This window comes from Neovison vison, chromosome 9, assembly GCF_020171115.1.
Source record: "Neovison vison isolate M4711 chromosome 9, ASM_NN_V1, whole genome shotgun sequence".
Taxonomy (NCBI): Eukaryota; Metazoa; Chordata; class Mammalia; order Carnivora; family Mustelidae; genus Neogale; species Neogale vison.
Genome location: NC_058099.1, coordinates 20,429,332 through 20,572,417, shown reverse-complemented (window position 1 = coordinate 20,572,417; position 143,086 = coordinate 20,429,332). Strand labels below are relative to the sequence as shown.

Below are 143,086 nucleotides of genomic sequence, written 5' to 3'. Positions count from 1 at the left end.
GTTTATTAAAGCAAGAGTATGCTCTTAAATAAATAAATCTTTAGAAAAAAGGGGGGGGAGGGGAACACCTGGGTGGCTCAGTCAGTAGCTGACTCTTGATTTCAGCTCAGTTCATGATCTCAGGGTCCTGGGATCGAGCCCAAAGTCAGGCTCTTCACTTAGTGGGAAGTCTGCTTGTCTCCCTCTCCATCTGTTTCTCCCCCTGCTCACTCTCTCTCTTTCTCAGATAAATAAATACATCTTTTTAAAAAGGGGGGGGGGCAAGAGTACACTCTCAAAATGTGAGAGCCAGAGAGCTTAAGAGAGAGCTGCGCCAGGGGTTTGGGTCTCTTACAGACAGTTGTTAACTAGGAGGGTGGAGTATTTATTACTTGGGGAAGGAATTTCCCAGGGTTTTGTGCCTTTACTTGGTCAGGGTCTCTGGCCTCCTTTATTTTGGGCTTGTCTGGTTTAATCCAGCTTCCCGTGGCTTTGTTTTTGGAATGCTGCCAAGACAGGTCTCTGGCTTTCCTGATAATGGGCTGTGACTCCCTCTTTGCTGTCCTCCAGGCATCCTGTCAAAGCCTAAGTAACCGCCTGCTCTAACAGTAGGAGTAAAGGCGCTCTGTGAGGTCTCTTTTATAGGGACACTAATCCCCTTTATGAGGGCTTTGCCCTTATGACCTACTCGCCTCCACAAAGCCCCACCTCCAAGTACCCGCATGCTGGCGACAAGGATTTCAACAGATGGATTTTGGGCTCTAGGGACACAAACATTCAGTCCAAAGCAGGGACCATCCTAGAAGCTGGCTACTAAAACTATATGCTTTTAAAAAATATTCTTATTTCAGATCCTTTAACATAAAATGGGGTAAAGTTATTTCAGGAGATTCTAAGCTACAAAAAAAGGGGTAGAATTGCCCACTCATTGAGAGAGCGACCTCTAGAACCAGACTCTGGATTAAGATCCTGGCTCTGCCACTTACTGAGTTAACACTCTTCAATTACTTTTCAATTGTTCAATTTCCTCATCTGTGGAAAGGAGTAATAATAGCACTCTCTACCATGATCTGTATGGTTGGACTCGAGCATTTTCCACCTTTTAGGAATCTCGGAGAAGACACCCTTGAAGGCGAGTGGGTTTCAGTTAAAAAGTCAGACAGATAGTCTGATGATTTAAGGGGAATTTACATACCATGAAATGAAACCTCTAGAAACTTTAGAAGTAATTGGTATCCTTTATGGGATCTTTACTATAACACGAACATTCTACTTCTGTTGTCTTTTTTTTTTTTAAAAGATTTTATTTGTTTATTTGACAGAGAGAGATCACAAGTAGGCAGAGAGGCAGGCAGAGAGGAGGAGGCAGGCTCCCTGCTGAGCAGAGAGCCCGATGCGGGACTCGATCCCAGGACCCCGGGATCATGACCTGAGCCGAAGGCAGCGGCTTAACCCACTGAGCCACCCAGGCACTCTACTTCTGTTGTCTTAAGACTAAACTCTAAGAAGGGTACAATGATCATCTTTCAGCTTTAAAGATGTAGAGATACGGGGCGCCTGGGTGATTCAGTCGATTAAGTGTCAAACTCTTGATCATAATCTCTGGGCGGGGGATGGAGTCCTGGGTGGGCTCCGCACTCAGCAGGGAGTCTGCTTGATTCTCTCTCTGCCCCTCCTCCCCTCTTGCTTTCTCTCTCTCAAAGAAGTAAATTTAAAAAATAAATAAATAAAGATGTGGAGACATTGAGGCTTTGAGAAATGAAATAATCCAAGATGCCACCACTTTCTGTTTAAAAATGAGCTGGTAAAGGACAAACACTCTACCCTGTCATTGGCTGATGAATAGAAGGCTGCTTTAGGACCTGCCCAAAGTGGGAGGCTGGTATGGGCAGAAACAGGTCAGCACAGGGAAGCCATCAGCAAAAGAAAAGAAAGGATTGTTTCAGGCAAGGTCACCTTCCCTTAGAGGGAAAGGGCGTGGGGGCCTTACCCTGCGGGTCTCCTCCCCAGTGCCGATCAGGAAAATTCCGGACAGATTGGTCTAAAATTTCACCCGTGGGAGAAGCTGGCACTGCAGTTAGTGTAGGTATTAAGTCTCAGTGAGACTTAACATAAGTGAATCTATTTTTTTTAAGGATTATTTATTTATTTATTTGTCAGAGCTAGAGGGAGAGAGAGCGAGTGAGCACAGGCAGACAGAGGCAGAAGCAGGCTCCCTGCTGAGCAAGGAGCCCGATAGGGGTCTCGGGATCATGACCTGAGCCGAAGGCGGCTGCTCAACCAACTGAGCCACCCAGGCGTCCCGAATCTATTTTTTTTTTTTTTAAGATTTTTATTTATTTGTTTGACAGACAGAGATCACAAGTAGGCAGAGAGGCAGACAGAGAGAGAGAGAGGAGGAAGAAGGCTCCCCGCTGAGCAGAGAGCCCGATGTGGGGGGGGCTCTATCCCAGGACCCTGAGACCATGACCTGAGCTGAAGACAGAGGCTTAACCCCCTGAGCCACCCAGGCACCCAAGTGAATCCATTTTGAGTCTGTTTCTTTTTAACAAAGTCAACGAGTAGGTGAGGCCACCCCTTGCATTTATACCCACGGCCAAGGATAATCGTGTGTGGTGCGGTCACAGCCACCAGCTGGTGCAGATTGTAGCCCCACGTGCAGTCAGGTCCAGTCCACAGTTTTCGGGCAGACACCAAGGGGTTAGGTCTTTCTGCCGCCTTCTGCATGGAGGGAGGTCAAGGGGTACCTCCTCAGGTGGGGCAAGGAGAAGAGGACCACGAGAGGGGGCACAATTAGTTTGGGAATGTTTTAACAGATTTGTTGACTTTAAAAAGTAAGAGTTTTATTTTATCACTGCTTTGTCCCTTTATTTTATTTTTTTAAAAAAGATTTTATTTGCCTGAGAGAAAGGGAGAGAGAGAGAGAGAACACAAGCAGGGGGAGCTTGTAGACTCCCCATTTAGCAAAGAGCCCAATGTGGGACTCGATCCCAGAATCCTGGGATCATGACTGGAGCTAAAGGCAGACGCTTAACTGACTGAACCATCCAGGCACCCCTGGTCTGTCCCTTTACTTAAGTTGAACCCTGTTGTTTTCAGTGGGTAACTTGCAAAATTGCATTGGCTCCTCATGGAGCATGGCAGCGTGAGCAGAATAAGGCTTTGTGTCATCTACTTCTAACCTGGTCACCTCTAAGGGCCCAGGTTTCCAGTACCTTTTGGTATCTTCCAGGTTTCTACCAGTGTGCTAGGCAGACACACCCAGCAGTTGACCTATAGAAGCCAAGATGTGCACTTTGGTTCATTTATTCAACAAACATTTAATGAAGATACAAACGGAATGATCTCTCCTTTTCTCTAACATGAGAATGCAGGCCAGAACCCCATTTTTGTTTTTCACTTTTTTGAAAGTTCCTAAAGGATGCTTTGTGGGCTCTTACTGAATGTACCTAATATGAGAATTAGTGACCTTCAGCTTTACTCTTCCATCAAAGTTCAAGGTGTGTGCTTGTCTTAAACTATTACAGTAGCATTATTTTTTTTAAAGATTTTTATTTATTTATTTGACAGACAGAGATAACAAGTAGGCAGAGACACAGGCAGAGAGGAGGCAGAGAGGAGGAAGCAGGCCCCCTGCCAAGCAGAGAGCCCGATGCGGGGCTCGATCCCAGGACCCCGAGACCATGACCTGAGCCGAAGGCAGAGGATTAACCCACTGAGCCACTCAGGCACCCCTACAGTAGCATTATTAACAGCTCCTCTAGGCTTGGTGCCCTTTGAAAATTTAATGAATTGCCTGAAGAGCTCTGATTGGAGATCATTAATGAAAAAATACCAGCCCTGTGCTATATGTTCCAAATCCCCTAGCGTTCTTAAAATTCCTTTTTAATTAATTAGTACCTTCAATTTACTATTCTTGGGCCAATTTTATTCAACCCCAACCTTAGGAATGAACTGCATTCCTACTGTGACTAAAGGTAAAGTTATTTGCAGTCAGGTCCTACTCCCTGGAACCTGTCAGTATTACCTTACATGGAAAAAAGGGGACTTTACAGGTGAGATTAAGAATTTTGAGATGGGGACATTGGGGAGGGTATGTGCTTTTGGGTAAATTGGAAGGGGAGGTGAACCATGAGAGACTATGGACTCTGAAAAACAATCTGAGGGGTTTGAAGTGGCGGGGGGGTGGGAGGTTGGGGTACCAGGTGGTGGGTATTATAGAGGGCACAGCTTGCATGGAGCACTGGGTGTGGTGAAAAAATAATGAATACTGTTTTTCTGAAAATAAATAAATGGGAAAAAATTGATATAAAAAAAAAAAGAATTTTGAGATGGGGAGGTTTTCCGGGATTGTCCTGGTGACCCCTAAGTGCAATCACAAGTGTCCTTATAAGAGAGGCAGGGAGGGGTGTGTGGCTGGCTCAGTTGGTAAAGCATGGGACTCTTGATCTCAGGGTCATGGTTCAAGCCCCATGTTGGACATGGAGTCCACGAGACAGAGAGAGAGCACGCGTGCTTTGACATAAGCAGAAGAGAAGACTGTCCTAGAAGAAGTATAACCCAACCAAACAAGAGGTCATCTGCCTCTTCTATGGCAAGCCAGTGAAAAATCTGACCCCGAGCCCTTGCAGCGATGCAAGCAGGGCTGTGTGCTGGTGTGGCACCGCCCAGAAGGGGGAACTGCAGCTCAGAGTCCTGAATTCCCAGATGGCTTATGAGCAATGGTTTTCAAAGGGTGGAACTTCAGATTTAGGGAATCAGGTCGTGGATCATGCTGATTAATTAGGAAATTGACCGGCTGTAATAATTCCTTTCTTGATCTTCTGGTCCCCTCTGCTGACTCCCTGTCTGGTTTCAGTGTGACTGCAGCAAGGCGGTCGTCCCGCATCAGGGGCCTGACTCTGCCAGACATTTGCCGCAGACTGTGTGCCGTGTCCGCTGCAGACCACGAAGGTGAAGGTTCTACGTCCTGTGACTGTTATTGAACTGCAAGCTGTTATTTTTTTCTTGTAAGCACAGCACATTATGTCTGTTATCTTGGGCAGATCAGCAGCCCACAGGCTTTTCGGGAGGCAACTCTATGTTATTTCTTGAGGCTGTACAGGTTCCTTTCTCAATAACTTAGGGCTCTGTGACTCTGGTCAGAGGCAGCCCAGAGCCGTATGTCCTCATGGCGGTGTCTGCGGGGGGTGGCATCTCCAGTTTCAGAAGCAAGGGACCTTCTCCCCTCCTGCGGGTGGAGCGTGGCCTTGATATCAACACAAACTGATTTTGAATTTTGGCCTCCAAAACTGTGAGAGGATCAATTTCATTTTTTTTAAAAGATTTTATTTGTTTATTTGATAGAAAGAGAGAGGGAGAGAGAGATTAAGGGAGAGAACAAGCATGGCAAGCAGCAGAGGGAGAGGGAGAAGTAGGCTCCCTGCTGACCAAGGAGCTTGATGTAGGGCTCAGTCCCAGGACACTGGGGTCATATCCTGAGCCAAAGGCAGATGCTTAACTGACTCAGCCACCCAGACATCCCTAATTTTCTGTTGTTTTTTTTTTAAGGCACCATGTTTGTGGTCACTTGTTACAGCCCCCACAGGAAGATAATACAGTGTTATTCCTGGACCCTTGAGGCATATGCGAGAATCCCTGAGAACAAATACCGGAGAGCCTTTTTTGTCTAGGTTGCATTTTATTTATTTAATTATTTATTACTATTATTATTTTAGTGTGTATCTGAATAAGACGAGAATCTTCACATGCTTTGTTAGGAAAATATCACCTTCACTTTATAAAAACTTTATAAAAGGAAAAAGATATCTCAGCTTAAGTTTCTTTCTTTCTTTCATTTTTTTTTTCTTTTGGTTTCAGGAGTAGAATTCAGCGATTCATCACTTACACTTACAACACTCAGGGCTCCTCGTAACAAGGGCCCTCCTTGATCCCCATCACCCATGGAGCCCATCCCTACCCACCTCCCTCCATCAACCCTGTTTGTTCTCATTAAGAGTCTCTTATGGTTTGCCTCCTCCTTTCTCCTTTTTTCCCCTTCCCACATGTTCATGTATTTTGTTTCCTAAATTCCACATATGAGTGAGATCATATGGTATTTGTCTTTCTCTGACTGACTTATTTCGCTTAGCATAATACACCCTAGCTCCATCCATGTAATTGCAAATGGTAAGATTTCATATATTTTTTTTTGATGACTGAGTAACATGCCAGTGTGTGTGGCATATATATATATATATATATATATATATATATATACCAGCCCTGTGCTATATGCTGGTATATATATATATATATAGTTAGTTAGTTACTATAAATGCACCACATCTTCTTTATCTATTCATCAGTTGATGGACACTTGGGCTCTTTCCATAGTTTGGCTATTGCTGATAATATCTGGGTAACATATTAATTACCTATGTTCAGGCTTCTAAAAATATGTAGCTCATAATATAATAGACACCCTGGAACATACCACTTAGCCTAAAAAATGAAATGCTTCAAATACATTTCAGTCATCCCAGACACCCTTCCCATCCTGTTTTCCTCTCTCTACCTCTGAGGTAAGCTACCTCTGAGGTAAGCCTTCCTTCATTTTTTCTTTTTTAAAAGATTTAATTCATTTATTAAATAGAGAGAGAGCACAAGCAGAGGTAAGGGCAGAGGGAGAAGGAGACTCCTTGCCAAGCAGGGAGCCTGATATGGGGCTTGATCCCAGGACGCTGGGATCATGACCTGAGCTGAATGCAGATACATCCAGGCACCTTCTGAATGTAGTTTTCATTGCTCCAATACAGACCTTTAAGTTTCTACTACATAGTATCCCTAAGACATATCTTATCTACTACATTGTATCTCTAAGACATTATTTTACAACTTGGTAAAAGTGCATATGACCTTTTGCAGTTTGCTTTTTTTCCATAAGTATCTGAACGTTTCACTGAGTGCTTTCTACATGCAAATCACCGTGCTGGGCAGTGTGGATGATACAAGACCAATTAGACAGGACAATGTTGCACTGACACGAGCCTGTTAGAAGAGTTACAAGTGTCATCCCTTACGTGTATTTTCCCATTGTTTGAAAGGAAGCTTCCTGTTCAGTATCAACCATCAAATACCTAATCGGCAACAGGAATGATGATTTTTTAGTAATCTCTCAATATCCATAAAGTGGTCAGAGTCCTGTGCCTTTGCAAGACTTTCAAAGTAAATATGGTATTTCTCAAAATTAAGAATTATTGGGGAACCTGGGTGACCCAGTGTGTTAAGGCCTCTGCCTTTGGCTCAGGTCATGATCTCAGGGTCCTGGGATCGAGCCCCACATCGGGCTCTCAGCTCAGCAGGGAGCCTGCTTCCTCCTCTCTCTCTGCCTGCCTCTCTGCCTACTTGTGATCTGTCTGTCAAATAAATAAATAAAATCTTTAAAAAAATAAAAAATAAAAATTAAGAATCATTTAGAAATCAGGTTTATGACTTCAACACAAACAAAACTACAAAACCAATACACTTCAATCAATCCATTACCTTTTATGTGACAGTGGATGTTTTGGCAGACTCAAATCTCTGCTGACAGCGTGAAGATGATGCTCTTAACAACAGCGTGCATTTCTTTGGGCTCGCTTGCCTCTCCCATCAGTTTTCTTCATTCAAAACGGAGCTGTGTTCCAAGCAGCTGAAAGACTCCATATGTCTAACTCATTAACCAGTGCCTTCTAGCTTATAGCTCAACTAATGATAGCTTCTTTGAGACCTCAACAGAGCCCTGACCCTGGGGAAACAGGGAACAAGGTGGTCCCAGAAGATCAGGCTTGACCACACTAGGGAATGGCCTTCCTCGATGCCAGCAAATCTGCAAGAGATCATGTTGAGAATGCTTCCCCTGCATGTCGACCCTACCCACTTCCTCCTGCCTCCCCCTTAAAAAACGCTTGCTTGGTCTGAGACTTTGGGAAAGGGTCTTTGGCCATTAGTCCACCATCTTCTTAGGTTGCTTGCTTCCTGAATAAAGAAAACTTTCCTTTCCAACAAGCACTTGTTTCTTGAGTACTGGCTTTCAAGCTGTGAGCAGCCAAACGTGGGTTTTGGTAACAAAAGGACATGAACACTTCCCCTCTGTAGCGTGATGTAAGGTCATTTGGCTTTCATTGAGTCCAGGCCTACCTTCAGACCCAGGCTGGAGGGGCTTCTGCCCCCACGTCTTAGAGGATTCTGTGTAACACACACGTGTACACACAACATGCACACATCTATTCAAGAGCAGATGGAAACCTCTGTGTCTTGAGATCTGGCGGTCAGCAGCTGGCTGGTCACAGCCTAGAACTTCGGACATCTGCTGCTATGGCTAACACTATTCAGGCCCCATGGAAACACTTTGTATCTCTTGCCCTATTTTTTTTTAAATGAAGTTTTAAAAATTTATTTAAGGAATCTCTACACCCAATGTGGGGCTCAAACTCACCGCCCCGTGATCAAGAGCCACACGCTTCTCCAACTGCACCAGCTGGGTGCCCCCTGCCTGATGCTCTTGAATCAAAAGGTGGCCGAGGCAGAAAGTTGTGAAGAGTTATGGGTTATGCCCTTTCAGGTCTGAGTTGGGACAAACCCAGTCTTCTTGTGTGGGTCCTGTGCTCTCCCACGGCCCCCACTGTCACAGCACTTCCGACACCCAGTGGGAGCGTGTGTGTCTCCCACACCACGCAGCTCTCACACCAGCGGGGTGTCCGCAGTGTAACCCATTCTGATACCGTCTTCTTGGAGATAATACAGATCCCACAGGTTAAGGGCTCCGTCCCACGGGACTGCTCTCCCTCCCCTCTGCTTCAGAGGCCGTCGCAAGGAGAAGGTCCTCAGCTTACCCACAACTTCTGTCCAGCTTGCCTACAAATTGGAGACTCCTCCCCCTTGGGTTTGATTATTCGGTAGTACAGCTCACAGAGGTCAGGGAAACCCTTACTTTCGCTTACTGGTTTATTGAAGGATAGGATAAAGGATACAGGTGAACAACTAGATGAGGAGATACATACCGTGAACTCCGGGGAGGGTCCCAAGCTCAGGAGCTTCTTTCCCATGGAGCAGGGTTGGGTCACCCTCCTACTATGTAGATGTGTTCACCAACCTGGAAGTTTTCCAAACCCTGTACAATTGGCAAATTTTATGGAGGCTTCCTCACTGAAGCACGATCGATCATTAACTCCATTTCCAGGCCCTCTCCTTTCTCGGGAGAAAATTCCAAGCTCCCTGCCCCCTTTCCTAGAGCCATCGGAGTCCACCCAGTCATCTCATTAGAACAAAAGACACTCCTGGCACCTAGGAAATTCCAAGGGGGTTTGGAGCCTTGTATTGGGAGCCAGGGTCAAAGACCACATTTTAGAACAAAGTTGCTCTTGTGTGCTTATCATGTAGGAATTTACAAGGGTTTCAGGAGCTCTGTGCCAAGAATGAGGTGGAAGAGGGGGCCGAGACCAACGTATATTTTTTTGTGTTATCTCTCAAGGCCGGAAATGCAGGGACTTGAGAGATAAAATGCAGCATTTTAGTGCAGGGACTAAAATGATCAGCAGAAATACTTAGATAAGACAAACACCAAACTCCAAAAACTGTGTCTCAGATCAGATGTGAATTCTATAAATTCTTGCATAACCAACACTGATTTGTCTTTGGAGCTGAATTTTGCATTTTCTTGCTTTTCTTTTGGCTCTTATTTGTGATTCTGGAGTTGCTCATGAATTAACTGTAGTGTTCACAACTGCGATACTGGTGGCTGAAGAACATTTACACAATATTAAACAATTGCTATTTGTTTTATGTTTGTGTATATGTCAGTTTACATATGTTGAGTGAAGCATAATACTCATTTACTGTATGACTCTAGGGATTGCTTTAAGAGACGGCAAACATGGGGTGCCTGGGTGGCTCAGTGGTTTAAGCCTCTGCCTTCAGCTCAGGTCATGATCTCAGGGTCCTGGGATCGAGCCCCGCATGGGGCTCTCTGCTCGGCGGGGAGCCTGCTTCCTCCCTCTCTCTCTGCCTGCCTCTCTGCCTACTTGTGATCTCTCTCTATCAAATAAATAAATAAAAATCTAAAAAAAAAAAAAAAAGAAAAGAGACGGCAAACATTTCAATATGAGTGATAATTGTGACAAGATTAAAATTATTCTAATATTCTGTGATAATTTATCATGCACCCCCATTTCAATGTTTTAATGATATGTAAAAGTTGTGATTCATTTCTGTATCTAAATATTTTAAGAATTTAGGGGCGCCTGGGTGGTCAGTGGGTTGAGCCTCTGCCTTCGGCTCAGGTCATGATCCCAGTGTTCTGGGATCGAGCCTCAACATCGGGCTCTCTGGTCAGCGGAGAGCCTGCTTCCCCCTCTCTCTCTGCCTGCCTCTCTGCCTACTTGTGATCTCCATCAGATAAATAAATAAAATCTTAAAAAAAAAAAAAAGAATTGGCAATTTCAGTTGTCTCCTTGCCAGAGAGTATATTTCCTCCACACTGAAATTAAGAAAAAAAACAACAACTAAGAACTACAATCACTAGAGAAAATTTAGTTTGTCTAATTCGACATCAACTGTTGTTAAATTAATTAAACAAGAAGGCCATTAGACTGGGGTAGCTCTAATGTGATTTAAGCCTGTGCATGCTTCAGGGTAATGAAATTGAAACCTCAGGACAACCAATCACAAAGAACCATCTAAACTTTAAACTATAGCCAGTCAATAATTTCCCTGCTTGGCTTCTGTCTTTCCTTTATAAAAGTTTCTCCTCAGCTCCTGTTGGTGGAGTCACAGTTTGGCTCTGTTCCCAATTTGAATTTTTTGCTCAAACTCTTCAATTTTTAAGCATGTCTGGGTTTATCTATTAACCCTGTCGATGGTACACAATTCATGTAAAAAATCTTATTGATCTCGGGGCGCCTGGGTGGCTCAGTGGGTTAAAGCCTCTGCCTTCGGCTTAGGTCATGATCCCAGGGTCCTGGGATTGAGCCCCTCATCGGACTCTCTGCTCAGCAGGAAGTCTGCTTCCTCCTCTCTCTCTGCCTGCCTCTCTGCCTACTTGTGATCTCTCTCTGTGAAATAAATAAATAAAATCTTTTAAAAAATCTTATTTATCTCATAATGTAAATAATTATTTTGCTGCTATGAAGGCAAGGATAAGTTTATGAGCTATGTGTGTGTATCTATTTTATTGCTCATATCAAATATTCACAGACTACCCAGATGTGAAAATTACTAAAGTTAGTTTTCTTTGATATTTAGCCAACTTCAGTCATTTCAAAGCCATAGATTTATACGCATTTATTAGCTTGGTTTATAACTTATAAATATTTAGACACATGGGGCCTGCATCTGTGCCATGGCCCTGGGCCTCCCAAATGCTCAGATGTGCCTGACCAGGCACAAATTTGCATGTGTTATATTTGTCACTGACATAAGGAAATTAAAGTTGAAATATCTGGTAGTTTCTCAATCTTGAGTATCAATGTGGGAACTGATATCTATTTCATTACTCAGCTAAACAATGGTCACCCAGACAATTCAGAATACGCTCTTATATTTTATACATATATAGTATTCAGGATATTAAAAAGAAAACTTTTAAGATCATCAAAATGAGATGCTGAGAACATACCAGTTCCGGTTAAATTTGACATTATATATACAATTAGTAGCAAAGAGATACATACATCTGAAGTGTTAAAAGAAATTCTAGGGGTGCCTGGGTTACTCAGTCGGTTGAGCATCTGCCTTTAGGTCAGGTCATGATCCTGGGGTCCTGGGATCGAGTCCTGCATTGGGCTCCCTGCTCAGCAGGAAGCCTGCTTCTCTCTCTCCCACTCCCCCTGCTTGTGTTTTCGTGGTCTCTCTTTCTCTGTCAAATAAATAATCTTTTAAAAAATTCTAATAAGTAAAATCAAAATTTTCTCTAAAATTGGAAATGCCTCTGTAGAGTACATCAGATTATATGATATGGATTCAGTCTTGCTGGTTAACACATGTCCCAAGATGCATCTGGTAAAAGTGAGATAGGATAGAACAGAGTACGTCATGAAGTGGAGGAGAGGGGTGGGGCATAGCTACAAGGTGGATGTCTGGGGCTGTGCCTGAATTCATCTTTGTTGCTGCTGTGTAGCATAAAAATATAATCTGAAATAGAAAGTGATACCAGGTTGGGGGTGCCTGGGTGGCTCAGTCAGTTAAGCATCCGACTCTTGATCTCTGCTCAGGTCTTGATCTAAGGGTCGTGAGTTCAAGCTCCACATTGGGCTTCATGCTGGGCATGCAGCTTACTTAAAAAAAAAAAAAAGTGATACCTGCAGCACCTGGTGGGCTGAGTCGGTAGAGCATGTGACTCTTGATCTTGGGGTTGTAAGTTTGAGCCCCATGGTGGGTGTGAAGATTACTTAAAATTTTAAAAAAAAAAGTGATACCTGTCATAAGAGATTTTTTTTAAGTGCTGTTAATTGGGATATAATGGAGATATCTTTTTTTAAAAAGATTTTATTTATTTATTTGACAGAGAGAGATCACAAGTAGACGGAGAGGCAGGCAGAGAGAGAGAGAGGGAAGCAGGCTCCCCGCTGAGCAGAGAGCCTGATGCGGGGCTCGATCCCAGGACCCTGAGATCATGACCTGAGCCGAAGGCAGCGGCTTAACCCACTGAGCCACCCAGGCGCCCGATATAATGGAGATATCTTAAAATTCTTGTAGTTATATAACTTTAGGAGTAGAAAAAGGTTAAGTAAAAGGTTGACTTATACAGAGAATATTGCTTAGCCTTGGAAAAGAAGTAGAAAATATTGTAAATATGTTTAACTCAGGTATTTCATGCCTTGATTTAAAAATTGCTCCTTATTAGAATTTTTAAATTGCAAAGGAAATAAATGCTTTTTGTAATTTGTAAAGGGAAACAATATGAAGTTCTAGAAAGAAAATGTGAATCTGGTCTACTCTTGCCCTGCTGCACCGCGAGATAAAAACCTTAACCGTCTGGTGCATATCCTCTCATATTTTTTTGTTATTCTCATATAAACCTATACACACATACATTCATATATGTATATATACATAACATTCATATACAGTGATCCCACTATCCATGTTATTTTACCACTTACTTTTTAAAATTTAATGTATCATAGACCTTTTTTATTTTTATTTATTTTTTAAAAGATTTTATTTATTTATTTGACAGAGAGAGATCACAAGTAGGCAGAGAAGCAGGCAGAGAGAGAGAGAGGAAGCAGGCTCCCTGCTGAGCAGAGAGCCCGATGTGGGACTCCATCCCAGGATCCTGAGATCATGACCTGAGCCGAAGGCAGAGGCTTTAACCCACTGAGCCACCCAGGCGCCCCTCATAGACCTTTTTTTAAAGATTTTATTTGAGAGAGGAAGCATGAGAGCTTCTGGAGAGGGGGAGGAGTAGAGGGAGAAGCAGACTGCCCACCTAGCAGGGATCCCACTGCGGGACTCAATCCAGGACCCTGGGATTGTGACCTGAGTCAAAGGCAGATGCTTACTCACTGAGCGACCCAGGAGCCCCTATCATAGACTTTCTGATACATAAAACTTTAATTTTTTATTACTGCATAATATAGTGTGATTGTACTGTAATTTGTTCAACCTTTCCCCTACTGATGTATATGTAGGTTGCTTCCACTCTCTTTGTCTCAGCAAACAGTGCTGCAGTAAACATCTTTGCACATAATATCCTTAGGACTAGTGCTTTTATTTTGGTAGCGAAACTGGTTGTGCTGACACTGAGGGCACCTGGTTGGCTCCCTGTACCCTTACTAGCAGTGGACACGAGGCACATTTCACACGGAGCTTGTTTCAGGGCTCTCTGCTTCAACAGGTGCCCCTACACTGCTACACCCCCCCCACCCCAGGCCTTGAGAGAAGCTTAGCAATGTGCCTACAGGGGTCTGCATTTTTGTGATACTTGAAAAAGTAGGTTCCTTTATCCACAACCATTTAAGACAACTGTGCCTTTTCCCTCCAAGTTTCTCTCCCTTCACACTTTCCCTTTGGGTTGTATGGCCTTGGAGTGGCTTGTAGAAAATTCTTCTCCTCATCCAAGTTATAGAATTCTAAGCAAGTGTTTCTCATCCACCAGGAATACCCTCAGTAAAGTGGAATGTACAATTATAAACTCACCTGGGACTCACCTGAAACACAGTAATTCCTGTCTGTAGGTTAAAACTCTGTAACAGCACTACAAACAGCAGGTGTGTTTGGTGGTAAGCCATGTATTTTACACCTGTCAGTGTATCAGGTTGGATCTTAGCACATTATCAATAATGAATTTGGGGTTGAAGAAACTTTTCTAAATTATCAGTAATAAAAATGCAAATTTCAAACAGCCCTGCTAGAGGAAAGGCTTCAATATCTTTCTGTTCTTTCTGTAGAAAACAGTGCTATAAAATAGTTGTCTTACAAAAAACTGCTTAAGAATTATGCATCCAAAGACTATGAAAAATAGTATTGTAGGGGTGCCTGGATGGCTTAGCCAGTTAGCTTCCATTCTTGACTTTGGCTCAGGTCATGACCTCAGGATCATGACCCGAGCCAAAGGCAGTTGTCCAACCAACTGAGCCATCCAGGCATCCCTAACTATCTACATTCTTTTGTCCATTAAAAAAAAAAATTTTTTTTAAGTACTCCAGGGGCACCTGGGTGGCTCACTCAGTCAGTTGAGCATCTGACTCTTGATTTCAGCTCAGGTCATGATCTCAGAGTCCTGAGAGTGAGCCCCACCTCCACCTTCAGCTCTGTGCTGATCATGGAGCCTGTTTAAGATTATCAATCCCTGTGTCCCTCTACCTTTCCCATCCCCTACTCTATCCCCCCAAAAAGTAAGCTCTATGTCCAATGTAAGGCTTGAACTCATGACCCCCAATATTAAGAGTCACACACATCTCAGACTGAGCCAGCTAGGCACCCCTCTTTTGTCCATTTTTTTATTGTTTCTTATTAATTTCTAGGGGCTGTGTTCAAGGACATTTGTTACAGATCATTTTCTCTAGATTATCCTTTGTCTTTTTTTGGTAACAGCTTTAGAGAAATCTAATTCATATACTATACAACTCACCCATTGATTGATTAATATCTCTTTTTTCAGCTTTAGTGAGGTATAAGTGACAAAAATTGTGTATATTTAAGGGGTGCCTGGGTGGCTCAGTCAGTTGAGTGCCTGACTCTTGGTTTGGGCTTGGATCATGGTCGATTGCACTGGGCTCTGCACACAGCAGGGTGTCTGCTCAGGGTTCTCTCCCTCTGCCCCTCCCCTGACTCTCATGTGTGTGTGCTCTCTAAAATAAGTAAATAAATCTGAAAAAATTTGCATATACTTAAGGTGTACAATGTGATATTTTGATATCTGCATACATTGTGATTATCACCGTCAAGCTAATTAACATATCAATGACTTCACCGATTTGAAGTATACAATTCAGTGGTTCTTCCCATGTCCACAGGGGTGTGCAACCAGCTCCAAAATCAATCTTAAAACATTTAACCACCCCCAAAAGAAATCCTGTATTCTTTACCAACCGCTCTCCATCACAATTTATCTTTTGACATACAGTATTTTTAGTATCAAATTTTCTTAATTTTCTTATAGTCAAATATGCACAAGTTTCCAGTTTCCTGTGTGGCTTAAGGTCTCCACTCTCTCTAAGGTTCTTAAACAATCTGCTATTTTATTTTATTTTTTACTATTTTATTTTTACATTTATGTCTTTACTTCATCTGGAATGTATTCTCAGTCTTTTCCTTGTCTTGTTGACTAGATTTTTGGGAAGGGATTAGTGTATCTAATGGGAGAGAAGTTTCTCTTTCAACAGGCTTGGAGGGAAGATAAACCTTTGAGGGCCAGGAACAAAGGGCAAGAGCACGGACAAAGAACATTCCCAAGAGGCGAAGTCTTGATCATTCCATGTGTGGTTGCTTAGGGGAGAGCATGGCGCTCGTGTGATGGACCACATAAATTTCTCTTTCAAATAAAGAGTTGAAAATGGGGTCCTAACCACAAAGGTCAGAAAGGAGCCCAAATGCACTTAGCAGTGTGTTTCCAGAGAGTACGGGATTGGGTGGCAGGGGGTGGTGGAGGGGGGGGTGGGTAAGAAGGAGTAACCTGGGTGAAGAAACCTGACAAACACTACTTGGGCCAGGTCATCAAGGTTAACATCATGGTGACAAATCATGTTGATAGTGTGTACCTTTGGTATGTTATGATGAGATCAGGACTTTACTTTTGTGGTCTTCCTCCCCAAAACCAATCATCCCAGTCTAACCACGAGAAAAACAACAGACAAACCCAAATTGAGGAGCATTCTATAAAATGCCTGGTTGATATTTTTCAAAACCTGCAAGGGCATCATAAATAAGGAAAGTCTGAGAAACTTCCACAAACCAGAAGAGGCTAAGAGACATGACTACAAAATGTAATGAGGTATCCTGGTTAAGATTCTGTAACAGAAAAAGAACACTAAGGAAAGAACTAACACAATCCAATAACATATACCATTTACTTAGTTAATAGCAATATGCCAAGGTTTCCTTCCGACAAATGTATCGTAATGATATAAAGTGTTAACAATAGAAGACGCTGGGTGAGGAATATGTGAAAATTCTCCTACTGTCTTTGCAACTGTTCTGTAAATCTAAGAGTATTCTAATTTTTTAAAAATTAAAATGGACGGGGAACTATTTTTGCTAGCCACATCCTTCCTGAAGGAGTATATCTAGGCCAAGAAAGCATCCTGCTTTCCCAAAGAGTTGGTGCCTCTAGAAGCTAGTGCTTAATTTGAACAAATTTTGTGGGTGGGTCAGAAACGAATTTTGAAAAGTCATTTCTTTTGTTCAAATTCTCCACCCAGCTCAGAGAAGCCTCCCAGGACAGCTGATTCTGGTTGGTCTGGCCACTCCAGGCTTCCCATCCCAGCAAGTTCAATGGGTTACAATAATATCCCTTATCCCCTCCTGCCCCAAGATGCTGCTCAAGACCTCCAGGAGGGTTATTGTTCTTGGTTCTTGAACCCTGGTTCTCTTCTTCACCATTGACAATTGCTTTTACCACCCCCCCCTTGCTTTAGTGACCAATTCAGACCCCTTACCCTGGTTTTTCTATCTTGGCTTCTCATTTTACTCAGCTCAGCACAGTTTCAGGACTTCTGTCTGAAGTTGTGGGTTAGAGATAGTCCTTTTATCACCTTTCCCAGCCCAACTAGCTTAAGGCCCCCTGGGTGTCAGCCAGAAGAGTGGACACTGTAGTCTCTCTTGCCCATATGATAGAAAACCACCAGCAGCAATTTTATCAAATATGAAAGTCATCCTCTCTACTCCAGGAAAATTATAGGAGCTGTCCAGATAAGAGTAGCTTAAAAAATACTATTCTATTAGTAATTATGTTAATATATCAAATTATGATTGTGTGGATTTTTTTTTTTTTTAATGAAGAGAGCAGAGGCGTGATTTAGTTTCTGGTATTGCCTTAAAGTTTCCTGATCCCCAGACAGCACTGGCCACGTACCCCTATATTAACTTTCTAGGGCATTCTGGGTAGTGCTGGTGCTGATGGGAGACTGAAATCCAGAGCAGACCTGTACCCTCAGACTGTATAGAAATCTCGTGTTCAAAGTGAAGCTACAGCTCTGCTCTCATTTCACTGTTAAATTACTTTACCTGTAGCATCGATAACCTAAGAGGCAACTCTGAGCGACTGGATGTGTGGCTTTTCCTGGGAAGAACTTGGGTTGGCTTTGACTTGCTGACGAGACGCAAATGAATGAGTGGATTGGGAAGACTGATGACCTCATAGGGATACTGACTTAGAGGAGACAAGATACAACACACGCACTGGAAATTGGAAGTTGAATGAACCTTCATCCTAGGGTAGGGCAGTGTGGTTTAAGAAATCGTTCAAGGGTCTGGGTTTGATTTTGGAAAAAGTGAGCACGTCAACAAGATAAAACTTCTAGACGCTTCCATGTATTGCCCTCAACTCAAAGGGTACTGTCCCAGTAAACAGAGAGAACCAGACTAATGGTTGTGTGGTGAGCACGGCTTCCTGAATCTGCTGTTCTCTTCATGAGTCGGTGGTGACGGGGGGTTGCCTGCCACATCACAAGAGGCTCCAAATGGGAAGAACACACCTCCTGCTCTGCCGGTCAGAGAATCTGCCATATCTACATGATCATTACCTTATCTCGATGGCCATGCGGGGGAAGCCCTGCCTTTAGCAAATCACCTCACCTGGGCCAACCGTGTAGGTGCTGAGTGTAATTTCTTGGCTGTGCCCCCCGCACCACCTTGCTAGGCTGCCCAAAGGTCCTGCAGAAAGATGAGGCCTCCTGTCTGCAGACTCCTTCCTCTGTGTAACGAGGACAAGACTGCGGGCCTGCATGTGCCTTTATCACCTGGGTTACAAAGCACAGGAGGGTCTGGGAGGAGCAGGCCTGGCTAGACTTATCACAGTGGCAAGCCTGGGCCAAGGGTCTGGAAAGAGCTGGTGGAATTCTGAGGCTTTGGGAAAGCCCAGGACCTCTGCCTTTGGAAGCCAGAAACTCTCTATTCCTCTTCTGTTTTACAGTGTTTTCTGCTTGAGAGAGCAGTGTTTCTCAACCTTTTTTCCTCATCACTGCCCTTAAGGGGGAAAAATGAAATCAGTTTCCATTTGCCTAAACACAAAAAATTATATATTAAGGAATAAAATGTTGCTGGGTTCACTTTGGAGATAAATCCATAAACCACTGTAATCTCTAAGACTTGTTTCCCCTACTGTGACCCCAAGAACTAGTTTTTACCCCTTTTGGGGACAGTATTGCCCCCTTTGAGAATGCATGCCATGGAGGGACGTTGCTGCCCACAGGAGGGGCCTCTCTTCTGAGACCCTCTCCTGCCTGCTTGATTGCCTCTTCTCCTGAATCCCTCTGGATGAGTTCAGCTGCATGTCCCAGGGATCCCAGTTCAACTGTTTGCGACCCGAGGGAGGTTGACTTTTTACTGAAGAAGTCTGGCTCCAGGCGCCACGGCTCAGCGATGCCCGAGTAGTGGGGATGTCTTTGCTCACGGCCACAAGATGGCTGTAGCAGCTCTGGGCATGCCACCCTCACAAGCCTGCGTGCGGAGGGAGGAAGGGAAACAGGGCAACCAGCAGGCAACTGGTAGGTAAATAGCAGCTGCTGACTCCACTCTTTTTTCTTCCCTTGGTCCTCGTTCCTTTACCTTTTACTTAAACCAGCATTGCCCAAGCCCACATGTGAAGCACTGGGCGTCCAAATGGACGGAAGCACTTAACAGTAGGACAGGCTGATTGCCCTTGAACAGGTTACTTAATATCTCTGGGCCTCAACTTCCTCATTTATGAAGTGAGGGGCATAGACTCATTGCCTTTTTTAATACATTATTTGGACTGAATAGTACATACTTGGACTGAAGCCTAACATAAAGGCTTACAAATCCTGAATGCATTGTGTGAACCAGCTCCCAGGTCAAGAAACAACATTATCAGTCCTCCAGAAACCCCCGTGAAGGTCGCACTATTCTGACTTCTACCACTGCACTTCAGTTGTGCCTGGTTTTGAACTTCAGACAACTGGCAGTCATAAAGTCGATGCTCTTTCTTTTTTTTAAGTAGGCTCCATGCCCAGCGTGGAACCCAACACAGGGCTTGAACTCATGAGCCTGAGATCAAGACCTGAGCTGAGATCAAGAGTGGGACGCTGGACTGACTGAGCCACCCAGGCACCCCGAGTAGATACTCTTTTGTATCTGTTTTTTTTTTTTAAAGATTGTATTTATTTATTTGATAGATAGGCTTCTTTCATTCAGCATTGTGTATGTGAGGGGCACCTGGATGGCTCCGTCAGTAAAACATTAGCTCTGGATCTCGGGGTCATGAGTTTAGTGCCTCCCCAAACTCTTCCCCGCCGCCCCCCTTCCCCACCTTAGGCATAGGGATATATATTTTTTAAATTTCTTTCTAGCATAACAGAATTCATTGTTTTTGCATCCAGTGCCCTCCTTAATACCCTCCACCTGGCTTCCCCAACCTCCCACCCCCCGCCCCTTCAAAACCCTCAGATTGTTTTTCAGAGTCCATAGTCTCTCATGGTTCACCTCCCTTTCCAATTTCCCTCAACTCCCATCTCCTCTCCATCTCCCTAAGGCATGGGGATTTTTAAAAAATATATTTTATTTGACAGAGAGCTAGAGAGCACAAGTAAGTAGAGCGGCAGGCAGAGGAAGAGAGAGAAGCAGGCTCTCCGCTGAGCAGGGACCCTGATGCGGGGCTCGATCCCAGGACCCTGGAATCATGACCCGAGCCAAAGGCAGCCGCTTAACCAATTGAGCCACCCAAGCACCTTGTCATAGGGATTTTTTAAAAACCTGTGTTCGTGAGATTCACTCACCATTCTATTCCTCCGCTGTCCTTGCCCTCTAACATTCCCTTGAGTGACTATACCACTGTTGACAAATTGTTTTTAGTGTTGGCTCTTCCAAAGAGCGCCGCTGTGGAAAGTCTCAAATCCATCTTTTGATGAATACACACACGCATTTCTGTTGTGTTCTGGGAGTGGAACTCCTGGGTCATAGGATGTCTGGGTGTTTACCTTCTAGATGGCCTTTTAAGGGGCATGCCCGGTGATGAAACCAAAAACTATCCTGGAGTACACAGTCAGAAAATAGGTTTTCCTTCCTTCAAAGCTAATGAGACTCAATGTCAGGACTGGTCAGTTCGGTTTCTTCTCCAGCTCACACTGTCTACCAGTAGCCTCCACAGCAGCTTATGCAACCCCTGCCCCCCAGAGCTTGCTTGTGAAGAAGGCCGGGTAGCAGGTACTGCTTGTGAAGGTGGTGGATGACATTGCTAGGGTCGGATGAAGTCCAGTTCCTCGGAGTTTGCAGGCCCATTCAGAGAACTTTGCGGGGGGCGGGGGGGGGCTCTGAAAAATACCCACTCCATGGGGAGGCATGTCACAGAGATATGAAATCAATCTGTCAACAGATGGTTTTGTTCATCTATGCTCTTCTCCCCAGTTTTAAGTGCCTGGTAGATGCTCCAGAAAAGGAACCATAGACGGTTAGGGCAGAAGGTCCCTGTGATAGAATTTTGTAAGAGAAATTTGTCTTTTAAACTTTTCAGCAAACAGGAAATTTCTCCAAAGCAAGCATTTTAAGAATGCTGTTTGCCAAAGGTGGTTTGGAATGTCATCTGACTGTTTAGAGCGAGGGGTGGAGCTCAGAGAGTGTCTCTGGGAGTACAGCGTATAGACCAGTATAGACCAGTATCCGCGTCACCCCGGGGTTTGTGGGAAAATGTCGATTCCAGGCTGGGCCTGGAATCTCTTGGGTGGGGTCCAAAAATTTGCCTTTTGACAAATTCACAGGTGGATCTGAGGCACCGATTCCACAATCTATGTCGCATTATCCACTGCCAGAGGGTCTATATGCTTTTGAGGCCAGGAGTTTTGATATGGAAGTATAAAGTGATCCTATCACTACCCACAAGCCTCTCTCCTATTCTGGGGCAAGGTCCAATTTCTTGTTTGCAAAACTCTTCAGATCCTGGCCTCAAGTGGACCTGCTGGCCCTCGCTTTTTCCTGGGACATCACTGGCTGAATTAAACTGTCCACACAATTTTGCCTGTGTTGGCGATGGTGTCTTCTCAGTGGCCCCTCTTGTTTGAGACAGCCTTCTGTGGCTTTCTACATGTCACTCTGAAAGCTCTTTGAAAACCTCCTTTGTCCTCCTCAGCCGTCCACTTCAGAAGTGGTGGTGTTATTCTGAGGCAGGCTTTGGGATGCCATATAAAATAAAGCTATGATTGTATTAAAAAACCAGGAGAGGATAAGCAGCTAACACAAACATGAATAAGGCCTAAGCACATGCTGTACCAGGGGAGAGAAAGAGGGAACGCTTTGTTGGGACTCTGCTTTGTTTCTGAGGTCCGCAGTCTGGGTGCTCATGGAAAGCCCTGACAGACTTGCTAGTGAGGTTTACAGGATTCCAGCTTGGCAAACTTACCGAATTCTGGGGTCCGAGGCCCTGTTTCCTGAAATGTGCAGGCCTAAGCGCCTAAGAGTCCCTGCGGGTGGTGGAAGGCCCACCCTATCCTGTGTTCTTAGGTCCTGGTGGCATCTCCCCGGTATTCTCAGGCACATCTCATCCAGTTCATTCTTCCTCACAGCTCAGCCCTAGAGATCCAAGCTTCCCTCCAGAAATTCCGACAAACACTACAACCTTTTTGTCAGATATACAAACTTCACGTTTCTTCCTTCCTACCATGTTGCTCTGAAAACTTTCAGTGGAGCCATAGTTACATACTCTAGGACACTTAATGTTATTTCAGGGCCAATTTCCCACCACAAGGAACACTGAAATACAACAGGAAGTGGTGAGTATGAGTAGGCAGTCCTGGGCTAAATTTGAATGGTGGAAACTTCATACCAAAATGTTTTCCATAGAAGTTCACTTTCTTTAGTTTTGATGACTACCCACTGGATCGTTGTGGCCAGATGCCACTGACCAACCAGGAAACGGGAAAAATAAATGAATAAACTCTTTCATATGGCCTTTTAGGAACTCTGGTTTTCTGGGGGCTGTTTGTTTTTGGTAGGAGCATAGAAAAATGGCCCAAGTCTGACCCAAACAAATAGAGGAGTTTGGAGTATAGTACATTCAGTTATGAACACTCTAGGATTATCATTTTATAACAGCAGAGAAAACCTGATGGAGAGGAAGGGAATGAACATTTAGGGAATATCTCTTCTACACGAGCATTTTGCTCCTTAATTACTGAAAATGCTGTTCCACAACCACCACCAATGCAGCTGTTATTACCTGTTCCCTCCTCCTTTCTAGGTTAGGAAATGGGTTCGTGAAGGTTAGGTAACTTGCTCATGGTCACACACTTTAGTGACTAGCAGGAGTCCAAATGTGGCTCTCTTTTCACTCTTCCCTGGTGACCTGAGGAGAAAGCTGAGTGGAGTCTTCATAAAGTAAGCTGTTAGGTTAAAGTGGCCAGCTTGTTAAAATAAATAGCACTATCCAGTAAGAGACACCTGTGTTATCCATCTATAGAACACTGATTCTCCTTATAGCCATGCTATTTATTTTGATGCTAATTAGAATAGTTCATAGGATCCGTAGTAGTCTTAAGCAACCCTTGAATATAAAAGTATTAATTTTACCCACCTCTAGGAGGACCAGACTTTGACATTCTTGTGAGGTAGACAGAGGCAGCATTTAAAATAGTTGCCAGTGCCCTCTGAATCCTGTTTTCCCCTACCAAGGCAGACCCACGTGAGGGACAGAGAAGATGATCACTTGAGGACTAAGGCCCAGAGAATTACACCAGGGGAAATAAGGTAAGGTCTTTGAAGCTCAGTGGGTCTCTGAGCAATATTTTGGATCAGGTTCAACTCTCTGCATTCTCCTCCTGCTGAAGTATAACTTGTTTTGGCCATAAAGGTGTGGCGGAGAACACGGTGAATTCCAACTTCAAAATCTGTCAGGTGTAACTGGACAGACCTAAAGAGGTTGGAAATCAACAGGAAAATTACACCCTCACAGTGAGCCACCCTGCCCTTTATTTTGCTAGAAGCCATTCTTTCTTGAGCGGACCTGGTCCTAAGAAAAAAAGCTGGAGAACCAGGTAAGGTGGGAAAAGGAGGTGAATTGCTACCCCCAAGAGGTCACGTAACGCCTTGACTATCTCCACTCTAAAAAATAAATAAGAGAATTCAGCTCAGCCAAAGGCCTGGAAAGGAAGCACAGACGCAGGAAGAATACAGTTTTCCCAAAGGGCAGCAGGGTGAAGGTGTGAGTTTGAATCATACATCATGTGTAGCGCTCCCTGTCTTTTCTGAGGCTCATTGAGGTTAGCCTTACGCACAGCGGGCTCCACTGCAGAAGCAAGATGGCCTGGGAATCTCGGCGCGCCTGGGAAGAAACCTCTCCCTGCCTCCTTGAATTCCGTTCTAGGTTCCCCACCCCATGTCCTCCAGCTCCTCTGCGTCTCAGAGGGTTTTATGCCATTCTTATAATACGCGGCGTAATTCCTTCCATTCTGGGTTATCTTCGAGGCCAGAAGATCCCGACTCACGTGCGGGCCCCACAGCCCCCAGGCCCGCGCGTGGCGGCCGCGGACGCCTCGGTAAACGCAGGTGGAAAGGAACAGTATGCTCCAACGTATTTTTCCACCACTGATTTCCGTTAAACATTTGTCTGGGGACGACGCGCGGCGCCCCCCAGGGCGGCCTCTCGCAGGCAAGGCCGGCCACGCGGAGGACAGCGGCCGAGGGCTCCGCGCGCACTTCCTGCGGGGCGGCGGGCGGGGGCGGGGCTTCGGGCGCGCCTCCCCGGCCCCCTCCCCTCCCGCCTCCTCCCCCCTCGGGGGCCGGCCGAGGCGCCGCGGGGGCGGGGCCGCCAGCGGGCTGGGCGGCGTGGCGGAGCTGGCTGGGCGCCCCCGGCCGAGGTGCGAGCGGACCGCGGCGGGCTCGGGCGCGGAGAGGGGGTACGCGGTGAGGAGCAGCCCAGCCCCGCACAGCCCGGCGCAGCCCAGCGCAGCCCAGCGCAGCCCGGCCCGGCCCGGCCCCGTGCGGCCAGAGACAGGCCAGCGGGTGGCCGCGGCGGTTCCCCGCCCGGCTGGTGCAGGGCCTCCGACCGACCGCGGCCGAGCGGGGCCTGGGCGCGGGCGCTGGGGGAGCCCGCCGCGGCGGGCACAGGAGGAAGCGGCGGCGGCGCGTCCCGAGCCGTGCGCGCCATGTCGGGCGGGCCCCCCAAGGGCCTGCCGTCCACCGGCCCCCACTCCCTGCTCGACATGCCGCACCCGCTGGCCGGCTCCAGCAGCGAGGAGGCCGTGGGCGGCGACAGCACGCCCAGCCCGGACCTGCTGATGGCCCGCAGCTTCGGCGACAAGGTGGGGCGCACGGGGCTGGGGACCGGGAGGCGCATTTCGCTCTCGCGGGGGATGGTGGACCCTCAGCTCCCTCCGGGCGCTGGGCCGCGCCCACCCTGGCGCCCCTGCCGGGGGGCGGGCGTGCCCTGGGCTCCAGAGCCTTTGGAAAAAGCGTCCCTCCCTGCCGCCCCCGCGGGGTCGTAGCGGCGCGGAGAGCTGCCGGAGGGGGCGGGCATGCCCGGCTGTGACGGGGCGCGGGCGCCAGTGACAGCTGGTGGGGAGGGGTCCTGCCCGCGTGTTGGGGCCGCTGGCGGGTGTGCGGTGCCCGGCGCCTGTGTCCTGGGATGAGGGGGTCCCAGGTTCCTCCAGGAGCATCCCCGAAGGCTGAGCTGCTGGGTAACTTGTAGCTCCCCGCTTTCCTGGGACTGCAAAGGAGCAAGAGTTAATGGTTTTCCGTGGCAGGACTGGCAGCCTTGGTGTTACTGCCAGAGTCATTTAACCCACGCTCTGTCATGTGGGGAGTGATCTTTGTTTAGGTTTGCTGTGTGCCCTGTGGAGTCACCTGACTCAGACCCCAGCCGGCGAGGGGAGAGTCTCGCTGTGGTTTTCCGTCTGGGGCTCGGTTCACCTCTGACGGCCCTCCACACTGGTTAGCTTTGGCAGAGGCCCGTTTTGTGGTTGATGGGAAGAAAGCTCGCCCTTTGACCTTCTTTGTGCCGGAGGAGGCTCCTGATTTTCTTAGAGCAGCATAATTCTGGTGATGCTTTGAGAGACCGCAGAGTCCCGCGAAGGGTTAAGGGGCGGCATTCTCCCCTCCCCCCATTTCAGCTGTGACCAGAGCTTGAGCTGTGATTCTGTCAGCCCTGCTGTGGCCACCTACTCACTAATTGCAGAAATTAGAATTGGTCTTAACACTTGTGATCAGGATTCCCTCTTCCTGGTAGAATACTAAACGAATTTCTCCTAATCCCAGTGTTAAATGGCATCAGACGACCTAATTATTTACCCCATAGATTGGAGGGCATGTGGTACAGTAAAAATGAGTGTATTAGTGCACGGAGGACTCAAGATAGATATGGAGGGGAACTTGGTGTACCTTAAAGAGTTTATGAAAGCCAGGAGTGAAGAGTAGAGCAAAAGGACTTAAAAAGCGAATGAAACCAATGGATTGAGCAGTTTGAGGTCGGTGTGTTGGCGTTTGTGATTATTTCTCTTTATTTTATAGATGATACACTATATGAAGGGTTGTGTTGCTTGGAAATACCTTGTACATATTTGGCATTCAATAAGCAATTGTTGAGTGACTGGATAAGTAATTTTTTGCTTTCTTCTAGACTGAGAAATTGTTCCTGCAGGCATGTAGGACAGGGACCGAAGTTGAACCTTCTGATTTCCTTCTCAGGATAGTGAATTTATTATCTAGGGCTGTGTAACAAATTGCTCCAAAATTTAGTACTGAAAATAGTGTGTGTGGGTCAGTAGTGTCACCTAGGAGCCGCTGGGCTGGGTGGTTCTGTCCTCAGGTCTCTACTGAGGTGGCAGTCAAGGTGTTAACCAGAGCTTGGGTCATCTGAAGGCTGGGTTTGGGGAGGATTTGCTTCCAAGCTCGCTCACTCGGCTGTTGGCAGACTTGAGCTCCTCTTTATTGGGCTGCTTGACATGGCAGCTAGCTTTCTCCCAGAACAAGTGGTCCAAGAGAGCAAGAGATCCCAGGAACTCAAGCTATACTCTTGTATAAGCTAATTTTGGAAGTGACATAATTCCGCCATATTCTGTTTGTCACACAGACCAATGCTAGTACAAAGTGGGAAGAGGGTATGAATACCAGGTGGTATAAATATGGGAGCCATCTTGAATGCTGGTTGCCGCCGATGGCTATTTTATTTATTTATTTATTAAAAAGATTTTATTTATTTATTTGACAGAGAGAGAGCTCACAAGTAGGCTGAGAGGCAGGCAGAGAGAGAGAGGGAAGATGGCTCCCCGCTGAGCAGAGAGCCCGATGCGGGGCTCGATCCTAGGACCCTGAGATCATGACCTGAGCCGAAGGCAGTGGCTTAATCCACTGAGCCACCCAGGTGCCCCTATTTTATTTATTTTTTAAAAAATTTGTATTTTTTATTAATATTATTATTGCTACTGTTACCCTTATTTTTAGTAATTGCTACATCCAGTGTGGGGCTCAAGTCATGATGCTGAGATCAGGAGTCATATGCTCTTCTGACTGAGCCAGCCAGGTGTCCCCAATGATTTACACATTGGCTTAATGATCCATTCTTGACAGATACCTGTCTCAGAAATATGGGCATTTTCCTAATAAATACTGGCAGGACAAATGCATTGTACCACTAAGAGCTTGTTGGTGGGTGGGAAGTCAGGCCCAGGTCTAATTACTGCTGGCTTTCTTTACAGGGACAGTCATGTGAGAAAGACCCATCTTGAAGCTGTTATTATTAATTATTGAATATTTAATAAGTCTCCTTGCAGCTGTAAGAAGCATCAAAATGACATCACTCCCAAGGGCCTGATTTATAGTAAGCCACTTTTCCTTAGAGGTTAAATAATGTAATTTCTTTCCCTGACTGGAAGTAACATTTTCCTTGAATCTTGGCATGCACGTGTGTTCTAGTGACTGTGGGGAAATTTCTGTAGAGAGAAGCTAGCATTCAACTGAGGTGAGTCAGGACCAGTAGAAGGAAGCCTTCACTTTGGCCTCTTTCTCTTGCCCCGGCAGCATGGGGGTCATTGGAGGACAGGTAGGAAAGCTGAGTGCTGTGATCTGTCTTTGAAAAGAAACCTGTTTTCTCGTCTTTTTGGACAATGGAGTTGTGACCCTGGATGCCTGGTTCAGAGTCTGTTCTGGGCTTGGAGAATGAGGGTTTGACAGGCTGCTCATGGCACAGGGTTGTTGTATTATACGGAGGGGAATTGCTTTCTGTGGACCCAAGATGTTGCCAAGAATGGGGAAGCCTCATGGTTTTGTCCGGCAGACACTTCTGGGAGGTGTCTGTGATGCTTGTGGGAGATGGAAACAACAACCAAATATGATGGCTTTTCATCCACTAACTTCTAAAATCATTCAAACCTTGGAGTCATGGGAGAATCCTTCCGATCTTCCAAGGGTTGCTAGGACTAATTCTTTCCATGCCTCGCCAGGCCCTCTATCACTACATCCTTCATCTCACCTAAAATGTAAATAAACCACTTGGCCTGACTCTTGTCTCCTTTTCATCTGCAAACCACTTTGGGCTACTTCTCCCCTGGCTCAGCCTCCAAGCTTCTGTGTCCCTCCCAACACTTACACACTGAGCCCACTCTAGGCCCAGCTGTGGTTAACACCCCTTCCCACATCCTCAACCTCTCCACTCAACTCTTCCACCTACTTTCTTTGTCCTTTTCAGTAATGGCTCCTCCCAAAGTCTTCGGAGTGGAGGTGTCTTTCCGTCCCCTACTCCACTTATATCAGGATCAGGAGATGGGGGTTGGTGTCCCCTTCTCCCCACTGCCCTTTACAAACCAAGCTCTTCTCCCTGGAGGCCCATGTCATTTTATTGGTCAGTCACTTATTTGAGGGCCTACCAGGAGACAGGCACTGTTCCAGGAACTTGAGCGGAGTCAGCCAGTTGAAGACCCCTGCCCTCACTGGGTACTTCTCAGTGGGTATGTCCTATGTTATGCAATATATGCTGTGGGAGGGAGAAGAAGTAGGTTGGGGAGGGGGTTCACGATCACTGGCTGTGGGAGGAAGATTTGGATAGGCCTTCCTGAGAACTGGAGATTTTAGAGACGTGGAGGAGGTGAGGGAGGGAGTTAGCAAGTGGATATCTGGAGGAGTGTCCAGCTGGAGGCTCACAGGCATCTGCCTGGTGTGTTGTGGAAGAGCCCAGAGGCCACTGTGGCTGGGGCAGAGTGGACAATGGAGAGTTATTGACGTACAACAGAGAGGGGAGGGTCAGACCATGGAGGGTCACATAGGGCACCCTGAGAATGTTGGCCTTTGCTTTTAGGCCACATTCAGGGTCTTGAGTGGAAGGAGGACTTGATCTGACTTACATCTTGAAAAAGGTCATGCAGGCTGTTGAATTGAGAGCCCTTTATTTGGCTATTGCACTGAAATTCATTTCCTTTTAGTTAAAAGGCCATAAACCAAATGCAGACTGGCAAAAGAAAAAAAAATCTTTGAAAAGCCCCAGATAGTTTGGCTTCAGGAGTGGCTGGAGCTAGGTATTCAAATGATATCGGAAATCTGTCACTCTCCGTCTCTTGGCTCTGCTTTCTTCTGTGTTAGTTTTATTCTCAGGCTAGCAAAGGGATATGTTCTACAAATAAACCTCACAATTTCAGCAGAAAGAGAGTACCTCTTTCCTGATAGCCCCAGCCAAAGCCCTGGGCTGGTGTCTCGGGAGCCTCAATTGGGTCAGGCACTGGAACCAAGCTTTGTTAACTGATTGTCCAGACCTGACGCAGATCTTTATCTTTAGAGCATGGAGAAAGGAAGTGTTTTGTGGGTCTGTGCATTTGAATGGTGAAATGTACATATAAAGTACATAAAATGTTTAAAGGATAAAATGTATCTTTACAGTTTAAAGAACAAAAAATACTCCTGTTCCTCCTATCCCCCAGCTTGAGAGAATATTGTTAGTATCTTAGGAGCCCTGTGTGAGCTGAGGGAGGATGGAGGTGGTTTCCAAAGCAGAATCAGGACGCTGCTCATAGAAGGAAGAATGAACGAAAGGGGGACAAGCAGAAACAAATGTCCATTTTACAGGACTTCCATGACTTTTTCATTCCCTGTTGTTTCTAACTCATTAAAATCTCTAGACCTTGGGGAGCCTGAGTGGCTCAGATGGTTAAGCCTCTGCCTTTGGCTCAGGTCCTGAGCCCAGGGTTCTGGGATTGAACCCCGCGTCAGGCTCCCTGCTCCATGGGGAAGCTGCTTCTCCTCCGCCTCTCTTTCAAATAAATAAATAAAAATTAAAAAAAAAAAAATCCCTAGCCCTCAACTCACTGTCTTCTCAAATAATACCCTCCCCTCAAGAGACCCTGTTCAGGGAGCCTGCTTCCCCTCCTCTCTCTCTACCTGCCTCTCTGCCTGCTTGTGATCTCTGCCTGTCAATTAAATAAATAAAATATTTTAAAAAAAGACCCTGTTCAAACCTTCAAAACTATTGGTTCCTTGACTTTATTTCCCCACACCTTGACCTCTTTTTCAGTTCAGCTGCCCTCTGCCGGCCACACCCTTGCGTTCGAATACCCGGAATGGTTTGGGCTTTGAGTCAGTGCCATGAGATACCATCTTCTCTTGCCTTCCCCGCTCCCAGTCAGCAAGGACCGACTGCACCTGTTCGCTGACTGCTTCCGCTCGCCTCGCTCCTTCACCGGGCACGGCTCCTCCCGCCTCCTGCCAGGTCCCGGCCTCCATTCCCTTGCTCCCCTTCCTTTACACCCAGCCTGGATCATTCCTCGGATTCAGGTCTTTTGCCTACCCCTGGGGTGCGAACACAGCCTGCGAACCGCTGCCGGGGTCAGTTCATGGGAACCAACCCCAGCTGGGGCCCCAGCGGTGCCGGGCACTCCGTCCCTTCCACAGAGGCCCCCGCGGCCGACCCGAAGCTTCTCTGTCGCTCACACCTTCCGTCCTTCTCCTCCGCCCTCCTGTTCTGCTGCTGAGAAGACGGACGGGATTCTAGGCCTCTCTGCGACCGCGTGGCCCGCCCTGTCTGGCCTCTCAGAGACCTTTGCTCTGTTCGTCGCCCTCATTCGTTGTGTCCTCACGCTCCCTCTCCCCTGGCTCATTCCATCAGTACGTAAACACCCGCAGGTCACTTCTCACTTGTAAAACAAACGAGGAGTGAAGAAAACTCTGCGGTGAGGCTTTCTTCTTCCCGGTCTCAGGATCTCTTTTGCGACTCCTCCCAGTGTATAGCTTGAAGGCACGGTGGGCCCGTCTGGTCTTCCTCGCTCAGGCCTCAGCCCACAACTGTCTGGTTTCTGACTTGACTCATGACTTCCTTCTTGCAAAATCCAGTAGCCGCTTCACCGTCCTGGGCTAGCCTGACCACCTCTTCCTCCAGCCCTTGATGCTGTCCAGCACCCTCCTTCTGGAAGCACTTTCTGCTTCCAGGCACACAGGAGCCTGGCTGGCAGTGTTTGAATCCCAGCGCAGCCTACCTACAGGCTTTGCGACAGCAAATTATTTAACCTCTCTGAGCCTCAGTTTCCTCATCTGTAAAGAGGGGACAACAGAAGCAGCTCTGGCACGGGGTCAACGTGAGGCTGTGGGGAGTCTGCACTTAGTGTCGTGCCTCATACGTGGGGAGCCTTAAATAAATGGGAGGTGGTGAGGGTGGTGACTCCCGGGGGCTGTACTCTTCGTATCTCCTTTGGCATTTCTGCCTGTTCTTTGTCTGCGTCTGTATCAGTTGTGGGCCCGTCAGGGTGAAAAACCTCTGTAGGTATCTCAAACCGAAAGGCTGTAATACAGGGAGTTAGTTCCACAGGCAGTGGAAGGCACGAGAAGTCAAGCAGAAGATGGTGAGATTAACAGAGCAGCAAGAGCAGGAAACTGCTGTCACCCTTAGGGCCGGAGGGTCAGCGAGATGAGGTGATGTTACAACCCTTCTGAGCTTCCGTGGGAACTAGAAGCATGGCAGGGCGGCTCCACAAGGGTGGGTCCCCTGAGGAGGGGCGGCCAGGAGAGGAAGCAGCTGCTGCCGGGGATGCTCTTTGAACCAGAGCAGAAGACTCCGGGCAGAGACAGAAGCTCCCCGGCTCCTCTGCTCCTCCTGTCTTCTGGTCTTTCATCAGCATCTTCCGTTGGCCGAAACAGCTTCCTTGGAGGACGTGGGACTCTAGGAGAGCCCAACAGTCTTCGTTAGATTTGCTCGGATGGCCGCTGGGGGAAGGGTGTCTCTTCCTGTAAGATTGTGCACCTGTGTTGGCTGCGATGTGGAGAGGGGCTCACGGAGAGGCCAGAGAGGAGAGGAGAGCTGGGAGAGAAAGGCGGGGGGCAGGCCCCGTGGCTCCCTCGAATCCTGGACCCACCCACCTGTGCCGGTGATGTCCGAAGCCAGCGCTGCTGCTTAGTTACAGGAGGTTGTGAATTCCCTTTTACTGACATTCTTTTCAGTCGGGTTTTGTCACTTGACACTTAAAAAAATATATATTGACTGAGAGATACGTTGACCTTAAAAGGTGAAGTGAGAGTTGAGTTTTACTTTGGGACTGTTGAAGGGGGGGGGGGCTTCGTTCCTGTCGGTCAGCGCCACTGTCGGGGCGCACGTTTGCAGCCAGCTGAGGCGGCGGAGCGGGTGTTTTCACCAGTCCTGGAAGTCTGAGGGGCCTTTCAGGTGCGAGGCGGGGAAAGCACCATGGGCTGAGCACAGCTCCCGAGATGGGCAAGGCCTGTGCCCGCTGGAATGGGATCGAGTGGAGTCGTGTGTTGGGGTGGGTTTTGAGGGCCTGGGGGTGGGGATTAGTGAGGAGCGGGCAGCCCCCGGACAGCTTTGAGCGCGCTGACGTGGAGGTCAGCTCTTGTTCTTCAGGCAGGAGTAGGCCCTCGAGGGGTTTGGAGTGGCGGATGGCACGGTCTGCGCTGGGGACATTGGAGGCTGGCAGTGACAAGCCCCTAGGCAGGTGTTGGCCTGGCTTCGGCCGGAGCGGTGGCCCGCAGGACGGAAGATGAGAAAATGTCAAGATGCCTCGTTTTGGTAGAGCGGGGACACCTGGCCGCCCTCACGGAGCGCGCGCGAGCACGAAGACCATCAGGGTGCGGTTTGAGGACAGGAGTCAGGACGGAGGGGTCTGAGCCCCACCTTCGGAAGCCTCCTCAGAGTTCAAGGCTTAGCCCAGAAGCCGCTCCCAGGAAGCTCTTCCTCAGCATACGGTCGCCTGGCCCCGGGAGCTGCAGCCCGAGGGGGCGGCCGAAGTGGTGGTCGCTGAGGTGTGGTCCCTGAGGTGCGAGCTGACAAGCGTGTGGGAAGCAGGGGTGTGGCACTGGTCACGGGAAGGGTGGCGGCCGGAGGGAAGAACAGGGTTGAGGGAAGACGTTTAGCATCGGGGAGACTTGAGTTTTAGTGGAGGCTACAGGGAAGCGGACAGATGTTTTGTGTGAAAACGCAGGACAGCGCGGCAGAGGCGCACCGGCTGGTGTGTGAGGGACTCGGGTTGTTTATGAGGCATGAGGGGTTTCATGTGGTCTCGCGTTGCTCATCCCACAGAATTCCTCTCTTTGGCCGCCGCAGCAGCAGTCGGGCGGCTGTCCTGTGTGTGTGTGGCTGGCAGGAGGGTGTGCGGACTGGGGCCGGAGGGCTGTGAGGAGGGGCGGCGTCTCAGGACTCCTGCTGGAGAGAAGGCCCCAAGGCGAGGAAAACACACCTTGTGCCCGGGGAGCAGAGAGCAGGCGCCTTGAAAACCTTTCTGTCCCGAGCAAGCCCTCGTAGGCCTGGCTCTGCTGGATGCTGAGGGCACTGAGGAAGATTAAAATAAAAAGGAACCCCCCCCCCTCAGGAGGTCTTTGGTCTCGTGGAGACATGGCAAAAAGATGGTTCCAGTAGAATGTGAAAAATGTGAACCGGATCTACTAGCTCTGGGGCCTCGGGCAGGTTTCCTAACCTCAGTGTTCCCACACCTAAATGCTGGGTTACCTTACGGGCCCTTCCGAAGATGGGATGCAGTAACGGTGTCGGGCAGACGGTCAGTGCTGTGCAAATGCGGGTGTTTGTACGGCCTGGGAAGCCGACCCTGAGAGAGAGTTTAACCGCTAGGAGTTTGCTGGAGGGATGAAGGGAAGTGAGGCAGGCAAGGGAAGGCACCAGAAAAAGATAAGTCACCGAACCAGTTTCCTCCCCTCGGAGCCTGTGCAGAACACCCGCCTGGGTTGTCCACGCCTGGGGTGAGGCGGGGGTCTTGGAATGGCAGCCTTTATCGGCCACTGGTTGCGCACTCCGTGGATTCCGTGTTAGGCATTGAACCCGCAAGCATTTTCCGGTCTGCCCGTGGGTGGGCAACGCGGGGGAAGCAGTGAGGCCAGGAAGTGCTGGCGCTGGCAGCTGGAAGTCAGGCCCGTGGGCCCTGAGGTGGTGGTCAGGGCGAGGGGACACGGGCGGGCGCCGGCTGTCTCCGCCACAGTTATGAGAGTGAGGTACCGGGATAGAAGTAGGGAGTGACCCTACTTAGGAGAAGGGTGGCTTTTCCCAAGGAAATGATGTTTGAGGTGGAGAATGGAGAAGCAGACGTTTTACAAATGGACAGAGCGAAGAAAAGTAACGGGAGCAGAAAAACCAGCACGTGCCGAAGCTGGGCGGTATCTGGTCGCAGGAATGGCCCAGGGAGGGCGGCTGAGTCGTGCAGCTGGAGAGGGAGGTAGTGGGCAGGTGGAGGTCTGGATTGGCAGACGGCGAGGGCTCTGTCCCACACGACTGGGAGGCCAGTTGGATTTTAAGCAGGGAAGGTGCAGGGCCGTACTTGTTAGGTCACCATGACTGAGCCCCTAGCTGGGACAGGGTGGGTGGAATCAAGAGGCCAGGAGTCCAGGGAAAAGACTGTTGGAGCAGAAGGTTGCAGTTTTAGTGGAGTTTTGACTCCCTCACTTCAGGGAGTGTAATGCTCTGGAGTTTTGTTGGCAAATGATAGATCAGGCTCTCACTAACTTAAGCAAAAAAGGGTGAACCCTTGATTGAGCTGGAAGCAGGGGTCTGAATGTTCCTGCAGGTCAGTTTCATGCTCCAGAGCAGTTTTATCAGTGAGGGAGCGGGTGGGCAGCTGGCAGGTCCCAGCCCTCCCATTTTACAGCCGTACCTCCGGAGAGGGAGTAAATCTCTTACGCAGGGAGGAATCTCGGGGAGCCGGGGCTTGGGTCGTGTACCCCGCCTGAGACCAGTCAGCTGGGCCCAGAGGTTCAACCACTCACGGCTTGGGGGTGGCTGGGGAGGGAGTCTGAAAGAGTAGGTCAGCCTTCTTTCCAGCTTCAGGGTTCTGGAGCAGCTCTGAGCTGTGTGTGTTAGGCAAACAGTAAGAGATTACTTGCAAGGGAGACTCTTGAGTCACAGGTTTTAGTGACTGGCTGAATCATCATGGCAAGAATAAAACAAATTTTGGGAGAAACAGGTCAAAAATTAAACTATAGATTTTTTAAGACTTTTAATTTTTTATTTTATTTTTGTTTTTAAATTGTTTATTTATTTTAGAAAGAGAACATGCAGGCGGAGGGAGGGGCAGAAGGAGAGAGAGAATGTCAAACAGACTCCCTCCCCACTGGAGCACGGAGCTGACTTGGGGCTTGATCTTACAACCCTGAGGTCACAACCTGGGCCAAAACCAGGAGTCCAGTGCTTAGCCTACTGTGCCACCCAGGTGCCTCAGGCGTAGTTGCCTTTTAAAAGAAAAATTGAGATATAAATCACATACCATCAAATCTACTTTTTTTAAATTTTAAAGATTTTATTTATTTATTTACACAGAGAGAGAGAGATCACAAGTAGGCAGAACAGCAGGCAAAGAGAGAGAGAGGGAGAAGCAGGCTCCCTTCCGTGCAGAGAGCCCAACGTGGGGCTCGATCCCAGGACCCTGAGATCATGACCTGAGCCAAAGGCAGAGGCCTAACCCACTGAACCACCCAGGTGCCCCTCAGATCCACTTTTTAAAAGCATATAGTGTGTGTGGTTTTAATTTATTCACAAGGTTGTGCAACTGTCACCAGTTTCCAGGTCTAGAATGTTCATCACCCTAAAGATAACTCATCCTACCCATTAGCAGACACTCCCTTCCCCCCAAACATCTGGTAACCACCATTCTATTTTCTGTCTTTATAAATATGATACCTCTCCTTTAGATACCTTATATAAATAGAATTGTATAGTATTTGTCTCCTTAACTGTCTTCTTTTCTTAGAATAATGACCTCAGGGCTCATCCATGTTGTAGCATGTGAGAGGATTTTCTTCTTTTTAAAGACCGAATAATATTCCATTGTATGGATAGATCATATTTTCTTTATCCATTCATCTTCTGGTGGACATTTAGTTTGCTTCTACCTTTTAGTTATTGTATATAATGCTTCATGGATGTACAGATACGTCTTTTGTGATCCTGTTTAAATTTTTTTTGTTTGTTTGTTTTGAAGTATAAACCGAGAAGTGGGATTGCTGGATCATATGGTAATTCTGTTTTTAATTTTTAAGGCACTTTCATCCTGTTTTCTGTAGTGGGTGTACCATTTTATAATCCCACCAAAAGTACACAAGGGTTCTAATTTCTCCACATTTTCACTAATACTTGAAATTTTCTGTTCTTTTTTTGAAAGCTTTTATTTTTTATTTTTAAATTTATTTTAATTTAGCCTTTTTTAGAGAGGTAGAGTGAGGGGGGTGGGAGGCAGAGGGAGAGAGAGAATCTTAATGCCCAGCATGGAACCCAAGATGGGGCTCAATCTCACAACCCTGAGATCATGACCAGAGCTGAAATCAAGAGTCAGACACTTAACCAACTGGGCCACCCAGGTGCCAGCTATTTTCTATTCTTTTGACAAAAGTGGCCATCCTAATGGATACAACATTTGATTTATATTGTATCCATTTTTCCTGCACTTTCTGGCCATTTGAATATCTTTTTTTGAGAGACGTCTGTTTAAATCCTTTGCTAATTTTTTATCAGATTATTTGATTTTTTTGTTGCTCAGTTGTAGGAGTTAATTTTTATATTCTGGATATTAACCCTGATCAGATACACAATTTGTAGGTATTGTCTCCCATTCCATAGGTTGCCTTTGTGTCTTTTGCACAATTTTTTAAAGTTTGCCGTAGTCTCATTTATCTATTTTTGCTTTTGTTGCCAGGGTTTTTAGTGTTTTATCCGAGAAGTCATTGCTAAGTCAATGGCATGAAAACTTTCTCGTATGTTTCTTCTAGGAGTTTTATAGTTTGGGGTCTTAGGTTTGGGTCTTTTTTTTTTTTTTAAGATTTTATTTATTTATTTGACAGAGAGAGATTACAAGTAGGCAGAGAGGCAGGCAGAGAGAGAGAGGAGGAAGCAGGCTCCCTGGCAGGGAGCCTGATATGGGACTCGATCCCAGGACCCTGAGATCATGACCTGAGCCGAAGGCAGTGGCTTAACCCACTGAGCCACCCAGGCGCCCCTAGGTTTGGGTCTTTAATCCACTTTGAGTTAATTTAAAAAAAAAAGATTTTATTTATTTGTGAGGGGGGGGAAGGGGGAGGGTGAGCACCAGCAGGCAGTATGCAGGCAGAGGGAGAATTCGGAACTCAGTCCCAGGATCCTGGGATCATGACCTGAGCTGAAGGCAGACACTTAACCAACTGAGCCACTCAGGTGTCCTGTGACTTAACTTTTGTATATGGTGTAAGACAAGGCTTCCACTTCATTCTTTTTCATGTGGATTTCTAGTTTTCCCAGCACACCATTTGTTGAAAAGACTGGCCTTTCCCTGTTGAGGATGTATATACTTTTAAAGCTAATTTCTTACTAAAATCAATAAATCATATTAATAGTTGAAGTGCTATAGATGAATTTATCCTGCAAATGTTTGAGTGACTTATCTGTTCTATGTGCTGCGTAAGGCCTGTTCCTTGGGAATCAAGATATCTAAATTCTGGAAATGACATTAGCCTGGGACGGGTCCGTAATTAGAATAGACATGCTTGTAGAATAGCTGTTTTACTGCAAAAACGGAAGACAGACTTTCTTCGGGACTATTTAGTGAGGGCAGAGATGTGTTCTAAGGAACTGAGGTTGTTGTCATCCTGCTGGCATCAGCATTTATGCTGCAAAAAATGCAATATAGCAGCCTTTCTCTGTGCTGTCCAGTCAAGCAAATCTTGTTTATTTCATGACTTGCATCAGCAGTTTGAAGGCACATGGACTTTTTGTTCATTTTTCTTAAAGATTTATACGGGCCTATTGTGTGCCTTACCTTGAGGATACATAGATGGACATGATGACCTTACCTTTAGGCGGTCAAGGCCCAGGAGAGGAGACAGAGGAGGTGCAGTGAAGGATTGCGGTAGGGGTTGCACAGAATGCCGTGAGGGTAGTTAGAGTGATTTCTTTTGAGTTAAAGAAATTCTAGAGTAAAGCATATTTCAAGGAGGCATTGAGTTACCTGTTACAGGTTTTGTCCTTGATATTAATGGTCAACATTGGGATTTCAGTGAGAATTTGAGTAATTGTTTTCTGGTCTGATTATAATAGGGAACTCTTTTTACTGTCTTTCAGCCCGTAGATTTTACTTTATTTATTTATTTTTTAAAAAGATTTTATTTATTTATTTGACAGACAGAGATCACAAGTAGGCAGAGAGGCAGGCAGAGAGAGAGAGAGAGGAGGAAGCAGGCTCTCCGCGGAGCAGACAGCCTGATGCGGGGCTCGATCCCAGGACCCTGGGATCATGACCTGAGCCCAAGGCAGAGGCTTTAACCCACTGAGCCACCCAGGCGCCCCCAGCCTGTAGATTTTATTATGCCCTTGTTAATCCAATGAATGTTCTTTAGCAGTGTATCCAAGATTGACTATGTAATTTGTGGGACCCAGTGCAAAATTGAAATCCTTGTCCCCTTGTTAAGATTTTATTAAGAATTCCAAGATGGTGACAGCAGAGCATTCAGCCCAGTGTGGAAACCTTCTGAGCACAGGATCCTGTGTGAGCACAGATCACAGACCCACGGAGCTGGCCCCGAGTATACCCTTTATACCCTTTAACAGGTCCTGTTAAAATCACCTCTTGTCCTTCTTGGTGTTCTGGGTGAGGACTCTTGGATCCTTGGGTATGCTTGTGATGAGTCTGGCTTCCTGGGACTGGCTTCTCCGGTCTGGGTTGATCATGGTCCTTGCGACTTCATCGCCTGTCAACATTCTAACATTTCCTATTTCTAGAACTTAATGTAAACTCCCCTCCTGCCCAGCTTTTCATCTTTAATGTGTGCTTTGGACTGCTTTTCATTTCCCCAACCGTTGCTTCTACTTTCTTTCCCCTTTTGTTCGGGTCTCTCCCCCGCAGCGGGTGCCCAGCCTCTGTGCTCCCCCAGTTATCCTTGCCTTCGCCCAGAGATAAAGGTGGGGGTGGGCACAATCGCTGCTGACATCTGCAGAGCGCCAGCTATTGAGGATCCTTGCTGGATCTTCCCCGCTCGCTCCCCTATGGTGTAGTTCCTGTCTTGTTCCCCTTTGACAGCTGGGGAAACGTAGGCTCTGGGAGTAGTAACTTGGTTCGAGATGCTGAGCTAGAGGAGAGTGGGGCAGGTATTTGAACTTGGGTCTGTCTGACTTGAGAGCCTGCTCTTCCTCGCCACCACCACTGCTCGAGACCTGGCTTTCTTCCCCAAGCCTTTCTGATCTCTGAGCACTTGCGCACCTTAGTCACTGAACCGTGGGTTTCCACTACAAGGTGTGTCTGCGTGCCGAGGGGGAATGAAGTCTCTCCTGTGTCTTAGCTCAGGTCTCTTTTCTCCGTCCACTTTCTCGATTTTTGCAGCCTTTGTCCTCACCACACCAGTCTCCCTTGTCAGGAAGTTTCCCAAGGCTTGCTGGCTCCTGCCTGCTCACTCTCCCCAGCCCCGCCAGGCTCCTCCGAGGAGCAGTCTTTGTGCGAGGCCTCCATCTGCCTCGCCATCTGCCTGCTCTCGCCTGGGCATCGGGGTCCACGGTCCAGCTCTGCCCTTACCCCGCACCACCGCAGAGACCTACAACGGCTCTTTTCGCACTGTGGAGCTCAGGCCTTTAGAGCTGCAGAGACCTGGGAGGGCATCCACCCTAAGACCCTCTTGTTTTCACTTGCATCTGGGGCCCTGTGAGAGAAGCCATTTGTCAGACCCAGGTCACCCAGCTAGCTCCTGGTGGAGCTGAGCCTAGGACCCAAGTTTCCAGACTGCTTGGTCTGGTGCTCATTTTCTGTGACTTGTGACACTAACCAGCCTCCCCTGATTTTCTTTACTCTCTTTTCTTTTTAGTCTCAGGGTCTCCTACCGTTCATTGCTGTATTTCCCTAGCCCAGTGCCTGGCATGAAGCAGAGGCTTAATCAATACCTACAGAATGAATGGATTCTGTGCTCTCTGCATCCTCCCCTGGTCTCTGCACCCTGTCTCTCTGGACCTGCCTCTTTTCCCTTCCAGCTCTCACTGTGGACCCACCAGCCAGGGTCCTCACCCTTCGCTAGTTCCTTACACACCATCCCCAGATGGACTCACACCTGCCCCAAGGCGTAGGATTCCCATACCTTCAGGGTCTGGCTTCAAATGTACCTTCCCAAGTGTTTCTCTGATACTTGATTTTAGCACCCTTAAGATCACTCTATGGGGAGAGTATTTAAAATCATAGCTTTCTTGGCTTCTCCTCCTCCTATCTCATTCCTGCAGGCAACATCACTGTTTCCCCTCTTTCCATTTCCATTGTCCATGTCCTCGTCCTAATGAAGGTGTCTGATGATCTGTCTTGTTTCCTAGCTTTTACTCAGTCTGCTCTTTTCTGACCATCGTAGCCAGAGTTTCCCTTCCTGAAAACACCCCCCTGTATGTATCTGTGTGTCATTCCCATCTCCAGAGGCCTGCAGCGACCTCCCAGTGCTTATGCAGTGATGGTGCAGGCCCATGCCTTCTGTATTCATCTACATATTTGCCTCTCTGGCCCTCTTCTAGGGAGTTAGTTCTACCCTGCCCAAATGAATTTACCCACAAGGTACCTGGCAGGTTGTGTGAGTTTTTGCTTGCCCACCTTTTATGTGTTTGTGTTACTGTAGTGTCTCCTACTATGGCTGTGGAACCTTGTTGCTCAGAGTGTGTTCTGTGGACCAGTGGCATTGACATTGCCTGGGAGCTCTTTGGGAAGGTGGAGTCTCGGGCTGAATTCCAGACCTACTGACTCAGAATCTGCATTTTGACATTATCCCTAACTCATTTGTGTGCACATTAAAAATTGAGAAGCACTGTCTTCAAACAAGATTATCAGGCTTGACTAAGCGTTCACATCATTGGAGGACTTCCTAGATGTTACGGATGCTGGAGCCCCACCTCAAGAAGGTTTTTTTTTTTTTTTTTTTAAAGATTTTATTTATTTATTTGACAGAGAGAAATCACAAGTAGGCAGAGAGGCAGGCAGAGAGAGAGAGAGGGGGAAGCAGGCTCCCTGCTGAGCAGAGAGCCCGATGCGGGACTCGATCCCAGGACCCTGAGATCATGACCTGAGCCGAAGGCAGCGGCTTAACCCACTGAGCCACCCAGGAGAAGGTTTTTAAAGAAGATTTTTGTAGATAGTTCTGATGTGCCGCCAAGGTTGAGATAATTGCCTTCGAAGAATTCTCGGATTCACCTGGTGGGAGTTTGCCTTCACACACATATGTCTCTTACACTGCGCCATAGTGTAGCGCAGGGACTCAGTCTGCTTTGCTTATTGCTGTAATTTCAGGCATGAACAAAGTCTTGGATGGGTTAGGTACTCAGATATTTGTTGACTCAATAAATGGACATGGGCTAAATGATGTATATATAAGAATATTTGTTGCGATATTATTTCTAATAGCAATAGATAAGAAAGAGTCCAAATATTCATCAGTAGGGAGCTCGTTGTAAACTGTGGTCATTTACAAAATGCAGTGTTAAAGGGAATAGGCAGCCTTATACACAGTGATATGCAACAATGGCTGGATATTTTAGGTAAAAAGAAAAAAGGTACATACAAACTGTGTGTGGTCTATCATTTTTGTGTTTTCAAGAGCGTAGGTGGAAATGTGTACACTAGCATTGGAAGGATCCAATTTCCCTCTTCGAAGGGTCATTTCCTGACCCTTTGAGAGTATAGTCTTCTGCCCCTGGAGGTTATTTGACCAAATGCGAAAGCACCCTCCTACTCTCTTCCCAATTTGGTTAATAATAGTTGATACTGATTAAAAAGGAAAAATCTGACTAACCAGCCCCTTACTGACCCTGATCGGATTTCAAACAAACAAAAAAAGAGGCTCTCCCTCAGTTCTGTTGAGTAGAAGTGTATGTTGTCCCTGCTTGAAAACTGAATCATAACTGCTCAAAACCTGAAAGGGAGAAGGCTAAGCTGTTAACTGAGGGGATAAAAGAGATAATGCTCTTCTGGTAGTTTTTAATCTGTTCTGATAAAATATAGGTGAATATTGGCTCAGAGTGGTCTTTACCCATTTTTCCACCAGTTTTTTGAACTATCTTTCCCCCCTCTCCCCCCGGGTTCATAAGCAAGTCTTTTCTCTCCTGGTCCAAGTCAACCATTGTTTGGTTGTCCAGACTTCCAGGACTCCCATTTCATGCTCCTGCCTCTATCTTCCTTGGCAAATGGGCTGCCCTGGACATTGCCTGTGTTGGTGAAAGAGGAGGGGGTGTTTTCAGTCTAGTGACGTTAGCTCTTTTCCTTCCCCGTTCGCCTGATCGCAGTCTGTATCCTGGTGCATGGTTACCTGGGCTTCATTGCAGCTTCTTAGAGAGAGGGGTGGCCAACTTCCTAACAATTGCAAATGGAAAAAATTGGACCGGGAGGTGGTTACGGTAGTGATGAGACTGACACCTCTTGGTAAGTTGATGCAACTGAGTTGACTTGATTTTCCTGGTGTAACAGCTTCTCTTGCGGAGGCTTGACACATTGCTATAGCTCTCTGTGAAACTTTCTGAGCAACCTGGAAAGTATCTTACAGAGTATGATAGACTAGACTGTGTAGACTTTTCAACAGAATGAGAGCCAAATTTGGGGCTAACATGAATATCTGCGATTTCTAAGCATGTCTCAAGTGCCATGGTTTGAGCAAAATGATCACATCTCTACTTTCAGGGGCTTCTGAAGAACAGGGTAGCCACTGTTTTTTGTTGTTACTATTGTTTATTTTGTTTTTCTTAAATCATTCTTATTCTCTTGGACTTTGCTGTGTCCATTGCTGAGTGTAAATGGAAAGGGCCACATTTACTGAAGACGTATTGGGGTGTTCCACGATTATAAATTGTAGAAGCAATGTTTACATTTACATTTTACAGACATCATGTATGTGAATATGTTTTCAAGTTTTGACCTTGGTGTGTCCATTACCTAATTTAAAACAAAAACACAGTACTATCCATTTTAAGCTTTCTTTGTGGTTAAATTATGATGAGGCTGATAGAAAAGTCTTGCTGTTGATTTATACATGAATCAAGGAAACATCTGTCTTACATGCTTATGAGTTTGCAGTAAATGGGTAAAGAGGATCTGTTAATCCTGAGAAATAGTGTTATTGGCAGCTAAGTGAATAAAGTTTATGTGCTACCTCTGCTTCCAAACCAAGGAGGTACACCATGTAAAGACATTTAGAATTTTCATTGAAGAGATTAGAGTAACGTTGGTTCATAGCAGGTGCAGCCGAGTAGAAAAGAATGGAGCCTTTGGAGTCTGTCAAGGGAGTCCTGGTAGTTACTCATTGCTGGCAAGTCACTTGCCTGCCCTGAACCTCTGTTACCCTATCAATAAATGGGAATAACAGTGGTACCAACCTCATAATGTTCTGATAACTTAATGAGATTATGCATAGTAGGCCTCAAAAGCTATTCTCAGAGCTAATTTTTATAACTGAGATGGGCAACGTGTTTTAGATACTACAAAGAATATTCTTTGCCTGTTTTTGATAGATACTGACAGTAAGGATAGGTGCACCTTGGGGTATAAATACCCAGAAAATAGAAGATGACAGAGAGGAAAAATGCTAGTTTCTAGAACAGCAAGGCTGTATGGTAAAGGATTTTTATAAAACAACAGAAAAAAGGAAGAGAAAGTTGACCTAATTCTTCAGAATTAGGTAAATTGCGGTAAAGAAAATCTTGAGTCCTCTCTAGGATTATTTTCTATAAGTATGAGTTCAAGGCCAAACTGTAGAAACCTTTAACAAATAAATAACCCACAATACATATTCCCAACGTTACATTTACATTACCGTTGATCCGATTATTACCATGAACTGATTATGGAAGGCATTTTCATTTCATCTTTTTATTTGATTTTCATTTTGTTTGGCCTAAGTGAATTACTCTTGGCTCATTCAACATGAAGCAGAAGAGGAATCTTTTTGGTACGTGAGCTATATACCTTGAGAAGAAAGGTTTATTTTAGCTGGTAAGAAAACAGAATTCCCTCCCAGAGGAAATAGATGAGAAGAACCAGACTTAATCAGGAAGTTCATATTCCATTCACTTATTCATCAAATATTTATCTAGTGCCTGGCACCGTTCTAGGTGCTTGTAGCCAAATCCTCTTTGGACAGGCTAATGGGCTTCAGGGCTTTCCAGGTTCCTGTTTCTCTTCCCTTATCCCAGGCTTAAAAGATAAAGGTCTAAAATCAAAATTATTGCAGATATTTTATAGCTTATTGCCAGTATGTAGGAAAGCTATTGATTTTTGTAATTTTATCTTGCATCTAACCACCTTACTGAATTCCTAACACATTTCTTTTTCTTTTTCTTTTTTTTTAAAGATTTTATTTACTTATTTGACAGAGAGAAATCACAAGAAGACGGAGAGGCAGGCAGAGAGAGAGAGAGAGAAGCAGGCTCCCCGCCGAGCAGAGAGCTCGATGCGGGACTCGATCCCAGGACCCTGAGATCATGACTTGAGCTGAAGGCAGCGGCTTAACCCACTGAGCCACCCGGGTGCCCCTAACACATTTCAAATTATGTTTCACTTCATTGTCTACTTAGGAAAAAAGGGATTAATATATTTAGCAATTCATTGTTCCCTTTCAAAAAAAAATTTTTTTTCATTTTATTGCATTGGACCAGGACCAATGGATATTCTTAAATAGTGGGGGCATGCCTATGTTGTTACTTGTTGGAGGAATGTATTGAGTATTTTCTCACTAGATACTATTTTTTTTTCACTAGATGTAATGTTTGCTCTTGGCTTCTTATCAAGAAAACTTTTAAATTCATAGCTTACTATTTAAAAAAAATCAGGAATGGAATTCGGATTTAATAAAATGCCTTCTTAGCATTTATAGAAATGATTATTTGATTTTTCTGCATTAATTAATACAATTAGTTGATTCTTAATACTGAACCGTATTGACATTTATACTTAGGGTAAATTCTACTTGATTCGGGATTTAGTTTGCTAATTTTTTTTTTAAGATTTTATTTATTTATTTGTCAGAGAGAGACTCAGCAAGAGAAGGGAACACAAACAAGGATGCCTGGGTGGCTCAGTCATTAGGCATCTGCCTTCAGCTCAGGTCACGATCCCAGGGTCCTGGGATCGAGCCCCATTTCATGTTGGGGCTCCCTACTCAGCGGGAAGGCTGCTTCTCTCTGCTTGTGTTCCCTTTCTCACTGTGTCTCTCTCTGTCAAATAAATAAATAAAATCTTAAAAAAAAAAAAAAGAAGAAGAAGAAGAAAAAGAAGGGAACACAGGCAAGGGGAGTGGGAGAGGGAGAAGCAGGCTTCCTGATGAGCAGGGAACCTGAGCTGAGCAGGGAGCCCGACACGGTATGGGGCTCGATCCCGGGTCCCTGGGATCATGACCTGAGCCAAAGGCAGATGCTTAACTGACTGAGCCACCCAGGCACCCCTAGTTTGCTAATATTTTATATCGAATTTTAGGTTTACTATTTTCTGTTAACTCTACCCTTTTTTTTCTCCCTTTTCTCCATTTCCTGAATTTCATTGGATCGATGAAGTTTGCTTTGTTCAATTTTATTTTCTTCCCAAGTTCTATTTTCTGTTTCTATTTGACTAATGTTTACAATTGTTTTTTTCTACTCTAGGCACAATTTAATTAGTAACTTTGATTTTCTCCAGAACAAGGAAAGACTTTGGACTTGCTTTTACTTCCCTTTCTAGGTTTGGTTGAAATTATCTTGAATTTGAGTTCTTGATTGTGATCAATCCTTTTCTAAAATTAATGCCTCTTCTATTTTATTAACTCTTTTCTTAATTGCATTGAACCTCGCAGTGACATCAGCTTCCCATTAAATGAGTGTCTTCTTTCTTGAACAAAGCTTTATTCTGATTTATTTTTCAGGTTGCTGCTTTATGTCTATGAGTGACTTAAGTTGAAAAACCCTGGATGGCGTGAATTATATACCATCCCCTAAGTGGTATACATTATTCTTTTCTGATTGGTAATTTGGCATTTTTCCCCTTAAGACATTTATAGAAGTTGCTCCACTGTCTTCTTTTTAAACTTTAAAAACATTTAAGAAGATTAAGGCATGTTTAGGGGTGCCTGGGTGGCTCAGTTAAACCTTTGGCTCAGGTCATGATCCCTGCCAGGGTCCTGGAACTAAACCCAGCCTTGGGTTCCCCACTCTGCAGGGAGCCTGCTTTTCCCTCTAACTCTGTCCCCTGCCCTGAGTTGTGTTTTCTCTTTCTCTCTCTCTCAAATAAGTTAGTAAAATCTTTAAAAAAAAAATAAGGTTAAGTTGAAAATCAACTTCCAGGGTGTAATTTATATAAAATAATTGTCATTTAAGTGTGTGATTCATTAGATTTGACAGTTATATGTACCTGTGAAGCCACTGTCACTATCAAGATATAGAACGTTACCTCCACAGGTTTTCCTGTGCCCATTTATACTTCATCCCTTCCTCCACTCTTGGCCCTAGGTGACTACTGATATGCTTTCTGTCACTATGTTAGTTTGCATTGTCTAGAATTCTGTATAATTGGAAGCATAAAATATATACTCTTTTTTTTTTTTAAGATTTTATTTATTTGACAGAGAGAGAGAGAGATCACAAGTAGGCAGGCAGAGAGGGGGAAGCCAGCTCCCTCTGAGTAGAGAGCCTGATGCAGGTCTGGGATTATGACCTGAGCAGAAGGCAGAGGCTCAACTCACTGAGCCACCCAGGTGCCCCGTAAAATATATACTCTTTTGTGTCCGCCTTCTTTCACTCAATGATCTTCATGACATTGTTCTATCTGTAGCTTGTTCTTTTTTATTACTGGTTAGTATGCCATTGAGTGAGTATACCACAATTTATTTATTCATTGATCAGTGGACATGTAGGTTGTTTCTAGTTTGGGGCTTCTTCTTTTTTTTTTTTTTAGTTTGGGGCTCTTAAAAATTAAGCTGCTACACTGGAAAAAGAAGAGCAAAATAAACCTGAAGTAAGCAGAGGAAGGAAATAACAAAGATTAGGGGGGAAATCCATGGAATGACTAGAGGATAGAGAAACAGTAAAGAAAACTAATGGAACTGAAGTGTTGGTTCTTCGAGAAAAAAATCGACAAAACTGACAGACCTTTAGCTGAACTGATCAAGGGAAAGAGACGATTCAAATCATTAAAATCAGAAATGGAAGAGTTGATATTCCTGCTGAACTAACAGAAATAACAAAGGATCATAAAGGAATACTGTGAATAATTCTGTGCCGGTATCCTCTATAGCTTAGATGGAGTGGACACAAGACACAAGCAAAACTGCTGTGAACACTCATGTCTTTGGTTGGCGTGTTTTCGTTTCTGTTTGGTTGATACCTGATAGCCGAGTTCCATAACTCCCCATCTCTCCCCAGAGTTGGTCTTGTCAGCCTTTTCCTCACATCAATTCTAGTGAACGTGTAGGGTGTCTCACTGTGGCCCTAATTTGTTTTTACCTGATTAACAATAACATTGAGCCTCTTTTCACATGCTTATTGGCCATGTATGGGTCTTTTGTGAGGTATCTTCAAAGCTTGTGCCTATTTGTACTGGGCTGTTTTCCTTATTATTGCGATTACACACACACACACACACACACACACACACACACACGGAGAATTATTTACATACTCTTTTAAAAAATCACTTTATAGAGGCATGATTGGCCTAGAAAAACCAGGCATACTAAATGTATACAACTTAGTGAGTTTGGAGTTAAACATAACCTATGAAACCATCACCAGAATCTGTGCCCATAATTATCCATCACCTCCAAGTTTCTTCCCACCGCTTTGTATTATTATTACTAATACTATTATTATTCATGGTTAAGAACATTTAACATAAGATCTACCCTCTTAGCAGATTTTTTAAAAAAGATTTTATTTATTTATTTGGCAGACAGAGATCACAAGTAGGCAGAGAGAGAGGGGGAAACAGGCTCCCTGCTGAGCAGAGAGCCCGATGTGGGTCTTGATCCCAGGACCCTGGGATCATGACCTGCGCTGAAGGCAGAGGCTTTAACCCACTGAGCCACCCAGGAGCCCCTCTTAGCAGATTTTTAAGTATATTATACAGTATTGTTCACTGTAGGCAACGATACTGTACTTTATTCTTTTTTTAAAAGATTTTATTTATTTGTGAGAGAGAGAGAGAGCGCACATGTGGGCAGGTTGGGGTGGGAGAGGAGCAGAGGGAGAAGGACAAGCAGACCGTGCTAGCAGGGAGTCCCTCACGGCACTTGATCTCAGGATCCTGAGATCATGACCTGCACCAAGATCAAGAGTTGAATGCTTAACCAGCTGAGCCACCCAGATACCCCTAGTTCTCTAGAATTTATTCATGTTGCATAATTGTAGCTTTGTACCCTTTGTACCTAATGCCTCCCTCTTTCCCCCTCCCCCATCCCCTGGCAATCACCATTTCACTCTTTGCTTCTATGAGATGAACTATTTTGGATTTCTCATGTAAGTGGGATCATGTAGTATTTGTTCTTCTGCGTCAGGCTTAATTCACTTAGCATAATGTCCTTCCGGCTTACTCATGTTGTTGCACATGGCAGGATTTCCATTTTTAAGGCTAATATTCCTCTGTGTATGTGTACACCTACACACACACACACACACACACACATACACACACCATATATATTCTTACTGAGCTCTTTATATATATCTGGATTCAGGTCCTTGTCAGATAGATGTATTGCATTTTCTTCCATCCTGTGGTTTGTCTTTTTACTTTAAATTTATGTGTGTGTGTGAGAGAGAGAGCGAAGAGAGAGAGACTGAACTTGAGATTTTTCTCTTTGTGTAGGCAGTACATTCAAATGGCAGAAAATTCAGAAGACACAAAATTTTATCTGGTGATAGAGTCTTCCTTTTGCTCATCACCTCCCTTACTCTGTCAGCAGGTTTCCCTTCCCAGAGGGAAGTTCCTTTCCCAACTAATGTTACCAATTTCTGGAGAAACTTTCTAGAGGTCTATGTTACGCATAAATACGAAAATGCATACATCTCATCTTTTTCAAAAACTCAGACGGTAGTGTTCCTTACCAATGTCTTGTACCTTGATTTACCCTTAGCCATAGATCTTGGAGGTTTTTCCATATTGGGGCAGAAAGTTCTTTCTTTCTTTCCTTGCTCCTCTTTTAATGATTGTATAGAGTTCTGGTTCAGTGAGTTTAGCACTTAGACTCCCAAATAAGTCAGTGCTGGTGATTCTTTTTTTTTTTTTCTTTACCTAATCTTCCACATGTTTCTAGATTTTTCTTCTTAAATTTAGAAATTTCACTAGCCTGCTAGAGGTTTATTTTTCTTAGGTATTTCCCCTTGAAGCCCTTGCAATTTTACTGCTTTGTCCATATCCTTTTCGTTCTTCATTCCCCTTTTTAGGTGGAAAGAACTATACGGATTTTAGACTATCCTTTTTCGGACTTCACTTTTCCTTGGCTCATTCTGTCCCACTATATTTTCACTCTAATGGGAGACTTCTTTGATTGAATCTTCTGAATGATGGCTTTATTTTTTTTCTTTCATTCCATTCCCATATTTCTACTTTTCTGTTTAATTTAAAATTAATCTCACTTCTCTTTGTGTTAGCCCTCGTGTCTGGACCCGCCCTCCGAATGTGATGTCCATTCGACTTAGGGCAGGAACTGGCCTCTGGCGGTCGAGAGCATGCTGCGTTCCTAGTCTGCTCACGTGGGGCCCTGTGGCTCCTACCTTCTGGGAGAGGCACACGCGGTGGCCTCAGGCAAGGAGACCAGTTCTTGTGCCACTGCCGACGTGCGTACGTGTGTCGTCATATATGCATGTCTGTATAAACACACACATATGCAGGCGCAAGCCGTGTTTGGAGACTGTGTTCTTCGTCCTGACTGCAGCGATGGGGCTAGCGATGGAAGGAGGTCAGGAGAGAATGGAGAAGAGATACTTGGAATTACTTTGGGTGGGCTTCCTGTCGGGGCGTGTGGCTGAGAAAGGACAGCAGGCTGGATGGACTGTTCTTAATTGAGGAAGTAGGAACAGAGTTGCCGTACAGATGGAGGATTTCACAGTTGATCCTGAAATATGCTTCCTCTTTGCTTTATTCAAGTCGCACTTCATCACCCAGTAACCGTCTCAGGGCTTGCTTCTGCTCTCCGTGGCTGTCCTTTCTGATTTGGGTTTTCTTCCCCAGGGCCTATGCGGCTAATCCCATCTCTCATCACATCCACCATGTCCCCCGGGGGCCTATTTCGATTTTGATTTTTCAACTCTGGCTAAATTTGACTTTTTTTTCTGTCGGTTTGATTCTGTCTGCTGTACCTTTTCCAGAAATTCCTCAACATTTTTTTGACTGGTGGCCTCTGTCCCTCTTTGGTGCCTTTTCAAATGGGCTTACTCTGATTTTATGTTTCTTTTGTCATTTCCTTGGGATTTGAGTGAGCCCGGCATCAGGTACAGGGCTCAGCTCACCCCTGTCGTGGACTTAGTGTTCCTCGTGCCGTTTCCCTGGCAGGGATGCAACAGCCTCTTTGACGAGTTTCCCTCCTTGTGTGTTTTCTATCCACATTTTAATAATAGTAGCAGCTACTAAATTGTTTGCTGTGTGTCATGCATCATGTCAGCGCTGACTGAGTCTGTTTTTCCATTTTTGTACCTTCTGTGTTCCGGGCAGATAGCGTTCTGGTTATGCACTGCTGCTTAGAAAACCACCCCAGGGGCACCTGGGTGGCTCAGTGGGTTAAGCCTCTGCCTTTGGCTCAGGCCATGATCTCGATCCTGGGATCGAGCCCCACATCGGGCTCTCTGCTCAGCAGGGAGACTGCTTCCCCCTTACTCTCTGCTTGTCTCTCTGCCTACTTGTGATCTCTCTATCTCTCTCTCTGTCAAATAAATAAATAAAAAATAAATCTTAAAAAAAAAAAAAAACCAAAAACCCACCCCCAAACAAAGTAGGTTCAAACACACATTTGTTCTTACCTCTTGCTGTCCTGTGACTTGCCTGTTCTCAGCTGCGTGGTTCTCGCTTGAGGTCTCTCCTGTGGTCATCCGAGGGCTCAGGCAGGCTGGAGGCCGAAGAGACCACGCTGGTGGCTGGCAGTTGTCTAGAGCCACCTCTGTGTGGCTTGGGCCGCTCAAAGCATGGCAGGTGGGTTGCTGGTAGACGCGTCCCAAGAGTGAGTGTTCCAGGAGACCGGAAATGTGGCATCACTTCTGCCCTGTTCTTTTGGTTAGAGAACCACCTTGATTCAGCAGGGTGGCTTGATAGACTCCAGCCCTTGATGGGGAAGTAGCCAGGTAACATTGCTGATAAGCATGTGGGACATGAATTGCCACAGGCACGATGCCGAGGTACAAAGACAGCCAATACCGGGTCCTTAGCTGATACCGGATCCATAGCTCCTTGCCCCTTAGGGTTCAGTGGCAGAAGCAGCTAGGTAAGTAGGCAGTGGTGGTACACATGCTAAGTGTCATGAAAGGCTAGGCACCGGGGCCCGATGGCGGCTGGTGGGGGATATCTACCCCCCTACTGGGCAAGTGCTGGCGGGCTGGAGTTGGAGAGGTCAGTTGAGAAGGAAGACATCTTACCAGGGATATTTTTGTATCTGAGTCTTGAAGCCCAAATGGGCATTGGCTGGATGAACAAAAAGGAAGAAGGCATCCCAGGGCATATCTGCACCATGTCTCCATCTGAGATGTGCAGAGAATTAAGTGTTTCTTAACGCTTTTCAGCACAGCATTTGGCTGACTGCCGTTAGTGTCCTTTGCTTCCATGGGTGATTTTAAGGACTGTCTGCTTTCCTGGGGCTTGAATCTCATAGTGAGATAAAATTCACTGATCTAAAGATTACCATCTGCCCATAGTCACAACGGACAGAGGAGAGGTGTTTGGGTCATTGAAAACGAATGGACATGGGTGGTCTCCTGCATTTTTGCCCTTGGTGTGGGCATCAGTGACACGCATGGCTAAAGATGAAAGAGGGGGACATTAGTTCTGTTGTCACTATTTTCTCTTCAGCTAAGGTAGTTCAACCCATCACGGAATCCCCTAAACAGGGTTTACTGTCATCCAACCCATATTCTCGCTTCTTAAAACTCCTTCCTTATTCTTTTGACTCTGAACTTTGCAAAGACCTTTTATTTTGTAGTTGTCCTGAGTAATTTTTAGTATGGTAGAGGAGAAACTTGGGCTTTTTAAAAGATTTTTTTTAGATTTTCTTTTTTGCTGTTATACACACACACACACACACACACACACACACACCTGTTTTATTGAAGTATGGTTGATACACAATGTTACATCAGTTTCAGGTGTACAACGTAGTGATTGGACATCTCTTTACCTTATGCTGAGCTCACCACAAGTGTAGCTACCGTGTGTCACCACACAACACCATTACCATACCACTGACTATTTTTCCCATGCTGTACCTTGCATCCAGTGATTTACTCATCCCTTAACTGGAAGCCTACCCCTTGCAATCCCCTTCACTCATTTTGCCTGCCTCGACCCTTCCCCTCTGGTAACCATCAGTTTGTTCTCTGTATTTATGGATCTGTTTCTGCTTTTTGTTTGTTCATTTATTTGTTTGTTTAGATTCCATATAAAAGTGAAATCATATGGTATTGTCTTTGACTTGTTTCACTTAGCATAATACTCTCTTTAGGTCCATCCATGTTGTCACAAACAGCAAGATCTCATCCTTTTTTATGGCTAATATTCCTGTTCATGCGCACATGTGTGTGTGTGTCTGTAAACCACATCTTCTTTATCCATTCATCTATGGGTGGATATTTGGGTGGCTTCTATATTTCAGCTATTGTAAATGATGTTGCAGCAAACATAGGAGTACATGCATCTTTTTGAATTAGTGTTTTTGTATTCTTTGGGTAAATATCCAGTAGTGGAATTACTGGGTCATATGGTATTTCTATTTTCAATTTTTTGAGGAACCTTCACAGTGTTTTTCACAGTGGCGGCGCCAGTTTACATTCCCACCAACAGTGCATAAGGGTTCCTTTTTCGCTACGCCCCTGCCGGCACTTGTTAGTGTCTTTTTGATTCTAGCCACCGTGACAGGTGTGAGATGCTATTTCATTGTGGTTTTGATTTGCATTTTCCTGATGATGAGTGATGTTGGCCATCTTTTCATGTGTCTGTTGGCCATCTGTATGTCTTTTTTGGGAAAATATCTATTTAAGTCCTCTACCCATTTTTTAATTGGATTACTTGTTTTTTTTTTCCAGAGGTAGAAAAATTTTAATCTTTGCCAATTTGATGGGAAAAGCACCTTGTTTTCATTTTCATTTTGTTTGTTGATATGGAACTATTATTGTTATTGGGTGTATTTACATCATTTGTCCATATTTGTGTCAGGCTCTTAAATAGATTCTCAAAACCTTAATATATTAAAGCGAACAACTTATGGTCATATATGTTCAAATTATTTCCCCAGTTTGCTATTATCTTTTCATTTTTACTAATTGTGTGTTTTTGGCCTAGAGGAAAAAAAAGTTCAATCTTTTAGTCTTTTCTTTTATGGATTCTGCTTTTGGTTTTGGGTTTAGAAAGCTTTTCCCAAGCATGGATTATATGTACTCTTCATGTAAATCAGGAATCATCAGACTAAGGCCAAGAGGTAAAATCTGGCCAGCCACCTGTTTTTGTACAGCTCACGAATTAAGAATTTTTTTTTTGCATTTTATTTTGAAATAACTATAGACTCATGCCAAGTTACCAAAAATGTATAAGGAGGTCCCAGGTGCCCTTTACCCAGTTTCCTTCAATGGTAATATCTTAATATTACCAGGAAATCAACATTGGTGTAATCCACAGAACTCGTTTAGATTTCACCACTGTTATGTGCACTCGTGTGTGTGGGTGCCCGTGTGCATTCAATTCTGGGCACTTCTGTCACATGTGTAGATATTTGTAACCAGTGCCACCACAATCAAGACAGGCTGTTTCATCACTAGGAGGCTCCCTTCTGCTGTCCTTTTATACCACACCCACCCCAAACGCCATCCCTCACCCGGACACCAGCAGTTTTTTTTCTTTTTTTTAAGATTTTATATATTCATTTGACAGAAAGAGAGAGCAAGAGAACACAAGCAGAGGGAGCTGCACAGGGAGAGGGAGAAGCAGACTCCTCACTGAGCAGGAAGCCCGATGTGGGGCTCCATCCCAGGACCCTGGGATCACAACCTGAGCTGAAGACAGAAGGCTTTAACCCACTGAGCCACCCAGGCACCTCTCTTTTCACATTAAAAAAAAAATTATTTATTTATTTGACACAGAGAGAGACACAGAGCGAGAAAGGGAACACAAGCAGGGGGAGTGGGAGAGGGAGAAGCAGGCTTCCTGCTGAGCAGGGAGCCTGCTGCAGGGTTCTATCCCAGGACTCTGGGATCTTGACCTGAGCCAAAGGCAGATGCTTAATGACTGAGCCACCCAGGTGCCCCTGTTTTTACATTTTTAAGTGCTGGGGGAAAGAGAAGATTTATATATTTCTTGATACCTCAAAATTCATGACATTCAAATTTCCACATCCAAATAAAATTTTCCTGGAATGAAGCTGCATTCATTTATTTATCTCCTGCCCATGGCTGCTTTTTGCCTACAACAGCCGACTTAAGAGACTGCAGCAGAGACAATGGCCTGCAGAGCTGGAAATGTTTACTCTCTGGTTCTTTACAAAAAACGGTTGCTAGACCTGATATCAATTGTCCTATATTATTACCTTTTTTGGATATTTATTCTTGATATTTATTTTTGGACGTGATGGTAGAGAAGCCTATAACTTAATTATTTTCTAGATGGTTAAGCAAATTCTCCACCAGCCCTAATTGGACAGTCTCTTCTTTCTTCATTATTTGAAGATCCATAGTTACCGTGTATTAATTCAGATCTATTCTGTCAATTTCAGAAAAGACAGGGTGAATCACTAACCTATTTGGGCAGGATCTATGTTATCCAGGAGTTCTCTGGGGATGAGAAGCCCCTATTCCCTGCAGTTAGCCCTCAGAGTTCAAGCCAGGTGTGTCCATGCACAATGGTATCTAATCACTCAGGTCTAGTTCTAAGTGCAGACAATATGGTGGGGTCTTGCTTTATTTTTCTAGTGTCCATGGAGAATTGATGACAGCCAAATGGAGCTGTTTTGGTCCTTTATGGGTTTTGGTCCTTTATGTTGGGTCTCTCCTTTGAGAGAAGTGGCTTGATTTATTTCTCTGACACTGGTGGATCAGGAAGGATTGCTTACCCCCAGATGCTGGTGCGGATGCAGACATGTGTGGGGTCGTGGGGGTCCCTTGTCCAGGAGGTGCCTATTGAGTGAATTCTGTGGCAAGGGGACAGGTAGTGGAGGGCTCTTAGCCTCTGCTCTGGATTCCTGGGGCTGTGCCTCTGCTTGTTCCTGGCTGAGAGACCTTGGGCCCATCCTCTAACCTCCCTGGGCTTGTTCTCTTAGTAGGAAAACAGGGGTAGTAAAGCTCACCTCTTCTCCTCCGCCCCCACCCCTGAGTTATTTTAAGGGTTAAATGAGACATAGGCTTGCATAATGCCTGGCAGAGAGTATGAGCTTCAGACGTTCCATTTGTCTACCTTCCCTCCCGTTGACTTACAGACACACGTGCAGATGGCTGTGCGCAGCATGGCTCTTGTCCCTGAGTCCTGTAATCTTTCTCTGTCCTAAGAGTTTGCTTTCTGTTAGGGGGTTGTGTTGTGTTTCCGAGTCACCTCCCAGCCCAGGCCTGCAGGGTGATCAGCTGGCCATCTTTTGCTCTCTGCCTGGAGTGACTTCGGGTGACCCGAGAAGCGCCCTCTGGCTAGGCGTCGGAGCCAGGCTGTGCTGACAGCTGGGCGCTGTTGGTCCACTGGGCCTCCTTAAATGGATGCTGGTGTAATGTTCCCAGGGGAGTCCCCACAGTAAGGGGTGCTGGCTTGGGATGGTGGAAAACTGACTTGGGTTAGGTATCATTAAAGCAGGTGACTGAAGGTGAGTGGGAGGAATCCCCCCAGGGAAGCAGCTCCCACGGGGGTGAGAATGTCAGGGACCTGGTGACCTTGGTCTGAATCTTGGCTGAACACAGTCATTTTGATGGGACCTGCCCTCTCGTCCTAAGGATGGGCTCCGTGGATTTAAAGACAGCACATAGGGCTGTTGAACTTGGGTTTACTTGATTTTGCTGGAACTGCAGCAATTTCTAATACCCTGTAATTTGCCTGTGTTTGAAACATGACCCGGTATGGCCACACTGTTATTTTCTGCCTAGGAAGCATTCCTCAGAATGTCTCTGACCTTAGTGTTGGTGACACTTGTCATCTGTGCTTCCTTTTCCTTTCCCAGGCATCTACCACCTGGTTCAGGTCCCATTCGGAAGGAAGAGTGTGTCTGGACAATTACAGTAGCCTCCGAACTGATTCCCCCCTGTTTGTTATTTCTTGCCCTCCTTATTTATTCCATGTGCTTCTTCTGAGGTCGTTTTTTGGTGAAACTTAACATTTGATTGCCACTTTCCTGCTTAAAAGCTTAGGCACGGCCCACGGGGTTCCCCTCAGATTCTTAAGCGTGTGATTCAAGATCCTGCAGAGTCTGGGGCCAGTCTGCCCTCCAGGCCCTGGTTCCTGCCTACGGCTCCCCCGGACGGCTCACGTCCACGTCCTGCCCACGAGGATGGTCTGCAGCTGTGTCTGTGCACCTCAGCCCGGGGCAGGGTTGCTGACGCAGCGTTCCACGCCAGAAGGTGTTTCTCTTCTGCTAAGTGGCTCTTCCCCACTGTTTATACAGCCATGCCCAGTACTCTCCGTACAGCCTGGACCACACCTGGACGGGCGGTCCTTGGTTTTCCAGTGCATGCCGGGGGTAAATTTAACCGGTTTCCTTGCAACCATATAGCTATGAGGAGAACTGGAGTTTCAAGCCAGGCGCTCTGCCGTCTACAAAGCCCGTCTGACCGTCCTCTCTGGAGCCTTCCTCAGCGGGCAGTTACTCTCGCTTTCCCTGGGACTCAGGCACTGCAGGTTTCTGCTCTGTCATGTGTTTCGCACATTATATCATGTTACTGTTTGTCCTGGGTCTGTGCCACACCCCATACTCCACCCTAACACTCGATCCCTCAAGTCGGCTCTTGCCGGCTCGCTTTCCCCCCATCTGGGATCGTACCTGGCACTCAGCAGGAGCTCCGTGTTTGTTGGGACAGATACATGAATGAGTGGATTTTTCTTTCTACATCCTCTAATTCATGGTTTGGAGGAGGATAGTACCCTGGTAATTAGGCTACTTAACTCTCCTCTGTGTTGGAAAACATCTCTCTTTTGGTCTATAGAAAAAATAGAAAGTGATAATTATTTAGTCCCATTCCTCCTGCCTTCTCATAGAGACAAGCACGTGTTTTTTACTACTTGAAGAAAGCCGCTTAAAACATTTAATTATGGAGGTGCCTGGGTGGCTCAGTGGGTTAAAGCCTCTGCCTTCGGCTCAGGTCATGATCCCAGGGTTCTGGGATCGAGCCCCACATTGGGCTCTCTGCTCAGCAGGGAGCCTGCTTCCTCCTCTCTCTCTGCCTGCTTCTCTGCCTACTTGTGATCTCTGTCTGTCAAATAAATAAAATCTTTAAAAAAATTTTTAATTATGTATGTAAGAGGAATATAATCTTTAGCTAAGTTTTGTCAAACAGCAGCTATTCCTAGGAGTGGCTTTGAAGATACGGGAGCCCTCCCTTGGTCTGTGAGCATCCCCTGGCAACCTTAACAACGACAACAACGTAATGATCTTCACTTTGGACAGTGGGTGTTCTTCTCTAGCATATGTGAAACGTAAATTTCACATAAAAAAGATTTATCGATCTCTTGTATGTGGGCTGCCTCAAGACAAGCCTCCGTGTGTCCCCATGCAGGCCCATATCCCATAGCCGCTGCGGCGCCTGCCGTGGGGATGCCTCCTCCTTGTTGACAGATGGGTAAAGTTGTAAGATTTTCCCTCACTCATTCCTTGACTTTTTCCCTTCCTCTGTCTCTGTCCCTCCGCTGCCTGAACCTGGTCTGAAATCCCTCCACTTGGCTTTATCCACAGGGCTCATGTCTGCCTCTGAGCTCAGAATGTCTGGAGGGCCAGACTGACCGGTGTCAGAACTCTTTTCTCATGTGTGCCTCCTTGCTATCTTTTTTTCCTACTTTCCTCGCCTGGTTACTTAGTTGCAAAACTCTTTTGACCTGCTTTGGATTAGGAGGTCCTATTCCTGCTTTTTCTTTTACTGTTGAGACTATGGTCAGAATCTCGGTTGTCTAGTGCCTTTTTCTTTGCCAGTGAGTCCATTAACCTTGGGAATAAAATCCCCCATATCCAGTCTGAGTTACGTCAGTGGAAATGTGGGAATCAGCTCTGGAGCAACCCAGTAGCCAGGTGGCCCTCAAGCCTGGAAATGCATCTGCACTGTGGGGTGAGAGCTGGGTACACTGCGGCCTTCTCAAAACGATGCTGAGGGGGAAGCCTCATCTCAGGTTTTGGAGAGTTCTACAGAAAAAAATTTGTTGTGGGGGATGGGAGGAAAAACATTTTTAGCTCCTTTGTGATAAGGTACGGATTCCTGAACCAAGAGTGTAGTATTGACAGAATACTGTCAATGCATCCCTTACAAGGAGAAACTCTTATTTATTTGACACGGACAGAGAGAGACAGCGAGAGAGGAAGAAGCAGGCTTCCCGCTGAGCAAGGGGCCGGATATGGGGCTTGGTCCCCGGACCCTGGGAACATGACCTGAGCCGAAGGGAGACGCCTAAGGACTGAGCCACCCAGGCTCCCCCAAGGAGAAAGTTTTTTTGAGCAAGTGTGACCTCTTTGAATATGGTCACATTTTTCTTCCTAATTTAACGAATTTCCTCATCTTGGGTTTGTTTTAGGTTTGGGTTGAAGGTTTAAGGACATCTCAGCCCTCAAACAGAGGGTATATGTGTCACACATCATGGCCTGTGGGGGTGCTCTGTAAGAGGATCGTTTGAACTTGGGGAGCTCATGGAAGTTGAAATGTACTTCTGTTTCCTCTTTCTAATTTGGCAAGTTTAGAATCTGTAGTGCTTAACTTATTTCCCCTTGGGTATTTTGGGGACTCTAAAAATGGTAGGTTCTCTCTGAAGGAAGATTCAAATTCCTATGTGCACACACAAAATTTGCACATGATTTTTGGCACGTGGGTCTCGTGGTTTCCTGAGAAAGAGTCCCTGTTACAGAGGAATGGCAAACTCTAATTTTAGAAGCAAGGACACCTTTAGTCTTATTAAATGTGCAAGTTTTTTTTTTTTAAGTAGATTTTATTTATTTATTTATTTATTTATTTATTGGTGTTGGGGGAGAGAACGGGGGTAGAGAGGGGCTGAGAGAGGGGAAGAGAGAATCTCAGACAGGCTCTGTGCTTAGTGCGGAGCCCAATATGGGGCTTGATCTCATGATCCTGAGAGCATGACCTGAGCCAAAATCAAGAGTTGGATGCTTAACTGACTGTGTTACTGAGGTGCCCCTAAAGACTTTTTAAAAAAAAAAAAAATTTATCATTTTTTTTTTTGGCAGGCAGCTAAACAAAGTTGATTGTGCGATAGTGTAAAGCTCCCAAAGATGGAGGGGACCCGAGAAGGTTGCCCACATTTTTATTATTTAAGTAATCTCCATACCCACTCTACAACCCAAAGATCAAGACTTGCATGCTCCACCGACTGAGCCAGCCAGATGCCTCAAGGTACAAGGCTTCTTAAGCACAGCGAATGCTGTGGGCTGCTGGCGTGGACCCCACATAGCCTCTTGGCACTTGCCTTTGGTGGTTGAGTCCTGCTTTGTTCTTTCCTCATTTAAAGGTTGTTGCCCTTGAAAATCTTTGCACGGGGATGGTGTTTCATCAACATGTATTTGGTCCCCTAGCAAATATTCAGCTTTGTATAGTATACTGTTTCCTCCAGGTCCTTGTTCTGGAAACCAGAAATGCCCCTTCTTTAAAATTTAACTTGTTTTATTGAATATGGAGTACATTCCATATACACAGTATTGTGTCAGATGGTGCACAAGACCATGGAGATTAGAACCAGGTTTTTCTTTTTTTAAGATTTTATTTGATTTAATTAATTAATTAAAATTAACATATATTATTTGCCCCAGGGGGACAGGTCTGTGAACCATCAGTCTTACATAATTCACAGCACTCACTATAGCATATACCCTCCCCAATGTCCATCACCTAGCCACCCTATCCCTCCCCCATGACCCCCCAGTAACCATAAGTTTGTTTCCAGAGATTGAGTCTCTTAATATTGTTTCCTTTTTTGCCTACTTACCCCCATCCCCCCTCAAATTCCTCATATCAGAGAGATCGTATGATAATTGTCTTTCTCTGATTGACTTATTTTGCTTAGCAAAATACTCTCTAGTTCCATCCACATCATTGCAAATGGCAAGATTTTGTTTTTTGATGGCAGCATAGTATTCCATTGTTTATATATACCACATCTTCTTTATCCATCCATCTGTTGATGGACATCTAGGTTTTTCCATAGTTTGGCTCTTGTGGACATTGCTGCTATAAACATTCGGGTGCACATGCCCCTTTGGATTACTACATTTGTATCTTGAGGGTAAATACCCAGTAGTGTGATTGCTAGTTCATAGGTAGTTCTATTTTCAACTTTTTGAGGAACCTCCATGCTGTTTTCCAGAGTGACTGCACCAGCTTGCATTCCCACCAACAGTGTAGGAGGGTTCCCCTTTCTCTGCATCCTCGCCAACATCTGTTATTTCCTGACTTATTTATTTTAGCCATTTTTACTAGTGTGACAAGGTATCTCATTGTGGTTTTGATTTGTATTTCCCTGATGCTGTATGATATTGAGCACTTTTTCATGTGTCTATTGGCTGTCTGGATGTCTTCTTTGCAGAAATGTCTGTTTATGTCCTCTGCCCATTTCTTGAATGGATTATTTGTTCTTTGGGTGTTGAGTTTGATAAGTTCTTTATAGATTTTGGATACTAGCCCTTTATCTGATATGTCGTTTGCAAATATCTTCTCCCATTCTGTCAGTTGTCCTTTGGTTTTGCTGACTGTTTCATTTGCTGTACAAAAGCTTCTTATTTTGATAAAGTCCCAATAGTTCATTTTTGCCCTTGCTTCCCTTGCCTTTGGCAATGTTTCTAGGAAGAAGTTGCTGAGGTTGAGGTTGAAGAGGTTGCTCCTGTGTTCTCCTCAAGGATTTTGGTGGATTCCTGCCTCACATTGAGGTCTTTCATTCATTTTGAGTCTATTTTTGTGAGTGGTATAAGGAAATGGTCTAGTTTCGTTCTTCTGCATGTGGCTTTCCAGTTTTCCCAACACCATTCGTTGAATAGACTGTCTTTTTTTTCCATTGGACATTCTTTCCTACTTTGTAGAAGATTAGTTGACCATAGAGTTGAGGGTCTATTTCTGGGCTCTCTATTCTGTTCCATTGATCTCTGTGTCTGTTTTTGTGCCAGTACCATACTGCCTTAATGAATATAGCTTTCTAATAGAGTTTGAAGTCTGAAATTATGATGCCACCAGCTTTGGTTTTCTTTTTCAACATTCCTCTGACTATTTGGGGTCTTTTCTGGTTCCATATAAATTTTAGGATTATTTGTTCATTTTTTTGAAAAACACTGATGGTATTTTGATAGGGATTGCATTAGATGTGTAGATTGCTTTAAGTAGCATAGACACTTTCACAACAGTTCTTCTTCCAACCCATGGGCATGGAATATTTTTCCATTTCTTTGTGTCTTCCTCAATTTCTTTCATGAGTACTTTATAGTTTTCTGGAGTACAGATTCTTTGGTTAGGTTTATTCCTTGGTATCTTATGGGTTTGGGTGCAGTTATAAATGGGATCGACTCCTTAATTTCTCTTTCTTCTCTCTTGCTGTTGGTGTATAGAAATGCAAATGATTTTTGTGCATTGATTTTAATATTTTATTTTTAAGTAATCTCTACATCAAATGTGGGATTCCATCCCAGAACCTTCAGATGGAGAGTTGCAATGCTCTATCGACTGAGCCAGCCAGGTGCCCTTAGGACCAGGTTTTAAAATGAATGAATGGTACAGTTAGGAGGTGTTGGGTGAAGGATGGGAAAGAACTAACATTTATTAAGGGATTGTACTAGGCACATTATGTGCTTTCTTTAAACTATATGCCCTCTGTGTCCTAGATGGGAAAATGGGGGCTCAGAGACATTGGGTACCGCCTGGAGAAGAGCAAAGGCAGAATTCAAGCGAGTCATTTGGACTCTAGGCCTACATCTCCCTTCTTTGTCTCTTCTGTTACAGATCAGAGTGGGTGGAGTGGGTTAGGGTAGGAAGAGCATAGAGAGGAGGACCTGCGGTAGAGGGTCCTCAGGTTAACTTCATGATCTTTATGAAACTTCACTTACCCTCTGTTGATTACCAATCATGATATAAGCTTTCTCTCAACTGGTCTATTTTTCTGCTTGTCTTCTCCATCACTTACCTTCTTATGGGATGCACAAGGAGGAGCACTGAGGTTATGTAACACGGCTTTAGAATGGAAACCAAAGACCTGAATTCTGCACATTTCCACTTGAGTGACCATGCATGCCACTTCTAAGCCTTCTTTCTGACACAGACAACTTGGGTGGTCTCAGAGGCTTTATGCCCCAGACCCTCGTGTGATTTTGGTGCAGAAATATCAGTGGAGGAATGCCTTTATTTAGTTTTCAATCGACACAGTGGGTCGGGGGTGGGAGGCAAAAAAAGAGTAAGTTTTTAGGTAGGGTCACATTTTCTTTGAATATGTGCTTTTTGGGTAGGTTTAATCTGTGTTTTAGATAGCTGTCTCCCTGAGCTTTTGAATCCTCCAGATGGCCTGCACAGACCTGAGTAGCCATAGAGGCAGAACCTTTGTGTTGTCTTAGGAATCATTCAGTTAGGGACAAGTTTTTGAAAATACCTCTCCTCCTTTACGTGCCAGGCTCTCTCACAGCCTTGTTTCTCCTGTTGGCAAATTGAGTCATTCTTCTCAAGTTGTCCCAGCATCCTTTGCTCCCCTCCTTCATTCTGCATGGAATTCTGTTACAACTCATATTGCCTTGCCCTGTAGAGGTTTTCGTGCCCATATGCCCAGCTAGACGGAGTCTCTTAAACACGATATTCAAGTGTTTGGTAGCACTTTGTTTGGTAGCTCTGTTCTGTTCAGTAGCTCCACATTAGCACGTGGGGCTAATGTGTATTAGGGGCTCAGTATGTGGTTCAAACAGAGTATCATCCTGAGAACAGGATCCTGTTTAAATTCATTTGAGAATGGGAGAAAAATCTTTGCTCCCAAGAATCACAAGAATGTCTGGTGAGGTGATTGCTAGTCTGGAGAGTCTTAGAAAAAGCCAGTAACAGACATTGGGATCTTAGCCAAAGAATGTGAACTTGGGCTCCTTCATTTTGACTTTATTTGTGCTCTGATGAGGTCTTCTTTTGCATCAAGTCCGTAGGGGGATATTACTTGAAGGACAGGTTTTCCAATAGAAAATCTAGGGAAATATTTTCAGTTTCTAAACAACTTTGTTAGTCTACAAATAAAGCTTTGAAACAGATGGTTTCTTTACCTCATAAGAAATGGTCTAGAATCCAGTGTAGGAAAAGGTAAGAAGTTCAGAGAAGATGTTAACCTAGAAACCATGGGCTAGTGGGCCTTGGGAGCTTGGAGATACTTGTGCAGGCAACCTTGGAGCCTTGGGACAATATTTGTGATAGGGATCCCAGGGCCAAGATAGGAGGGAAGGAGGATTGAGCCTTCCTGCTAATAAGCAAATAGGGTCCTGGGACTCAGGAAATAGAGTTAAGATGTGTTTGAATAACTCTATAGGGGGAAAAAAATCAATTTCTGTGGCTTAAAGTTTTCTATTGTTGATATCACTGTTTCCTATCTAGATGTAAAAAATTATGTAGACATTTTTATAATTACATGTTTTAGTCAGCCTTTGTGTGGTAATAGCTCTGAAAATTCAAAGGTTTGCAACGGAATTAATTTCTAGGTCACGGTATGTGCCAGTTGCTGTGAGTCAGTTGCTACAGCTCTTGTCCACCAGGATTCCATTCTGAAGGCGCAGCCCCCCTTGGGACAGCCCCCGTTGGAACAGGAGAGCTGGTGACAAGGTTGCAGTGTCTGCTCCCATCTGGTGTGTGTGTCATATTCACTCGCATGCCATTGGGCGGAGCAAGTCACATTGCCCAGTCAAAAGGCGGAGGGGTGGGGGGTGTGCCCCCCTGTGCATGGTCACTTGGCAATAGTAAGAATGTATAATCCCCTTAAAGGAAGGAAGTTAACAACTGCAAATGATAATGCCATCCCCCATATAGTTTGTGTCCTTTCCTTGGTCACTGAATATTATTTAGTTGCATCGATACAGACCGATCATTTTCAAATGTTCTAAGTACATTTTCTCCCTATTATGTGTATTTCAATTTTAGATAACTTGGAGGGATAATTAGGGAAACTGACCTCTCTCCAGGGAGTGATGTGGTGCATCACTGTGTGTTTTCAAGTGTTCTTGAGTATGTCAGTGCTGGGCGCGCTGCTGTCTATGTGTCTTTGCATTAGCTGGAGTCGTCCGCAGTCTGAGCGATGGGGTGGTATTAGGTATCAGGATCTTGTTTCTGAACTTACTGTGTCACATTGTTTGCTGCTTTTCAAAAAAAAAAAAAAAAACTATTGAGATCTAATTCACCTATCCTAAAAATCACCATTTTATAGAAAACTTTAAGCCACAGAAACTGATCTTCTTTTCCCCCCTGTAGAGTTATTCAAAAACATCTTAACTATACAGTTGAGTGGTTTTAGTATATTCACATAACCGTGCACACATCATTATTGTCTCATTCCAGAATATTTTTGTCACCCCAAAAAAAAGCCCCATACCCCTTGAGCAGCCACTCCCTGTTCTCCCTTCCCTCAAGTCCCTGGCAACCAAAAATCTCTTTTGTGTCTCTGGATTTGCCTCTTCTAGACATTTCCTATCAATGGAATGATACATGTGGTCTGTGCTGCCTGACTTCTTTCACATAATGTTTTCAAGGTTCACTGTTGATGTTTTCTGATGTAAACCCTTTAAAATATTTAGGAACTTTACTTGTGTGTTGTGTGCCTCTCCCCCCCCCCACATCCTCTTCAGAAGTCTCGTCATATCTAGCCTGGTTCCTGGAAAAGTCTGCCATGGGAGTCGTATTGGTTTTATTAAAATTTAAAAAATTCCAGTGAAGTTAGCATACAATGTTCTGTTAGTTTCAGGTGTACACTACAGTGATTACTTGGTGCTCATCACATTTAGTGCACTCTTGATCCCCTTCATCTGTATCACCCACCCACCCACCTTTCCCTCTGGTAACCATCAGTTTGTTCTTTGTAATTAAGAGTTTGGTTTTGGGGGTGCCTGGGTGGCTCAGTGGGTTAAGCCTCTGCCTTCGGCTCAGGTCATGATCTCAGGGTCCTGGCATCGAGCCCCACATCAGGCTCTCTCTGCTCAGCAGGGAGCCTGCTTCCCACCTCTCTCTCTCTCTGCCTGCTGCTCTGCCTACTTTGTGATCTCTCCCTCTGTCAAAAAAAAAAAAAAAAAAGAGTCTGGTTTTTGTGTGTCTCTCCTCTTATTTGCTCATTTGTTTTGTTTCTTAAATTCCACATAGGAGTGCAACCATATGGTAGCTGTCTTTTTCTGACCGACTTATTTCATTCAGCATTATACCTTCCGAATCCATCCATGTTGTTGCAGATGGCAAGATCTCATTCTTTCTCATGGCTGAGTAGTATTTCCATTGTATATGTCTACCACATCTTCTGTATCCATTCATCTATAGGTGGACCCTGGGGTTGCTTCCGTATCTGGGCTATTATAGATAATGCTGCTATAAACATTGGGGTGCACATAACTTTGTGAATTAGTGTTTTCATACTCTCTGGGTAAATATTCAGTAGTGGAATTACTGGGTCATATGGTGATTCTGTTTTTAATTTTTGGGGACCCTCCGTACTACTTTGCATGGTGGCTGTGCCAATTTGCATTCCCATCAACAGTGCACAGGGTTCCTTTCTCCACATCCTTGCCAACACTTGTCGGTTCTTCCGTTTTTTTAGTTTAGCCACTCTTTTTTTTTTTTTTTAAGATTTTATTGATCTGCTTGACAGAGAGCACAAGCAGGGAGAGCAGCAGGTAGAGGTGGAGGGAGAAGCAGGCTCCCAGCTGAGCAAGGAGCCCTGAGATTGTGACCTAAGCCAAGGGCAGATGCCCAACCGACTGAGCCACCCAGGCACCCCAAGTTTAACCATTCTGACAGGTATGAAGTGATTATTTCATTATGGTTTTGAATTGCATTTCCCTGATGATTAATGATGGTAAATTATCTTTTCACACATCTGTCGACCATGTGTATGTCTTCTGACCATGTGTATGTCTTCCGTCTGTTCATGTCTTCTGCCCATTTTTATTTTGGATTATTATTATTATTATTATTATATTTGGTGTTGACTTGTATAAGTTCCTTGTATATTTTGGATATTAACCCCTTATCAGATATATCATTTCCAACTATCTTCTCCCATTTGGTGGGTTATCTTTTTGTTTTGTTGATGTTTTCTTTTGCTGTGCAAAGTGTTTTTATTTTGGTGTAGTCCCAGTAGTTTAGTTTTGCTTTTGTTTCCCTTGCCAAAGGAGACCTTTCTATAAATTGTTTCTATGACTGATGTTAAAGAGATTACTGCCTATGTTTTCTTCTAGGAAATTCATGGTTTTGGAAATTCTTCTAGGAAATTCATCTTGAGTTTATTTTTGTGTATTATATAAGAAATTGGTCCGGTTTTGTTCTTTTGCATGTAGCTCTCCAGTTCTTCCAAACCATTTGTTGAAGAGACTGTCTATTTCCTGTTGCATATTCTTGCCTCCCTGGTCATAGATTAATTGACCATATAATCATGGGTTTATTTCTGGGCTCTCTATTCTGATCCACCGATGTGATCTGTTTTTGTGCCAGTAACATACTGTTTTGATAACTATGGCTTTGTCATACATCTTGAAATCTGGGATCGTGATGCCTCCAGCTTTGTTCTTCAAGATAGATTTGGCTGTTTGGGGTCTTTGTGGTTCCATGCAAATTTTAGGATTATTTGTTCTAGTTCTCTGAAAAATACTGTTGGTATTTTCCTAGGAATTTCATTAAATCTATAGATTGCTTTGGGTCGTATGGGCATTTTAACAGTATTTGTTCTTCCAGTTCATGAGCATGGAATATTTTTCCATCTGTGTCCATCTTCAGTTTCTTTCATCAGTGTTTTCTAGTTTTCAGAGTACAGATCTTTTACCCCCTTGGTTAAGTTTATCCCTAGGTATTTCATTATTTTTGGTATAATTGTAAATGAGATTGTTTCCTTAATTTTTCTTTCTGAAACTTCATTATTAGTGTGTAGAAATGCAACTACAAAAAAGTTTCATTTCTTAGGAACTTTATACTTTTTTTAAAGGTTTTTTTTTTAAGATTTTATTTATTTATTTGACAGAGAAAGAGAAATCACAAGTAGGCAGAGAGGCAGGGAGAGAGGGGAGGGAAGCAGGCTCCCTGCTGAGCAGAGTGCCTGATGCGGGGCTCGATCCCGGGACGCTGAGATCATGACCTGAGCCAAAGGCAGAGTCTTAATCCACTGAGTCACCCAGGTGCACCTTTTTAAAGGTTTTTTAAAGATAATTTATTTGAGAGAGAGAGAGAGGGAGAAAGGGGGGGGGTGGGTCCCCCACAGACCCTATGCTGGGAGCCAAGCCAGGCTCTGGGAGCCAAGCCCAGTGCAGGGCTCAATCTCATAACCCTGAGATCATGACCTGAGCCAAAACCAATAGTCAGATGCTCATCCAACTGAGCACCCCCATCCCCTTAGGAGCTTTACTTTTATTTCTTAATTTTACTTAGAGATTTTTTTTTAAGATTTTATTTATTTATTTGACAGAGAGAGACTGCGAGAGAGAGGGAACACAAGCAGGGGGAGTAGGAAAGGAAGAAGCAGGCTTCCTGCTGAGCAGGGAGCCTGATGCAGGGCTTTATCCTAGGACCCTGGGATTATGACCTGAGCCAAAGGCAGACACTTAACGACTGAGCCACCCACGTGCCACTTACTTAGGGATTTTGATGGAACAGCTGATACCAATTCATTACCAACGAATGATACCAATAAGCCTTTTGGTAGTTGTACAAGGACATGATTATATCCAACAATGATTATATAATCATTTAATATGATAAGTTGCATTAATACATTTCCTAATGTTAAATTATTCTTGATTTCCTTGAACATATTTGACTTGATCCTGGTGTATTCTTTTAAAAAATTCTTTTAATATACCAATTGCTGTTATTTTTTGATAATGTTTACACTTATATCTAATTTCCTTTTCTGTCCTAATATTTGGATATCAGATATAGTTCATTCTCATAAAATGATTTAAAAGGTTTCTCTATTTTTTGTGTGTCTTTTATGTGTCTTAGAGGACGCACTTACTCCTTGGTGTTCACTGGAGCTCAGCTGTACCCACCATGGGGCTTTGCTTACTTTTCGCTAAAAGTTCTCTGACAACAGTTCTGTGGTTATTCATTTAGATTTTCTACCTTAACTAAATTTCGTTTTGGCCATGTATTTTCCTAGAAAGGCTTCTATCTCATATAGACGTCCAAGTTATTGGCATAGTTATTCTTGGCATGTCCATATAGTTTATAACCATACAAAGAAGTAAAATTTAAATATTGTTTACTCCCTCTCCCCCCACTGTCCCTTCTCTATTGACCAGCTTTCCTAAGTTACTTTATCTAACTCGTCTTTTAGGAAGCTTGTACTTTTTATTCTTTTCCATTTCCAATTTGTACTTTTAACTTTTTTATTCCCTATTCTAGTCTTGACTTTTTTTTTTTTTAAATGGGAACACAAAGTAGATGTGGCCCAAAGGGCTCTATTTCGTGGGATAAATCTTTTTCAAGTACATATATTTATCTGCTCCTGACGACTGTGCTACTTTCTTCGTGTTTGGGTCTTCTTGGGTCTGAATGGTGAGTTAACACAGGCTGGGTGTGTTTTTAGTTTTTTTTGTGTCTAATGAGGTAATGAAGGCCTACCATTTGCCTCCTATCAGAACAAGTGAACCGTTGGATCCCCTCTCTTCTCCATCATGTTAGAATTATCTTCTTAGATCTGAGGTTGAGTCAAGTGATCAGCTGACAGGTAAACTGAGTGATCTGTCAGTGGGGAAAAGAGAAGGAAAAAAGCCGGGATCCTGGTTAGTTGCTCTGGACTCTTGGCTTCACCTCTCTGGGTCTGGATGGAGTGTAGCGTGGCTTCCTCCTTGTTTCCGGTGTTCTCCCCATCTCAGGAGAGCCCGTCTCCTTCAGTTCGTAGTCTTGCCTGCCCTGTGCTTGGTGGACCCTCCCAGGGCAGCTCTCCAGCTGCCTTCACGTTCCTCTGACCTTTGACTTGCATTTGCGTCTCTCCCCTTCATGGAAAGAGGAAGCCGTGAAGGTAGGCCTCGCTCTACTAGTGGTCCTCATGTGAACTCTCTGCCTGTGCAGGGCTTCTCCTTGCCCGCAGCAGCCAGCCACACTGGTGGTCCTTCTCTGCCCCACTGCTGACCCTTCACTTACCCATCCCCCCAGAAGAAGCACTTTCAAGTTAGAGTATAGGCGAGGGCTTCAGGGCGCTTTCTGCTTCTTCGGTAACCTTGATAACCTTAAGTGACTTCAGGGACATGGGTTAAAAGATACCTCCTAGTTCTTTCCTCACTTGTGTCCCAATTAGATCCAGTAGAAAACCTTTGGAAGTTTTGATATTTGGATGGCATTCTTGCCTGGTTTCCAGTCTCGTCCGATTTCAGACATTGCTTTGCTTTTTCTCCACCGCCCCCCCCCCCCCCACTGCTCTCTCTTTTTCATTCTTTGGGTTGTTAAGTTAGTATCTGGAGAATGGAAAGAGGGAGGAAGCAAAAGTGCATGTGGCCAGCTCATGGAGTTTATCTAGGAGTCTAGATTTGTAATGTTTAAATGAGCATGTAACATTCCTATGAATGTAAACACGATCATTTCCTGGTTATTGAGCCCTTGGGATTTTTCCAGGGTTTACTCTGCATTCTTTGCTCTGTTATGAGCATCTTTGAACGGAACACTTCAGGATTTTCCCTTTGACTGTATTCTCTAAAGTGGGCTTAAGTTCAGCTTGACAGCAAAGTCAATAGTCAAGAGTGTTCTGTTCAGTTTGTATAGGACGTATTCTTCTTCAAGCATCTCCTGTGTGCTTGGCGGGGTGGTGGGGTGGGGGACAGGAAATGGAGACAAGTCAGGTACCATACGCGCTTTCTTCCCTTCAGTTTAAGGACGTCTTTTATGTCAAGCTCTTGTGAAACTAGATCATCATGTTGCCCACATTCCTCTAATATTATCAAAAAGAGAAGTTAGAGTACTTAAGCATGAATTTTTTTTTTAAAGTTTTTATTTTAGTCACCCTGTGCTCATCACAAGTGCCCTCCTTAATCCCCATCACCTGTTTTGCCCATCCCCCACCCACCTCCACTCGGGTGACCATCAGTTTGTTCTCTGTAGAGTTAAGAGTAGGTTTCTTGACCATACTGGCTCCTAATGTATACCACTTTCTTTCCATAAACCATATGTTTAATGTAATATACTTTTGCCATTGACTTACGTTAATTTAATAATCTATCTCATGACTGGCTGACTACAATGGTAGATCTTATAACTGACATTCTTTGAACCAGTGGGGGTTCTGAAGCACCTTATGTATGTGTTTCCCTTCCTAAGTAGAAAGGGGTGGGGGGGGAAGAAATTCACTTATAACTGAAACCCGCATAAGTGAGAATTGATATTTTGGAGCAATGAGGACTTTTCATTTATTTGTCAACTATGTAGTTGTAATTTCCTCAAGGGGTACTGTAGCTACTGTGAAGTCATTAAGGAAAGTGTATGTGAGGGGCGCCTGGGTGGCTCAGTGGATTAAGCCGCTGCCTTCAGCTGGGGTCATGATCTCAGTGTCCTGGGATCGAGCCCCGCATCGGGCTCTTTGCTTGGCGGGAGCCTGCTTCTCTCTCTCTCTCTCTGCCTGACTCTCCGCCTGCTTGTGATCTCTCTCTCTGTCAAATAAATAAATAAAATCTTAAAAAAAAAAAAAAGTGTATGTGAGGCACCAACTATGACTTTTTTTTTTAAAGATTTTATTTATTTATTTATTTGACAGAGATCACAAGTAGGTAGAGAGGCAGGCAGAGACAGAGGAGGAAGCAGGTTCCCTGCTGAGCAGAGAGCCTGATGTGGTACTTGATCCCAGGACCCTGAGATCATGACCTGAGCCGAAGGCAGAGGCTTAACTCACTGAGCCATCCAGGTGCCTCACCAACTATGACTCTTGATACAATTTTTTTTTTTCAGCAGCATTTATTAAGTGTCTACTCTGAACCAGCTGCATGGAGTCTAGGGGGATGCATACTTGAAGACAGGTTGATCTCCCTTTTTTTTTTTTTAAGTATGTTGGTAGTGGTATAGCACACACTCTGTTCCAGGCACTGTTCCAACTGCTTCCATACCCTAACTAACTCAATCCCATTATATCCATTTTGTAAATGAGGAAACTAGGGCATGGAGAGATTAAGAAGCTTGCAGAAGTCACACTGCTTGTAAATAGTGGAACTGGGCTTCAGAACTGCCTAGTCGTTGCTAGGCTCAGTTTCCTTGTCCTTCAGCAGACAGTTACTGGGTCCCTTCTATTGGCAAGGGGTTGAGCTGGATCATTTCTAAGACTCGGTAATTCATCAGGTACTTCCCGAGTACCTACGATGGGCCAGTGGATAGAGGAGCGAATTAGATGAAAGTCTCTGCTCTTGTCCGACCGTCAGTCAACACACATAATAAGTTTTTAGATAATGATAGTCTGTGACTAACATAAAGTCAGGGAAAGGACTGGAAAGTGATAGAGGGGTGCAGACATAGTTTTCGATTTTGTGGGCTGAGAAGGCCTCCCTGAGTCCGTGTCATTTGAACAGAAACCTGTTTGAAAAGAGAAGCTAACCACAGGGGAATGTGTGTGTGTGTGGGGGGGTGATCCAGGTAAAGTGGCAGCAAACAAGGGAGCCCTGAGGTCTAAAAGGGCCAAGCCCTGTATCCGGAGCAGGATGAGCTAGGGGAGAATGGCAGTGATGAGGTCAGGGAGAATATGAGGCCCCGTTGGCCCTCACGGGTTATGGGAGGGAGTTTGGGTTTCATTCTGAACGTGATTGGATGTCTTTGAGAGTTTTGAGCAGGGGAGTGGCATGCTTTGATTTTTCAAAGAGCTGTCTGGCTGCAGGGTGGAAGTCTGACTGTAGGGCAGCGAAAATGAAGCAGGAGGCTTTTGTGTTGCGCCAAGGATACTCGGTTCTTACATCCTGTGATTCGTGCTGGTCAGAAAGGTGCTGCCTTTCCACAGTCCCTGCTCAAGAACTTAGGTCTCTTCGTTTAGCACACCTGCTACTAGAGGACTCAGACCCCTCTCCTTTTCCTCCTATGATTCTCCTATTTTCCCTCCATGTTTACTTCTCATGGGGTCTGTATCTTGAGGGGGGGAGTCAACCTGGGGGCATAACTTGTATTAAGATCCTCAGGAAAATGTTAGCTTTCCCTGATTGGCTTTAAAATCAGAAGCTTCATATTTACCAAGAAGGATTTATGGCCAGATATTGGAGATATGGGGCGCTGTTGGGTTGGAAAAGCCACACTGAAGGCATTCAGCTTGCTGAGAACCTGAACCCGGCGCTAGAAACCTGGGTTCAGTTCTTAGCATAATGATGCCAAGCTTCACTGGGACGCGATACCTGACCTTCTGGTCTGCCTCCTTCTCCATAGAGACGTTACAGGTCTTGCTAACATCACGAGCTGCATGAGCTGTGAAGAAATGAGAACGTGGAAGCATTGTGTACACTTGTGCCATGGAAAGCCCTGCTGGCAGGGTCCAGTTTTAGGAAATTGTAGACATTTGTAGGTCATTGGCTATTTGTACATGCTTATATGTTGGCCCATGAAACACCCAATAGTAAGGGTGTGAATGTTTGCCTGGTCACACAGTCCTAGGAGGAAAGAATCCTCAGTGTGGTAAGATCTGTTTGACTGACTCTCCCCTCCCCTCCTCTCCCCTCCCCTCCCCCATCTCCTCACCTCCCGTGAACTGACTTGAGTACAAGCTAACTTCCCGCTGTCTGGTGGAGACATCTCGGACCTTTGTGTGGGCTGTTTTTGGAAAGTTGTTGGCAGAGGGCCCCAGAGCAAAGGTCGGGCGAGTTGGCTTGGATTCACAGGGAGACCTGCAGAGACAGACGGCACACACAGACAGGTGCACACCCACTCACCCACCCACACAGGTAAACAAGGCACAGTCATAGTAGTCATAGTTGTTGGGGACTCAGCGGTGTTTGTGGATGTTACATATGTAAATAAATGATTTAAAACTGTGAAAGCTGCTTCAGGGGAAGTATCTTCAAAGTTTTGAGAAGATTGACTAAATCTGTCAGGGGGCAGATGAAGGAAAGACCTGTATTCCGGGGGGGGGGGGGCATTTGAAAGATGCCAGTGAGATGCTCGGAGACCGCCATGTAAGCAAGAGGGGGTGATTTTGCCAGCAAAGGTGAGGGGTCCGAAATGGCATGGTGGGTTCTGGAACTGAAGCCATGAGAAACAAGGTTGGTAAGATCCTTTGAGGCCAAATGGAGGAAAGCTGCTGTCAGAGCCCATGGTGGCTTATCTGACTGAAGATTTTGAGTTCTTTCTTTCTCTTGTGCAATGTGCTGCCATCGCTGGAGTCTCTCTGTGGCGGGTGTTGATGACATGTCAGCAAGGGGGGCCCTGCGGTTCCTCATGCGGTCCCTTGCCCCCGAGGTCAGTGTTTCAGTATTACTTACTGAAACAAGGAGATAGGATGGTTATCACAGAGTTCCGGAGAAGAGGTCCTTTTCGGAACTACAGACACGGGGATAGGGACTGTGCGCGCCTGGTGGCGTCTCTGCCCACAGAGCGGTCAGATCAGCAGCTGCTGGACTCCGCAGTCGTGTCCACACCGAGAGCTGCTGCCATGGGCTTTGACAAGCTCCTGGGCTGAGGAGAGGTGGGGAGTGGGGTCTAGTCCCGCGAGTATCTTCTGTGAAAATGCTATCTGTTCAGTAATTACAGAAATATTTTTGATGTTGTATAAATACATATGTTATTAAATTCTCTAGTCAGTAGAAATGGAAACAAAGGAAGGTGCCTTATCTGTTTACTTACCATCATCCACCGAGTTGGGTGACATTGCCCTTGACTCCAGCCCATACTTCCCGCTGCCTTGTCACTGCCCTTTTCCCAGACGTCCCACGATCAAAGAGCTCGTGGATGGGACTGCTGGTTGACCTCTCATTTCCTCGTGTTCCCTTATCTGAGGGCTAAGTCAAATACAACCTACATACAAGAAGAGAGAATTCAAGGAAAGCATCTCCCTGCCCCCAACCTGTGATCCACTGACCAACAGGTCAAGAATGTTTCCAAGTCCTCTTCAGTGGTGTCGTGTCACTTTCTTGCCTTATTCCTGTCTTTGCCTCCTGATGAAACTGGTGACATTCAGATGCATTCACATCTACTGCAGACAAGGCTTTGTCTGTTACTAAACCTAAAAACCAAAAAACACGAGACTGAACCTTTTTTGGATATTATAGGAACATAACTTAATCAAGTGCCTTCCTCCTATGGCCTAAACAGAAAGAGCTCCATAATTTAAAAAAATGTTCCTTCTCTTTTTCTTGCATTTGTACCTCCCCCCTGCCTTTTAAAGCTTTTATATTGCAGACAGATTTACACATATACGAAAGAGGAGGGAACTGTGTCGTGAACCTGCAAGTCCCAGCTTCAGTAGTAATCAACTTTGAGGCATATTTTGTATCATTTATATCCCTGCTTACCTATCCTTCATTATTTTGAAGCAAATACCACATGTCCTATCATTTCAGCCATGAATTTTTTTTTTAAAGATTTTATTTATTTATTTGACAGAGAGAGATCACAAGTAGGCAGAGAGGCAGGAAGAGAGAGAGAGAGAGGAGGAAGCAGGCTCCCTGCTGAGCAGAGAGCCTGATGCGGGACTCGATCCCAGGATCCTGAGATCATGACCTGAGCCGAAGGCAGCGGCTTAACCCACTGAGCCACCCAGGCGCCCTCAGCCATGAATATTTTAGCATGTATTCCAAAAAGATGAAAGCTTTGTAAAACCATTGTACTTCTGTTATCATGCCTGATAATTCCTTAATATCCTCAAATAACTGATCAATATTCACATTTCCCTGAATATCACAAAACCTGTTAACACTTTATTTTAATTGGGATCCCCTACAGTCGTTGATAGATCCCCCGAATTGCGTAGCATCTCTAGGTGCTCCTCCATTTTTTTTTTCTCTCCTTGCAGTTCACTTATTGAAGAAACTGGGTCTGTGGTTCTCTTTAATTTCACACAGTGTGGCTTCTGCCATTTGCACCCTTATAGTGTGGTCTAACATCTCCCTCCCTCCTCTGTATTTCCTATGACTGTGGTATTGGGTCATAGAGATTTGTTCAGGATTCAGATCCAGTTGTTGGCAGGCATGCTTTTTAGGTGGTGGCATAAACTTCTTTCAGGAGGCATGTAATGTTTACTTGTCTCTTTGTGATGATTGATTGAATTTTTAAATGTGCCGAGTATTTAAGAGGATTCACATGTGTTACTGTTTCCCTGGGTCCAGGTGGTGGTCTTGAGAAAGGGGGAGAAAGTGGTGTGCTCCTGGCGAAGTCTGACGGTGGCGGGGGCTGGTAGGTCCTGTGTCCCTGGGCTGGGGTTCCTCCAGTGCTCGTTGGAAGATAGGTCGGCAAACTTTCAGAGTTTGTTTCCCTCGGTCCCAGAAGACCTGTTCACTCAATAAAAACTTAGCAAGGAGAGGCTCAGTTTCTTTGGATGTTGCCTTTTGTATGTAGAGGTGTTCCTTGGTTTGGCTACATGAGCTGATGTTTTGCTGATGTTCTCCCGATAATGTGTTTTCATTTAATTGTAAGGTGACTCTCTTCTTCTTTCAGGATCTCATTTTGCCCAATGGTGGCACTCCTGCAGGTACTTCGAGTCCCGCTTCTTCGTCTTCCCTTCTCAACAGACTTCAGCTTGATGATGATATCGATGGTGAGACCAGAGATCTCTTTGTCACGGTTGACGATCCCAAGAAGCATGTCTGTACGATGGAGACCTACATTACTTATAGGATCACCACCAAAGTAGGTCCCTTCATTATCTTCTGCCCCTGTGGGATGGTCTTGGTGAACTGGAGACCTGCTGTCATGATTCCTGTCTTCCTTTCTCCCTCCCTTTGTAGGACTAGGTTCACCTTCGTTCCAATGGTGGGTGTGGCTTTTTGAGAGATCAAATGCATTCAGATGAAAAGGATTTTATGTGAATTTTTTGCTTTGAAATGACAGAGAAGTTGTGACTATAGTCTTTCAAGTAGAGCATTTAATCCTGCTACCTTCACTTATTTTTGGTCATGATACTTTATAGGCTGTTAGATCACTTTATTATTGAAATTTATGAATGAATCTTTGTATCATCCTAAATGTCTGGTAGGACTATGGTTGTAATTTGGTGTAATTGGAGTGGATCATAGCGGGAGGGGTCTAAGAGAAGGATGGGAATGAAGATTGGTTGCCTTTCTGCTATGAGCCATGCGGGTAGTGGGCAGGGGGCTGAGATTGACCGGCTTAATGTTCACAGTGACCCTCAATTGTAACCTTGTAGTTACAATTTTAGAGATGAGGAAACTGAAGCAGAAACTTTAATTGTTCATGGTTACAGAGTTGGTAACCAGGATTCTAATCTTAATATTTAGGACTGTCAATCCAACATTTTTATTTTCAAACCCATACTCTTAAACCTAATTCCATTTTTAAAGGTTTTTTTAAAAGATTTTTTTAAAAAAGATTTTGTTTATTTATTTGACAGACAGAGATCACAAGTAGGCAGAGCGGCAGGCAGAGAGAGAGGGGGGAAGCAGACTCCCTGCTGAGCAGAGAGCCCGATGTGGGGATCATGACCTGAGCCGAAGGCAGAGGCTTTAACCCACTTGAACCACCCAGGTGCCCTTTTTTTTAAAGATTTCAAAGATTTTTTTAAAAAGATTTTATTTAGTTATTTGTCAGAGACAGAGAGAGAGCACAAGCAGGGGGGAGCAGCAGGCAGAGGCAGGCTTCCTGGTGAGCCAGGAACCCAATGCAGGACATGATCCCAGGATCCTGGAATCATGACCTGAGCTAAGGCATGACGGCTTTCATCTTACATGACAGCTTAACTTACTAAGCCACCCAGGCATCCCATATACAATATCTTTTCTCTGTGGACAAATAAGCCTTTCTCAGATATTTCTTTGATATTCCTGCCCTGTCCTTTCTGCACCTGGTTCACATTTGAAAACTTGTCTCTGTAGGTGTGCACACACACATTGCGTGCACACGCACATGCGTGCACGCAGTCTTCCCCCATCCCCTGGGCCACTGGGTGCCTGCTGTTTCCCAGGGATTTGGCTAGGTGCTTAGAGGTATGTTAAATCTTCAGAGGTTCTAGGTTGATATATGTATTCCCATGAACTATTTCCACTCCTCCCCCATCACCCCAGCCCCCAGGGTCAACTTATTTTTTACCCTGTAGTCAGCGAAATGGAAAACCTGTTTTTCTTGAACTTGTGCTCGAAACTGCTGAAGGACAAGGTCACTGCGTCCCTGGCACAGCAGCACTAGCTCTCCTGCACATGTTGCCCCCGCCTGACTCCACTGCCCTGTAGCCCACCTCCCCCACCTCCCACAAGGCTAATCCTACAGGACCTCCGTTGTCCTCACAGGCCGACTGACTCGTGCGCTCTCCTGTGCTGCCTCTTTCCCTCTTTCCTCACTCTTTTCCCTTGGTGTTCTTGTTTCTGTCCCTTTTTCCTGGGGTCGATAGCCTGTAAGTCAGAACTCTTCCAGCTTCCAGTTCCACGTTTCCTTCGGCAATGATGCCACCTCCTCTTGGTGAACTTTTTGCAGAATTAAGTTTTACTTCTTACTGTCAATTCTATCTCAAACCAGAGTCCCTTTCTTTTCCCGTTGCAAGTAGCAACACCAGGTTTAAACTCTTGGTGGTGCATTTGGAACCTTCTTTGTAAACACTGGCATTAAAGCATAGCTACGCCCCTTGTCGCAACACAGCCTGTGGGGTGTGGGGGTGAGAGGGAGAGGACACACGGGAGCGCAGGGTCTCACACACCAATTTTCTCCTGGGTTTCCGCTTCTGCTGTGGTTCTCTAGCGAAGTTCATGGTCACAGGACGAGATTGTACAAATAGTTTATTACTTTGAGCTCTGGTTGCCCTGTCCTAATTCAGATTTCTTTTTTTTTTTTTTAAAGATTTTATTTATTTATTTGACAGAGAGAGATTACAAGAAGACAGAGAGGCAGGCAGAGAGAGAGAGAGGAGGAAGCAGGCTCCCTGCAGAGCAGAGAGCCCGAAGCGGGACTCGATCCCAGGACCCTGAGATCATGCCCTGAGCCGAAGGCAGCGGCTTAACCCACTGAGCCACCCAGGCGCCCCTAATTCAGATTTCTGATGACCAAAGCTGGACAAAGTACAGAGCTGCTTTTCCCTGAACTAAAATGAGCCTAAAGCATTCTCCACCCAAATCTAAGTCATGGGTGCCTTTCCTCTGCAGTGGTTGGGAACCAGCCCGGCCTTCTCAGTGCATGTGGATCCTGGCTCCTTTCTCTGCAGGCTCCTAGAAAGTGTCTTCATCATAATAACTAATTAATGACCACTTACCATCTGCTTGTACTTTTTGGTCATAGAAACTTTTTTCTTTATATAAGTAATATGTGCTTATTGCAAAGAAACTAGAAAACTCAAGGAAGCTGAAACAATAAAAGAATACCTATAAGCTCACCAGCCAGAAATAATCATTTATAAATTTCTAAACTGTTTGTCTCTGTCCATTTACAGAAATGAGTATTTTGTATGCTGCCCATTCCTTTCATGTGTTAGGCGTCTTTCTGGGCTAGTAAATGCCAGCAAGTACACTATTATGTCTGTCTGTCTGTCTTTCTTTCTTTCTTTCTTAAAGATTTATTTACTTGAGAGAGAGTGGGGGGGGTGGGAGGGGCCGAGGGAGAGAGAGGACCTCAAGCAGACTCCCCACTGAGCACGGAGCCCAGCTGTGCTCTTGTCTTCTCAGACCGAAACAGCGTTCTGCTCTGTGCCTGAGCCATCAGTTTATTTTGTGCTGAGTGCTTTAAACATATTGTCAGTTCGTCCTCATAATCAGTGAGGCGGGTACTGGTGGCACTTTTCCTTTGCAGATGAGGAAACTGAGAAAGTTACTCCAGGATATGCTGCTGATACGTGGCTGACCTAGGACTTGAGTCCAGATCTGTCTGTGCTGTACTTCCAACAAGGCATGATTTTCAAGAGAGGGATGGCTCTGCCCCGCTTGCCCCAGCACTGCGCTCGGTCTCCTACCCAGCCTTGAGGAGCCGTCCTCCTTCCTGTCTCTTACCGCATCTCCTTAGTGATCCCAAGTCTTAACGCTCCCACTATCTCCTCTTTTTAGATTGCCTCCGTGGTCCACAGAGGCAAAAGACCACTCAGAGGTCAAGGATACATAAGGGTTACAAAGCGAACGTTTAGATTTGATGACAAGAGGGTTACGGGTGGCTGGCGGGCACTCCCTGGAGAGGTGGGCAGAAGCCGGTGTGCTGCGGCAGAAAGACAAGGCATGAGTGTTGATGGCTTGGTAGTGAAGTGAGAACAGGAGCTAGAGAAGGTGTGGATTTGGGTTGTTGAGGGGCAGTTTTGTTTGGTTTTAAGGATGGACGGGACTTGTGCGAATGCCCAGAGGCCCATGTGGCTAGAGAGGGGGACATTGAGGTGGGGCTGGAGAGGAGGATGGAAGCCGCTGAGGCGGGGAAGGAGCAGGAGCCTCCGAAGGGGGAGGTGCACTTCTTCCATTGTTTCTAGAGGAAGAGGGGAAGTTTTGTTTTGCTCTGTTTTGTTCTCTGTAGCAGGAAGTTGAGGGTTCTGTGCTTCTCGCTGCAGTTTTCTCTAGGAATCGATGATGAGGTCTTCCGCTCAGAGCGAACAGGAGGTTTCGAAGTAAAGCTGGGAGGTTTTCAAAACTCCTGCAGGCTCTGCATTAACCGGTGCGGAAAAGGACGGAGAGAGTTGACGCCTGGTGCTGTGGAAGGTCCAGTGGGAGATTCTGGTGTGTGTGTCAGTGTGTTTGCCTGTTTTGTTTTTCCTCCAGGAGTGTGCTCACACACCCGGGGCTGGTAAAGCAGGCAATGCACGACTGCATTTCTGCCATTTGTGTGGACGTCAGGGGAGGGGACGTTTAGGATGTTGGCAAACGCGAGGTGGAAGTGATGGCTTGTGGAATTGATGCTGAATAAGGAAGGAAGTAAAGACAGGACTGGACAGAGTGCCAAGGAACTGTAGGTCCCAAGAGGCTGAAGAACCAGGGGGTCTTGGGAAGCGGGAGAGTCTGAGACACAGGAGGTGCTGGTTGGAGAGAGGGAGGTCTGGCTCTCTGCCAATGACAGTCTGAGGGGAGGCAGTGGGAGCGACGGCTCGGAGGTGGGTGTTTGGGTGTGAACACATAGATCTCAAGGGCACCCGGGCTATGGAGGGGCTTTGGAGAGGAAGCCCCTTTGGCACCGGAATCCTCTGGGACTCAGGAAAGTGGTGGGGTGTCAGTTGATGACAGGTGTGCGAGGGACAGAGATAGAGGTGTCTTGATGGCACGAGTCTCAGAAGGGTTTTCACGGGGCCGTGGAGGCGTGGAGGTGAGCGGCAGGGCAGAGTGAGCCGGCTACCAACAGGGACTCTTGGTCTTGGAGGGCAGGGCGGAGTTGGTGCGACGTGAGAAAAGGAGCAGCTTTCTACCTGCCCAGACAGCCGAGAGGCTCGAGACTCCAGGGGAGAGGAAGCTTTCAGAATCCGAAGAACTGCAGGAATTTCCTAATTACAGAATGGGTGTTCTGGAAGGCTTGGTGTAAAGCTTCGAGAAAGGAAGCCCACAGGGGCACGAGAGACCAGAAGCCTCCCTGGTCATTATTCTCAGGTGTTCTCGTAGGGTCGCAGTGTTCTGAAGCAGAATGAGAAGAGCTGGCTAAGATTTGGCAAGGGAAAAGGAGGTCCCTTTGCAGAGAAAGGGTTGGTCCCTCCGACTCATAGGATTCAGTTGGCACTTGGGATGAAGACCAAATCTCTCTAGAGTGGACTGGCCGTAAATTTTAGATTGAATGGAAATTCCTTGGAAGGGCTCCAGGCCACAGTAGTTAGGCACATCAGCTTCTGGGAATTAGGGTTCTTCTGTGGTTAAGGTGCGACCCAACGGACAGGTGCTCTGCTGGCTGATTGATTGCACTGTGGCTCTGTGCTAGGTCTTCTGAAGTGTTGAATTTACCCAGAGGAGATACTCATATGGTACAATGGCAAAAATGGATATTCTTCATTACGGCTCTTGTGCTCAGTTACCAATTTGTAGATCTGACTTCGTGTGTACCCATGACCTTGTGATCTTGTGGGGCATTCTGGATTATGGATCATGGTGTGGAAGGACCCAGGACAAAACAGTGTAGTGATTGTCTCTGATTATGGAATTGTGGGTGTGCACTTTTCTCTTTTTATTGTTAATAGAAAATAGAGCTTTGCTTTATTTTCCTTACTCAGACCCTGAATTTCACAGAGGAAAAATTTACTACAGACTCATAGTTGGAGTTTTATTGGCCTGCACATTTTATGAGTATTGTGAGTCTTGTAACTGACTGGGTTTCTCTCTAGAAATTCACGGTAATGTCTGTGGCCCAGTTTTAGCAAGTGTGCAGAATTCTGTGCTGAGTGTCTTTTGCTAGCCTCATTCCTGGCTCTGCTTTTTCTCTCTGTCCTTGTTTTTTCTTTATCTTTCTCACCTACTTCTAATTTATGTCATTTAATCATATTTCATGTGTCTCAGTATCTCTTCTAGAACAAATTGTGGTAAAAGTAAACGAAACCAATGTTGGGCCGAAGAGTATGAGCATCCTTCATGGTTCATGATTTTTTTTTTCCATATTGCTTTCCAAACAAATTTTTATTTAATCCATTGTGTCTGTAAAGAAGCTTTTAAAAATAAACAATTTTTTTGTGTAACTATGAAAGTATTGTATGAGAATGGTAGAAAATTTGAAAATAAGGATAAGTGTAAAGAGGACAGTTGTCATTATGAGTTCTAGATTTTTCTTAACCTTTTATATCCACATTTTTAACATTAATGAAATTATATGTGCAATTAATTTCAAGTCTTGCTGTTTTCTCTTAAAAGTATATAAAAACATATTTGTTATTAAAGATGCCTTATAGGGCTCCTGGGTGTCTCAGTTAAGCATCAGCCTTCAGCTCAGGTCATGATCCCAGGGTCCTGGGATGGGGCCCTGAGTCCAGTTTCTTGCTGGGCAGGTAGTCTTCTCCTCCTTTCTCTCTCTACCTGCTTGTGCATACTTGCTCTCTCTCTCTCTCTGTGTGTCAAATAAATAAAAATCTTTAAAAAAAAGATGTCTTATGACAAGATTACTGATAACCATGGAATAAATATATCATAAGTTACCTGTTTTTATTGTTGAGACTTAGATTGCTTTGATTCCTTTGCTATTTTAAATAGCATTGCAGCGGACATCATTATACAGACATCTTTGCCACAGTTTAAAAAGTATTTTCTAATGGCAGATCCCTAGAAGCAGAAGAGCAGTAATTAAAGATATAAGCAAATAAATTATAAATAAAGGAGAGAACACAGGTGGATATTTTTAAAAGCTTGCAAGGGGGACAGCATTCCTATCCATGACACCAAAAAAAAAAAAACAAAAAACAAAAAACGGGGGTGGGGGGGAGAATGGCTGAATTAAAAAATTATATACCTGGAAAATTATTTGGAAATTATGATAGATAAATGGCTATAAAGAACCTCCACAAATGAAAAAAGTGAAAATGAAAAATTAAAGACCATGAAAAGACAATTTAAAAAAGAGACCATCACAAAAGAAGAAAAATCTATAGCTAAAAATATTTTAAAGGATGTTCAATCCCAGTAGAAACAAAACAAAGATGACATATTATTTTTCAGTTACAAGTCCATCAAAGATAATCACTGGTGATGAGAATATGTGATAAGAATATAAGTTGATATATTTCTGGAAACAGGTTGTTAATTAAAAATATGTGTATCCTTGAGCACCTGGGTGGCTTAACCTGTCAGAGTTAGACATCTGACTCCTGATTTTGGTTTGGGTTGTGAGATGGAGCTCAGACCTGCTGGGGTCTGTGCTGGGCATGGAGCCTGCTTGAGATTCTCTTTCTCATCTCTCCCTCTCTCTCTCCCTCTTGCCACCACCACCCCCCACTCGTGTGTGTGCTCTCTCTCTCAAAAAGAAGAAATGAAAGCCATTAATAAATTATAAAGATTGGGAATTTTGTAAAACACACACACACACACACACACACACACACACACTTTTATCTTTTATCCAGTAATTCCATCTTTAGGAGTTTGATTTTTATCAAACAGATGCCCAGTGATGTTTACACAGCATCGTTTATTGATTGAAAGATTGACAACAACTTAAGGGAGGATTTGGTTTTGTTGTTTCTCCACCCGGTGGAATACTATATATGTGTTAAAAATGATCATGTAGATATGAATTACCGACAGAAAGATATTTAAGAGCTGTTAGAGATTTAGAAAATATGAGCAAAGGAATGGATATACATAGAAAAAGTACAGAAAGGTGTAAACATAGTATTCATAGTGTTTTTTCTCAATTTAGAGGGATTATGACTCATTTTTTATTCCTTTATTTTTCCTGAAGTTTTTTTTTTTTTTTTTAAGATTTTACTTATTTATTTATTGGAGAGAAAGGAGAGCACATGCACCAATCGGGGTGGGCGGGGCAGAGGGAGAAGGAGAGGGAGACGAGACTGAAGCCGACTCTGCACCAAGCTTGGAGCCCCATGCAGGGCTGGATCCCACGACCCGGAGATCATGACCCTGAGATCATGACCTTTGGTGAAACCAAGAGTCACATTCTTAACCGACTGAGCCGCCCAGGCGCCCCTTTCCTGAAGTTTTAAAATAAGTATGTCTGACATGAATAAGTCGAAGGGGGGAGGAAAAGCCAGTTCCCCCAAAATAAGTGGCTTACAGCAGAAACAAACCTTGTATTTAATCCTCCCGCTCTTCGTAGTTACACATACCGATTTCAAGTTAGAAATGTTACATGAGGGACGCCTGGGTGGCGCAGTTGGTTGGACGACTGCCTCCGGCTCAGGGCGTGATCCTGGAGTCCCGGGATCGAGTCCCACATCAGGCTCCCAGCTCCATGGGGAGTCTGCTTCGCTCTCTGACCTTCTCCTCGCTCATGCTCTCTCTCACTGTCTCTCTCAAATAAATAAATAAAATCTTTAAAAAAAAAAAAAAAAAAAAAAAAGAAATGTTACATGAACTATAATTTACGAAGTGGATCTGCAAAAGCATAATAAAGAGAAGTGATCAGCTGATATCACGTAACGTGAAGAAGGCAGAAAGGGGAGCCCTGGACCAGGGCATTTACAGTGAGAATGAATGCATTTGTCACACATTAAAGTTGACCTTTCGTGGGCACGTCATCACTGGGAGGTCCTCAGCCAGAGCCTGTTGGGGGGCTCTGTGTGGTTTTGAAGAATGTCCCTTCCAGCCCTCTTCTTGCTGCTGAGAAAACCTAGGCTCTAGGAGGCTTAGTGTCTCAGGAATCTGGTAGGTGCTGGGACTGATCCCGCACAGGCTTCTCCTCACCCAGCCCTGGGAGGAGTGGCCTTCAAATTTGTATCACTCTCATGCATGAAAATTCATCTGCCATGATTTGTTTTTTGAATTGAAACGTTCTCCAACCCCCACCCCCACCACCCAGTTCTGTAATGCTAATTCCTTTGGCGGGAGGTTCTTGTCATAAATCACAAATACTTAGGTCGAATGAATTTCCTCACTTCTTCCCACTCATACCCTCTATCACAGGGGAAGGTTGTACCTGACTGTAAAGGAGAAGACATGCAGGAAGAGTTAACTGAGGTTGAGTCCAAGACCAAGTCCTTTAACTTCCAAATTTTGCTTGGACTCTGTGAGCTCAGGTTTTGGGGAGATGAAATTGTAATTTTCAGTGCCGAAGCTGCTCACAGCTTTTCCTTGATGAATGACTCTTGTTCATATGTTTTTAAGATTTTCTTGGTGTCGTGGATTAAAATGGACTTTTGGCCTGAAAGAATAAATTCATAAAATGTAGCTTGAACCATTGTTATTTTGACCTTTCATTTCCAAGAGCTATGACTGTCATGCAGTCTCTACCCTTACAGGAAAAAACGATTTAGCTGAAACATACTTTTAGTTTGGGCAAATTAATATGTAAAAATCTTGTCTTGGCATAAATTAATTTCATTTGATTTAACACTGGTTTTCATTATCAAAGTGCTACAATCACATTTCAGAAAACTGTAATTCAAGAAAAGGGATGATTGATGTAAAATATTAAATGCATGAGAGATGGGGGAAAAAAGAAAAGGGAAGAGTCTAATATTTTCCTGTAGTACAGTAACATTTTGGCATTATTTCCTTCTAGATTTTTTTTTAATGACACCTGAAATACTACGTACTTCCAAGGTTATGGTTCTGCCAGAATATGGCCGATGAGGCAAATCCTTCTCTGTGTTCATCCAATTTGACTCCTAAACGAGCAGGTGCTCTCTTAGCTCTTTTTGTCTCCCCTCTGCCTGTTGGTAAAACTTGGCAGCATATGTAGCAGAAGGTGGAGACTTAATTTCTTTTAAAAGGTACCTGGATTGGGATTCAGTAGCAATATCCTCAGTGGAATTTTTTTGCTAAAAGAAATCCTCAAAGTTAAGCCTGGAGGAAATGAATCAAATGTTTCTAAACACATTCTGAGGGATAGTTGAATTCCATTTCCTAAGGGTAGAAAAAAACAAAACAAAACAAAACAACGAAACCCTCAACATTTCCATTTTACATCCTTGACTTCTGAGCTGGGCCCTGGACTCATCATTTTATGTTGGTAATTGATGTCTTTTGGCTGCAGTTTTGGTGGAAGGAAAGTGTGTTCTTGCCCAGTTTGGTTACTCAAAGAGAGCTTTTTTTCCTTCCTTTCTGCCAAAAGATGCTACTATTCCCTTATGCTTATTTTGTTCCATTCTTCTTATTTGCAGAGTACGCGGGTGGAGTTTGACCTGCCGGAGTATTCTGTCCGTCGAAGGTACCAGGATTTTGACTGGCTGAGGAGCAAACTGGAGGAGTCCCAGCCTACTCATCTCATTCCCGTAGGTACTAAGTCATGACAGCTTGTTCCTCTGTTTACCTGCGTCGTCTCTCCCGAGGATGTTCGCTCGGCTCTCGCCCCTTACATGAGGGGCAGACTCTGCCTGACACTTTATACCGCGTTTTCCCATCAAACGCACGTGAAACATTCTCATGGGTGCTGAAAACCTGTCTCTCACCCTTGGGGTTTTGGTTTCTGGTTTGCTCTGATCATGCTGGTTTCTTGAGCGGCGTGGGGTAGGTTTTCACTTTCATTGTGACAGTTTTTTTGAGGTCGGGAGAGTCCTAATTCTTATTTGCTGCCTCTTTAAAGACTGTTTCACCCTTCTAGACACAGTTCTTGAGGGCTGGGTGGCTGCCACCAGGTGAACAGCAAAGCTCAGATTACAGCTGGCGGGGCTTTCTTTAGACACGGCTGATGCAGGGTCAGGAACCTAGCACACAACCCGCCCAACCCCAGTTTTTCACTTAAAAAAACCAGAAGCCATCTAACTCCATTTATTGAAGCAGCATAATATTTTTCTATTGCTCCTATCTACACATTATTTAAAAAAAAAACAAAAACAGAACTAGAGCAAATAAAATGTAAAAGACTACTTAAACCAACATACATATTGAATGCTTTTCAGACTTTTTTTTCCCCTAGTAGAAATAATAACCATTTTAGACCCCAGATATTTCTTTGGGCTTTGGGGGCATTGGTGCAGTTTAGGCCATAAAACTCTTCAGAGGGGCTCTATCTTTCAGTAAACACCTTGGCTGAATAACTTCTTAGCCCTTGCCAGTCTTTGTCTTAAAATGCGTCTCCTGGTGCTTCTCTCCCACGGTTGGAAGAGGGTGAATATACCGTGGTAGAAATGACGGGGTTTGCCTATGATAAGAAACTATCTTTAAACAGTCGGAATGGTTCCTTAAAATGGCGACATTGGCAGCTAGTGAATTTTTTTTTTAAATAGGCTTTTTATTTGAGAACAGTTTTAGATTTCCAGAATTACTGCGAAGGTAGTGCAGTGAATTCTCGTATACCCTGCACCTGGTTTTGCTTGACATTTTACGTTAGTGTGGCACATTTGTCACAGTTAACGAACCAGCAATGACTCCTTATTGTTGACTACAAGTCCTTTATTCAGATTTCCTCCGTTTTTTTTTTTTTAAAGATTTTATTTATTTGTTTGACAGACAGAGATCACATGTAGGCAGAGAGGCAGGCAGAGAGAGGGGAAGGGAAACAGGGTCCCTGCTGAGCAGAGAGCCCGATGCAGGACTCGATCCCAGGACCCTGATATCATGACCTGAGCTGAAGGCAGCGGCTTAACCCACTGAGCCACCCAGGCGCCCCTCCTCCGTTTTGCCTAATGTTCTCTTCCTGTTCAAGGGTCCCATCTAGGGTGTCACCTTGCACGTCTCCTTATTGGTCGTGATAGTTTCTCAGCCTTTCCTCGTTTTCGGTGACAGGCAGTTTCGAGAAGTACTAGTCAGGCATTTTGAAGAATGTCTCTCAGTTGAGATTTGTCTGATGTTTTTCTCATGATTAAACTGGAGTCGCATGTTTTGGGAGGAAAAGTGCCGTTCTCATCACATCATAAGAAAGGTTCATGCTGTCAACAGTATTTATCACTGTTGATGTTAACCTGGATCACCTTATTTGATGTCATGCTTGTTGAGTTTCTCCACTGTACAGTCACTCTTCACTCCTGTTCCGTGCTGTACTGTGTGGAAGGAAGTTGTTGTTTATGCTTACTAGCCGGCACTGTGCACAAGGCGGGATTACACTCCACCTGCTGGCAGCTAGTGTGTTTGACGTTTGGTTCGACAGCGACACCTGCTGGTTGTACTTGCGCATGGACACCGAAACCAGAACTGAAAGAGGATGGAAGACTTCGGAATGTCGTGGAGTGATCCAGAATAGTTTTAAGTATGGTTTCCTATGGTCAGGATGGAAGCAGTGAGTAGGAATGTATTCTAGAAGCAAGTGGAGACATAAACTTATATAATAAATTATTGGTACGTGTCTGGGGTGGAGAGAGATTTAACATTAGGAGAGCATCTCTAACTCAGTATGAAAGTGAAAGTGGAAAAAACTTTTTTTCTCCTTTAGAAATTACTCTGCAGCAACTTGACTAGAAAGTATCTATCTGTCAGTAAGCATTAACTCTGTGTTAGTCTTCATACTAGGCCTGGTGTGTACTCTTGGCGAGTTCAGGGGTCATGTGATGGACAAGGGACCCCTGCATGGAAAGTTTATTTTCAGGTGGAGACCTAGTAGACATGTAACATAATTATTGTTTACTTTTTCATTTCTTTATTTAAAAAACAGCTTTATTAAGATATAATTCATTCACTGCACAGTTTGTCCATTTAAAATACACAAGTCAAGCACTTTTCCTATCTTTAGTGTCAGTATTTAGTATATTAGTATATACTATTTCAGTATATATTTATTTAGTATGTAAGTATTTAATATATTTAGTATAGAGAGTTGTGCAGCCATCAGCACAATCAATTTTAGAACCTTTTCTCACCTCCAACAGTAACCTCCCACTCTTTGCTTGTCATTTCCAAACTTTCTATCTTTTTCAGCACCTGGCAACCACTGATCTTTCTGTCTCTATAAATTTTCCTATTCTGGACATTTCATATAAAGTAGAGTCCTACACTATATAGTCTTTTGTGATTGGGTTTTTTTTCACTTGGCACAGTGTGTCAAGATTAATTCGTGTTGTGGCACCTGTCAGTACTTCCGTTCCTTTTTCTTGTTAGATAATATCACGTTGTATGGATGTACCCCTTTTTGGTCTATCTGCTCGCATTTAATGGACGTTTGAATTGTTTTCACCTACTGGCTGTTAGGAGTAATGGGACTATGAACAACTACCTGCAAATTTTTGCATGGTCCTATGTTCTCATTTTTTCTTGAGTGTGTACAGCCAGTAGTATCATTGACAGATTGTATGTACCTGTTTATTTAACCTTGTGAGAAACTGCCAGGCTGTTTTCCAAAGTGGCCACATCATTTTACCTTCCCACTGACAGGGTATGAGGGTTCCAGTTTCTTCATGTCTTTATCAACACTGTGATTATCTACATCTTTGATTATAACCATCCCAGTGGGTGTGAAGTAGTATCTCACTGTGGTTTCGATTTGCATTCCCCTGACAGCTAATAATGATGAGCATTTTTTTACATGCTTGTTGGCCATCTGTCATCTTCCTTGGAGAACTGTCTCTTCAGATCCTTTACGCTGGGTTGTATTTTTGTTATTAGATCTTTATATAATTTAAATGTAAATCCCTTACGAGAGATACGACTTGCAAAAAATTTCCTCCCAGTTAATGAGTTGTCTCATTATTTCTTGTTGGTATATCTTGGAAGTACAAAGATTTTTAGTTTTGATGAATTCCAGTTTATCTTTTGTTTCTTTCTCTGCTTGTGCTTAAAGGTGTCCTATCTCATAAATCATCAACTAGTTCTAGGTCATGAAGATTTACACCTGTGCTTTCTTCTAAATTTTTTTTTAAAGATTTTATTTATTTATTTGACAGAGAAACAGATCACAAGTAGGCAGAGAGGCAGGCAGAGTGAGAGGGGGAAGCAGGTTCCCCGCTGAGCAGAGAGCCCGATGCGGGGCTCGATCCCAGGGCCCTTGGATCATCACCTGAGCTGAAAGCAGAGGCTTTAACCCACTGCGCCACCCAAGCGTCCCCTAAATTTTTTTTTTTTTTAACATTTTGTTTTCAAGTAATCTCCACACCCAACATGGGGCTTGAATTCATGACCCTGAGATCAAGAGTTGCTCGTTCCACCAACTGAACCAGCCAGGTGCCCCTCTTCTAAAATTTTTATATAGTTTTAGCCCACACATTTCAGCCTTTCATCCATCTTGAGTTCATTGTTGTACCATAAGCTTTCCTTTCTTTAATCAGGGAGGCCGAATATCTTCCCCTGAGCTTATTGGACATTGGACAATGTCCTCTTGATTTACCTCTTGTTTTCTCTTGTTTTGTTTTGCTTTGTAAAAACTCCATATCTGCAAAGGAAGTTGACCTGTATTTTTTATATTTAAATCTAGCATTTGTTCTGATGTGAGATGGGAGGACCATACTTTTTTCAGGTGGTAAATTGTCGCAGAACCACTTATGAGTGATCAATCATCTTTACCATCATTTGTGCATCAGACCAAATCATGCGTTAGACTTGTGTATTCCTGAACTGCCCCTGAACCCTTGGTTCATCCATCTTTCTAATCTGGTGCCCTTCCTACATGATTTGAATGACTGTAACTTCACAGAACATTTCAACATTCGGTTGTAAGGTCCCCATCTCCATCTCCGCCTGCCAATATACTATGTTTCCAGAGCTTTTCTGGCTATTGGCACATGTTCTATTTTTCTTTTTTTTTTTTTAAATATTTTATTTATTTATTTGTCAGAGAGAGTGAGCACAGGCAGACAGAGAGGCAGGCAGAGGCAGAGGGAGAAGCAGGCTTCCTGCCAATCAAGGAGCCCGATGTGGTACACGATCCCAGGACGCTGGGATCATGACCCGAGCCAAAGGCAGCTGCTTAACCAACTGAGCCACCCAGGCGTCCCATGGTACATGTTCTATTTTTCAAGGTGAACTTTAGAGTCTTTTGAATTAGTTGGAACATTTGGGAGAATGAATTCCTATTTCATTGTGTTTGTTTATGTTATGTTAGTCACCACACAGTGTATCATTAGTTTTTGATGTCATGTTCATGATTCATTGTTTGCATTATAACACCCAGTGCTCCATGCAATCTGTGCCCTCTTTAATAGCTGTCATCGGGCTTTTGCCAACTCAAGTCAGCTGTGGTTAAAAATATGTGAGGATTCCTGAGCTTTCAGATTCTGCTGCTGTGTTAGGAGTGTGGAATGAAGCGCCTCTCTTACCTGGGCTTCAGTGGAACCATGTGAAGTCCTAAGTGAACAGTCAGTCAGACTGTGGTTCCGGGAAGGAACCCACATTCTTTCATTTTCCTCTCCCGATTGGCTGTCCTGAGGCCTGTTTCCAGCCCCTGTGGCTCCAAACTTGGGAAGCTTCTGGGGTTGTCCCGGGGAAACCCAGCCCCTGACTTCCTAGACCACCCTTTCCTTCGCCTGAACAGAATCACAGGATGGTCAGTATGGCTTGACTTTGCTCTCAGTTCAGTCTTTTCTGCCTTGCACCTTTAACAGATTCTGGCCTGTTTGATATTTTCTGTGTGCTGCGGCACTGTGATCTTTTCTGGTGCTGCGGCATATATATATTTTTTTCTTTTTACATTGCTTCATCGCTCTGTAATTTGAAAAGCAGAAATGCTCTTATCACTTCATCCTCGAATATTTGGAGCCAAGTCTTCATTATGAACCCAGAGGTTGGTTTCAACACTACTTCTTTTACTGGGGCACACCTCATTACAACAATAGATATGCTTCGCGATTTGATGGGCACATGTAGATTTTGGAGATGAAGCAAATACATTTATTAAACTCTTCGGTGTTTAATTGCACTTGGAAATTTACTGTTTGCTTCAGGTTTTGTGAAGGAAGCTTTGTTGGAAGGATGCATTTCCTATCTACCCAGTTTGTTTTGGGTAGTGGTAAGCTCATAGGAATTAATAAGAAATTTGTAATGCAACAGCTGTTTGTCTTAATATGAAATAATCAGTTAAAACTCTAACTTCATTTTCTAGTTGGTTCCTCCTTTTTTTGTACTGTTAAAAAAAAAAAGCATATACATGCTTTTAGCTTACCAGTAGGTAAGTTAATAAGTAGTTGAACACTGGTTGAACTTTCAAGTACTTCAAGTTAAACTGGGCTTGATGGTAGTTTTTAGGGAGAGGAGGTTTTTAAGCGTAATGCTCTTTTATTTATTTGTTATTTTTTCTTAGGAGCCATATTCTCTGTTTGTTTGATAAGGATAGGAAAAATAGTTTTCTGTCATGTAGTGGGTATGTTGCTGAATATTTGTTTCACTGGAATTTTCAATTAATTGCAAATTAATATTTGTTAAAGCAGCAGTTTAAATGCTGACAAGAGGAAGTTGGATCATTTCAAGATTGAGCAATGGAAATCTTTGTGCAGATTTCACACTCCGAAATAGTAGCTTTCCATGACACTCTACAGGAAGTCTGCTTTTGTTTCACAGATTATAAGATATTTTCTTTTAAACTATTATGAAATAAAATACATATGAAAGTGCTTGACCAAAGTATCAAGTGCTATAAAAATGTAAATATTTTGTAAGGTTAAACCTTGAAATATTTAATAGGTTATTATATGCTTTGCAAGTAGGATTCTTTTAAAATATATTTTTTAAAGATTTTATTCATTTATTTGAGAGAGAGAGAGAGAACACAAGTGGGATGGGGCAGAGGGAGAGGGAGGCACAGCCTCCCCACTGAGCAGGGAGCCAGATGTGGGGCTCTATCCTGGGACTCCAGGATCATGACCTGAGCCGAAGGCAGATACTTAGCTGAGCCACCCAGGTGCCCCACAAGTGGGATTTTTTGTAGGTTCCAAGATATACATGTGTGTATAGTTTTTTAAAAAATCTTTTCATAATGGAAAATGTCAGAAATACTGAAGTAGAGTGATCAGTGCAATGACCTCCCCCCCCCGCCATGTACTCACTGCCCAATTCCAACATTTATCCCCAGTGGCCAGTCTTGTTTCATCTCTGTCCTTATCCACACCCTCACCCTCATATCGGGTAAGATTTTTTCTTTTTAAAAAGTGATTTTCATCACCTTATATTCTGGAGGCCAGGAGTCCAGAGAGAAGTTTATCACCTTATATTCTGGAGGTCAGGAGTCCAGAATTGGTCTCTGTGGATTAATATCCCCGTGCTGCATTCCTCATAGAAGCTCCGGGGGGACTTGGTTCCTTGACTTTTCCTGCTTCTAGAGGCTCCCACTTTCCTTGGCTCATGGCCCCCTCCACCATCTTCAAAGCTGGCAGCACAGAGTCTTCTCTCCTCTCTGACATTTGCTTCCGTCACCACAGCTTTTTTTTTAAATTGAGGTAAAATTCGAATAACGTAAAATTCGCCATTTTAAGAAGTGTACAACTCCGTGGCTTTTAGTGCATTCACGATGTTTTTCAGTCAGCACCCTTATGTGATTCCAGAATATGTTCATCCCCACAGAAGAATCCCATACTCACGAAGCAGTCACTTCTCATTCCCCATTTCCCCCACCCAACTATTATAAATCATGCTATTTGCACTTGATTGTACGAGTCTTGCTGTAGACTTGTTAGTTGTATGAGGCTTCGTTTGAACACTTGCTTTCAGTTATTTGGGCTGCATGCCAAGGAATGGAATTCTGGATCCTATGCTAATCTTACACCTAATTTTTATTTTATTTAATTAATTAATTTATTTGAGAGAGAGAAAGATCACAAGTAGGCAGAGAGACAGGCAGAGAGAGAGGGGGAAGCAGGCTCCCTGCTGAGCAGAGAGCCCGACGCGGGGCTCGATCCCAGGACCCTGAGATCATGACCTGGGCCGAAGGCAGAGGCTCAACCCACTGAGCCACCCAGGCGCCCCGTACACTTAATTTTTTAAGGAGCTGCCACACTGTTTTCCACAGAGACCACACCATTTTACATTCTCACCAACCATGGAAGATGTTTCCAATTTCTCCATGTACTTTTTTTTTTTTTTTTCTCTTTTATAGCCATCCTAGTGGGTGTGAAAAGGTATGGATCCCAGAGGGTTTTTAAAAAAACATTTTGGCCTCAAAGATGTATGGAAATTCTACCCTTTGGTCCACTCCCTTTCTGCCTTCCATTCTCGGTGTTTACAGGGTCATAAAAACAGCTGGCACGCGTGCGGCGTCTGCCATGTGCTTGGAGCTATGCTGAGCCCTTCACTTGCAACAGCTCAGTCACAGTCCAGAGAGGCCCTGATTTCATCAGCAACCCAGATTCCTATGCATTAAGAAACCAGAAGGTAATTATAAAGGTGACACTGAGGAGGCGTGTCCCCTTTAAGGCTCAAAAGAGGAAGAAACAAATTTCCGAAGCCATGTGCATTTGGGCATAATAATGCTTAGAAGGAAATACTGTTTGTAGAAGGATTCACCCCGGGGTTCTTTAAATGGCCAGCTTCCCTGATTCATTAAACTTAAAGTTCAATGTACTAAGCCTGAAGAACGAATAACTATTTCAGGAGATTATCTGTTCTGTTAAATGAGGCACACCTTGCCAGTTATTTGCTCATTGCGCTTTCCTCCCAAGACCTGTTCAGCATAAGCAAACCAGAGCGTGCTCCCCAGGACTCATGAAGTGAAGAGCAGGAAAACATCCACTGGATTTGGTCATTAGAAAGCCATCGGCCGTCTTTAAAAGAGTGGTCTGCAGTGGGTAGGGACAAGGCAGAGAAATGCAGCACTCGAAGGCAGAACCAAAGACAGCTTTGTTCCGGGGTGGAGGAAGGTTGGGGGTTGAGACATCGATGGAAGGAGTAGAAGTTAAGATAAATGATTCTTTCAGGAAGGCTGAGTGAGCCCCAAAGGAGAGTGGAGAAGAAGATGTAAGGTCAAGGGATATTTGAGTTTATTATTTTTGGGTAGAAAGAGAACGAACTATGTATTTGTAGACTCAGTAACAGAGCTGGGTGAGGAGGAAATGTTGAAAATACAGGGAAAAGAAGGTATGATTAATTGATGAGAGCATGTGCTTGCTAGTGAATTAATGGGGCAAAGACACAGAAGAGTTAGCCTTGTGGTGTGTTGGGGGTGGGGTATGTTGTCCACAGGGACCTGAGAAATGGAGAGGAGACGGGTTTCTGTGGAGGAAGCAAAATGGTCAGGAAATGTGTATGTGATGCCCTTACACCTTACACCTGGTTCCTCTGTCAGAGAAATGGTGCTGTGCTTTGCGTGAAAGGTTGGGGTTAAGTGTAGGGTTTAAGAAGAATTCCTAAGGGAATGGGAGAACTGTTGAGAACAAAGAAGTCCTCCTAAAGAACAACCATACCCTATTAAGACAGATTCCCTGGTGCTTTTGACTGGGCCAGAACACTGGGCTAGATGGACCTGTGCATCTGACCTAGGACCTGTTTCTAATATTCTCCCCAGATGCAAGCTCTGCCAGGCATCTTAAGTTGGATGTGTTGTCTCCATGGGGCTCTGTAATCTTATGCCTGACTCTGCTCCCCTCTCTTTCTTCATTTCCATACCTTTCCACCATGCCCTCTGGAACTCCTGATCTGGTTAAAAAAACAACAACAAAAAACAAACCTGTCAGTGTAGCTTCTTCTCTGCGCCCTGCCACCATCTCAAGATGTAACTGGACATTGCCATACCCAAAGATTAGTAGTTCCCGAAGCTGCTGCCCCTCCAACAGCAAAGACCCCTCTCTGAACTTTTGTTGGTGCTTCTCTGTGGCAGGAATTATGTGAAACATGTTCAGTCTTGTAGCTAAATTAATACTCGTGACAACCCTGACAAGCTGGCACTATTGTTAACCTACTTTTTGCAAATGAAGAAGAAACTGAGGTACCAGGAGATTATAGAACTTGACCGAAGACAGACAGCTTGTCAGAAGGAGAAAGAGTGAACCCATGGTCTCTCTTCTGGAGATGGAAAATGTCCTGACTTTCCAGAGCTCTTCCAAGTGCTTCATTCCAGGGCTGTTGATAGAGCCAGTCTCCAAATCTTTGAACGGGTTCTGGGTTGGGATCGCTTCTTGATTTCTCCACTCCACATACCTTAGGGTTCCACTTCTTCGGGTTGGTGACATCCCTGCGTCTGTTTTCGTGTGCATGTGTGTGCGCTTGAAGGTTTATAATTTAAAGGAAATGAACCAGGGCCCCTGGGTGGTTCATTCAGTTGCACGTCTACATTTGGCTCCAGTCATGATCCCAGGGTCCTGGGATCGAGCCCCATGTTGGGCTGCCAGATCAGCAGGGAGCCTGCTTCTCCCTCTCCCTCTGCCCCTGCTCTCTCTCTCTTTCTCTCTCTCTCAAATAAATGAATAAAAATCTTAAAAAAAAAATAAAAGAAACAGACCTCTTTCTTACCAGAATATGGGGCTGAAGGAGGTTGTGGCCTTAAACCTTGTTTCATCCTCACTTATACTTGTTCTGTTCTTTGTTTTGCTTTTGTTTCTTTCTTCCCCCCTTATTCTGACCACCCTCATGGGTGTGGACTGGTATCTCACTGTGGTTTGTGTTTGTAGTTCCCTAACGACTCATGACGTTGAACATTTTTTCAGGTGCTCGTTGGCCATTTGTAGATCTTTGGAAAAATATCTACCAATTGTTTGCCCAATTTTTAATGTAAATGTTCTTTTAATATTTCATCACCAAACATGTTCAAATTACACACTTGCAGATATTCTCTCTCTCTGTCTCTGGTGGTAGTAATGAGGAAGGCCTTTTAATCAAGCCTTTAATGAAGCTACTATGGAAATAGGTCAAAGCTCAAAGATCCCTTAGTAACCAGGTAGTTTTAAATTGCCTGCAGTATTGCCTTGAAGCCAACATTACGGAGACATTTGTTTGAGTAAGGGGAGCAAAGGAAATTACATTTTTAAGAACTTTTGAGTGTAAACCTAGACAAAAGGTTGGCTTGGAAAAGGTATTTTTTAGATACGTAGGTTTGCCCAATGTACTTCTTCCTCCATACACCAAGTTCTTTCACCCCTTGAGCTGGGGTTGGAATGTGAATCTATTTAAATGCATTTGTGTGGTTAATGTTGTCTGCCGCCTTTCCTTAGACTGTCTTTCTGGCCCTGACTTTCTCCTTATACCACGTGTGCCTTAAGCAACGTACAGATAGCTGGACCTTAGGATTTACACTCGTCCTTGTGCGGGAGTCATGCTAATCCCTGTATTGTTCCAACTTTAGTATATGTGCTGCCAAAGGGAGCAATATTGGATTTAATGGATACACATTGACTGACTGTTTTCTGACCAGGGGCTGGTCCCTAGCATTTTGCTTCTTGGGTTATTATAAAGCTGAGAAGGGTAGCTGTGATTTACTCCACCTATATGTTTCAGGATGGTTTATACTGATGACTAAGTAAAATTCCAACCGAGTAGGGAGTCTGTTCTTGGACAGAATTGTTTGCTAGCCTGTGGCTTTTCTTTCCACTGTTGTATCAAGTACTCAATGTTTTTCTTCCTATCTTTGTAGCCACTTCCTGAGAAGTTTGTGGTGAAAGGTGTTGTAGATCGTTTTTCAGAAGAGTTTGTGGAGACCAGAAGAAAAGCTTTGGATAAATTCCTAAAAAGAATTACAGACCATCCCGTGCTTTCTTTCAATGAACACTTCAATGTTTTCCTTACTGCTAAGGTAAGAACAGAATTGTTCATATTCCTCCCCCAAATTAGGATTCTTTGGGCTTTCTCGGAAGCTACTTTGATCTCTCACAGACCACCTTCATGAATGGCCTACTACAGTGGGTGTCATTGAATTGCTCTATGTTTTGGTGTTCATTTGCATCAGCATGGTTTCCATGTGTAGCATTCAGGAGAAACACCCCTTTGTAGCAGCAGGGGAAGACAGAGTTTTCACACTCACCGGAAGGAGGGGTAAGTGTTTCCTTAAACACTTGACGCATTGAGACCACTCTGACCAACAGTGGGCCGAAGGAACAGAGCAAAAGAACATCTAGTGAGTGGTTTGGTAAGGATGTTCTTCCAGGAACCCTGTGAGAGCTGACTCGTAACCTCATTTTACAGATGAGGAAACTGAAGTTCAAGGAGTCGGTACATGTTCAAGGGGCATCACTAGGATTTGAGGTTGGGTCTGTATGGCTTTGGAAGCCACACTTCCCCTCTGTATTAGACAGCCCCACCACGACGAGCTCAGCTACTTGCCCACGGCCACGTTCCTATTGGGTGGGCATTTTCCAAGCATTTGCAGAGAAATGTTTGGGTCCCACACAGTTGCCAGGTTCTGTGTGTTCACACCCAAGTTGGTCATTCCCTGGCTTCTCTGTGCACTCCAGGTTTGGCAGAACAGGCAGGAAGTCAGAGGTGCTCTGCCCTAAGTGTCTGCAGAAATGGTATTATAGAGGGCACAGCTTGCATGGAGCAGTGGGTGTGGTGAAAAAATAATGAATAATGTTTTTCTGAAAATAAATAAATTGGAAAAAAAAAGTTAAAAAAAAAAAAAAAAAGAAAAGAAATGGATGTCAAGCCCAGACTCTCATGCCAGTTCCTTGTAGCCACGTCTGTTTACCTTCGTGAACCACATTCCTATCCTTGGGCCATGGGTGCTCTGTTCCATGTTGGCAAGGGTGTTGAGGCTCAAGGATCTCCCACTTTTCTTTTTTCAGAATGGTAAAATTGAGAAATATTTGCAGATACTATCAGCTGACGTTAAAGATTTCAGGGAGGGTATCGTTCTCCAGACAATGGAAACCACATGGCGAAGTCCTTTAGTATTTTTTTTTAAACCACCATTGACATTTTTTTTAAGCCCCATCAGTGACCTTCCCATTCATCTCTTTTTTCCTAGAGGCCCATTCCCGCCCCCCAACAACATCAAATTCGTGTTCTGTTTCAAAATAAGTATTTCTTGGTGAGCAGATCCTCAGATACAGTTCTTAACGCAGAGTAAATCCATCTGATTTTCCAGTGAGCCTCATGCATGGTTCATGTTGTAGACCTGGTAGGCCCCAGGTCATTAGGAATCTATGTAGTGGGTAGAGAGGAAAAGTGTGTGTGTGTGGGGGGGTATTTATCTGTAGGCCATATAAATGATTAAAAAAAAAAAGTCCTTCAGTGTCTTAACCACAGTCCAACTTCCTGTGAGTGAGTGCTGGGGTGTTCGCTCTAACACAGAACAAATCCTAGCCTAGTTCAGTATTATTTGCTCAACTGAATGTACTAAATAACCCCATCTTTTTTTTTTTTTCCTTTAGATTGTGGTAAAATACATAAAAAATTCACCATTCTAACCATTTTAAGATATTCACAACTAATATTCAGTATATTCACAACTAATCTCCAGAACTTTCTCATCTTGTGAAACTGAAACGTGGTGCTTCCTGTGCTCTGTGATACCACCGGAGCTCCCCATCTCCCCCTCCCCGGGTTCCTCATCTTCTAACACCCCTTGAGTAACGTGGTCCTGTTCTTAGGTGAGGCCTTGACATATTCTGCCACAGTGAAGGCAGAAGCATTCCTCCTTCTCGTGATAACCTGATGTTATCACAAACCAGGAGTGTCTTTGGAAGAAGCCAGTAATGCTGGGAGAGGTGGGGGGACGCTTAGTGCCGCCTGTGTTCAGATCAGTGTTTTCATCTTTGGCAGAAAGGGTGCAGCAGTGAGAGAGGGATACCAAGTAACTCCATTCAGAGTATCGACTTGGTTAACGGGGAGGTTCTCTTGTCAGCCTCTACTTGGAGTAGAGCCTCTGCGGTCCAGCGAGCCCGTTTGGATCTAGCCGTGCTCCAGACAACACTGTGGAAGCAATGCCAGTAACGGCAAGGCTTCCGTTACCGTCTTGTGAAAGCCAGGTGTCTACAGGGACATTTGCTTGTCTAGGGTACATGAGGCTAGAAGGAGAGATGGAATCTTTAGAACATTCTCTCAGGCCAGGTAGCCTGACTTTGAAAGGAAGAAGAGAAATGGAGGAGGGGAGCCGGAGGAAATTGCTGCTGTTGTGAAGCTGGGTGAGCCCTGGGTGTGTATCACCACTGAAGGATTAGACGTTGAAGATACAGGCAGGAGAAGGAATGGTTGATGGGCAGGGGCCTTGCTTGTCAGCGAGGTGTAGCTAGGAAAGAGTGGAATCAAAAGTCAAAGTGAAGGCCTCGGCTGCCTAAGGAAGGAGGAAGTGAAATCAGGAGTGGTCTACCCTTCAGACACTTGTGGAGACCAGAGCCTGTGATTATGGCCGTCAGATGGGAGGGGGCTGCCAGCCATCTGGGTTAAGCGTGATTCCCTCTTCTCAGCTCCATCCCTAAACCAGACAAGGTGACCAGAAAGCAATGGCCTTGTGCCTCGTTCCCTTATCTGTCTGTAGACGTGCTCTGCTCAGACCAGGAATTCCTGTTCTGTGTGTGTTGAGGGTGAATATAAGGAGCAGACGCCTGATCTTCTGTAGAACCACTTTTGAAGGCCCCATTAAGGAGGTGATGTCGAACAACGTGAAGGTGCCGTAGCTTCCTCCTGGAGTTGGAGGACAGGAGGACGTTCATTTGACCTGGCAGACTGATACACATTTTAAATTTAGGTACAATGGATCGTGTAGCTCAGCAGATTTCCCAAGCGTGCCCTGACCAAGACATTCAGGATAAAGTGCTGTGTTGTTTACAGCACCTCTCCCTGCCTTGGGTTTTCTTGCCTTGCTTTTTCTGTCACTGTTTCCTGCTTCCTGCCCTCTTCTTCCTCCTTTCTTTGTATGGGTTTGCTTGGGATATAAATAAATGAATGGAATGAACTTCAGCTCTAGAATTTTCCTCCTAAAGATAACTTAGGATATTTTGTATGAGAGTAAGGGGCTTCTTCTTCTTTTTTTTTCCTCCCAGTCAGAGGCTTTAAAGCATCATGTTAGATTTAGTGTTGAGTTCACAGGAGAATGCACTCAGGTGAGTGAGCCCGATTAGAAAGGTAGGAGTCCGGCTCTGGAGAAAGGGTTCAGAGGTGTGCTTTTGGTGTTTCCGACAGCGAGGGGAGAGGATGGTGGTGTACATGGTTAGTCCTCTGACTCAGCTTCTGTTTTCGGAATCTACCACTTTCAAGAAGAAACCATCCAAAGCAGTTGGTTTGACTGAGTCCCGGCTGTGGGAGTGTTGGAGCCCCTTGAGACTGTCTGTTCATGTGTCCTCCTTAGGACCTGAACGCCTACAAGAAGCAGGGAATGGCCCTGCTGACCAGAGTGGGCGAGTCTGTCAAGCATGTCACCGGAGGCTACAAGCTGAGGAGTCGACCTCTTGAGTTCGCAGCTATTGGCGACTACTTAGATACATTTGCGCTCAAACTGGGAACCATCGACCGGATAGCTCAGAGGATCATCAAAGAAGAAATAGGTGAGCCCTTCGTGCAGACACTGATCACGCCCAGGGAGCATGTGTGCAGAAATGGCATTCCCCTCGGCTCAGCAGAATCCAACTGCAGAAACACTGGCCTGACAGAATGAGGCCACGCTTACAAAACTAATGCACGAGCACGAGGGGGGGAGGGGTTCATCGTGACCAGAGGATAATTTTATGCTCCCTCCTAAGCCCTGCTCGCCAGCCTTGTGTTTGCTTTCTGCATGGCATACAGCTGCTTCTCAGCCCCGAAGCATTTCCCTTCTCTCTCTCTCAACTTTAGCTTTAGAAGTAAAGACATTGAGTCAACTTCCCATCATTCATAGGAATAATAATTTAAAAAACAAACTTTGGTACCTTTTCTGGTAGAAAGATGGTTTAAAAGTGTAGAGACCTGTGTCTGCCAAAGTGGTGGTTCTTTTGAGACTTCAACTTGCAGTTGACTCACCTGCCCCACCCCTGCTTCATTTCAGACCCACTCTTCCTGACCTGGGGAGTTATGAGACCTTTCTAGAACCTTCTGGATTGTTGCCACCACTCCCTCCCCACCCCTCTTGTGGTCACCTGCTTTTCTGTATCCCAGAACATTAGGGCCTTTCGTCTTCTTACACACATGTAGGCCAGAGAAACTGGAACAATGTCAACGATCCTGCTGGCACAAGATGTGAAACACACCCAAAGGGATTCTCCCGTAGTTGCCATCCATTGGTTACTAAAAAATGGCAACAGCGTGTTTTTTGTAATGGCAAGAATCCTGGTGATGGGACGCCTGGGTGACTCAGTTGGCTAAGCATCTATCTTCAGCTCTCGACATGATCCCAGAGTCTTGGGATCGGGTCTCATATCGGGCTCCTTGCTCTGCGGGGAGCCTGCTTCTGCCTCTGCCTGCCACTCCCACTGTGTGCTCTCTCCCTGTCTCTCTTTCTTGACAAATAAATAAAATCTTAAAAAAAAAAAAAAAGAAATCCTGGTGACAAATGTGGGCTAGATTTTCTTTGGAGGGGAAATAAATCAACATTTGCCCTGGTTCCCTGTGCTGTATGAGTAGGTGAGTGGGTATTTTTGAAGATATGCAGTAGATATAGCTCCTCCCACTTCCCCCAGAAGGCACTGGGGTCCCCATTATCCAAAAGCATGGCATTCCCATTATGGGTTGAAGTCAGGTGATGTTTCATAACATCAGAAACCAGAAAATGCTGGGTTTATAGAGATTTTTTAAAAAATTATAAACAATGTTGTGTTTAAAAGAGCGCATGCTTTGGTAAGTGACTGACCAAGGAAATAACATCTTGCTCTAGAGAGCTCTTGGCTACAGTTCTTACTGAGTCAGTAATACCAGGGATTGTCTTAATTACCCACCAAGTCGTAATTAGTTTCTCTTCTCCTTTTATAGAGTACCTTGTAGAGCTGCGAGAATATGGGCCTGTGTACTCCACATGGAGTGCCTTAGAGGGGGAGCTGGCCGAGCCCCTGGAGGGGGTGTCAGCTTGCATAGGCAACTGCTCCACGGCCTTGGAAGAGCTGACAGACGACATGACAGAAGACTTCCTACCTGTGCTCAGGGAATATATTTTATACTCTGACTCTATGAAGGTAAGCTGGCTCACTTCTTGTGCACTTAGGTACGTTCCTTGTTTTAGTCACTTCCAGAAAAAAATTTATTGTTGCCTATTGGCACGTGGTACAGGTTTCCTTCTTCCAGGGTGGGAAGGATCATACATGTGGACTCCCCTCATAGGTATATAAATAGAGCACACGGTGAACCAAGTATGAGAAATAGTTGAAGAAAAATAGTGTGGAGGAAACTCTTAATGTTCGCTAAGAGTTCATGGAGGTAAAACATCTACTAAACAAGACCAGGATACTGTGAAAAAAGAACATTTGGATAATTAGAGCTCTTGGAAGTTAAAATCTGATTGGCTGAGATGAAATTGAAGAGAAAAGTTGAAAGATGAGGTTGAGGAAATCTTGGAAGGTAAAAAAAGGAAACAAATAGTTGGAAAGTAGAACAAAAATGCAAAAATACTGAAAATGTGAAAGAATGGTAAGAGATATAGAGGATTACTCTTGAAGGTTCAGCATCTGTCTGATAAGAGTTCCTAAGAGAAGAAAAAAGACTGATGGAAGAACTTATGAAAGAGATAATACAAAAAAATCTTCCAGAGCTGAACGATGTGGGTTTTCAGTTAAAAAGACATGAAAGACATGCTGGGCTTCTGGGTAGCTCATTTGGTTAAGTGACTGCCTTCAGCTCAGGTCGCAATCCTGGAGTCCCAGGATCAAGTACCGCATTGGGCTCCCTGCTCAGCAGGAAGTCTGCTTCTCCCTCTGACCCTCCCCCTTCTCATGCTCTCTCTCTGTCTCTCATTCTCTCTCTTTCAAATAAATAAATAAAATCCTTTAAAAATAAAATAAAATGAAAAGACATGTTCATTGCCCGGCAAAAGTAATGCCGGGCAATCACTGTAATGCCACCACGTATCACTGTATAATTTTAGAATGAAAGTTATATGATTTTAGAAGCTTTTAAAGAAAGAGGGAGATGGAGGAGATGTACAGTGGAATAAGAATCAGGAAGGCTTTGATCTAGCAGCAATGGACAAGAAAAGATAGGCACTGTGAGGACAAATGATTTCCAACCCCACATTCTAAATGCAGAGTAAGGATGGTATCAGATGCTTTAATGCCTGCACTAGAAACTACCCGAGCCTGCCCTTAGACCTTTTTGAGAGGACAGCTACAGGGACTCTTACAATGTGACACCCGTGAGAGAAAAGTGTCAGGCTTCCTGACCAACAGAAAAGATTATGTTGCACTGTGTTGAACATCCCAAGTAGCCCCTCTTCCTGTTTCCCAAAGGAGACCTCTGATTTATTATTCTATTTTGGGACAGATCTAAGGCACTCCTTTTAGAAGGATCGGGGTAAGGATTGACAAGAATTTCTTGAGAGAAACTCATCAGAGAACTTTGGGTTATAAAAATGGAAAACCAGAAAAATCATGGCAATATGAAAATATTCTACACCTTAAGGAATAAAAAGTAATGAATCAACTAGTTATAAAAATTAAAAAAAAACCCTTATGGAAAATTTCAAACATACAATAGAAGCAGAGAGAATAATATGACCAATTCCCATATACCCATTACCTGTGTTCCATTTTGTTTCACCGGGTATGAACCTTTTAAGGCTCTTGATACATGTTAAGTTGTGGACAATGGAAAATTTTCCTTCTAGAATGAATCATTGTCTCATGTGTACTCTATAGAGCTGAAAATAAAATACTTTCAAAGACAGGCTTGGGTCTGGATCTCACAATGGTCTAGGCAATGGTATGAATTTCCTTATCTGTAAGGTGGAAGTGATGGTAGTTATGGTGATGATAAGGATAAAACTCACAGGTGACATCATTAGCCTAAGGCAGTTTTATTGGTAATTATTGGAACTGAAGCTGAAAACCACAACTCCTGATTGTCACAAATTTCCTACTCATTTTCCTCTATTGCATTGAGTTTATTTGTTTTGTTTTGCTTTTTAATGAGACCCACACATGGCATATTTAATTCTGTGGCTGAAACAAGTGTAGAAAGGCATTCTGGGATTAGGGGTGGGTGGAATGGGTGAGGGGAGTCAAAAGATGAACTTCCGGTTATCAGTAATAAGTAAGTCATGGGATGCCGTGCACAGCATGGTGACTATAGTTAATACTGCATTATATATTCTAAAGTTGCTGGGAGAGTAGATCTTAAAGTTCTTATCAAAGAAAAATTTATAGCCATGTGTGGTGTTGGATGCTAACTAGTCTTATGGTGATCATTTCACAAGATACATATGAATCTTTATTTTGTATATCTGAAGCTAATATAATGTTGTCTGTCAATTGCATCTCCAAAAAAGGCATCCTAACTTGCTTAAAATGAGCCAGAATATTTTGGTTTACTTATAAAGTTGTAATAATATCTATTTTTGTGAACAAAAATAAAATTTTACAATTCCTGGGGTGTCTTTGAATTGATCTCTTGTATAGACACAGACTTCATTCAAAATGCTCTCTTAACCTTGCCAGACTGAAAATCTGACACATACACAGTCCTGGGATATTACAGTACAATTACTTTGTTCTTACATGTGGCAGGTATGTTAGTACTTAATACATATTTGTACTTGAAGCAGGATTTGAAATTGTCATTTAGCTAATTGTCATTTAGCTAGCTGGCATCTTTACTAAAATATTATTCTATAGCGAGGCATAAGTGTATGTGAGTAACTGAAGTTCTACATCAGAGAAACACTTGTTTGTTTATTCTCTTTCTTCACCCCTTTGTGAGGCGTATGTATTGAGTTTCTTGTTCCCTAAGCCTGAATAAACATTAATCAGATTAATCAGGCTGGGAGAATGGGAGTGTATACAGTATCTTCTGGGAAGGGCATAGGAAGGAGGAAGTGTTGACTGGCCATCTCTGAAACCCTAGCTCTGCCCCATTGGTGTGCAGGGCTGAGCATGGTTAGAAAGAAACGAGGTCTGCCCACTCCTATTCTTTCCAAAGGGAAAGTGTCTTTGCAGAGTGGTCTGGGTAAGACAGGAGTGACTTGATGACAAAGCCAGGACCGCCTGGGTTCATGATCTCAAGTATTGTTCTCCATGCAAGTCTAGACTGACGTTCAGCTATTTCAAATCCCTAATGATGGTTGAGGTCTGTGTGGCCAGGTCTAAAGACCCTGGCCACACAGGGGTCTTAAGTGGTTCTCCTGCCTTTGTCTTGTGATATTGCTGCTCTGTAAGAATTCTTAGCTGAATTGTATTCCTCTGAGAGAGTTGTACAGTTCCATTTCCAAAATACCTTTCTGTTTTGGGGGAATACGTGGGATTGACTTCGCTCTTCAGTATGAAAACAAAATATAAGGTAGAAAGCTTGCTGAAGGCCTGGCTGTGACATGTTCAGTATCAACTATGGCATGGCCTTTCTAACTGAGCAAGTCCTTCTGATTTTGTTTTGGTGGGGAGGGCTTGGTGTGGTGACGTTTTATCAGTCTACTCCATTATGATGGCCTTGAGTGGACCAAAGTGAGTATTCATCCTCATTGTTTGAAACGAGAGGCCTGCGCCTTACCAATTTGAAGTAGTTGTGGGTCAGTGGAGCCCTGTATGGAGAAAATGCTGGAGATCATTGAAACCCTCCCTGAGTTTGAAAAGGTCTCGCCAGTGACTTCATCTCCTAGATCTAGATCATCATGTCTGTCTTGTTCATTGCATAGATGAAGAAATAGAGCCCCATCAGTAAATCTTTTCTCTGTTGGCCCTAGTTCAAATGAGTGGCACCTTGTACCTGTGTCTTTACTCTTGGCTAAAGAGCAAACCGGATCAGTGCCTGTTTTTCAAGGTGGAGTCTCAAATTGTCTCCCTTTAAATGCACTTGTGGCTGGGTACACTCTGTTCGCTTTGGAGGCAGAAAGAAAGCACAGAAAAAGCAGGGTGTTATCAGGCCATGTGGGACACATGGACCGTGTTTGGTGAACAAATGAGGACAGCTTGTACTAGAAAGATGATCAAGGTCATGTATTTCAAAGATGCCAAGGAGAGAGGGTGAACAGCGTGTGACAGGGAAAGGTATCAAAATTACCCTCAGGCCCATAATTCAAGTTAAACACCCTGAAGACATGTACATGTGAGCCCTTATATGGGATTTCACATTCTACAGACTATGTGTGGGGAAAAATAATTAAGATAGTGATGGGCTGGGAGAGAACATCTTAGAATCCTTACAGATTTCAGGGAATGCCTTTTGGGTACTGGCATCATTATGACCAGGACACCAGTAGGAGAAGCTTTAAGAAGTTATTATTATTTCCCACACTGCTTTATTCATAGAAGGTGGTTAGCAAATATTTAGTTGAATTTGACATGTGGCCAATTTGAAACATTAACAGAAATATAACTACTGGATGTCCCATATCTTGTAATTTTTCAAGAGATGGGTTTACTTATGAGTCTAGGAGCATGCTTATCTCAGAGGTTTTGCTGAATGACAAGGCTGGGTTGAGTCAAAAGAGGGTGGTAAGGAGAAGCCATACAGAGGAGGTGGCTTGGAGACTTGAAAAACATATAGGAGTTATCTGGGATCAGAGCAAGGCATAGGGAAGCGCCGGTGCCAAGGTTCTAAAGCAGCAATGAGCTTGGTGTCTTTGCAGATCAAGAAAGGTGCCTTTGGATTCACAGACCTGTACCCATGGGGCGAATAATACATTATATGTTAATAAAAAAATAAAAAGTAAGGAAAGGTGCCTGTGTGAGTGGAGTTCAGCAAGCAAGGGAGCAAACTGGAAGAGGCGAGGTCAGAGAGATAGGTAGGGGCGTGGACCAGCATAGTAGTAGCACCTTAAAGGCTGCGGTTGGTAGGAGTCTGGGTTTTAGTCTTAGGAACACAAAAGGGAAGACATTCAGGTTTATGTAGGGGAATGACAAGATACAGTTTTCACTTTAAGAGGACGGCTGGTGCTACAGCCAGGTGGAGAGTGGGTCGCAGGGCTCGAGAGTGGAGGCAGGGAGACCCTTAGGGAGACCGTCACAGGGAGCCCCATGGCAGATAACTGTGTGGTAGAGCTTGGGCTGCCATGGTGGATTAGGGTAGATTTTGGATGAAGGGCCAGTCAGACTTGCAGCCATATTAATGGGGAGTCAGAAAAGGAGGGATTGGTGACGACTCCTGGGTTTCTGGCTTCAGCGACCGGCTGGGCAGTGCCTTCATTAGGATGGGGAAGTTCGGGGAAGAGCAGATTGGGCAGCTGGGATTCAGTTTTTCTGGCCGTACTGAGTTCAAAAATGCCTGCTGGTCATTAAAGTAGAGCTGCCATGGCAACTGGTTATGAGTTTAGTTCCGAGCGGGAACAGAAATTTGGGAGTTGTTTGCATATAGATGGCGTTTAACTCCGGGGGAGGGGAGTGGACCATCTAGTGAGAGGAGATCGGGGTAACCAGCCTGGCTCAGAGGCATGACCGTATTTAGTGGCCTACGACCTAACTAGAGGAGGAACAAGCAGAAGAGGAAACTCAGAAGGACTGGTAGTGTAGCAGGAGGAAGAAAGTAGAGGAAGCCAAGAGAAATGTTTTTAAAAGGAACATGGTCCACAGTGACTGTTGTATTTAATAATGCGGAGGTCATTGGTGGTTGTGGTTAGAGGTGTGAGATGTGGATGCAGAAGTCTGGTTTTAAAGACTTTGTTTCAAAAGAAACAAACAAACAAACAAACAAAAAAACCCACAACAATTTAGTTTCTCTTTGAGTTGGAGATACTTGAACAGTGTTCCGAGATAGCTTTTTCCAGATGTCAATTATTTGCCACTTTTTCCCCAGCCTGCCCACCTTTCCCCCTGTGAGCCACACGGTGGAGCTAAGGAGTCGAATGACTAAGCTTCAGGTTGGCCATGGAAACAAAAACAGATTTTATTTCTTCTTTCTTTTTTTCAAAGATAGATTTATTTATTTATTTATTTGAGAGAGAGAGAGTGAACATTGGGTGGAAGGTAGAGGAACAGAGGGAGAGGGAGAAGCAAACTCCTCACAGAGCAAAGTGCCCGACTCAGGGCTCAATCCTAGGACCCTGACATCAAGACCTGAGCCGAAGGCAGATGCTTAACCTACGGAGCCAGCCAGGAGCCCCCGAATCAGAAATTTTCTGGAAGATTGAGTCGGGGGAGGAAAAATAGGTCTTCTTTTCTAAACAAAAGTACTTAATAGATTGAGGACATAATTTCTGGAAAAATGAAGAAGCAGGATATAGACATGTACATGATCTCAAATGTTTTTAAAAAAAAGTTAGACAAATATATAAAAATTAGCAGTCTGAGATTCTTGTGGTGGCAGACTAGATATATAAACTTTTTCATGAAATGCACCAAGATGACACTAGAGTGGTTTGTTTGGTCATTTGTTTGAAGTCTACGCCTGCAAAGATAAAGAGCAGGAGGAGAAGAAATAGTAGCAGTACAGTGGGGACTGGAAAGCAAACCAAGAGGTGATAAGCGACTTAGGTGACTCAAAAAACTGCCTTTGAGGCTGACTGTGGGGGAAAGAACTCAGAGACCACCTGGTTTACACTGTGGGACCCTTCAGAAAAGTGGAGAATTGGCAGCACCAAGTACCTCTGGGATGGGGTCGAGAGAGAGCTGAAGAGGAAGATGAGTCAGGAATCTACTTACAAAGAAGTTAGAGCTTCCAGTTCTGACTTCCCTCCTTACACAGAGGCCACTGTCTCTTCTGTCCTCTGGCAGAACTAGAGGCATATTCTCTGGAGGGGTAAAACAGAAGGTCTCTGGACGGAGGGACCCTAGGCACAGTTGAGGCAGGGGGCTAAAATCCTAAAGTCAGGATGCTAAGTAAAAGATGACCAAATGCGGAGACTCCCCGTCATCTTTCTCTGCTCGGCTCTCAGCCTTATATCTTCTCTGTAAGGGTCAGAAGAGCCTTTTCTATAAGCATCTAAACAGGCCAAGAGAAGAGACTTGAAGATACTGATAATGGGGAAAGGATCCTCAATGAAAGGACCAACAGGATCCCTGTAGAGGATTGTCAACAAGCCCTCGATGTATGGAGAGCTTTCAATCAGTTTTTTTACTGTTCCCTTGGATGAGTGGGCAGACAAGGTCTCTGAATATTTAAGAGAAGATTTTAATATGAATATTAAGTTAAAACAAAGAAAAAACATATACTCAGTGAAACATCCTTGAGGGAGAAGAAAATCTCCAGGAAAAAAAAAATCATTAATATCTTTAGAAAGAGATGTCACAACCATAAAAGAAGACTTTTTTTGGTATCTAGAGAACAGAGACCATGGCAATTAAAACCATGATAGAAATGAAAAAAAATTAAAAGAGAAGAAAAAGATAAGGAAATCACTTGTAAAGTGAGACAAAAAGATAATTTGAGAGAAAAAAATATGAAAATGAGAGGATCAGATCTCAGTATCCAACATCTAAATAACAGACTGCCAGGAAGGGGAGACACAGAAATGGAAAACATCAAGGAAGTCTACTCAAGAGAAAAAAATAGAAGACATAAGGTGTACTGGTTGTGCCTGGAAGATGAGATTTCACCTCTCTTTTATGTTTTTCTTTATTTTCCAGATTTTCTGTGATAAGTATCTTTTCAAACTAGAGGGAAATGTGTGGTTTTAATATTACCCACATCGCCCTAAAACATTTAACTCATAGGTGGTCCATTTTCAATAGAATGAAGGTGTAAAAAGCTCATGTCAAAAGGGACAATCTGAGTTCAATCACTTAATCAGAAATTATGTCACCAGGACCAAGGTCAGACTCATGTTCCTGTCTACAGGGAGATACTGGCCTAGGGGGCCACTCCAAAACCAGCCACAGTGCTATGTTGGGTATTTGATTTTTATTCCCATCTGAGCATCTTTGTTACTGAACACTCAGAATTCTCCATGAATCCCCCTTGGGATAAGCCCCTGGCATATCAGAAGAGGAACCATTCTGTTCTACAGTCTTCTACGCATGGATGAGCTGTTCCTGCTCCTCTCATCTTCTTCAAGCCTGCATCATATTGTCTCTCTTACAAAAAAGATTTGACTCTTAAAAACCTTCCAGACTCAAGGTGGCTTTTTGGTAGCTGCTGACCTTTCGCACTGGGGCCTGTCTTGGCAGCTACCTCTTCCTCATCCTGTGAGTTTGTGAGCATATAGTCTCACTGGTGGAAGACGTGAGCATGAGCTCCGGGGCTGGAGAGGAAATGTTGAGGCTTCCAGTTGATTCTGACTATTGTGGTATTTTCTTGGAAGAAAGCCAGTACAGAGATTGAAAGCCAAACCACGGAACATGTATCTGTGATTTAACTTCCACACGCTGGTGTCATTGTAGTTCAGTGGTTATCATTAGCTTGTTATTAACAGTTTGGATGACCAGTATTATGTTTCCATTGTTTAACTTTTTATTATGGAAACATCCAAAAGTAGAGTGGAGGTATCACAGCCCCCCATGCACCCATCAGTTGGCTCCAGCTGTTACCCACTCAGGGTCCACCCTGCTCTAGCTCTGCTCCCACCTGCTTCCAACCCCCACGCCCTGGGTTATTTTAAAGCAAATCCCAGGCATCAGATCACTTCGTACAAAAATATTTAGTACATAGCTCTAAAGTACAAGTGTTGTTTAAAACAAAGAAGAACCACATTATTATCGCACCTAAAATATCCAGTTACCATCCCTGTCCCCAGTTGTCTCAGATACTGTTTTTATAGGTATTTTTTGAAATCGTGACCCATATAAATCCATACTTCACTTGATATGTTTCTTAAGTATTAAAAAAATCCCTTCCCATCTCTGCAATTTATTTGTTAAGGAAATGGGGTCATTCTTCCTCTCTACATTTAAAAAAAAACACGCATATGAGAAAAATATATTTCACGTCTAATTAAAATCATCTTCTCATCGAGACCCTTCCTGGCTGCTTTAGGTACAATTCCGCTCTCCCCCAAACCCTTGGCCCTTTATATCCTCCCATCCTGTTTTCTTTTTCCTCTTCCACTCAGCGTCCCACACAGCTATATTCCCCATACATTAATATATGCAATATCTGCCTCCTTTCTAGAATGTAAGCTCCATGAAAGCAAGGGTTATGTGTATTCTGTTCTCTGCTGGATCTCCGGCACCGGGATTCTGAACAGAGGCACATAAAGGCAGGGCAGAGACATGGGGAGGCTGGCTCAACAGGGAAGTGGCAGAGGGTTGCAAAGGAGCAAGGAAAGTATCTCCCCACGCTTCGCCTTTTGATTTACATTCTCTTGCTCGCTTCGGCAGCACATATACATTCTCCACCAGCATCAGAGACCCTACAGGGTTTTGGGAGCCGCTCAGGAGATAGCTAGCTTTTGCTTGTCACGTGGGGGTGGAGGGACCTCTCTCTAGCTGCTGACCGGGTCCGTTTGTGGTCTCAAGCTCAGGCCCCGTCAACCATAGGCTGGTTTGACCCTTTTTATTGACAGAGCCTGTGTTGTTTGGGGCTACAAGGCTGGTCCATTCAGATCATCACCTGCTGTGTGCAAAGATGCTTTTAACAAGGACGGTAGTCTTGGTTTAGCTCGATTCAAAACCTGTTTCCCAATCTGCAGTGGGGCTGGGCTTCCACTCGGACTGGGGAACTACGCGCCATCCTGGAATGTGGCAGGAAATGCCCAAGTCACCGCTAAGAGGTTAGCAGACTGGCCTCAACCAGGTCCCTCCACTGTACCTTAGTGTTCTTGTCTATAAAATGGGGATAATATCCGTTTACTTCTTCAGGCTCCTTGTGAGTCTTTTCTGCTGTCGAGGTGGGGGATGGTGGTGCGAATCCTCCAGCAGCAGCATGAGAAGGCAGCATTCTGGCCGCTTCAGGGGACAATGGGGGTAGCAGTGGCTAAGGAGTCAGAAGCCAACCTCTCCTCTGGGCCAGGGAGGGCCACGCTAACTAGGGGAGGGAGTGTAGCTGAATCCTCAGGCCCCTTCGCCTGCTGTAGGATAGGGAGAAGAGATGCATCTGATCTGTTCTAGCTGTGTGGAGCTCTTGCCATCCCTCCCCTCCTGGGGGCCTTGGCACCCAGGTCAGAGAGTTCTGGAGCAGAACAAGGGACAAGAAGCCTCACACTGTACTGATTGGGTTCCAAAGCATTGCTTGGAGAGCATTTCTAGCTTTGGTTACGAGGTTCTTGCCACACTGACAGAGCATCACCAGGACAGCCCATTCCTAGTCTGGGTCTGTGCCTTTTCCAGTAAGATATGAGGTGTCCCGTGATGAGAGCCCACGGCAGTGACGAGGGTTTCATGCGTCAGCCCCTCCCTGCTGTTCCGTTGTGCCCTGGAGAATCACGTCTGGGTCTGTATGGATAGCATCATGTGTTTGGGTAGAGATTGTGATTTTACTAGTAAATCCTTACTAGTGGATTTACACAATTTTCTGGGTTCTATGAAATCCAGAGGGGACCCCTGACTTTTTTTTTACTTTATGTATCTGTGTGCTGTCCAGTATGGCAGCCACTAGCCATAGGCAGCTATTTAAATTTAAATTCAAATTAGTTAAGCAAAAGTTTAAGTCCAGTTCCTCAGTCACGCCAGCCGGCTGCAGGAGTTCAGTCAGCGGGTGGGACGGACGGCTCCCGGATTAAGTGCGGATGAAGGGACGTTTCCCTCAGAGCAGAGAGTCCTGTTGAACAACTGTGAGACTTTGCTACTCAGTGTTTGAGGAGTGGGTTTGGGAGAGCTTCAAAGCATCCGGGAGAAAGACAAGTGGCAAACAAAAGCTGCTCTATTACAGGTTTTTTCCCTCACATTCTTCACAGGGTAAAACACTTCTCAAAGGAAATACTTACCTCAGAGGAAGGCTTGAGGTTCCCAGCATTATAACCCATTGCAGTAGAAGGTTCCCCCCAAGTGCACTCAACTGCTCAGCCACTTCTACCTTTTTAGCACGTTGTCAGGGACACAAGGTGGCCCCTGCTTAGCCAAGGAGCCAAGACTCCTTTCCTGCCTGATTCCATACTGTGTGGGAAAAGCCTGAGATTAGAAGCTTTCGCAGCACTTTGTGACTTCTGAGTTAGTGGGAAGGAAAATTCTTACCACTTTCAATTTGCCATTCATCCTTCTTCTACTAAAAGGAGAAAAAAGAAACCCTTGGATAAAACAGATGCTTTCCTAGACCGTGGATTGCATTCCTTTCTGTCCTACCTAGTGGGGTCTCCGTGGTGGAGCCGGCAGCAGGTGGGGGCAAGGGCGGCACCCGGGGCACAGATATAGGGAGACGCTCAGGCTCAGGTACCGACCTTACAGGGGTCCGAGAGTGATTATCTCCTTCAATTTTGTGTCCTGGGCTCTTGGCTCGCCTCGCCCGAGCCCTGCCGAGGCTGGCTCTGTTTGAGCTCAGGTACCACTGCCCCTTGCAGGCTCACTGTGTGGTTCTGGGGATTCTGGACTTGTGCATAGATGCACCTTTGTGCTGTGTCTATACCTCTTCCCTTAGTAGAACCCCTCAGGTGCCGGGGCGGGGTATCTCTTTGCTCTTTGGATGCCTGGTCCAGAGCAGGGGGACAGATGAGCGGCTCCCAGATCATGGAGCAAATCAGCCCACCAGGATCAACTCTGTGAACCAGAGTCAAGAACTCTCCTGACTTAGACTTTTCCACGAATGGTCCAGAGAACGGCCTGCGCTGTCCCCTGCCAAGCTTCACATTCCAGCACAGCAGAGTCCTCTCATCAGTGTGGCTGCGGTGGTTCTGTTCCCCTACTTGTCCTCACCCAGAGCATCCGTCACCTCCAGCACCAGGCCGAGCTACTGTGCTAGAAAGCTCAGAGACGGTGCTGTAAGGGTGGGGCAGACTGAGTGGAGTCATCCAATCAGTAGTCCGTATGTATATCCACTGGGAAGGTTGAAATTCAATTGGCCACCTGTGTAGGGGCGGGGCTCAACCACCCCCATAAAGGTTGCTCTGCCAGGCTGCCAAGGGGGGCTCCTGCAGGAGAGCCGGGGCTGCTGCAGGAGAGCCGGGGCCGGGGCTCCTGCAGGAGGGCCGGGGGCTGCTGCAGGAGAGCAGCGGCTGCTACAGGAGGGATGGAGTCGGCGGAGAGCGGTGGAAGTCTGCGGAAGGCGGTGAAGTCGGCGGAGAGCGGTGGAAGTCGCAGAAGAGCAGGGGAGTCAACGGTGTATAGAAGAGCTGTAACAGCTCTTGTAAGAGCTATAACCGCGTTTGGCGGTCCAGCCTCCAGCCTCCGGCGGCCCCGAGCCGCCGCCGGCAGCCTCCAGCCTCCGGCGGCGGCCCCGAGCGCTGCCGCCTGCAGCTTCCAGCCTCCGGCGGCGGCCCCGAGCACCGCCGCCTGCAGCTTCCAGCCTCCGGGGGCCCAGCAGTCCAGTCGTCTGCGGTCCAGTTGTCAGCGGTCCCTCGACGCCTGCGGTCCTGAGACATCTGCGGTCCAGTTGCCAGCGTTCCCTCGACGCCTGTGGTCCTGAGACATCTGCGGTCCAGTTGTCAGCGGTCCCTCGACGCCTGTGGTCCTGAGACATCTGCGGTCCAGTTGTCAGCGGTCCCTCGACGCCTGCGGTCCAGTTGTCAGCGGTCCCTCGACGCCTGCGGTCCTGACACATCTGCGGTCCGGTTGTCAGCGGTCCCTCGACGCCTGCGGTCCTGAGACATCTGGGGTCCAGTTGTCAGCGGTCCCTCGACGCCTGCGGTCCTGATGCCTACAGACCCTAGAGGCCAGCAGTCGGTCCTGACACCTGCAGCCCCTAGATGCCAGCAGTCTGGAGGCGTAAGCAGCCCTGAGATGCCAACGGCCCCTAGACACCAGCAGCCTCCCTGCAAAATGCCTCGCCACCCCGAACCACAAGTGGCCTTGTCTGCAGTGGTGGCTTCCTCCGGGTGGAAGCCTGGTCAGAGTAGCATCGTGGGGAGCAGAGTCTGTGTCATCTGGGTTGTCCTCCTTGTCATTGTTGCTTCTTCGTCATTGGGAGTGGCCTCATCCAGGAAATGGTCTTGTCCAGAACAGCCTCTTCTTGGGAGCGGCCTTGTCCGGGGAGAAACTTCATTGAGCAGTGGCCTTGTCTTGGGAGTGGCCTCTTCTTGGGAACGGCTCCAATCATGGAGCGGCCTCATCTGTGGAGCAGCAACGTCATCTAGAGCGGCCTCGTCCAGAGTGGCCTTCTTGGAAGTGACCTTGTTGGGTTCATCGTCACCGCCTTTTCGTAAGAGGTAGCTCTGACCGGTAGTTTGATTCCTGATGCTTGGCGCGAAATAAAGTTTTGCTTGACCTTCGCTTTGTATCAGTCTCGTTCCTTTGATCACGGACCCTAACAGTGCCACCCGTCTTCCACCCCTACTTCCCCCAGAGTCCATGTCACGTGTCACACGGCAGCTGGACTGTCCTGGGAGCAGGTGGCGGGGCCTGGGTGTGCCATGACCTGGGGAGGAACGGGGCAGAGAAGCAACTGCCTGGGTGCTGGGAGGCTCCTTTGTGAACTCAGTGTGACATGCTTCCCCTCTTTCATCCCGCAGAGCGTCCTGAAGAAGAGGGACCAAGTGCAAGCGGAGTACGAAGCCAAACTGGAAGCTGTGGCTCTGAGGAAGGAAGACCGCCCCAAGGTCAGGGAGGCTCCCCGGGAGGGCTGGGCCCTCGGGGCTGCAGCCGCAGCTGCCCCGCTGGTGCTAAGTGAAGTCTTGTCCCTAGATCCGTGCGGCTCAGGTGGTCAGGCCCAGCTGGGCTGTGTTGGTGCTATGACTGTCCTCCATTTGTTCTCTTTGATATCGTTTTTCTGGAACCTTCTAACGTGTACGTGGGGTTTTCTGCTGTTTCCTCAGGGTTGGTTTGTTTTGTTTTTTGGGGGTTTTCTTGTTTGTTTTTTTTTTCTGGTTTGGTTTGGTTTTGTTTTGACTTTCAGCTTTGCCATGCAGGGGCAGTTCCTCACTCTGTAAAATGGGGTTGAGGAGAAAGGGGGAAGAACAGTCTAGATCACTATTCTCAGAAGTGTGGTCTGCTGACTCATCCACGGTTACTGACCCATGACAAGAAAGGTGTAGAAGCTGAGGGTCAGCAGTTCGATAGCAGATTGATAGTTGTTGAACCCGCATCGGGAGTGTTGTCCAACTAGCTCATGTGGAGCGAACTGCTTACGAGTCACACATAGTAGGTCTATGACTTTGTCATACTGGGGGAAAAAAGCCAACAGATAGTGGTCCTTTTCCACAGTCTAAGAAGCACTGACTGAGTGTATTTAAGGGCTCTGGGTCCGGACAAAGGATCCTGAGGTAAACACACACACATCCCATCCCTTGTGTTGCCCTCTGCCATTTGTTGCCTTTTTCTCCCCGGGATAAAACAAGAGAAAAACAAGATTAGTAACAGCCAGCATTCAAGTTGGGCATGAAACTGTTTACAGTATCTCACTGATTCCGTACAACAGTTATGCACTTTGAGAGATGAGCAAACCACGGCCCAAGATCTCGAAGTTCGTAAATGTTGCAGCTTCTGACTCCGGTCACCCCTGTGTTACTGTGCTCCTTTTTGGGTAGTCTTTGGAAGACTTGTATTTGGAAGGTGTAACTGGAAGGTGTGTTCGTTTTCGGAGAAGAGGTGGGGGGAGGGAATGTTATTGAAAAGATTTAAAAAAAGAAAGCTAAATCGCAGGGGTGCACGGTTCAGAGAAATGGTTTGGCAGCAGAACAGTTTGTCTCCCTCTGCTTGGTTCCGGCTGCTGGTACAGCTGTGCTGAGACGCACCTGGCAAGGAGCCAGCTTTGGAAATTTGAAACCCGCACCTCAAAAATGGCACACCTTGACTCCATATAGTGTGTGTGTGTGTGTATGTGTGTACTGTGTCTATACCTCTTCCCAATATCTAGATATTGCCTCCCGTGATCACCACAATAGCCATCTGTGGCCCAAGGGAAGGCATTGTTCTTTCCCCATTTCATGGGTGGGGAATAAGCCACAGAGCAGCTGGGTAAATCGCCTAGCTCTGTGGGTACCCAGGGTCTTTACCCAGTGTGCAGCAGGCCTACAATCCACGTTTGTTGCACTGGTTTATGTGTCACCCATAGTGACCTACATGACAGTGAAGGTACAGCTGATGGAGAGTCAGGTGATAGGGACAGGGATGTCACCGGCCTGGTGTGTGCCACCGCGACATGGCCAGAAGGCCAGGCGCCTCTCATCTGTTCCTCTCACCACAGGTTGGCCTGCTTCTGTCCTGTGTGTAATGAGGGGCCCATGGGGACCAGCCACACACTGTCTTCCAGCTGCCTGTTCCCTCGACTAGTTCTGAGCCATTCCTGGGATATTCTGGAACACTATGCCATTTAAAGGAATGACATGAAATACTGTGTTTGTATATTTCCAATTTTCTTTCTTTTTTAGTAGGCTTCATGCTGGGCTTGAACTCATGCCCTTAAGATTAAGAGTTGGATGCTTAAGCCACCAAGCCACCGATGCGCCCTGTGAAATTTCATTCTAACAATTTCGCTTTCTGACATAGATATACAAGTCACTTTTCCCGATGAGGGAGGAAGGGAGAGACAGCAAGTTCTGCTGCTGGCCTAGTTAGGGAGATGAAGATCTTGTATTTAAAAGGTGTTTCGGGCACCTGGGTGGCTCAGTGGGTTAAGCCTCTGCCTTTGGCTCAGGTCATGATCCCAGGGTCCTGGGTTCAAGCCCCACATCGGGCTCTCTGCCCAGCAAGGACCCTGCTTCCTCCTCTGTCTCTGCCTGCCTCTCTGCCTACTTGTGACCTCTGACTCTCTCTCTGACAAATAAATAAATAAAATATTTTTAAAAAAATTTAAATAAATAAAAGGTGTTCGTCAGCATTCATCCCTGCTCAGCACCAAATACAAGCTTTCTCGGAGGCTGGTTTGTCATTTAATATGTGTTCCGCTCTGTACGGAACAGTTCCTTTGTAAAGACAGGAGCTGAAGGTTATGACTAATGGGCCAAGGGGAATGCGGACCGTGCCGTGGCGTGCTGGCTGCCTAAGGTCGCACCACCTGGGAGCAGATGGAGCCGAGACAACAGTGGTTTCTGGCTCCCACGTTCCACCCAGCCAAGCTGCTGGGCTCCTGCCTCCTTGCTGTATGCTCCCTGCCGGCCTGGGTGACTCCCCTTCTCCTCCCCGTGGGTGTTGAAATCTTCTTGCTGCAGCTGTTTCCACCTTCCTAAAGCATCACCCATAAGACACCCTCCCTTGACCACAGAGTTCTTAGAAGAGGGGGAAGGGTTTCTTCCCAGCCAGGGAGACTAACCAGGACGTCTGAACATGCTTACATTCTCTCAGCACACTGTGGGGAGGCAGTCTTGGTCTTCCCGCTCTCTGGTGGGTTGCTGAGCCATGCCCATGTTAATTTTGCCCTTAGTCAGATGGTGGTAATTAACCAAACGGGCTCTCAGTTGCTGGTGCACCAGTGAGTGTTATCTCCTGGTGGGAGCGGCAGAAATTGTGCCACCAGTTTTGAATCTGGGACAGCAACTACGTTGGGGGGCAGCGGAGGGCTCCGTTGGTGGCCTTCCCCAGTGAGTAAGGGTTTGGTTGAAAGAGCACAGGATTTAGACCTAGACAGCCCTGGGTTCAAATCCCAGCTCTGTCCTCCAGCTTGGACGGTTTGCTCATTAGTCCTTGTAGGCTTTCTGCTGTGAAGTTCAGCATAGTGTCTGATGTAGAAACAGGCTCCGTGGAGGGGCCTCAGCTTCCCATTCCAGCTCCGCCTGTCTCCAGGAGGAATGCTGACTGCGAACTTTGTTTTTTCCTGGTCTGTTGCCCTTATGGCTTTTTTTTTTTTTTTTTTTTTTTTTTTTGCTTAATTCTTTTTTTTTTTTTTTCACTGTATCGTTTGGGCATGATGACCTTGTGTTCTCAAGTTTCCCCTTCCCAGCCCTCCCGAATACCTGTCCTCCATTGCAGCCCATCAGCAGGTGAATGTTTGCTGTGTTTTGTTGTTTTGTCTGGTTTTGAGTTCTGCTGAGAGCTGCTATTGGCAAGAGAAGGCAGGGGGTCAGGAAGTGGGTCAGCACGGATTCTTACCCCAAAGACCCAGTGGGCCCTGCTGTCCATGACGAGAGCAGGAACAAGACTGCTCACAGGGTCGACGGGGCACGCGGTGGCTCAATTGGTGAAGCGGCTGCCTTCGGCTCAGGTCGTGATCCCAGGGTCCTGGGATCGAGCCCCAGGTCGGGCTCCCTGCTCAGCAGAGAGCCTGCTTCTCCCTCTCCCTCTACTTGTTGCTCTCTTTCTGTCAAAGAAATAAAATTTCTAAAAAAAAAAGGATTGCTCACAGGTTGGTCCCAGGGATGCCGGGAAGGAAAGGATTCTTACCTGAAGACGGGCAGTTTTCACAGGGCTCTGGGCACGTTAACAACATCTGAGGGTCTTAGCAAGCCTAGGGGCTTGCCTTGTTTTGAGGCTGAAGTCTTGCAGAGTTGCTCTAAAGAGAGAGAAAAAGTTGGTTTCTGTGAAGCCGTGGAGTGGTATCAGAATCCGATCACTTCTCCAAAACCCAGCAGAAAGAAATGGCCTTGTGGGTCTCCACAGCCCCCTCTATGAATTTCACACCAGAGAGGCCATGTGAGGAGGAAGGAGAGGTGTCCTGTGGCCCCCACTGCTGACTGTGGCGAGGCTGTGCGCAGGGATGGGCCTAGAGGATCACAGAAGTCAAAGTTTTGCTTTGTATTTAGGGTTGAGAAAAGTCAGCAGAGCCTGAGGGGGTTTCTTCTCCGGTGAGGGGACCTTCGGATTATGCGGACTTGGCTTGTCTTGTTTGAACTTTGAGGTCAGAGCAGTGACAGGCATTTAGTGGGCTGCCTTACGTTGTGCTTGTCAGGGCCCCAGACTCATGTAAATCTTCACATGTGGAAACCCCCCCCACCCCGGAATCCAGAGCGGGTATCAGAGCTGTTACTAGACACAACGAGGAATTGCATTTAAAACTGGCTGGGAGCTCATACACTAACCTGAACAGTAAGAGTAAACCATGGAGGGAAGTTGCACATTTTACTCCATTCTGTGACGGGCTCTTTTCAGTGCTAATCTATTCGTGTAATTCCAGAAAGAACAAAGGAGGGGTGCCAAGGGAGAATACAAAAATCTTACAGTTATCTTCAAAAGATAAAAAGAAGTGGGGGGGTTGGGGAAGCATGCTGTTTTAAGCCCTGACCCATAAGTGGCCTTGTCGTAGGTCCGGCACCAGGTGAAGAAGCTGCTGGAAACACATAGTGTTGTCTTGGAGGTGAGAAGGTGCATCACGTGGAAAAGGGTAGGAGCAGAGAACAGGATGTACTGAGCTGCTGCTTCCTTGACTGAGCAGAAGTAGGGAAGGGAAATGGAACTCGGGATCGCTTGCACACACCTTGAAGACCATGGACCATTCAGAGCTCTTTGAACCTCCAGCAAAGTGACCGTTCTGGGCCAGGGAATATGGCCGGGAGCAAGAACTCTAGTTCTAAAGTGAGATGGGGGCAAGGAGACTTCTTCCTGTGGAGCTTCTACGGACCCGAGAGTTTTGTGAAGTCATCTGTCATTTTCACACACGTCAGATGAGTGAAGACAGATGTGCCTGATGTCTCCCCATTCTCTCCACGGTGGCTGCCATCCCAGCCTGGGGTAGAAAGCCAGCGGTCACATCAGCCAAGAAATGGCAGGACCCTGTCACCTTCCTTATGTTGTTCCTGCAACACCTTCTATAATGTCGTTATTCCCATTGTACAGATGAGGCATCCGGGCTCAGGGGAATTACGCAGAATACATGACAAAGCTAACAAGGCGTGGAACTGGACTTGGTTCTTGGATGTGTCTGGTTCCCATGTTAGAACCCTTCATCCCCACTCTGGGGCTCCCAGCAAGCCTGGCTCCATTGAAGTAGAGGTTCCGGCCATTGTAAGTGTATGTAGATTAAACTAGTGGGGCTGGGGGAGAGAATGTAGACCTTCTCTTGGGTCTTCATCTCTGTGTCTCTGAGCTCCTTCCAGTCATCAGGGAGGTGAGCTCATGGCTCCTCTGTTCTCAGGGCGCCTGTCCTCTGCCTGGCTTGGGCACTCACTCCTTCCTCCTTACCAGCCCTTCTCTGAAATTTGTTTCTGTGTGTGTGTGTGTGTGTGTGTGTTTAAAGCATTCTTTCAGGGTACCAGTACCTTCCTATTTGTCCAGTTCAGTAGCCTCTTATTGATCTTTAACCCTGTCTCAGTGTTTTCTCAACTTTTTTTTCATCTCTGACTCACATAGAAAATGAAAATATTTGTATAGTACACCTGGATAGACAGGACAGATTGCTTTAAATGAGGTGACCAGCTGGGGATCGATACTGTTTATTCACACAGCCCCAGTGAGGAAGCTCTGCCCCACCTTTCCCTCAGCAGCGCATGGCAGAGAAGACTACCATCTTGAACTGGTTTTGTCATTGGTCCTGGGACCTGTCCCATAGCAGCCATGAACCTTCTCTCTCCCCCAAGCCTTGGGATCATGTCTGCCTTATATAATATTTAGGGACTTTATTAACCTACTGTCATCAAGGGAGCAGATAATGTGATAACTCCAGCCTAACTCCAAGAAAGAAATTCAGGTATTTATATTGTAGGGCCTAGAAATGCCTGGTACATGGGAGAGCTCATTTTTTAAATGAGTGTTGAACAAATTTGCTTCCCACCCTGCTCCCCAACACACAAAAATGCTTAAGTTCATCCCACATTACCCTTCTCCCATCGCTCCAACAACCCATATTCTGTAATGGAAATTCTCATGAGAGAGAAGGGAGCCATTGTGGAAAATACAATCTTGTCTCTATTTAGAAATGTTGTCTTTTGAGGGCCCACCTGGTAGTTTCTTGTTGGTGTCTTGTGATAAGCGATAGCCTAGCATTGAGTAATTCTATCTCAACATCCTTCAGACACAAGATACCACAACTCTAACGACACCTCGGCCAAAAAATTAAAACATTGAGCTGAGCGAAGCTGGATGTTCCTGGTCAGTGAACCGATTGTCACAAGGACACCCTCCAGAAAGAGACAAAAGTGAGAAGAATGCCAGTCACCTTCCTCTTCATTAAGTTGGGAATCTTCAGCTGGTCTCTTCGGAAGGCTCATCCCAATTCCCACTTCCTCTTCATCTCTTCCTTTTAGCCCTTCCCTCTCTCCTCCTCCTAACCTAACCTCTCCTCCTCCTAAACGTGTTTCTGTGGCTCCGCCTACCCTGACTCACTTCCTGCTTCTGTGCTCTTCTGAGTCACCTCTGTTGATCCGTGTACTAACCCTACACGTTTAGGCTTCTCCATGAATTCTAACCTTCAGCCACCACCCCCAACCTCCTCTGTGATTTCCCCATATATTAAAAAATTTTGAATCATGGCAGAACACACATAAACAAAATTACCACTTTAACTGTTCTTAAGCTTACAGTTCAGTAGTGTTAAGTAAATCCACAGTGTTGTGCAATGGAGCTCCAAAACTCTTTTCATCTTGGGGAACCGAGACTGTAGCCGTGAAACACATCCCCATTTCCTCTCTCCCAGGCCCCTGGCAACCACTGTTGTGCTTTCTGTCTCTGTAGGTCTGACCACTACCTCTTAGAAGTAGAGTCATATACTATTTGTCTTTTGGTAACTGCCTTATTTCGCTTAGCCTGAGGTCCTCAAGGTTCATCTGTGTTGTAGCTTGTGTCAGCATTTCCTTCCTCTTGAAGGCTGAATTATACCCCACCATATGTGCATACCCCTTTTTGTTTACCTGTCCATCCATGGACAGACACTTGAGTCGCTTCTGCCTTTTTGTCATTTTGTTGTTGTTCTCCTCATCACTGTCGGTAGCCATCTTAATGGATGTGCAGTGGTTCTCACTGGGGTTTTGAATTGCATTTCCCTAGTGATTGGTGACAGGGAGCACCTTTTCCTATGCCCACTGGCCATTCATAGATCTTCTCTGCATAAACGTCTGTTCAAATCCTTTACTTCTATTAAATCAGGTTGCTGTTGAGTTGTTTCTGTCTCTTTTGTGGAGGGGGGGCTCCCCCTTCCCATGGCTGTAGCAGGCCCCTTTCTCTGGTCTGTGCACCCGCCCTTTATCCTGAGCCCTCCGATGTGCTGCTGCCCCTCTGGCCACCCAGACTCCAGACGTCGGGCTCCCCTCTGACTTCCTGTATCTTATTTCTCATATGCAGCTTGTTGCCACATCTGTCAGGACTGTCTCCACCAGCCTGGCCTGATCTGTCCTCTACCTCATGCTGTTAGAGCCACCACCCCGGTTCTACGGTGCCTGGGTGATCTCATGCCAATATATTTTGGTTTTGACTCATCTGTGATCTCTGGTGAAATCTCAGGGTGAGGTAGCCTGCGTGAAGGGTGGTGAAAGCTTGAATGAACGTATTTAATAATATTTTATATTGGGGGGGGAAACCTTTTTATATGACATGGAATGAAGTTCATAACATTTGTTCTTGACTGGGGTGTGCTGTGCACATGGCAGATTATCTTTTCTTTTTTTTTTTTAAAGATTTTATTTATTTATTTGACAGACAGAGATCACAAGTAGGCAGAGAGGCAGGCAGAGAGAGAGAGGAGGAAGCAGGCTCCCTGCTGAGCAGAGAGCCCGATGTGGGGCTCGATCCCAGGGCACTGAGCCACCCAGGCGCCCCCAGATTATCTTTTCTGAACAGCAATTTATAATATTGACGCTGATCGAAATGTTGAAATATTTGTGGAGCATTTAATCTATGCCAGACACTAAATATTTTATACATAATATCTTGTTTAACCTCATAACAACCTTAGGAGGTGGTTGGTGTTATCCAGAAATGGAAGCTGTGGCCTGGAGAGATCCCAGGTCACCCATCGAGGTGGTTATAGATATGGTATTTAAGCTCTGGAAATCTGGCTCTAGAGCTTTCTGTATAGTTATAGGAAGCACAAGGCTTTTCTAATTTCCCAAAGGGGGGCACATGTTAAGTGGAACTGAGAAAACCTGGACTCAGGAACCCAGGCTTCTCATCTCCTTCTGCCTCCCTCCGCCCCCCGCCATCTTGCCGGCCGGGGTTCTCTGTCTGTCCTCTGTGGGCACTGTGGCCTGTGAGGATTCCTGAGGTGGGTCCAGATACAGCCTCTCCTCTCTCACTTGCATGTGCTGTCACTCCAGAGAGCCCTCCCCCTGTCAGTTGCCTCAGTGGTGTTTCTTTTATTTTTTTTAAAGACGTATTTATTTTAGAGCATAAGAGCACGTGTGCCAGAGCAGGAGAGGGTCAGAAGGAGAGAGAGAACCTCACGCAGACTCTCTGCTCAGCACGGAGCCCACGCAGGCCTTGATCTCACAACCCTGAGGTCACAACTTGAGCTGAAATCAAGAGTCAGACACCCACCTGACCGAGCCACTCAGGCACCGTGGCCTGAGTGGTCTTTCTTCAGGAGGCGCGATCCCTCCTCCAAGCTGGACTTGCCCTCCAGCTCCCCCGCCGCGTGCTTACCACCGGGCTCAGAGTGAGGCGAGAGTACCGGTACCCCCTCCCCAGAGCGCGCAGCCCTGCTCCCTTCTTCCCAGCTAGCTGTCGGCAGCCTGACCCCGAAGCCCCGCGGTCTCTCCCTCTGTGCCAAGCACAGACTGCGGTGGGAGGATCATGGGTTACGGATGTTTCCCCAGTGGAGGCTCCGGCCTTCATAAAATCCAGGGCTGTGGTTTTGACTTTTGATTTTTGTGGGTCCCCCAGAGTTCCCGTCTTCAGGACAGACCCAGGAGTTGGACTCTTTGGATCACAGGCCCTGGCCTTCCTCTTCTCCCTGGGCCTTGATGCAGTTCTCTTTTCAGAGCTTTGCTTTTCCTGCTGGCCACAGCGCTTTTGTTAAGCAAAAGGGAGGTTGCTCCAGGGAACTTGCACCTGGTGCTAAAATGAGCAGCAGTGGCTGGGAGAGGAGTAAGGGAGCTGGACTGTGTCTGCAGGGGAGTGAGGCCCAGAGACACCGGCTCGCTGGGCCTCCACAGAGGCTGGTTCCCTGCATGTTTGTGGGGAAGGCTCTGGAGGGGCGAGGGCGGGGGCGGGTGGGGCTGCACCGGTTCTTCAGTTTCCCCTGAGTTGGACAACAGCGATGGGTGAGGCAGTGGGGGAAGGCAAACGTGACCACGGTCAGGATGTCAGAAGAAAAAGTCAGGTCCTCTTTCTTCTTCCAGAGGCTAGGTGCTTTGGAAATGGCTTTCCTCCCTCTTTGAAGGAAAGTTCCTTTTTTAAAAATTGCCCAGGATACCTCCCTCTGGCTTTCTGTCCAGCTCCTCCTGCCTCACCCAATTTCAGACCCTGTGCCAGGCCTGTGACGCCCTAGCCCCAGGCTGCTCACTTCCCTTGCTCTGCAGCCGTCTGCATGGGACCTGGGGGGCCCTCGGCACTTCTGGAAGCCCCAAACGTGTTGGGCTCCTACAGCCTTGGCCCTCCCTTTATTGACTTCTCTGGGTCCTCCCCTTACCCATGAGGCCTGGGGAGAGAACTTCCCTGGTGGGTAGAGATTGACCCCTGATGGCGACCCGTGGCTTGAAGCCATTTGTGATCATAGATGCTGGCACTCAGAACACTCAAGTCCTCATTTGTTGTCGCGAAGCACCTGGCATGTGGGTGTTTGACCCGGTTTTAGGCACGTCCACCCCTGGGGCACCTGCAGGGCCCCGTGGAGCTCTTGAGTGAGGAGAGGAGCCAGCTTTATGCTCTGGGGACCCTGGTAAGCCACAAGGTCCTCTGACTGTGACAGGGTTCCATTTTGAGAAAGTCTTCTAAACGTCTTTAGGAAAACCTTGAGGGGCACTTGGATGGGTTAGTTGGTGAAGCGTCTGCCTTCGGCTCAGGTCGTGATCTCAGGGTCCTGGGATCAAGCCCCATGTCAGACTCCTTGCTCAGCGGGGAGTCTGCTTCTCCCTCTGCCCACTGCTCCCCCTGCTTCTTCTGCTCTCTCTCTCACTCTCTCTGTGTCAAATAAATAAAATCTTAAAAAGAATAGAAAAACTTGAAATAGCCCACTGTATTTTTCTTCATCTTCGTATTTCAGATTCTTTTGACACACGTAAATGATTTTCCTCCCATTTCCTCAGAATTCCCTAACCTAAACTCATCATTTTTGATTACCTGCAATCTGGGGTTGCGTAAATGGGTCTCAAGTTGATTTGTGATGTGGGGTTCAGAGGAAGAAGTGGGCTGATAGTCTTATGTGTGTAGTTAATTGTGTGATTAATGACGGTAGCTGTTGCCAAACGTCACAGGTAATGGAGTAGTTCCTGTGATGTGGGGAAACATTTTCTGGTTTCACTTATCGGACTGAGGAGAATGGCAGGGGCAGTGCCAAATGCTACTGTATGTTTGCAGAATTTACACACATTTTTACATACAGATGGGGAAAAAGGAGGAACCAAACGTCTATGACTCTGAACTGCAGGGTTTCCTCTCCCTGTTTGTAAACAGGGGTGTTTCCCCCATGAGTCTCTGTTGTGCTTGGGGGGGTTTGGAGAGTTGGGTCAGGATAGCACTTTTCAGAATTCCTCTTTAGTCCTGAAAACCCAAGGCCCTTCCTTCAGTTAAATGCCCCCCGTGGAGGGGCTGTGTTCACAGCGTTGCATGTAGGGATTTGGCCTTTCACAAGGGAGCTTGAGGCATGGGGTCGCCAGTTCCACATCCTGAGTCCCCCTTTCCGCTTGCCCCTCCCAGGTGCCCGCAGACGTTGAGAAATGCCAGGACCGGATGGAGTGTTTCAATGCAGACCTGAAAGCCGACATGGAGAGATGGCAGAACAACAAGAGGCAGGACTTCCGGCAGCTGCTCATGGGAATGGCAGACAAGAACATCCAGTATTATGAGAAGGTACGGAGCGTGCCGGCAAGACCCCAGGCCTCCCGTGGAGGAAGCCCTCGGAGTAGCCGGAGCCTTTTGCGAGGGCCGGCCAGCCCCACCTGCTTCCCTGATTTTGTGTGTCTAGTCTTAGTGACCGCCCGCTCACTGTGCAGGTCAGGTTGCGGGGGAGGCTGCCCCCGCTGTGCAAGTTGGGGTGCTGGGTTTGGAAGCAGAACCCCTCCCCCTCCTGTGGCCCTTGTGGAAGCGGCACTTTTCTCTGCTGTGCCCTTTGGGCCTGGCGGCCAGCTGCTTCCCAGAGTCCGAGGACTTGCCTGTGGGCTTGTTCCAGGTAAGGAGGCTTTGAGGTAACCCCAGGCTGCTGTGTGGTTCTGCATACAGGGGTTCCTCACTCTCGTAGTGCCATAGAACAGTATCATCAAAATACTGTTCGGTTGTTTTTAAGACTTCAAAATACTATTTGTAAATAGCTCCCCCCAAAGTATGTAGGATTACAAAGGAAAACTTTAAAAACAGGGTTTTTTTCCATGAATCCCTTTGATTGGTAGAGTTGTACCCCTGTCTTGTCTCTCTGTCTCTCTGTCTCTCTCTCTGTCTCTCTCTCTCATACATACACACACACACACACACACACACACACACAACCCACGGAGGGCGCTCATCAAACTCCAGCAAAGTCTCCTCAATCAGGTTTTGCTCCTGGCCTAGCTAAACCCAGATCATTTCTGCTGAGAAATCCTAAGATTCCTTGAAAACCTAAAGTGAGAGATGAAACATGGCCCAGTCACAATTCCATAAGTATCTGTAGACGTGAAACCATGTGGGGTAAACATTGACTCAGCTAGTCCCTCTGCAGTTCCAGAAACACGTGCTCATCCCAGGCTAGAAGAATCCATATCTTCTGAAGGCTTCGTGTCTACATCTTTCTTTGGAGGAGAGCTAGGGAGAACAGCCACGGAATAGCCGTAGTGGTCAGGCCTTTGGAAGGACTGTTCGAGAGGGAGAGGGGAAGGTGCCGGCCTCTGTTCCCTAGGACCATTTCTGTAGAGCCCCTGCTGTGTCTGCTGACCCTAAGCTAGATGCTGTGCATATGTCACCTCCTTAAATTTAACCCCCTCCCATATGTTGTGAAGAAGGTTTTCTGACTCTCCATATGAAGCTGAAGAAACAGAGGCTCAGTAAGTTTTTAAGACTGCCCCAGGTGACACAGCTTGAGTGACTGAACTAGGGTCAGACTGGATTCTGCTAGGGCCACAAGTCTGAAAGCTCCCACTCACACACATTGTTGGTGTGGTAGGCAGGGGACGTGCATCTTTGGGGCCAGTCATGACTCCCCCAAAGATAGAGAGATCCCTCCATGCAAAGCCAAGGCTTCATTCCTCCACTGGCTGTGCCTTAAGCAGGGCGGCTCTCTGTGTCTCCCTCTTCCCCTGTAAAATGGATTGTGAAGACACGTGAAACGATGCATCCCTGAGTCCCTAGACCATATATGCCACTCGGTAGATAGTCCGTAAGTAGTACTACCTTCCCTGATCCCCTCCCCTTCCCTCTGCTGTCCAACAGCCCTCCCACTGCACGGAAGCCCACGTGGTGGGATGTGTCCATCGCTCCTCCCATTGACTGATCCCAGCACTTCCAAGGCCCCGGCCCCAGAACTCAAACCCAGAGCTTATGTATTCCCAGATACCACGAATAGGGGCCTTGCTCAGGGGCCTCATCTTGGCTGCCACATACATTGAACATTACCTGCTGTGTCCCTGCCATGCACCAGGGCCTGGGGATAGGCTGCTAAACAAAACAGCAGGCCTCCTGCCATTAAGGAGCCCTCCGCACAGTGGCAGATACACGTTAACCCAGAAATCCTGTCCCTTCAGAGTAAGATTCATGCTCTAGAGGGAAAGCATGGAAAACCTGGGGCGAAAATACTAGGGGCACAGTTCAGGCCAGGGATGGAAGGAGGCAAGTGGAGTGGGCAGGAAAGGCCAATCTGAGGAAACAGCGTTTAACCTGGGTCCCAGAGACAAAGACTTGGAGAAAAAGGATCCCAGGCCAAGGAACACATATGCGAGGGTCTTGGGGTGGGAGGAAGTTTGAGCATTTGAAGACTGGAAAGAAATCTGACGTGGCCTTGGTTCCCCATCACTGACATAGAAGGGCCTTTCTAGATCGGAGATGACGGCCTAGGGACAGAGCAGGGCCCAGGGTGCCATGGACCCTGCATGGGGTCTCTCAGTGCAAGCAAGCTCCTAGAAGCTTCCCAGCCTTTGTTGTGGAGGGCAGGGTTCAAGCCCACGTGGTGGGATGGAAGGAGGTGTGAGGCAGTTTCGCCACCCTGCTCCCCAGCTTGACCAAAGAATGCCTCTCTCCTCCTGCCTGCTCAGAGCTCCTCCCCAGATGACTCACTGCAAAGGCCTGCTTCACCCTGAGCTGCTAGGGAGGCCTTGTGTGGTTCTTCTGGCCTGCCCTTCGTGCAAGAGATGGCTTGAAGGGAGGACCATTTCACTGAGGAGGATGCTCCTAGAGGAGAGTGTCTGTCTCTAAGTTCAGGGCATACAGACACTGGCCTTTCACAAGGATTTGGAACAAAGGGGGATTGGGGTAGGGAAAAGAATGTATTATTTTTGCGACTTACCAGCTCTGTCACTTTATAGCTATGTATCTTAGGCAAGTTATATAACCTCTCTGGGTCTCATTTTCTCCATCTGTGAAGTGTGTGTGTGTATAAGTAATATCTCTACTTCATAGAATTGTTAGGACCAGCAGTAGTGAATGTAAAACACATCATGGCATTTGGACCCAATGAAACTCAATGAATAGAGGTCCCCCCCCCCAGCTGCCATTTTCCGTTTTGGGATCCAGGAGTGGCCCATACAATCAAAACAGATCAGTAAGGAGCGGGGTTTCCACCCACTCTGAGTCAGGGGGCTGGGCTGTGCCCGTATGATTTGCGTCCTCCACAAGTCAGTCCTGCCCACACCTGGAGCAATGTCTTCAACCTGGCTGAGGATGGCAGGCCGCACGGAAGACTTGGAGCCTGTTACCTTTTCTGCTTTTGGAAGGAAAAGAATGTCTTCCAGTGAGAACATTTCTGCTCACCAGCCGTGAGCTCTAGGGACACTGCACATAGGCCTTGCAGAGACCCTGCTGTCTTCCGTAGAGATGGGGATGTTGTATTCAAAGCAGACACCTGTCACCCGCCCCAGTTTCTAATAGCGATGGATAGTATGTGTAGACGTCAGACATGGCATACGTACGTTCCTTAGCCAGTACTGAAGGCAGAGTAATCTGGTGAGATGAACAGAGAATAAAGCACCTGGTCCTGATGGCTGGTGCTGATACGGTGTCTGTGTGTTGTCATTGCAGTGCCTCACGGCGTGGGAGTCGATCATTCCACTACTGCAGGAGAAGCAAGAGGCCAAGTAAGTTCCCTCCTGGGACAGAGACTCTTCGACCTACACAGGGCATGGCGTCCCGGAACGCCCCTGTCGTGCCAGAGGCCCAGCATTGAGAAAACAGCCACAGAAGCATCTCTCCTTTGTGTATTTCTTCCCCTGCCCGCCTCTCCCCGTTCGTCCACCGCTGGTTTTCCATTAGTATTTATTCCTTGGTGGAGTCCGCAGGGCTGGCGTCATCCCTCAGCAGAAGCAGCTTACCTCCGTGGCTCAAAGGAGCCGACCAAATGGAACAGCTGAGAAGACGTGCGGCCGAGGGCTGGGCCGGCCCGGCTGACATTCCGACGTCTCATCACGGAGGCTCCTGTCTGGGGGGCCCGCAGCGTTGCCTGTGCTGGGAGAGAGCCCGGCTCTTGCTTTTCGAGGACACGAGGAAGGCGTGAACAGAAGGCAGCCCCTGTGTTCTGTGGACACAGGGTGACTCCAGGATGGACCCTGGGGGCTACTGACTCATCACAGCTGAGGCGGAAGCATTGGCAGCTCCGTGGAAAGCCCTTCCCTAATGGACCGTGGCCTGTAGCGCGAGCGTGGCCCCGCCAGCCACTTGTGATGAGCGACAGCCGTTTTGTGGCTCCCGGGTCCCTCAGGACGGTCTCCGTCAGCGTCCGCGCACGTCTGTGCTGAAGTGAGCAAGCTGGCATCCTTGGCCTTGCACACCACCTCGGGAAGCCGAGGGGGAACGTGCTCCCCAGACTTGTTTCTCACACCAGAATGCAGTAGATCGGAAACTTGGTTTTGTGTAAGAAAAAAAAAAAAGGTGCATTTTTCTCTGTGAAGTTCTTCGATGTTGTTTTTAGGCTTGTAAAACGCCGTCAGAGTAGAGATTAGGCCCGTCGTGGGGAATCCGTGTGGCCGGAAGTCTGAGCAGCTCCCCGGGAGCGGGGATCGGCGGGGTTGCACCAGGCCTCATTCCCACCCCTGCCCCGTGCCGTCTGCCTTCACCTCACCCGAAAGTCCCCATTTAGTGTTCCCTGCCGCGTCCACTGAATGTTTGCGCAGACTTTTGCTGAGAGGCCGTCAGCGCTGTCGTGACATGGTCAAGATTTTGTAAACTCAATGTGAATGTTCTACATGAAGTGCTTTAACTCTTGCTGATGTCCTCGGTCAGGAATGGAAGTCCGTAACCGCATGGGGCTTGGAGAGGACTAGCGTAACGGAGATGTCTTTGCTTCTGGATAAGCTAGACTCTCCTCCGTTCGAGGAGCCAAGCTCCTGGGGACTCCCGGCGGCGTCTCCCATCTTCACTTCACACTACAACCAGAGGATCTATCTTCTAACTCATTTTGTTTCCTCCTGAAATGAAGCTACCTAGGTCCCATTGTGTTCTGTGGCTCAGCCCCTCCAAAAGTCTAAGGATGAGCCTCATAGAGGCAAGCTGTGTTGAGACGTTGGTGCAGACGCTGGCTAACCTGCAGATCCGGAGCTCCGTGCAGCGTGTGCTCGGTGCTCCGTCCCGTGTCCACCTGCCGCGTTGACCTTGGACAGCTGCCGTAGTGACATCAGTGGCCTGGCAGAAGGATGGCACAGAACCGTTCAGTTCTGTTTCATCGTGTTCAAATAAGTCACAGTTTAAAATGAGAAATCTCATATCATTTGGTACTTGCCTACGCTGTCAGACGCACTCGTGGCATCCCAAAAGACTGCAGTGCGGATTTTCAGTTTGGTACGGTTAGAAATGATCCCTTGAAGCAGAACAGTAAGGACGGGCTCTCTACCTAGAGTGGTGAGTCAGTGTTTCACACTACCTCTACACCATCACGTTAGTGCAGGTCTGGTTGTCTGGGTCCAGCCTGATACTTTGCTGGTAGAACAGGGTTGTGTATCTAATAAAGGGTCGAGGGCCCTCTCTTGCTATTTCATGGAAGGCACTAGACTGACCTTAGCAGCAAGTGCTCATCTGCAGGAATGTGCCAGGCCTTGCCTTGTGGAATGTGTGCTTTAAAAATGTTGTCCAGCATAACGAGTGCTTGGAAAGAACAGGGGAAAGAGTTACTGGAAGACCAGAACCTCACCTGCCGCTTAGTTGCCAAAGCCCGGGAGCATTCCTGTGTGAAGGTTAGTTGGGAAGGAAGGCAGCTGTTCAAAAAAGTCGTTGGGCTCCTCGCTGGGACGCACGGGAAGGGAGTGGGGGAAACACAGTCATTCCTTACCCCCCTGGAGGCAGAAGACGAGCTCAGGGGGGAAGCAGGCATCCTGGGATTTGTCTTTCTCTCTTCGTGCCCCTTACGATGTTTCTGTGCTTTAAGACACCAGGGAGAGCAGGAGCATTGACGGCAGAGCTGGGAGAACCAGGGCACAGTACAGACTTCCCTGCAGAGACACTTGTTCCCCAAGAAGGAAACCTCGCCCCTTCCTCTTCAGGCTGCCGTCACATGAGGTGAGGAGGCTGGCCTAGACAGAAGGTACGGTGGGCAGTGAGGGAGGCTCCCTCAGCCCCCGAGGGTCACCGGTCTGGGGCATTTGCCTTTTCCTCCTGGTGGGCACAAAGGTGATTCCCTGTGAGAAGTGACTCAGAGATTTCCGTGCCAAAGACTGCCTCCTAGAGGCTTCCTCGCCCCATCCTGCATGGCTCCACAGTCGTGGGGCAGAGCTCACTGCCTCCTCTCTCAGATTTCTGTCCAGGGGGCTTTTGCTCGAGGACATGCTTAACCTCAGGCAGACAGACTGGGACAGGTTTTGAATCTTGAGCTCATGGCCACAGAATGGAAAGTGATCCCTGTCCACTGTCCCCCGTATGTGGGAAGTGAAAGGTCCGTTCACCCAGCTTAAAAATCCAGGCTCAGGCAGAAGAGAGCATTCCCAGACACTGAGCAAGTGTTGGAGAGGCAGGTGTTGAAGCCGGCAAGTGTGCTTCGTGGCTGGCGTGGACCCTGGCCGCCACCTCCTGTGCTGGATCCACAAGAAGATTCTAGGCTACTCTGCCCAAAGCAAAGAACCACGGTTCTTCCCGAACGAAGAGGGAACATGTTACACAGCCAAGTTTGGGGGTGGGTTTTGTCCTCTAAGACTTAGTAATGATTCCCGAAGACCTCAGTTAAGTGCAATTATGGAAAGGATTGGCTCGTATCACTGTGCCGCTCATTGAACTCCCCAGACACCTGTCTTCACAGATCCAACTCCAGGGGTTCGTGGTGAATGTCATGGAACTTTGTCTTCCTGCCAGATGTCAGCCACAACTGGAGTGTGTGTGCTGCGTGTTGCGGAATTAAGTGTTTTGTCAGTCACCTTCCTCGCGAGGTCTTTAAATACTCTCGCGGGGCCACCTTTGTGTTGAAATGGTAGGAAGTCCTCCTTGAGAAGAGGGTGTGGTGGCTGGGTGGGCATATGGAAGTAGGGTTTCTCTCTTGGGACCGCCGGTGTCAGCTCAGGATACATCCAGAGTCCGAGGGCCTGGGCCCTGCTGTCTACAGCACTGAAATCCGGGCCCTGGCTTTGTTCTGAAACCATTCATTGGAATGAGCGTAGTCCTTCTTTAGACTCTGTCCCGAGAGAGGCCTGGAGAGTGGGACCTACCACAGCCCCCCAGGTCCATATCAGCCTCGTGTCTGTGGGTCTCCGAATAGATTAGAACTGGATTCTCCTCCGGCTGCCCTAAAGAACGCCTCTGCTCAGAAGGTGGGCCACCCTGGTCAGGGCCTGGCACAGCAGGCCTGCCACCTGCCTTCCCAGACGCCTGCTCGAAAGGCGCATGGAAGCTGGGCAGTCTTGTAAGGCTGGAGTAACACTTGCTTTGGTGATCCCCGCTTACAGGCTGTTTTGGGAATTTGGGTTTGCCTTCTCACTTTCAGGAGTTCTCAAGATGGTGACAGATTGGACAGGCCCTCTTGTGTTTTCTCCATTCAGATGACAGGTGGCATTTGTCCATAGATTTGAGGGAAACATCGTCCCCTGCGCCCGATGGAACTATAGAGCTGGGTGTGTTGGAGTTGTTTTCTGCTTCCTCGTGGTTTTTCGATTTAGCAAATAAACCAAAAACCTGATTCTTTTCATCAGTTCACCCAGTAGGCGGTTAGCTTTCTGTTTTAAGGATGGTCTCCCTCCAGCTGCCCAGATGAGGATGTGTGCAGGACTGTCTGCATTAGAGAAGGCGGAGGACGGCCTGTTGTCGCAGGGAGTTTGACTATTGCCCCTTAATCATGTGTGTTTGAAATGCATTCTGGATATAACTGTCTAACCCTTTCTGTGTGGCAGCAAAAATAAGTCATCTGGGTAGTTTTTATTACTCTAGGTAGCCTGTAAGTGCGTGCTTTGGAAAAAATAACTTTAAGAAAGCCAGTAAGGTATTTGAGTCAGAAACATTCTTTGTAGTTAGCACTGGAAAATCAACAAACCCAGACTTTTAAAAATGCCACAGACTGTTGAAAGCCTAACTCTGCTTTTTGAGAATGGTCAACACCTTTTCATATGCCTTATTCTTCAACTCATGTGTTTTAGATTCTGGGTACAAGGAGTTTTTAGACACATAATTGGTTGTTGAGCTTAATACTAGAGGCCTAACATAGCCCACCCTCATCCCTCCTTAAGAAGAAAGTGAGGTTCATGAATAGGGCTGCCTTTTGGGAAGGGAAAGCTAAGTGTTGCTATTGCCAAATGATATTTTTGATAATGTAAGGAAACACAGGGACCACTAAACCATTTTGTTTGTTCATTTGTTTGTTTTAAAGTGTGAAAGATGAACTCAGTGCCTTTTGGCACCCTCTTGATTGTAGAGGATATGTGGTATCCGGCATCGACAAATCACAGAGACACAAAGAACTCTAGATTGTGACAGTATTAATGGTTTATCCCGATTCTGCAGAACAGCTTTTAAAAAGATAACCAGGAAACCGGGGGGTGGGGGGAGGGCCTCATATCAGTGTGTTTTAGATAGAAATTCTCCACAGGTTGAAATGCCAAAAACCTAAGCCCTCCTGTGTGTCACCTCATGTACGTACGTTAGTCCATTTCTACAGAGCTTTCCCCATGAACGCCGGTGACTGAGTATTACACACACACATATTCTCCCCCCGACTGTGCCGCCTCTCTCCCCAGGTGATCCCGGGCTCCCTGTGGGCCAGGTCAAAGCAGGTGACACCTGTCCACACCTCTGCTCAACAGGTGGTTCACAGTCTCAGACCAGCCCTGCAGTCACAGTGGTACTGGAAGGATGAAAGGGGGATGGCTGTTTCCCCAGTGTGGAAACAGGGAGGGGAGAGGAGGTTGCAAACAAAAGGTGGTTCGGTGTGATCCAAGGACACGTGTGTCAGCTGGGCTTTCGTGGAACAACAAACCAGCAGCTCTTCACAGTCAGCACCATTCACCGGGACACTCCTGAGATTTTGGTCCTGTCCAGTAGACGCCCTGTCCATTGTACGTCCGTGTGCTTGATCCCCTTGGTGTCTGTGCGTTGGGAATGCATTGAGAGCTGATGTCCACCTGGTACCTTCCCACACAGTAAACTGCCAGCAAACTTTCTAACTTGTATTTTAACTGTTGAAGAAGAGATTCAAAACTTTTGCTTATTAGGTCATGTCCAAAGGATGGACTGTATTTCTTATTTTTAGAAATCATTCTTTACATTTAAAAATTTAACAGAACCCCCCGACCCCCAAGGTATTGATAAAGTCCTCTGTATAAATGTTTTTCTCTTCTCTCCATGCTGCCAATAAGCCAAATCAAAAGCTGTGAAAAAAAAAAAAAAGTGCTCAAGAATGTGTGTAGATGAGAAAGTGAAAGTGATTTATTTCCAGGTCAAAGTCTCTGTTTCATGAAGCTACCAAACTTTAAAAAGAATGTCACCTTTTTTTTTTCCCTTTGTTATGGAACCCAGAGATTGTAAAAAGAAAAATAAAGTTTTTGTTGCATTTTTGATGCTGGCACGAGGTTTGTGTCCACTTTTTTCATATATCTGTGTATAAAAAATTCTGTCCATTGTTTACTATGAAATTAGTATTACATTTTGAGGTAAACAAAAGAATTTGTATTGCTTGATAAACTATTAGCTTGTAAATTTAAGAGGTTTCTTTTCCTCAATTAACTTAAAGTAATGGACCAATAAACCTATGAAAGATGCTTTCTTTACCTTGAGTCCTGTTGTCATTCACACCACTTTGTACACCAGGAAAACATGTGTGCCTTGTATTGTGTTTTCTTATTTTCTCTACAGAGATAAGGAGTATGCCTGCAGGAATCAGGATATGCAGAGCTACAGGAAAAACATGTAATTGAACTATTTTAATTCTTCTTCACGTCCCTATAGACTTATCCTCAGTTTACCTTCTTCTGCATCTTACAGGTTGGGGAGATGAAGAAACTACCTGCTATCTGTGTGTAACCATGGTGATTGATGGGCGGGCAGGCAGGGCTGGCTCAATCCCACGAAAGAGTTCATGACCTGAGCTGAAATCAAGAGTCACATTTTTAACCAACTGAGCCACCCAGGCACCCCTGCCATGATGGTTCTTGGTTTGTTTGTTTTTTTTTTTTAAATCTGTAAGGCAAGAAGAATCGTCTGTGGTTCGTTAGAGTGTTAGTGTGTTTCAAAGAGAGACCAGAATCCTCAGTCCATCTTATACCTAATGACCGCAGCCCACCAGAAATGGACTTAGACTGACAATACAAGACTGCAGTCATACCAAAATGAGGCGGCAAGGTGAGATAAGAGAGGTTTGGGATCATATCTCAGATCTCTCTGGATGTTAGTATTTGGGTCTTTGAAATGAAGACCTGCTTTCCGAGAAGAGTTGCCGATAGGACTAGCAATAAAGTCTGCAAAGCACCTAAGTATCTGCTAGCACTTTCTATTTGACAGCTCTTATGGGAAAACTCTTCTATTATTTGTATAAGTATGGCCAACTTAAATATCAAGTAATCCCAAATAATCATTCCTATTTGCTTTGTTGGTTGAAAATTAAGGGGGGGTGTATTTCTTGTAATTGCTTTAAGAAATTGCTGGAGATAGTATGCTGGAGGACTGTGGTCAGACTGAAGCCCTAGGGAATAGGTGGGAATAGGTCATAAAAGTGGCAAGAGGTGATAGGAATAGAGATGGATTTAAGAGATTTCTGTGGTGAGGCGAGGGGCTCAGAGATGATGTGGTTTCCAGCCTGGGAGCTGGGAGGTGATGCCATTCACTGACAGATGAAAAAATCAGGAGAAAAATATAAAGGTTGGAGTGAACTCAGATGGTGGAGAGGGAGAAGAATTAGGTTTGGACTTTTGTTTAAGGAAATCTAAGTGGAGGTGTTGGCCAGTTGTTGGAAGGAACATTCTGGTATCCCTGGGAGTAGACTAGGTTACTTGGGGAAAGTACGAAGGGCAGGGCTTTCTGGGCCTCAGGAATTAAGGATGCAGGGAGAGGAGGAGGAGGGCAAGGGCGAAGTTCTTAAGGAGAAAATGGCCCAAAGATAAGAATATTGGTTCATAAGCTTGAGGACTTGTGAAAAACACCAGTTGTTGGACCCTACCTCTACCTCTAGAGTTTGGTTTGGGTAGAGCCCAAGAATTTGTATCTCTAACAGGTTCCTTAGGGGTGTTAATGCTGCTGGTCCAGAAGCAACACTTTGAGAACATCAAAGGGGTTAGAATATACTTTAGAGGAATTGGTGACCTGGGGCAAATGTCCAAAAACTGCTGTGTTGGTAACAGGTGGGTGGGGCTGAAAAGGAGCCAGTGCTGGGCTTGGAGAGCCCAGCTCTGGTTAAAGCCACAAGATAACTGAATGGGAGAAGATATTCGCAAATAACACTACAGATCAAGGGCTGATATCCAAGATCTATAAAGAACTTCTCAAGTTCAGCACCCAAAAAACCAAATAACCCAGTCAAAAAATGGGCAGAAGACATGAACAGACACTTCTCCAATGAAGACATAGAAATGGCTAGCAGACACATGAAAAAGTGTTCATCATTAGCCATCAGGGAAATTCAAATCAAAAGCACATTGAGATGCCACCTTATTCCAGTTACAATGGTCAAAATTAACAAGGCAGGAAACAACAAATGTTGGAGAGGATGTGGTGAAAGAGGAACTCTCTAATGCTGTAGGTGGGAATGCAAGTTGATGCAGCCACTTTGGAAAACAGTGTGGAGATTCCTAAAAAAAAAATAAAAATAGAGCTACCCTATGACCCTGCAATTGCACTACTGGGTATTTACCCCAAAGGACAGATGTAGTGAAAAGAAGGGCCATATGTATCCTAGTGTTCATAGCAGCAATGTACACAATAGCCAAACTGTGGAAAGGGCCGAGATGCCCTTCAACAGATGAATAGATAAAGAAGATAAGGTATATATACACAATGGAATATTACTCCACCATCAGAAAGGATGAATACCCAATTTTTTATCAACGTGGACGAGACTGGAAGACATTATGCTGAGTGAAATAAGTCAAGCAGAGAAAGTCAATTATGATATGGTTTCACTTACTTGTGGAGCATAAGGAGTAACATGGAGGACATTAGGAGAAGGAAAGGGAAAGTGAAGGTGGGGGGGAATGAATCATGTGAGACTGTGGACTTCCAAGAAACAAACTGAGGATTTTCGAGGGGAGGGGGGAGGGGGAATGGATGAGTCCAGTGATGGGTATTAAGGAGGGCATGTATTGCAGGGAGTGCTGGGTGTTCTACACAAACAGTGAATCATGGAACACTGCATCAAAAACTAACGAGGTATTGTATGGTGACTCACATAACACAATAAAAATTTTAAAATAAAAGCCACAAGCTCACAGCAAGGATGAGTGTGGGCAAGTAAAGAAATGTTTCTGGATGTTGCAAGCCAGTAGGAATGGAGCAGCCAACAATGAGATTCATCCAGGTCGGGGAGCCAATCAGGCTGGGACACGAGCGAAGGAGTCCAGGGCAAGGAGCATGACTGTGAGAGTTTAGAGAGGTGAGCGTGGCCTTGAAGTCCTCTTCCCATCCCCCTCCTCCATCCATGTTGGCGGTCTCAGTGAGAGGCTCTGCCTTCTTCCTAGTTGCCTGAACCCCGAATCTGAGCATTCTTGCCTCCATCTGCCTCACCCTCTGTGGTTTATCCATCCCCCATTCCCATTGACTACTAGCTCCCAAGGATCTCTCTGAGTCCCTCACTTTTCTCGATCCTTGTAGCTCCTTCTCCAGCATGAGTCCTCCATCGTCCGTCACCTGGATTACTGCATCTCTGCTCTTGCCTCCTTTCTGCAAGTAGTGCTCACTCCTTCTGCTCCTTCCTCCCCCAGGTCGTGCTCCTGCCTGAAATCCTCCACCAGCTAGCCCCACAACTTGGAAGAAAAACTTTTTTTTTTAAGGCTCTATTTGTGTGTTGTTCCTCCTTACCTCTCCAGTCTCGTGTCTTGATCCTGTTCCTTTGGTATCTGCCCCCTCCCTTTCTCCTCACTCTCCTTATATTGAATTCCTCTATCCCAGGATTTTTCACCTTCAGGCCTTCCAGCTGTGATTCCTTCTGCCTGGACTGGCCCTTAACTTCTGGCCTCAGTAACTCCTTATCCTTCCAGTCTTACCATGTGCCACTTCTGAGAAGCCTTCCGTGCTTTCCTAAATCTGGATTATTTGCTTCCTTAGGTTAGCATGTGTTGTAGGATACATTGTTGCTGGAGGCTCTATCTGCTGCACCTGCTAGACATGGGCTCTGGGACAGGAACAATCACATTCTTGCCATATCTCGGGTTCTAGCTTCTAGGACCCTGGTTCTAGGACCTCAGGACACATGCCAGAAAGTTTAGTTTTTTCCCTGCAAGGGATCAGAGATACAGACTCTCTGAGCCCAAATTCTTGGAGCTTTAAATATATTCTGTAGCTTCAAGTTTGACCCCAGTATAAGAATGCCATGCCTGTAGTTATAGAGGGAGCCTGAGCAGAGCAGAGTGATTCACACACATACAATAAATGTCCATTTTATTAGGAAGTGAGTCTGCTTTTCTCTATGTAAGTAAAATACCCTATAAAAATAGGTACCTTGACATAAAATGACTCTTAGCACATCTCCTCTCCCCTCTCCCTTCACACCACCCACTGGGGGGAGTACTGTTGACTGGAAATATTCAATATAATATTCCACTAAAGAAAGTCTTTTGATATTCGCTTCTTAAAAGCAACAGTACCAACAACAATAAAACCACCCTGAATCCAAGAGCCGGAGCCCCAAATCTCCTAAAACATTGGGAGTTCTTATAAAACATCCCCTCTGTGTTCCCCTTAGGTTATTGAAAATGTGTGCTTTGGTTGGAGTTCTCATGTGGGCCTCCCAGCGCAGCGCGTGGGTGACTGGTTAGCCATACCTTGGAGCCCCGGTGACAGCTCCTGGAAGAAAGGGGGCTGCCATATGAAGCCCTGGGTGCATCTGGTGTGACTGTGTATGCAGCCTACATATAACCTTTGAATGTTCACACTCTCCTGCGTCCTGAACCCAATCTCTGTTTAGCAGGGACATCTGAAAACTGAGAAAGTTTTTCTATCACCAAGAAAGTGCTGTTCCCCCACCCACCAGGGACCTCAGAGCCAGAGCGGGTCATTCCGAGGCCAACTCTGGCTTGAACTCGGGGTTTGGGGGTGGTGGGTTGCCTTGGTCACCAGCACTCAGTTCCATCCTTTGCCTTCAAAGGGGTCCCGCTGTTGCTGGTCCTCACAGCTCCCGTAGGTCAGCACCATCATGTCACCGTGATGTCACCGTATTGCAACCACGAGGCTTGTTTATAGGCCACGATGCTGTAAGAATTGACAATCCAGAATTACAAGCCAACAATTGGAATGAGGCAAAGGGTGTGCCTTTTCCTCCCCACCAACAGCTACCTGAGAGGCTCTGTCCCTCATGCCCGGGAGGCTGTCTGGAGTTGAGAGATGGCGGGAGGAAACGTCTCCCACTCCAGGCCCATTCCAGTCCTAAGACATCTCAAGCCCTTTACGTCTACACTTTCCTTTTCCCAGAATCTCTCCCCATCTCACTTCTGCCTGATGATGACCTCCCATGTGTATTTCAAGGTCAAGACTGGCTAATCGCAAGCAGAATTGGCTATTTCATCTTCTGTCTTTCCATAGCCCCCTTCCACAAATCCTCATTACGTTGTTTGCAAATATTTGTAGCTAAGGGCATGCATAGGAATTAGGAGATCTGAGGCCAAGTCTTGGATCTATGTGAACTTTGGCCTGTACTTCGGCCTGTCCTTTGGCCTGTCCTTCTACCTCTGGGGTCCTCGGACTTTCCTGTGTTTGAGCCCTAGGAGCCTCAGAGTCTAAGTTAGAGCACAGCTCTTCCTGGCTGATGGCCAGCTCCTGGAGCTGCTGGGTGGAGTACGAATGAGAATCCAAACCTTCTAAGGGAGAGCTTCGTGAGCTCTTCCCAAAACGCTGACTTTCCATCTTCCATAAGCCACAGGACTCCACAGGGAGAAGCACTTACTATACTTGAAACAAAACTCATTGTATTACTAAGCCTGCAGGAAAGCCCAGCAGTGGAGGCAGCTACCCACAACGCCGTGAATGCCTGGCTGCAGTCCTGACTCCAGCTGAATCCTGCAGAGACCTGACCACGCAGACCCGATGGGATGGCCAGCCCTGCCTTCAGGTCAGCCAAGAGGCAGCTCTGGGGGTTGGAGGTTCACCGTGCTGACCAGTAGGGGCCACACCCTTCCAACAGAGGATGCCTTAGATCCTTTTTGAGTACTCCTGACATGCCAGGCTCTCTGCTGGGCATAGACTCTCCATGCTGAGCCAGAAAGCCGTTGTTCCTGCCCTCAGGCAGCCTGCCATCCAGTGGGCAGGCTTATGAAAAGGCAATCACTAATCATCAGCTGTCATGCTATGAAGGAAAGTACAGGAAGCTTTGGGAGCATATGATAGAAGGACCTAATTTAGGTTGAGAATGGGTTAAGACCATAGCCAGTTGGGTTAAGGAGGCACGGTGCAGAAGGGAG

At 45.7% G+C, this 143,086-nt stretch overlaps 2 protein-coding genes and 1 non-coding gene across 6 annotated transcripts in view; 1 reads left to right on the top strand and 2 right to left on the bottom strand.

Moving 5' to 3' along the window:
- Positions 1–24,714: 24,714 nt before the first annotated feature.
- Positions 24,715–137,254, top strand: SNX30 (sorting nexin family member 30). 4 transcript variants are annotated; one of them, XR_006386381.1, is made up of 10 exons: positions 24,716–24,908; positions 76,118–76,309; positions 86,331–86,441; positions 97,583–97,741; positions 101,234–101,429; positions 102,826–103,025; positions 116,459–116,545; positions 127,602–127,754; positions 131,106–132,917; positions 133,441–137,254. XR_006386381.1 is itself a non-coding variant. In XM_044265114.1 (9 exons), the coding sequence occupies exons 1-9, from the start codon at positions 24,753–24,755 to the stop codon at positions 131,163–131,165; spliced, it is 1,314 nt and encodes a 437-aa protein (XP_044121049.1). In that variant the 5' UTR covers positions 24,716–24,752; the 3' UTR covers positions 131,166–137,254. The 4 variants fall into 4 exon arrangements, 2 of the variants coding, with proteins under 2 accessions (XP_044121050.1, XP_044121049.1); XR_006386380.1 differs by having other exon boundaries at positions 131,106–133,249; XM_044265114.1 differs by having other exon boundaries at positions 131,106–137,254.
- Positions 97,217–97,318, bottom strand: LOC122917905. Its single transcript, XR_006386519.1, has one exon. It is a non-coding gene; the product is annotated as a U6 spliceosomal RNA (small nuclear RNA).
- A 3,800-nt stretch (positions 137,255–141,054) lies between the features above and the next one.
- The window catches only part of SLC46A2 (solute carrier family 46 member 2), a 9,454-nt gene continuing 7,422 nt past the window's right edge, over positions 141,055–143,086 (bottom strand). Inside the window, exon 4 of the mRNA XM_044265113.1 lies at positions 141,055–141,881. Within this exon, the coding sequence (XP_044121048.1) occupies positions 141,824–141,881 (58 nt within the window). The 3' untranslated portion in view covers positions 141,055–141,823. The remainder of the gene's footprint in view (positions 141,882–143,086) is intronic.

Coding starts and splice junctions, on each gene's coding strand:
- SNX30 (XM_044265114.1), top strand. CDS start 24,753: ATGTCGGGCGGGCCCCCCAAGGGCCTGCCGTCCACCGGCCCCCACTCC. Junction 97,742..101,233: donor ATGTTTTCCTTACTGCTAAG/GTAAGAACAGAA, acceptor TGTCCTCCTTAG/GACCTGAACGCCTACAAGAA. Junction 127,755..131,105: donor ACATCCAGTATTATGAGAAG/GTACGGAGCGTG, acceptor TTGTCATTGCAG/TGCCTCACGGCGTGGGAGTC.